This window comes from Lissotriton vulgaris, chromosome 4_1, assembly GCF_964263255.1.
Source record: "Lissotriton vulgaris chromosome 4_1, aLisVul1.2, whole genome shotgun sequence".
Lineage (NCBI taxonomy): Eukaryota > Metazoa > Chordata > Amphibia > Caudata > Salamandridae > Lissotriton > Lissotriton vulgaris.
In genome coordinates, this window is record NC_141691.1 from 969092749 (window position 1) to 969236927 (window position 144179).

A 144179-nucleotide genomic window follows, 5' to 3' on the forward strand; every position below is an offset into this window, starting at 1 on the left:
AGTATTTGTATGGGAGACTGAGTGTGTGTGTGGGTGGCTGGGAGGTGTATGACTCTGTGCATAGAAGTGTGAGCAGTTGATTCACTAGATGTATGGGTTCAAAAGTACATGTGAAAACAGCTGTATGGGCGGTTGACTGTGTGCATGAGTGTATTGTGAGTGAATGGATATCTCAGTGCTACATGTCAAAGTAAGTAAATATGTAAAACACAGTACATGTGAGAGTTGACATATATAAATAACTGTGCATAAGAGCCAGTGAATGTGTGAGTGGCTGTATGGATCATTGTGAACTTGTATCAGTGATTGTATAAGAGAGTAAATATGTGTTAGTATATGTTTGATTAAGAAAGGTGTGTATAAATAACTGTATAGTTGAGGAAATGGAGGTGTGATTGATTCTTTGCATGACTGACTAGGTGTGTGAGTAACTCCATGGATGAGTGACAGTCTGTGAGTGTCTGTTTACACTGATTGTATCTAAGGTTATATTAGAGTCTGAAGAGGTTCATCGTATAATCACATGAATGATATTATCAGTGATGTGATCAGTAATATCAAATGAGATGTTATCAGTGATTTCATCAGTGATGTCATTTGAGATGTCATCAGTGATGTCATCAGTGATGTCATTTGAGATGTCATCAGTGATGCCATTTGAGATGTCATCAGCGATGTCATCAGTGATGTCACTGACCATGTCATGAATGATGTATTATGTGACATCATCAGCAGTGGATTGCGGGTGCGCGATATATAGTTATTGCAACTAACTATATATGCAAATTTCTATGGTTTTGTGCGAGTAAATTAAGGTTTTGAAAATGCTAATTCCTAACTATATATGGTCTATAACGTATGTTTTTTTCAGTGAATTTCAATAGTTTTTTAATAGCAAATAACAAAAGCTGTCAAATGTCAAGTACGTGATAGGTAAAAACATTTTCGTGTTTATGCACGCTGATGTGCTTTGAACACTGCCCCCCCCCCCTCTTTTCTCTTAGGAGTACTCTCTCTTTGCAGATAGTGAAGGGTAGTTAACGCAGGCCTTTGCCCCCGTTGTAATCCGTCGTGCCTACTTCTCTCTCCATTTGATTGATTGTTATCCAAGCATTTACTGTTTTAGAATTGGTTCTCTTTGGTTCATTCTCTATTTACAAACAAGCACAGAGTCGCAATACTCTGTTTAGTCTTTGCAGATAGTGAAAAAACGTTTAAAAAAACAAAAGGAATCAAGCAAAATCAGTAGGCCACTAATGGGATCTCTTTTTGACCTCGCTAAAATAGAAACATTAAGAACAACCCCTCATGAGAAATACGAAACTAGTGAGAGGAACTGAGCTCCACACGATAATGGCTGCAAGACAGCTCGGCTCCGCCACCCACCCCACCCAAAATAACGACAAACCCTATGCAAATATTATAAATATATACAACACACCAGCAAAGTAACAGGGTAAAACATTTTATTAAATAACTATTTACATAACTATTTTATACTTTTTGTTTCCCGATCCGGCAAGCTCAATCGATCGAGCATGAGACTCATGCACTCTGATCTCCTTGGCCTCAGTCAAGCATTAATAGTAAGATTTTCATACATGAGTGTACTTTTGGCCTTTTGGTGACTCTTCCATTCTGAACATTTTTCCACAATCCGTTTGACCTGAAACGATTACACAAATAAAACATTTGTGAGTTTTAAATTTCCGGAGAAGTATAATTCACCAATAGCTTTCTCTGTAGATCTTGTTCCATTAACAATCCCAGTTCCATCACCCGCCCAGGATATCACTACTGTTAGTTGTCATTGTTGCTTCTGTTTTAATAAAAAATGTTTTAAGGTGTTTACTGTTTTTGTTGCGATGTATATATTTATAAGTTATTAAAGTGTTATAATCCTACTAATTTTTTATCAATTATTGCTCTTTGAGATATTCCCTGTCTACAAACAGAGAAGAATAGGAATATTCTGTCTCCCTTTGCAGATAGTGAAGGATAGGTAATGCGGACTTTTGTCCTCCGTTGTAATCCGTCATGCCTGTTTTTCTCCCCACTGATTGATTGATTGGCTGGACATTTATTGTTCAAGGAATAGTTCTTTCGAGGTATTCTCTGTTTGCAAATAACGTGGAATAGAAATATTCTGTCTAGTCTTTGCAAGTAGTGAAGGGTGGGTAATGCAGACCTTTGTCCCCCGTTGTAATCTGTCATGCCCATCTACTCCCCACTGATTGAGAAACTAGTTCCACCCGGACCATTTATTAGAGGTACATCATCTGGCTCAACTGGAGAGTACCCCTAATAAAGAAGACATATGTAAAATACGAAGTAATCACTGTATCCTGTTAAACAGAAACTTTAGCATGAAACACACTTGAAAAGGAAGGGAAAGAAATCGAACAAAATCAGTAGGCCACTGATGAGTTTTTGACTTCGCTAGAAATAAGAAACATGGAAGTGGTGAAAGAAGCCAAGCTTGACGTTACGGCAGCCACGAGGTAGCTAGGCTCCGCCACCCCCCCACTGCTCCAAGCATGTCTGTCCCACCGCCCGCCACGCCCATTAACGGTAACATGAAATAGATACAAATCAGCAGATACCTACCCCCATTCCGGAAACTCCCGAGTGCAACAGGGCCACGGTTACGCCCATCCGGAAGATGAGGCCTCGACACGTGCAGGGCGGGGCCCGGCTAACCGCCATCAGCCGTGGGGTGGATGGCCCGAAATGTACTGGTCTCCCGATTCCCTTCTTCTGCCGCCTTGCAGGCCACGGGGGGGGATGTCTTGCCTCTGCCTCCGACCCCCCCCTCTTATCGCCTGGTCCGGACATCACGGATATCAACGCCAGGTGTCGGCGTGGGGTGCGCTGAGAGGGAGAGGCGGCGCGCCCCCAACGCTCCACTCACCCAACAAAAGGGTCGTCACGTAAGGTGCACCAGGAGAGGAGCCGAGGCCGACGGGATCTTCTTCTTTCTTCTATAATGGCTGCGACAACACTGGGGGGGGGATGTCTTGCACATGCCACCGACCCCCCCTCCCCCCTCCCCTCGTATCTCCTGGTCTGGCCCCGGCTTGGTATGAGCTCCCCGTTCGGTCCTGAAGCGGCGCCCTGCAGGCCACGGGGGGGGATGTCTTGCCTCTGCCTCCGACCCCCCCCCTCTTATCGCCTGGTCCGGACATCACGGATATCAACGCCAGGTGTCGGCGTGGGGTGCGCTGGGAGGGAGAGGCGGCGGGAACGAGCCTCTCCCACCCCCACAGGTGGGGGCCCCTCGGCTGCACCCCCAACGCTCCACTCACCCAACAAAAGGTCTCGTCCACTATTGCGAGGCAATGATGCTCCGCTCACCCAGCGGGGGTCTCGTCCACTGTTGCGGTGCAACAGCGCTTCTGAGTTCAACTAGAAAATGAGTCCTGCGTCCAGAAACGTTCTCCTCAACTTTGAAGATTCTATAAGAGCCACGGGGGCCCCCGACCCCCGCAGACACCCCCGACGGGGAATGACTGCCATGATCACCCACGGAACGACCACAACGTAGCCGCGGGACGTCGGCGCGCTCATGCCGGCGCCGGCCTCAGTTTTGAAATGACAAAAATCCTGCAAGACTCCCAACTTGATCAGTTCCGGTGGGACACCAGTATGACCCGGTAGGTGAGATTGTTGCCTCCCACCCCACTTTCACTGATGGTTCATGTCGGCAGTCCCCTCTGCTACCCTTCAACGAAAACCTTTGGACTGCCGAAAGAGGTCCCGGTCCAACCACGAGTTGGTGGAGACATTTTGACTATACTTGGACCTTCCTGACCTCACCCAAAATGGCGCCGGTACAAATGAAACTCTCAACTCCTTGTTGTGCCCCGATTGCTCAGCCTTGATATCATGAGATATGTATGCAGTTTTTAGCACATGAATTGATATGGGATAAGACTGATTATATGTTCGGACAATGAATTGATCCAGGATGGGTATTGATTATACGTTCGAACAATGAATTGACATGGGACGGGTACTGATTACACGTTCGAACAATGAATTGATATTAAGTTCTAATGCATCATTGATTACTGTATTTATTATTGAAGGTTCGAATTGTCGACACTTTTGGTACTTGCTCACAATGAATTATCGATATGATTTTGTTGCACTTATCGCACTTTTTACTATGAAATCAACGACCACTGACTTTGTTATGTTTTCCACAAATAAATAACCCCCCCTCCCCCCCATTTACAGTTCCAGCCTGCTCTGTGGCCGGCCCACAGGGTTGTAGGCCCGTATTTGGGCACCAACATTTTTATTAAAGGTTTTTGAAAAAGCAAACGTAGTTGTAATGCGTAGATTGGTAAGTTTCGAATAAATGGCCACTGTTTCCGTTTAAAAAAAAAAAAAAAAGCAGGTGAAATGAAGCAGCTCAATTAGTTAAGGGTTAAAAAGTATAGTACGCAGAAACATTGAAAATATGAATGGTCCAGGTTTGTTGTATGTGTTTTTCATTTTTATACAGCATAAAGCAATCGATAAAGATCCTGGTATTTAGCCTCTACTTTATATGCTACCTGTATCAGGGAAGTTGTTTTAAATGCCCCTAAGCCACCCCGAAGGAATGTCACCTGGCCCCCCTAGTACGCACGAAAACGACCCCGTACCACTGTAGGTTATCTCTCTTCCTCAAAAATGACAAAAATTACTTTCTAGGACGTTTTGGACATTGATGATTTTCATATGATCTATTTATTAAAGTAATACTCATCTCTCCGCATGAAATTAATTTTCCACATGCTACACAAATCAATCTCATCTGCCCAAAGTTCTTTTGCAGATTTGGGACCGTTTCCCTTGCCTCTGACTCACTTATTGCTAAGTCATTGGTGGATGTTTTTGCCGGTCGGGGGTTATCCACCAAATCTCGAAGTTGTGCTTTAGAATAATTAAGAGGGTGCCACCTCTCCATGTGCCGATGCATGGTATGATTACCATAACTATATTTTTTTTCGGTCCCTCTCGAGAGTTTTTTTTTTGCAGATGAGGCAGGTAACAAACCTGGCTTTAACTTTCATTTCATGAGAAGGAAAAGAAAAAAATTGCCAGAGAAAATTCACTTTCACATGGGACGTTCTTGGCATTTCTTTCAGAAACTTTTACATCACTGTGTCATTTCTTTGTCTATCCTGGTTAAAGCAATGTCATGTTTAATATAAGCACTTCCACATAGGATTGGGTGCATTGTTATAAGGCATGCTTTAAAAGTGATTTAATGAAATGAGCGACATTTCACTGAGTGAGTTCAGCAACACTGATATATGAAGACATTGGTGGTAAATGATATTAAATGTTACATGGTGTTCTTTGCAGGAGTTTAAGTCCTTTGTTGCAGTGGCAATTCTGCCTCAGGATTAGGGGGCCGGGGGGCTGAGTGGTACTTGTATGATATGTAGAGTGAAATGACAGGCTCTCCTCATGAGAAATAAAACTCTGTTCTTGTGTTCCTGCTTCCAGCGCCCGTCTCTTTATTTGGTAACCGTTCAAGATGGGAACTAAGTGGCGTCTTGTGCCAGCAGCCTGGGCATCGGTTGTAATCTTGGCTGAATTTTCCTCAGCACGGGGTGTGATTCTCAGGGAAGAGCAGCGCATATGGGAGGAGGTTTATGGCCCATACATTAAAGAGAGAGCGTGGGTGTGTGATTCTCAGGGAAGAGCAGCGCAGATGGTGGGAGGTTTATGGCCCATGCATGAGAGAGAGAGCGTGGGTGACCAGTGCATGGGGGAGATGCTTGCGAGGGTAGGGAGCCATGCTGAGGATCGGCGGCGTGCAGAGAGTGGGTCTGGTCAAGGCATCTAAAATGGCTGCCGTGCACGACAAAAGTGTGGCATTGGAAAAAAAGCAAGATGGCGCAGACAATGTTTATCAATACGGATTAATTTATAACAATTATTTTTAACAATATATTTACTCGCAGTGTCAAAATGGCGGTCAACACTTCCTGATTTCCTTCGAATCGAACGTTAACAGAAGTCACGCAGCAAAAAAAAAAAAAAACGCTCACGCGCAACCGCTGGAAGACAAGTATCAACATATATGAGCCTCCTCAACCACCCTCAGAAAACATAGGGGGTCAAGATACGTCTCCCATACCCCCTTATACCCAATACTCACATTGCTTTTCCTCCATCTTGTAATTTAATTAAATCGAAACACAAAATGGCGAATTCCCGTTTTGCTACCAGTTTGCGACCCAGTTCGCGAACCGAGAAGCGCTTCTACCGCGAAAAATCTATTTTTTTTATTTGCCCCACTGGACCCTTTAATAACCCCAACATCATTCCTAGGGGTTCAAGAGGAGTCTACCTTGCACCCTTTCATTAAATTCCCCCTTCGTTTTTCTCCTCCTCTTGTCTCTCGATCCTACCGAGAGACAAGATGGCGGCTGCACTGGACTGTTTAGAATGTTGACAGACACCGGAGAGCCAATCAGCTTCGCTTCGCAAAGCTCTGTTACGCGAAAAGTACGCGATCTGGAGCGCTATCCGGGACGCTGTCACAGATATATCTGTTTTTTAAAACGTTAATTTCTCAAAATCCACTGGAGCACATATATTGAGACCCAGCAAAGGCACATCGGGCTAACAGTCCCTACAATTTTGCCAAGTTTCGTGTAAATCCATTCAGCCGTTCGAGCTAAAAGTGAGGCCAAACGCCCTATGGAAAAATGAATGGGAAAAATGCGTTTTGGGACCCCCCTTTTTTCTCGGCCCCCCCTTGACAAACCCCTCCCAAATTTTCAGGGGCTGCTCAGAAACAAAATGTGCCATTTTCCTGAAAATTTCAGCCGATTCCGTCCACAAACGCCAAAGTTATTAGACATAGAATTTTCAAAAGTTCCATAGAGAAAAAATCCTAACTATATATACCTACTGGCAACCGCCAGTAGGTAATAAATATATATATATATATATATATATATATATATATTACCTACTGGCGGTCGCCAGTAGGTGTATATAGTTAGGATTTTTTTCCTATGGGATTTCTGAAAATTCTGTTTCGAATAACTTTGGCGTTTGTGGACGGAATTGGCTGACATTTTCAGGAAAATGGCACATTTTGTTTCTGAGCAGCCCCTGAAAATTTGGGAGGATTTCGTCAAGCGGGGGCTGAGAAAAAAGGGGGGGTCCCAAAACATGTTTTTAACATTGAGTTTTCCATAGGGTGGTTGGACTCACTTTTAGCTCGAACGGCTGAATGGATTTCCACAAAACTTGGCAAAATTGTAGGGACTGGTAGCCCGATGTGCCTTTGCTATGTCTCAAGATATATGCTCCAGTGGTTTTTACGAAAATTAACTTTGAAATATATATATTGGGCTACATTGGGCTATATATATGTTGGAGCCCAAATGTAGCCCAATGTAGCCCAATGTAGCCCAATGTACCCCAAAGATGGCCTCCAGACAAAAAAAAAACCAAATGTAGCCCAAATATCAGCCAGATGTAGCCCAACTATAGCCCAGTGACAGAATGTCCCAGAGTGTTCTAAAGAACAACTAGAGCGCTAACAGTCTTACTTATGACAAAAGTATGGCACACCTGAAGTAATCTTGATTGGAATAAAGTGTTAACACTTAAAACATTTAATTTGCAAAGGAACAAAATGAGAGGTTTCATTTTGCCATAGAAATGTTATATATTACCTACTGGCGGTCGCCAGTAGGTATATATAGTTAGGATTTTTTTGAATAGGGATTTCTGAAAATTCTATGTTGAATAACTTTGGCGTTGATGGACGGAATTGGCTGAAATTTTAAGGAAAATGGCACATTTTGTTTCTGAGCGTCCCCTGAAAGTTTGGGGGGTTTCGTCAAGCAGGGGCCAAGAAAAAAAGGGGGGTCCCAAAACGTGTTTTTAACATTGAGTTTTCCATAGGGCGGTTAGACTCACTTTTAGCTCGAACGGCTGAATGGATTTCCACAAAACTTGAAAAAATTGTAGGGACTGGTAGCCCGATGAGCCTTTGCTATGTTCAAGATATATGCTGCAGTGGTTTTTACGAAAATTAACTTTGAAAAATATATATTGGGCTACATTGGGCTATATATATGTTAGAGCCCATATGTAGCCCAATGTAGCCCAATGTAGCCCAATGTAGCCCAAAGATGGCCACCAGATAAAAAAAAAACAAATGTAGCCCAAATATCAGCCAGAAGTAGCCCAACTATAGCCCAGTGACAGAATGTGTCAGAGTGTTCTAAAGAACAACTAGAGTGCTAACAGTCTTACTTATGACAAAAGTATGGCACACCTGAAGTCATCTTGATTGAAATAAAGTGGTAACACCTAAAACATTTAATTTGCAAAGGAACAAAATGAGGGGTTTCATTTTGCCATAGAAATGTTATATATATACATATATATATATATATATATATTCACTGAAAAAACCATAGGTTATAGACCATATATAGTTAGGAATTAGCATTTACAAAACCTTGAAAATTCACTGAAAAAACCATAGGTTATAGACCATATATAGTTAGGAATTAGCATTTACAAAACCTTATTTTACTCACACAAAACCATTGAAATTCGCATATATAGTTAGTTGCACTAACTATATATCGCGCACCCGCAATCCACTGCTGATCATGTCACATATTACATCATTCATGACATGGTCAGTGACATCACTGATGACATCACTGATGACATCTCAAATGACATCTCAAATGACATCTCAAATGACATCACTGATGACATCACTGATGACATCTCAAATGACATCACTGATGACATCACTGATGGCATCACTGATGACATCTCAAATTACATCACTGATGACATCACTGATGACATCTCATTTGACATTACTGATCACATCACTGATGACATCATTCATGTGATTATACGATGAACCTCTTCAGACTCTAATATAACCTTAGATACACTCAGTGTAAACAGACACTCACAGACTGTCACTCATCCATGGAGTTACTCACACACCTAGTCAGTCATGCAAATAATCAATCACACCTCCATTTCCTCAACTATACAGTTATACACACCTTACTTATTCAAACATATACTAACACATATTTACTCTCTTATACAATCCCTGATACAAGTTCACAATGATCCATACAGCCACTCACACATTCACTGGCTCTTATGCACAGTTATTTATATATGTCAACTCTCACATGTACTGTGTTTTACATATGTACTTACTTTGACATGTAGCACTGAGATATCCATTCACTCACCAATACACTCATGCACACAGTCAACCGCCCATACAGCTGTTTCCACATGCACTTTTGAACCCATACATCTAGTGAATCAACTGCTCACACATCTATGCACAGAGTCATACACCTCCCAGCCACCCACACACACACTCAGTCTCCCATACAAATACTTGGGCAACCAATCAATAACCCATATAGTTACTCATTTAGCTACTGATCAACACATGCAGCAGTTTACAGAACAACAGACATAATGATGCACAAATTAAGACAGTTTAGTCACTAACCCATGCACTCAGTGAGACACATTTATTCACTCACTCATACAGTCAGTCATGCACCTACTAAATCCTTCATCCAGACACTTATACATCCACTCATTCTTCAATATGTAAGACATATTTTAACTTACAGAAACATACAGTCACTGGATGTTGTCATCAGTGATGTCATCAGTGATGCCATTTGAGATGTCATCAGTGATGTCATCAGTGATGTCACTGACCATGTCATGAATGATGTAATATGTGACATGATCAGCAGTGGATTGCGGGTGCGCGACATATTGTTAGTGCAACTAACTATATATGCGAATTTCAATGGTTTGTGTGAGTAAAATAAGGTTTTGTAAATGCTAATTCCTAACTATATATGGTCTATAACCTATGGTTTTTTCAGTGAATATATATATATATATATATATATTACCTACTGGCTATCGCCAGTAGGTATATATAGTTAGGATTAATTCCCTATGGGATTTCTGAAAATTCTATGTCTAATAACTTTTGCGTTTGTGGACGGAATCGGCTGAAATTTTCAGGAAAATGGCACATTTTGTTTCTGAGCAGCCCCTGAAAATTTGGTGGGGTTTCGTCAAGGGGGGGCTGAGATAAAAGGGGGGTCTCAAAACGCGTTTTTTGCATTGAGTTTTCCATAGGGCGGTTGGACTCACTTTTAGCTCGAACGGCTGAATGGATTTGCACGAAACTTGGCAAAATTGTAGGGACTGTTATCCCGATGTGCCTTTGCTAGGTCTCAATATATGTGCTTCAGTGGATTTTGAGAAATTAACGTTTAAATCAAGATATATATCTGTAACAGCGCTCCGGGCAGCGATCCGGTCCGCTTACTTTTCGCTTATCGGAACTTTGCGCGCAGAAAGCTGATTGGCTCTCCGGTGTCTGTCAACATTCTAAACAGTCCGGAGTGGCCGCCATCTTGTCTCTCGGTAGGATCGAGAGAGAAGAAGAGGTGAAAAACGAAAGGGGAATTTAATGAAAGGGGGCAAGGTATCCCCCTCTTGACCCCCTAGGAATGTTGTTGGGGTTATTAAAGGGTCCCGTGGGGAAAATAAAAAAAAAATGATTTTTCACGGTAGAAGCGCTTCACGGGCCGCGAACTGGGCCGCAAACTGGTAGCGAAACGGGAATTCGCCATTTTGTGCTTCGTTAATTAAATTACTAGGTATAAGTGGGTGCGGGAGACGTATCCTAATCCCCTATGTTTCCTGAGGGTGGCTGAGGAGGCTGATATATGTTGATACATCTCTTCCAGCGGCTGCGCCATCTTGCCTTTTTTCCAATGCCACAATTTTGTCGTGCACGGCAGCCATTTTAGATGCCAGGCTGGTCCCAGGCTATCACCTACCCCTGCGGATGTAGTTTATGGCCCCAGCTGTAGAGAATTCAGACATGCCAACCCTCCCGATTCAGGCGTGTGACTACTGATTTCAGTGCTAGTCTCCCGCCTCCCGATTTCTGCAAGCAAAAACACGGGGGCATATTACGAACAACTAGCGATAATTTTTGTCTCTAACTTGTTTAGAGACAAAAATTATCGCCGCACATCGGCGATTTTTATCGCAGATAAACCTTGCTATTATCGCAGAAAAGTCAGCGATATTCATGTATTATCGAGCAAATGCTCTTAGCCATGTTATCCACCTCCCATTGGATAACATGGCTAAGCGCTTCACGGGCCGCGAACTGGGCCGCAAACTGGTAGCGAAACGGGAATTCGCCATTTTGTGCTTCGTTAATTAAATTACTAGGTATAAGTGGGTGCGGGAGACGTATCCTAATCCCCTATGTTTCCTGAGGGTGGCTGAGGAGGCTGATATATGTTGATACATCTCTTCCAGCGGCTGCGCCATCTTGCCTTTTTTCCAATGCCACAATTTTGTCGTGCACGGCAGCCATTTTAGATGCCAGGCTGGTCCCAGGCTATCACCTTCCCCTGCGGATGTAGTTTATGGCCCCAGCTGTAGAGAATTCAGACATGCCAACCCTCCCGATTCAGGCGTGTGACTACTGATTTCAGTGCTAGTCTCCCGCCTCCCGATTTCTGCAAGCAAAAACACGGGGGCATATTACGAACAACTAGCGATAATTTTTGTCTCTAACTTGTTTAGAGACAAAAATTATCGCCGCACATCGGCGATTTTTATCGCAGATAAACCTTGCTATTATCGCAGAAAAGTCAGCGATATTCATGTATTATCGAGCAAATGCTCTTAGCCATGTTATCCACCTCCCATTGGATAACATGGCTAAGAACTGCTCAGGGCAGGTGTTAGATTTTGGAGATATTCGCGCTTAGCGCGAATATCTCCAAAAGTTGGTAATAGAAGGTAGCGATGTTAGGGACTGTTTCCAGTCGCTAACATCTTGGCACGCCACTTAGCATGTCATTAGTGATAAGTATCACTGACATGCAAAGCGGGGCCCAAGATGGTCGCTATCTCCTTTTAGCTGTCACTAACTGGTGTTAGCGACAGCTTGGTAATAGGGAGATAATTTTATCTCCGCTTTCAAGGCTTTTATAGCCAAAAAAGCGGAGATAAACCCCCTTGATAATATGCCCCACGATTCCTTGGGGGTTTCAGCTGACAGGGCTTGGTATTGTGTTACATGGTAATTTTTCCAGGAAACGTCAGAGGGTCGATGCAGGGGTTCTAGAAGAGGTGAGAAACCATTTAAGCCTCATGAACAAGCGCATGGTCTTTTAAAGATTTGTGAAGTACTCGGAGCGGCGGTGTGTGTGTGTGCCCTCTTTCAGGAGCGGGCGGGGGGGCACTGCCAGCAACTTGCCAGGTCAGGTAGTGTTCAACACGTGCATCACCCTTTCTCTGCTTGCTATTGCGCTCCATGCTTCGGAAAGGTAAGAAAAAGAACGTGCATTTGAGTTTGAAATGTCCGATCCTGCAGCAGCACACTTCCAAAGCCCACACATGACAATAACCCGATTCAAGGCCCCATTCACCCGTTTTTAAAAAAATAGATAACACTCCAACAAAGTAAGGTTATAAAACTTTATTAACTTTAACGAACGGAACAAATACTAAAAACATTTAAACATTTCTCAACACAAAAAGCAACAATGGTTAGAAGCTGTCTTTTGTGCGAATAGTCCCAAGGCAGCACAACGTGCAGAGTTCTGGACGGCACCCAGGTGATGTCGCCTGGGTGCCGCACTGGTTTAGGGATCCTACAATGCAGCACAGAAAAACAGCGTGGGGCGTCCCGGGTGGTGCGGGGGGAGGCCTCGTCAGTAGCGGTCTGTGTCCAGTGTCACATGGCTGACACAACATGTACGACAGGCACCCAGGTGATGTCCAGTAAACTGCCGCACTGGTTTTGGTATCCTACAATGCTGCTCCGAAAATTGGCGTGCGGCGGCCCGGGGGGGGGGGGCGTGGGGGAGGCGGCGTGAACGGGCCTCCCCAGGTGGCGGCCATCTAGCTGAGTTGCGCCCGCTCTTGCGGCTACAGCGTCTCGCTCACCATGTTGTTGAGTTGCTCCCACTCTTGCAGTGCAGCGATAGGCGGCTGCCACATGGCTCTTAAAATGGCGGACGGCTCCTCGGTTTTAGGCCTGGTCCACTGAAATGGCCCTGGGACACTTTGGAACTCGGACGCTTGCCTGCTAGGGCTTGGGCTCCATTCTCGAAAAGCGTCCCCTCAGCCGTGAAGATTCTACAAAAGTCTTGGGGGCCCCCGACTCCCGCAGGCTTCCGGTGGGGAGCGGCTGCCATGATTGCTCGCGGAATGACCACGACGGAGCCACGAGATGGTGGTGCTCTCATGCTGACGCCAGCTTCAGTCTGAATGATCCAGAAACAAGGTGGGGCTTTCATCGTTTTTTGAAAAAAAAATGTTCTAAACCAATGAAAAGTGTTATTTTTAGGTCATATGACCAAGCCTTCCATCTTTAGGAAACCAAAAGTAAAATGAACCAATGAAAAGTTTTATAAACAAGTCACATGACCTGTTATGCGGCATAGGGCTACAAAAAGTGTAGAAAATCCGTTGGCACGTGAGGCGGCGTCAGTAGCGGACCGATGTGCGAATAGGCCGAAGGCAGCACAACGGGCCGAGATCCGGATGGTACCGAGGTGGTGTCCAGCAAATTGCCGCACTGGTGTGGCCATCCTACAATGCTGCGCCGAAAGACGGCGTGTCCAGCTGAGTTGCGGTCACTGTTGCGGTACAGTGACTCGAACGCGCCGAGATCCGGATGGCACCGAGGTGGTGTCCAGCAAATTGCCGCACTGGTGTGGCCATCCTACAATGCTGCGCCGAAAGACGGCGTGTCCAGCTGAATTGCGGTCACTGTTGCGGTACAGTGACTCGAACGCGCCGAGATCCGGATGGCACCGAGGTGGTGTCCAGCAAATTGCCGCACTGGTGTGGCCATCCTACAATGCTGCGCCGAAAGACGGCGTGTCCAGCTGAGTTGCGGTCACTGTTGCGGTACAGTGAGTCGAACGCGCCGAGATCTGGATGGCCCCGATGTTGTGTCCAGCAAGTTGCCGCACTGGTGTGGCCATCCTACAATGCTGCGCCGAAAGTCGGCGTGGGGTGCCCCGTTGGCTTATGAGGTGATGTCAGTAGTGGACCGATGTGTGAATAGGTCGGAACCAGCACAAGGCGCCAAGATCCGAATGGCAAGTCCTGGATGTTGAGTGCCTCAGTTGAGAGTTCTGAGCAGTGCTTGTAAGACTGTCTGAAGCTTATTTGCACCTGCTGCAGCTTCACTAGGTCCGGCGGAACTTTTTTCCTTTTCCTTTCTGCTTCTTTTCCTACAATCCGTTTCATCTGAAGACACGACCAGGTCCCTGAATGTGTGCAGGGGGACGCTATTGATTGAATGAAAATGGCGGCTTGACACAAAGCTGACTCAAGCGTTACTGTTGGTGCTATACAGACAAAAATTGGTTTTCAGTTTGTACATTCTTCAGGTTTTTTTTTTCCATCCAAGTCTGATTGAGAGTTTGTAGAAAAATGGCTTCAGATTTTCCACATACTACTCTTCAACATTCTTCCTAAATGTAACAATGTGAAACTCACTAGGAGAACGGCTGTTTCTGTTTCCTTTCAAAATGCTGCCAACAATATTTTCTGAATGGAAGACACCATCTTGTAGCATAAAGGGCCGAAAGGGGTTCTGGTCTGGCCGATGGTTGGTGGAGACATTTTGACTATATCTTGGACCTGCCCGGCCTCGCCCAAAATGGCGCCGGTATAAATGGGACTCGTAACTCCTTGCCCGCAAATGTATATCTAGAAAATGTTATTGTAAGTGGCCCTGTTCTATTTTAATTACAAAATGTATGTCCACCGATTCCGCAACTGTTAGACACCTTAGTTCTTGCAACCTAATGGCCCGCTCGTTACGTTCCTCTACAGTGTAAATGTCTCCTCATCATATACGATTTCAGTTTGCTCCGTGACCGGCCCACGTGGTTATAGGCCCGTATTTGTATACTGACATTTTCACAATAAAGGTTTTTAAAACAAAACACGGTAGTAGTATTTACATTGGTAAAGTTTTTACTTTTAGTCACTGTTTTCGAATCAGTAAAAGGCAAGTGAAATAAAGCAGTCCAATTACATGACGGATAAAAGGTATAATATGTAGGAACGCAGTAAAGATAAATGGTCAAGGGCAGTTGTGTTTTTCATGTCTGCAACATAAAGTGATCGATAAGAATCTGATAATCAGGCGTATCGGCGACTAAGACAGCAGGCCGAATCTCTTTTACTCAACGGCTCCGTCATGGAAGGAAGAAACGCCCTTTTTCTCGAAAAAGGAATATATTTTACTTGCAAGACAGTTGAAAATTTTCCGGGAAAGTACATTAGCCTGGAATATTATAACATATGTTTGAAAAAAAAATATTGTTCGAAAACAATAAAAAGCGTAATTTTTAGGTCATATGACCAAGCTTTTCATCATTAAATTAACAAAAGTAAAATGAACCAATGAAAAGTTTTATTAACAAGTCACATGACCTGTTATGCTTACGTTACGCGCTGCGCGCCGCGCCTCGGATCACTTCCGGGTGCGCTAACGCGGCGTGTCATAAAACGCATTACGCGACAACGTAGGTCAAGAATATAGTCTAAATGTCTCCACCAACCAGCGTTCAGAACACAACCCCTTTCAGCAGTCCAAAAAGTTCTGTTAAATGACAACAGAGGGGACAGGCAACAAGAACCATCAGTCAAAGAGGGGAGGGCAAGTTCTTCTCTTCCGGGTCATGTTGGGGCGCTACCGGAACTGATCGAATTGGTAGTCTATAGTGTTTCTGGATGTTTCAGACTAAAGCTGGCGTCAGCATGAGACCACTACCATCTCGTAGCTCCGTCGTGGCCATTCCACGAGCAATCATGGCAGCCGCTCCCCACCAGAAGCCTGCGGGAGTCGGAGGCCCCCAAGACTTTTGTAGAATCTTCACGGCTGAGGGGACGCTTTTCGAGAATGGGACCCAAGCCCTATCAGGGAAGCGTCCGAGTTCCAAGGTGTCCCAGGGCCATTTTAGTGGACCAGGCCCAAAACCGAAGAGCCGGCCGCCATTTTGAGAGTCCTGTGGCAGCCGCCTATCGCTGCACTGCAAGAGCGGGCGCAACTCAACTACATGGTGAGCGAGACGCTGTAGTCGCAAGAGCGGGCGGTAAACAGCTGAATGGCGGAAGAGGCACAGTGTAGCAAAAGCGGGCGGAATGGCAACTAAAACGATAAAGGGGCGCCCCACTACAGCTTGTCTTCAGGTCAAACGGATTGTGGGACAAGGTCCAGAATTGAAGAGTCATCAAAAGGCAAAAAGTTCCGCCGGACCCCGGGAGCCGGCCGCCTATGTCGGGGGCGATCTCAGGCTACACCAGTGCTATAAGACTTGGGGAGGGTGTCGGAGCCAAGCGTCTTCTCCGAGTCCATGGCCATCACACCGCCCCTCAGGGGCCTCCGTCAAGCTGTTTAGGAAGGTAACATATCACATTGTTTTCTAATGCAGTCAGGTCCACAAACGACACTCACTTACTTTGAGAATAGTGAAGCTGCAGTAGGTGGAAATAAGCTTCAGACAGTGTTACAAGCACTGCTCAGAACTCTTAACTATGGCACCCAACATCCAGAACTTATGCTATTTGAGAATGGCAGTGACATCGAAGCATCTCAGGGACCAAAACCATTAACGTACTTTCACGTATGAAAATCTTACTTGGGGAGGGGGCAGGAGCGAAGCGCCCCCTCCCAGTCAGCGCCACCACACCGTATGTTGAAAATCTGAAGCCATCGTTCTACAAAGTCAACCAAACTTGGATTGAAAAATCTAGAAAAATGTACAAACTGAAAACCAGTTTTGGTCTGCATAGCATCATTAGCAACGCTTGAGTCAGCTTTGTGTCAAGCCGCCATTTTGATTCAACAAAGCACAGGCATTGAAAAAGGCTGAAATTCAGAACTCTAAACTATGGCACCCAACATCCATGAGCTTGCCATCCGGATCTTGGAGCCTTGTGCTGTTTTCGATCTATTCACACATCGGTCCACTACTGACATCATCTTATAAACCAACGTTATGTAAATAGTTTTTTAATAAAATGTTTTACCCTGTTTCTTTGCTGGTGTGTTGTCTATATTTTTAATATTTGCATAGGGTTTGTTGTTATTTTGGGCGGGATGGGTGACGGAGCCGAGCTGTCTTGCAGCCCTCATGGTGTGGAGCTCAGTTCATCTCACTATTTTCGTATTTCTCATGAAGGGTTGTTCCTAATATTTCTATTTTAGCGAGGTCAATAAGAGATCCAATTAGTGGCCTACTGATTTTGCTCGATTACTTTTATTTTTTTACACGATTTTTCACTATCTGCAAAGACTAAACAGAGTATTGCGACTTTGTGCTTGTTTGTAAATAGAGAATGATCCAAAGAGAACCAATTCTAAAACAGTAAATGCTTGGACAACAATCAATCAAAAGGAGAGACAAGCAGGCACGACGGATTACAACGGGGGCAAAGGCTTGCGTTAACTACCGTTCACTATCTGCAAAGAGAGAGTACTACTAAGACAAAAGAGGGGAGGGGGGGGGGGTGCAGCGTTCAAAGCACATCAGCGTGCATAAATACGAAATTTTTTTTATCTATCACGTACTTGACATTTTAAAGCTTTTCATATTTGCTATTAAAAAACCAATGAAATTCATAGAAAAAACCATAGGTTATAGTGGATATATAGTTAGGAATTTGCATTTACAAAACCTTGAAAATTCAATGAAAAAACCATTGGTTTTAGGCCATATATAGTTAGGGATTTGCATTTACAAAACCTTATTTTACTCGCATAAAACCATTGAAATTCCATATATAGTTATAAGCGCTAACTATATATCGCGCACCCGCAATCCACTGCTGATGATTTCACATATTACATCATTCATGACATGGTTAGTGACATCACTGATGACATCACTGATGACATCTCAAATGACATCACTGATGACATCACTGAAAACATCTCATTTGACATGACTGATAACATCACTGATGATATCATTCATGTGATAATACGATGAACCTCTTCAGACTCTAATATAACCTTAGATACAATCAGTGTAAACAGACACTCACAGACTGTCACTCATCCATGGAGTTACTCACACACCTAGTCAGTCATGCAAAGAATCAATCACACCTCCATTTCCTCAACTATACAGTTATACAAACTTTACTTATTCAAACATATACTAACACATATTTACTCTATTATACAATCCCTGATACAAGTTCACAATGATCCATACAGCCACTCACACATTCACTGGCTCTTATGCACAGTTATTTATATATGTCAACTCTCACATGTACTGTGTTTTACATATGTACTTACTTTGACATGTAGCACTGAGATATCCATTCACTCACCAATACACTCATGCACACAGTCAACCGCCCATACAGCTGTTTGCACATGCACTTTTGAATCTATACATATAGTGAATTAACTACTCACACATCTATGTACAGAGTCACACACCTCCCAGCCACCCATACACACACACTCAGTCTCCCATACAAATACTTGGACAACCAATCAATAACCCATACAGTTACTCATATAGCTACGAATCAACATATGCAGCAGTTTGTAGAACAACAGATATAATGATGCACAAATTAAAACAGTTTAGTCACTAACCCATGCACTCAGTGAGACACATTTAATCACTCACTCAATCAGTCAGTCATGCACCTAGTAAATCCTTCATCCAGACACTTATACATCCACTCATTCTTCAATATGTAAAACATATTTTAACTTTACAGAAACATACAGTCATTGGATGTTGTCATCAGTGATGTCATCAGTGATGTCATTTGAGATGTCATCAGTGATGTCATCAGTGATGTCACTAACCATGTCATGAATGATGTAATATGTGACATCATCAGCAGTGGATTGCGGGTGCGCGATATATAGTTAGCGCTTATAACTATATATGGAATTTCAATGGTTTTATGCGAGTAAAATAAGGTTTTGTAAATGCAAATCCCTAACTATATATGGCCTAAAACCAATGGTTTTTTCATTGAATATATATATATATATATATATTACCTACTGGCTATCGCCAGTAGGTATATATAGTTAGGATTTTTACCCTATGGGATTTCTGAAAATTCTATGTCTAATAACTTTGGCGTTTGTGGACGGAATCGGCTGAAATTTTCAGGAAAATGGCACATTTTGTTTCTGAGCAGCCCCTGAAAATTTGGTGGGGTTTCGTCAAGGGGGGGCTGAGAAAAAAGGGGGGTCCCAAAACGCGTTTTTTACATTGAGTTTTCCATAGGGCGGTTGGACTCACTTTTAGCTCGAACGGCTGAATGGATTTGCACGAAACTTGGCAAAATTGTAGGGACTGTTAGCCCGATGTGCCTTTGCTAGGTCTCAATATATGTGCTTCAGTGGATTTTGAGAAATTAACGTTTAAATCAAGATATATATCTGTAACAGCGCTCCGGACAGCGATCCGGTCCGCTTACTTTTCGCGTTTCGGAACTTTGCGTGCAGAAAGCTGATTGGCTCTCCGGTGTCTGTCAACATTCTAAACAGTCCGGAGCGGCCGCCATCTTGTCTCTCGGTAGGATCGAGAGAGAAGAAGAGGTGAAAAACGAAAGGGGAATTTAATGAAAGGGGGCAAGGTATCCCCCTCTTGACCCCCTAGGAATGTTGTTGGGGTTATTAAAGGGTCCCGTGGGGAAAATGAAAAAAAAAAGATTTTTCACGGTAGAAGCGCTTCCCGGGCCGCGAACTGGGCCGCAAACTGGTAGCGAAACGGGAATTCGCCATTTTGTGCTTCGTTTTAATTGTTTAGAGACAAAAATTATCGCCGCACATCGGCCACAATGCATGAATATCGTTGAAAAGTCAGCGATATTCATGCATTATCCAGCAAATGCTCTTAGCCGTGTTATCCACCTTCCATTGGATAACATGGCTAAAAACTGCTCTGTGCGTGAGCTTTTTTTTTTTTTTTTTTTTGCTGCGTGACGTTTGTTAACGTTCGATTCGATGGAAATCAGGAAGTGTTGACCACCATTTTGTCACTGCGAGTAAATATTTTGTTATAAATGAATCCTTATTGATAAACATTGTCTGCGTCATCTTGCGTTTTGTCCAATGCCACAATTTTGTCGTGCACGGCAGCCATTTTAGATGCCTTGACCAGGGCCACTTTCTGCACGCCGCCGATTCTCAGCATGGCTCCCCACCCTCGCACGCATCTCCCCCACGCAATGGTCACCCCCGCTCTCTCTCTCATGCATGGGCCATATACTTCCCCCCATCTGCGCTGCTCTTCTCTGAGAATCACACCCTGTGCCCGCCCGACACCTCCCTTTCACCCTATTCACTACCGCACCCTCTGACACTCCTCTTCCTCTGTGTCCGATTGTCCAGGCCGGACCTAGGCTATCACCTAGCCCTGCGAATGTAGTTTATGGCCCCAGCTGTAGAGTATCCAGACATGCCAACCCTCCCGATTCAGGCGTGAGACTACTGATTTCAGTGCTAGTCTTTCGCTTCCCGATTCCTGCAAGGAAAAACCCGGGGGCATATTACCAACAACTAGCGGTAATTTTTGTCTCTAACTTGTTTAGAGACAAAGATTATTGCCGCACTTCGGCGAATTTTATCGCACATAAACCTTGCTATTAGCAAGGTTTATCGCAAATGCGATAAAAAACGGCCGCAATGCATGAATATCGTTGAAAAGTCAGCGATATTCATGCATTATCCAGCAAATGCTCTTAGCCATGTTATCCACTTCCCATTGAACAAGCGCATGGTCTTTTAAAGATTTGTGAAGTACTCGGGGCGGCGGTGTGTGTGTGCCCTCTTTCAGGAGCGGGCGGGGGGGCACTGCCAGCAATTTGCAGGCCAGGCAGTGTTCAACACGTGCATCACCCTTTCTCTGCCTGCTATTGCGCTCCATGCTTCGGAAAGGTAAGAAAAAGACCGTGCATTTGAGTTTGAAATGTCCGATCTTGTAGCAGTACACTTGCAAAGCCCACACATGACAATAACCCGATTCAAGGCCCCATTCACCCGATTTTTTAAAAAAATATAGTACTCCAAGACAGTTACATTTTAAAACTTTATTAACATTTAAATATAACGAAAGCAACAAAAACTGTAAATATATTTAACCATTTTTTGAAATTAACCAGAACTATAACGATAACAACAACAATAATATAACTTTTATGCCTAAATTACGCAAACATTTAGCTAATCTGCTAAAGGGGGGAGTCGCAATTTCTTTACAATAATCAAAAATGAAAAATCCACATCAATAGGGTTGTCCGTTTTCTCGATGCAGCACTATAGTGCAATATACACAGCACCTGGGGTGTCAAGAGTGAACAGGTCTTTCTTTGTTCCTTAAGATGTTATCTCCGAGAATGCTGATGCATTGGTGTCTGTACACTTCTTTGTCAATTCTGTCAAGATGATAACTGCTTTATAAACAGACAATATCTTTGTTTAGTCATTAGTGTTAAGTGTGTCTGAAACTACAGTGCCCTTCTGTTTTTTTTTCTTCAGGCTCTACAGAGTTTTGTGTGTTGTTCTTTTGAGCGACAATTATTCCAGAGGTTTCAGGTTCACTTGTTTTGTCCTGCAGTGAGTTAACAGCTTTAGAGAGTTCATGTTTATTTGCTATGTCCTGCTGTTCGTCAACTGCTTCAGAGACGTCAGCCTCATTTTTTATGTTTCAGTAGATCCTGGACCTGCCCGGCCGCGCCCAAAATGGCGCCGGTGTAAATGGGACTCGTAACTGCTTGTTCTGTACTGGTTGCCCAACCTTGATATCACGAGATACATATGTAGTTTTGAAGCACATGGCGGAGGCTTGTCTGCTGTAGTGGGGCGCCCCTTTATCGTTTCAGTCGCCATTCCGCCCGCTTTTGCTACACTGTGCCTTTTCCGCCATTCAGCTGTTTAGCGCCCGCTCTTACGGCTACAGCGTCTCGCTCACCATGTAGTTGAGTTGCTCCCACTCTTGCGGTGCAGCGATAGGCGGCTGCCACAGGACTCTTAAAATGGCGGCCGGCTCTTCGGATTTGGGCCTGGTCCAGTAAAATGGCCCTGGGACACCTTGGAACTCGGACGCTTGTCTGCCAGGGCTTGGGTTCCATTCTCGAAAGCGTCCCCTCAGCCTTGAAGATTGTACAAAAGTCTTGGGGGCCCTCGACTCACGCAGGCTTCCGGTGGGGAGCGGCTGCCATGATTGCTTGCGGAATGGCCACGACGGAGCTACGAGATGGTGGTGCTCTCATGGTGACGCCAGCTTCAGTCTTAAACATCCAGAAACAAGGTGGGGCTTTCATCGTTTGGGGAAAAAAAATGTTTTAATCCAATGAAAAGTGTTATTTTTAGGTCACATGACCTAGTCTTACATAATTAGGAAAAGAAAAGTAAAATGAACCAATGAAAAGTTTTATTAACAAGTCACATGACCTGTTATGCTTACGTTACGCGCTGCACGGCGCGCTCTGGATCGTTTCCGGGAAGCTGCGCCTTGCGCACCGGAGCACTTCCGGGTGCGCTAACGCGTCGCGTCATATGACGCATTACGCGACAATGCAGGTGCAGAATATAGTCAAAATGTCTCCACCAACCAGCGGTCGGAATACAACCGCTTTCAGCAGTCCAAAAAGTTCGGTCAAATCTTAAGAGCGGGAGCAACTCAACTACATGGTGAGCGAGACGTTGTAGTCGCAAGAGCGAGCGGTAAACAGCTGAATGGCGGAAGAGGCACAGAGTACCAAAAGCGGGCGGAATGGCAACTAAAACGGTAAAGGGGCGCCCTACGACAGCGTGTCTTCAGGTGAAACGGATTGTGGGACAAGGTCCAGAATGAAAGATTCTTCAAAAGGGAAAAAATTCCGCCGGACCCCGGGAGCCGGCCGCCTATGCCGGGGGCGATCTCAGGCCTCACCAGGGCAACACGACTTGGGGAGGGGGCAGGAGCCAAGCGCCCCCTCTCAGTCCGCGCCATCTCACCGCCCCTCGGGGGCCTCCGTCAAGCGGTTTAGGGAGGCACCGTATCACATTGTTTTCCAATGCAGTCAGGTCCACAAATGGACCCCACTTACTTTGAATAGTGAAGCTGCAGCAGGTGCAAATAAGGTTTAAACAGTGTTACAAGAGCTGCTTAGAACTGTGAAGTATGGCACTCTACAACCAGGACTTATGCCATGTATGTAAGGCAGTGACATGGAAGCAAGTCAGGGACAAAAAGCATGAACGAACATTCACGTATGAAAATCTTATTTGGAGAAGGGGTAGAATCCAAACGCCCCCTGCCAGTTCGCGCCACTACACCGTATGTGGAAAATCTGAAGCCATCATTCTACAAACTCTCAACGCTTGTTATCAGTGCATGAGTTTCATGCTCGATCGATTGAGCTAGCCGGATCGGGCAATAAAAAGTATAAAATAGTTATGTAAATAGTTATTTAATAAAATGTTTTACTCTGTTTCTTTGCTGGTGTGTTGTGTATATTTATAATATTTGCATAGGGTTTGCCGTTATTTTGGGCGGTGTGGGTGGCGGAGTCGAGCTGTTTTGCAGCCCTCATGGTGTGGAGCTCAGTTCATTTCACTATTTTCGTATTTCTCATGAAGGGTTATTCCTAATGTTTGTATTTTACCGAGGTCAAAAAGAGATCGAATTAGTGGTCTACTGATTTTGCTCGATTACTTTTATTTTTTTACACGATTTTTCACTATCTGCAAAGACTAAACAGAGTATTGCGACTTTGTGCTTGTTTGTAAATAGAGAATGATCCAAAGAGAACCAATTGTAAAACAGTAAATGCTTGGATAATAATCAATCAAATGGAGAGACAAGCAGGTACGACGGATTACAACAGGGGTAAAGGTCTGAGTTAACTACCGTTCACTATCTGCAAAGAGAGAGTACTACTAAGAGAAAAGAGGGGAGTGGGGGGGGGGGGCAGCGTTCAAAGCACATCAGCGTGCATAAACACGAAAACGTTTTTACCTATCACGTACTTGACATTTGACAGCTTTTGATATTTGCTATTAAAAAACCATTGAAATTCACAGAAAAAACCATAGGTTATACTCCATATATAGTTAGGAATTTGCATTTACAAAACCTTGAAAATTCAATGAAAAAACCATTGGTTGTAGGCCATATATAGTTAGGGATTTGCATTTAGAAAACCTTATTTTACTCGCATAAAACCATTGAAATTCCATATATAGTTATAAGCGCTAACTATATATCGCGCACCCGCAATCCACTGCTGATGATGTCACATATTACATCATTCATGACATGGTTAGTGACATCACTGATGACATCACTGATGACATCTCAAATGACATCATTGATGACATCACTGATAACATCTCATTTGACATGACTGATCACATCACTGATGATATTATTCATGTGATAATACCATGAACCTCTTCAGACTCTAATATAACCTTAGATACAATCAGTGTAAACAGACAGTTACTCATCCATGGAGTTACTCACACACCTAGTCAGTTATGCCAAAAATTAATCACACCTCCATTTTCTCAACTATACAGTTATACACACCTTACTTATTCAAACATATACTAACACATATTTACTTTACTCTCTTATACAATCTCTGATACATGTTCACAATGATCCATACAGCCACTCACACATTCACTAGCTCTTATGCACAGTTATTTATAGATGTCAACTCTCACATGTACTGTGTTTTACATATGTACTTAATTTGACATGTAGCACTGAGATATCCATTCACTCACTAATACACTCATGCACAGTCAACCGCCCATACAGCTGTTTCCACATGCAGTTTTGAATCTATACATATAGTGAATCAACTACTCACACATCTATGTACAGAGTCACACACCTCCCAGCCACCCATACACACACACTCAGTTTCCCATACAAATACTTGGACAACCAATCAATAACCCATACAGTTACTCATATAGCTACTGATCAACATATGCAGCAGTTTGTAGAACAACAGATATAATGATGCACAAATTAAAACAGTTTAGTCACTAACCCATGCACTCAGTGAGACACATTTAATCACTCACTCAATCAGTCAGTCATGCACCTAGTAAATCCTTCATCCAGACACTTATACATGCACTCATTCTTCAATATGTAAAACATGTTTTAACTTTACAGTGATGTCATCAGTGATGTCATTTGAGATGTCATCAGTGATGTCATCAGTGATGTCACTAACCATGTCATGAATGATGTAATATGTGACATCATCAGCAGTGGATTGCGGGTGCGCGATATATAGTTAGCGCTTATAACTATATATGGAATTTCAATGGTTTTATGCGAGTAAAATAAGGTTTTCTAAATGCAAATCCCTAACTATATATGGCCTACAACCAATGTTTTTTTCATTGAATTTTCAAGGTTTTGTAAATGCAAATTCCTAACTATATATGGAGTATAACCTATGGTTTTTTCTGTGAATATATATATATATATATATATATATATATATATATATATATATATATATATATATATATATATATATTACCTACTGGCTATCGCCAGTAGGTATATATAGTTAGGATTAATTCCCTATGGGATTTTTGAAAATTCTATGTCTAATAACTTTGGCGTTTGAGGACGGAATCGGTTGAAATTTTCAGGAAAATGGCACATTTTGTTTCTGAGCAGCCCCTAAAAATTTGGTGGAGTTTCGTCAAGGGGGGGCTGAGAAAAAAGGGGGGTCCCAAAACGCGTTTTTCCCATTCATTTTTCCATAGGGCGGTTGGACTCACTTTTAGCTCGAACGGCTGAATGGATTTGCACGAAACTTGGCAAAATTGTAGGGACTGTTAGCCCGATGTGCCTTTGCTAGGTCTCAATATATGTGCTCCAGTAGTTTTTGAGAAATTAACGTTCAAACCAAGATATATATCTGTAACAGCGCTCCGGGCAGCGATCCGGTCCGCTTACTTTTCGCGAAACGGAACTTTGCGCGCAGAAAGCTGATTGGCTCTCCGGTGTCTGTCAACATTCTAAACAGTCCGGAGCGGCCGCCATCTTATCTCTCGGTAGGATCGAGAGAGAAGAGGTGAAAAACGAAGGGGGAATTTATTGAAAGGGGGCAAGGTATACCCCTCTTGACCCCCTAGGAATGTTGTTGGGGTTATTAAAGGGTCCCGTGGGGAAAATAAAAAAAAATGATTTTTCACGGTAGAAGCGTTTCCCGGGGCCGCGAACTGGGCCGCAAACTGGTAGCGAAACGGGAATTCGCCATTTTGTGCTTCGTTTTAATTGTTTAGAGACAAAAATTATCGCCGCACATCGGCCACAATGCATGAATATCGTTGAAAAGTCAGCGATATTCATGCATTATCCAGCAAATGCTCTTAGCCATGTTATCCACCTTCCATTGGATAACAGAAAGCTGATTGGCTCTCCGGTGTCTGTCAACATTCTAAATAGTCCGGAGCGGCCGCCATCTTATCTCTCGGTAGGATCGAGAGAGAAGAAGAGGTGAAAAACGAAGGGGGAATTTATTGAAAGGGGGCAAGGTATACCCCTCTTGACCCCCTAGGAATGTTGTTGGGGTTATTAAAGGGTCCCGTGGGGAAAATAAAAAAAAAATTATTTTTCACGGTAGAAGCGCTTCACGGGCCGCGAACTGGGCCGCAAACTGGTAGCGAAACGGGAATTCGCCATTTTGTGCTTCGTTTTAATTGTTTAGAGACAAAAATTATCGCCGCACATCGGCCACAATGCATGAATATCGCTGAAAAGTCAGCGATATTCATGCATTATCCAGCAAATGCTCTTAGCCATGTTATCCACCTTCCATTGGATAACATGGCTAAAAACCGCTCTGTGCGTGAGCTTTTTTTTTTTTTTTTTTTGCTGCGTGACGTTTGTTAACGTTCGATTCGATGGAAATCAGGAAGTGTTGAACACCATTTTGTCACTGCGAGTAAATATTTTGTTATAAATGAATCCTTATTGATAAACATTGTCTGCGCCATCTTGCGTTTTTGTCCAATGCCACAATTTTGTCGTGCACGGCAGCCATTTTAGATGCCTTGACCAGGGCCACTCTCTGCACGCCGTCGATTCTCAGCATGGCTCCCCACCCTCGCACGCATCTCCCCCACGCAATGGTCACCCCCGCTCTCTCTCTCATGCATGGGCCATATACTTCCCCCATCTGCGCTGCTCTTCTCTGAGAATCACACCCTGTGCCCGCCCGACACCTCCCTTTCACCCTATTCACTACCGCACCCTCTGACACTCCTCTTCCTCTGTGTCCGATTGTCCAGGCCGGACCTAGGCTATCACCTAGCCCTGCGGATGTAGTGTATGGCTCCAGCTGTAGAGTATCCAGACATGCCAACCCTCCCGATTCAGGCGTGAGACTACTGATTTCAGTGCTAGTCTTTCGCTTCCCGATTCCTGCAAGGAAAAACCCGGGGGCATATTACCAACAACTAGCGGTAATTTTTGTCTTTAACTTGTTTAGAGACAATAATTATCGCCGCACTTCGGCGAATTTTATCGCACATAAACCTTGCTATTAGCAAGGTTTATCGCAAATGCGATAAAAAACGGCCGCAATGCATGAATATCGCTGAAAAGTCAGCGATATTCATGCATTAGTCAGCAAAATGCTCTTAGCCATGTTATCCACTTCCCATTGAACAAGCGCATGGTCTTTTAAAGATTTGTGAAGTACTCGGGGCGGGGGGGGCACTGGCAGCAATTTGCAGGCCAGGCAGTGTTCAACACGTGCATCACCCTTTCTCTGCCTGCTATTGCGCTCCATGTTTCGGAAAGGTAAGAAAATGAACGTGCATTTGAGTTTGAAATGTCCGATCTTGTAGCAGTACACTTGCAAAGCCCACACATGACAATAACCCGATTCAAGGCCCCATTCACCCGATTTTTAAAAAAAATATAGTACTCCAAGACAGTTACATTTTAAAACTTTATTAATATTTAAATATAACGAACGCAACAAAAACTGTAAATATATTTAACCATTTTTTTAAAATAACCAGAACTATAACGATAACAACAACAACAACAATAATATAACTTTTATGCCTAAATTACGCAAACATTTAGCTAATCTGCTAAAGGGGGGAGTCGCCATTTCTTTACAATAATCAATAATGAAAAATCCACATCAATAGGGTTGCCCGTTTTGTCGATGCAGCACTATAGTGCAATATACACAGCACCTGGGGTGTCAAGAGTGAACAGGTCTTTCTTTGTTCCTTAAGATGTTATCTGTGTCAACCTCTTCCGAGAATGCTGATGCGTTAGGGATTTCCTTGTGACAGCTGCTTCATAGACAGACGATATCTTTGTTAAGTCATTAGTGTTAAGTGTGTCTGAAACTACAGTGCCCTTCTGTTTTACTTTCCACAGACACTACAGAGTTTTGTGTGTTGTTCTTCTGAGCGACAATTATTCCAGAGGTTTCAGGTTCACTTGTTTTGTTCTGCAGTGAGTTAACAGCTTTAGAGAGTTCATGTTTATTTGCTATGTCCTGCTGTTCGTGAACTGCTTCAGAGACGTCAGCCTCATTTTTTATGTTTCAGTAGATCCTGGACCTGCCCGGCCGCGCCCAAAATGGCGCCGGTGTAAATGGGACTCGTAACTGCTTGTTCTGTACTGGTTGCCCAACCTTGATATCACGAGATACATATGCAGTTTTGAAGCACATGGCGGAGGCTTGTCTGCTGTAGTGGGGCGCCCCTTTATCGTTTCAGTCGCCATTCCGCCCGCTTTTGCTACACTGTGCCTCATCCGCCATTCAGCTGTTTACCGCCCGCTCTTACGGCTACAGCGTCTCGCTCACCATGTAGTTGAGTTGCTTCCACTCTTGCGGTGCAGCGGTAGGCGGCTTCCACAGGACTCTTAAAATGGCGGCCGGCTCTTCGGATTTGGGCCTGGTCCAGTAAAATGGCCCTGGGACACCTTGGAACTCGGACGCTTGTCTGCCAGGGCTTGGGTTCCATTCTCGAAAGCGTCCCCTCAGCCTTGAAGATTGTACAAAAGTCTTGGGGGCCCTCGACTCCCGCAGGCTTCCGGTGGGGAGCGGCTGCCATGATTGCTTGCGGAATGGCCACGACGGAGCTACGAGATGGTGGTGCTCTCATGGTGACGCCAGCTTCAGTCTGAAACATCCAGAAACAAGGTGGGGCTTTCATCGTTTGGGGAAAAAAAATGTTTTAATCCAATGAAAAGTGTTATTTTTAGGTCACATGACCTAGTCTTACATAATTAGGAAAAGAAAAGTAAAATGAACCAATGAAAAGTTTTATTAACAAGTCACATGACCTGTTATGCTTACGTTACGCGCTGCGCGGCGCGCTCTGGATCGTTTCCGGGAAGCTGCGCCTTGCGCACCGGAGCACATCCGGGTGCGCTAACGCGTCGCGTCATATGACGCATTACGCGACAATGCAGGTGCAGAATATAGTCAAAATGTCTCCACCAACCAGCATGCTCGATCGATTGAGCTAGCCGGATCGGGCAATAAAAAGTATAAAATAGTTATGTAAATAGTTATTTAATAAAATGTTTTATTCTGTTTCTTTGGTGGTGTGTTGTGTATATTTATAATATTTGCATAGGGTTTGCCGTTATTTTTGGCGGTGTGGGTGGCGGAGTCGAGCTGTTTTGCAGCCCTCATGGTGTGGAGCTCAATTCATTTCACTATTTTCGTATTTCTCATGAAGGGTTATTCCTAATGTTTGTATTTTACCGAGGTTAAAAAGAGATCGAATTAGTGGTCTACTGATTTTGCTCGATTACTTTTATTTTTTTACACGATTTTTCACTATCTGCAAAGACTAAACAGAGTATTGCGACTTTGTGCTTGTTTGTAAATAGAGAATGATCCAAAGAGAACCAATTGTAAAACAGTAAATGCTTGGATAATAATCAATCAAATGGAGAGACAAGCAGGTACGACGGATTACAACAGGGGTAAAGGTCTGCGTTAACTACCGTTCACTATCTGCAAAGAGAGAGTACTACTAAGAGAAAAGAGGGGAGTGGGGGGGGGGGGCAGCGTTCAAAGCACATCAGCGTGCATAAACACGAAAACGTTTTTACCTATCACGTACTTGACATTTGACAGCTTTTGATGTTTGCTATTAAAAAACCATTGAAATTCAAAGAAAAAACCATAGGTTATACTCCATATATAGTTAGGAATTTGCATTTACAAAACCTTGAAAATTCAATGAAAAAACCATTGGTTTTAGGCCATATATAGTTAGGGATTTGCATTTAGAAAACCTTATTTTACTCGCATAAAACCATTGAAATTCCATATATAGTTATAAGCGCTAACTATATATCGCGCACCCGCAATCCACTGCTGATGATGTCACATATTACATCATTCATGACATGGTTAGTGACATCACTGATGACATCACTGATGACATCTCAAATGACATCACTGATGACATCACTGATTACAACATCCAGTGACTGTATGTTTCTGTAAAGTTAAAATATGTTTTACATATTGATGAATGTGTGGATATATAAGTGTCTGGATGAAGGATTTACTAGGTGCATGACTGACTGATTGAGTGAGTGATTAAATGTGTCTCACTGAGTGCATGGGTTAGTGACTAAACTGTTTTAATTTGTGCATCATTATATCTGTTATTCTACAAACTGCTGCATATGTTGATCAGTAGCTATATGAGTAACTGTATGGGTTGATTGGTTGTCCAAGTATTTGTATGGGAAACTGAGTGTGTGTGTATGGGTGGCTGGAAGGTGTGTGACTCTGTACATAGATGTGTGAGTAGTTGATTCACTATATGTATAGATTCAAAACTGCATGTGGAAACAGCTGTATGGGCGGTTGACTGTGCATGAGTGTATTAGTGAGTGAATGGATATCTCAGTGCTACATGTCAAATTAAGTACATATGTAAAACACAGTACATGTGAGAGTTGACATCTATAAATAACTGTGCATAAGAGCTAGTGAATGTGTGAGTGGCTGTATGGATCATTGTGAACATGTATCAGAGATTGTATAAGAGAGTAAAGTAAATATGTGTTAGTATATGTTTGAATAAGTAAGGTGTGTATAACTGTATAGTTGAGAAAATGGAGGTGTGATTGATTTTTGGCATAACTGACTAGGTGTGTGAGTAACTCCATGGATGAGTGACTGTCTGTTTACACTGATTGTATCTAAGGTTATATTAGAGTCTGAAGAGGTTCATGGTATTATCACATGAATGATATCATCAGTGATGTGATCAGTCATGTCAAATGAGATGTTATCAGTGATGTCATCAGTGATGTCATTTGAGATGTCATCAGTGATGTCATCAGTGATGTCACTAACCATGTCATGAATGATGTAATATGTGACATCATCAGCAGTGGATTGCGGGTGCGCGATATATAGTTAGCGCTTATAACTATATATGGAATTTCAATGGTTTTATGCGAGTAAAATAAGGTTTTCTAAATGCAAATCCCTAACTATATATGGCCTAAAACCAATGGTTTTTTCATTGAATTTTCAAGGTTTTGTAAATGCAAATTCCTAACTATATATGGAGTATAACCTATGGTTTTTTCTTTGAATATATATATATATATATATATATATATATATATATATATATATATATATATATATGTATATATATCTATGCAATATCTTTTATTACAGCAACAGACGCGTTTCGGCAGAAGTGCCTTTGCCAATATATATATATATATGAATGCTCCAGGACATATCCCACGAGACAGCTGTTAAAGGACTCTGCGAGTGAGAGACTGTTTGTAACTTAATAAAGCCTGGCTTCATGACTTTGTTGGCATGCGACTCATTGTCTTGGGAAGTCGGAGTGTTCATATTTGGCGGCGTGCCCATGCCGTCGAGGACGCACCACCCCAAGAAACTGTGGGGGACCTGGGGCTGGGATCCACCTGCCCCTTGTGGGAAACACCGCCAAGTATAAAAACAGTGTCCGCTCAAGGATGCCCATCTGCGGGCTTACAGCAACTTACCGGCAGTTTATTGATGCTTCAACATTTTCGGGACTGCAAGATCCAGAATGCGCCGCAGTCTCAAATGAGCGGCCCATATAGGGCGTGGAATCGGGCATAAAAGGAACTGCACAGGAAATGGCATTACTGTAGCTGGGAGCCTCTGAGGAAGAAGGAAAATCCTTCGAAATGCGTCAGGCAATATCCCACAAGACAGCTGTAAAAGGACTCTGCGAGTGAGAGACTGTTTGTAACTTAATAAAGCCTGGCTTCACGGCGGTGTTGGCATGCGACTCATTGTCTTGGGCAATCGGAGCATTCATATACATATATATATATTTATATATATATATATATATATATATATATATATATATATGCAAACACCAAAGTTTCCTTCTTCGCTTGCTCTGCGCTCGGGACCCACGCCTCCACGCCAACAAAGGAAAGGAACGGACCACAGAAATCAGCAAATGTGGTTTTATTAGTCTTTCACGGAACCATCAGCAGACACTTATACATCCACTCATTCTTCAATATGTAAGACATATTTTAACTTTACAGAAAAATACAGTCACTGGATGTTGTCATCAGTGTTGTCATCAGTGATGTCATTTGAGATGTCATCAGTGATGTCATCAGTGATGTCACTGACCATGTCATGAATGATGTAATATGTGACATCATCAGCAGTGGATTGCGGGTGCTCGATATATAGTTATTGCAACTAACTATATATGCGAATTTCTATGGTTTTGTGCGAGTAAATTAAGGTTTTGAAAATGCTAATTCCTAACTATATATGGTCTATAACCTATGGTTTTTTCAGTGAATATATATATATATATATATATATATATATATATATATATATATATATATATATATATATATATATATATATATATATATATATATATATATATTCACTGAAAAAACCATAGGTTTCACACCAGTTATAGTTAGGAATTAGCATTTAAAAAACCTATTAAATTCACTGAAAAAACCATAGGTTTCACACCAATTATAGTTAGCTGGAAATTTTACTGACATAAAACTAATGAAATTCCACGTTATAGTTAGTTGGACTCACTATAACTTGCGCGTGTAATGCACTGCTGATGACATCACATATTACATCACTCATGACATGGTCAGTGACATCACTCATGACATCACTGATGACACCATCCAGTGAATGTGTGTCTTTCTGAAAAATAAATTGTTTTATTTATGTATATGTAAAGGTCGATGGAAGAATAAATGTTTAATTTATTGTCTTAATTAATGTTTTTTTTTTAAATGATTGGTTAACTGGCTTATTAGGTGTATCTTAGTGAATACATATATTAGCGAGTAATGTTTAAATATTTAAATGTTTGTATCAGTGTTTCACTTTGTGTATAAATGGCTACATGGGTTGGTGAGTAGCTACAAGTGTGTGTATATGGGTTATTAGATGTTTTTTTAGTATCAGTATGAGTGTCTGTATGGTTTGGTGGGGGTGTTACTTAGCATATAGATGCATCAATGACTGACTCACTGTTTATATGTTTTTTGAAGACAGCATATGTGCAGGACTGTATCGGTGGATGAGTGTGTATATGTGTGTGTTAGTGAGTGAATGACTGCCTCAGTAGTGTCTTTATCAGTAACTACATATGTTTTAATCTAGTATATGTGAGTATTGATATATATAAGTCAGTATATGTGAGAGTGAGAGATTGAAACAGTTCCTGTTTAAATAAGTATGTGTTTCTATAAGTGATTGTTTAAGAGAGTAAGTATGTGTAAGTTTCCTTAGAAGTAAGGTGGTAGTGTGTGTATATCTGTATATGTTAATAAATGGATGTTTATTAGTTTATTTGCATGTGTGAATATGTGTGTGAGTAACTTTTTGATGACTGCCGGTGTGTAACAGGATGTATAGGTGTATAACTACATATGATGAGTGAGTATATGTATGAGTGACTATATAGAACTGTTGGTGAATGAGTGGATGTGTATATAGATGGGGGAATTACTGAATTGGTTGTTGTAACTTGTATGGGTATATCCACTTTTTTGAAAATTTTAGTTTCTATTTTTGATTATATGTTTCAAGGGTTACTTTACAGTGAAAGGAGGTCTGTCACTCTGTCACAAGGATGGTGTCATCAGTGATGTCATGAGTGACGTCACTGACCATGTCATGAGTGATGTAATATGTGATGTCATCAGCAGTGCATTACACGCGCAAGTTATAGTGAGTCCAACTAACTATAACGTGGAATTTCATTGGTTTTATGTCAGTAAAATTTCCAGCTAACTATAACTGGTGTGAAACCTATGGTTTTTTCAGTGGATTTAATAGGTTTTTTAAATGCTAATTCCTAACTATAACTGGTGTGAAACCTATGGTTTTTTCAGTGAATTTCATAGGTTTTTTAAAAGCTAATTCCTTTCTTTATCGAGGTTCTAACCTACGATTTTTTTTATAAATTTGCTGTTTTGAGTAAGTATTAATTATTATTTTTTTTTTTTTGTAATAATTTTTTCCTGGGGCGCTCTGGGTGCGCGCTCCGGTAAGCTCTCTGGAAAGCGCACCCAGATCGCTACTTTCGTTCGTGAAAAAAAATATGAAAGAAAATTAAATAATAACGCAAGACATTTAGTACCATACATATAAAAGCAGTTTTTTTTAATAAGGAAATGATAATGATTTTGCATTTCAGTGAAACTATCAAAACGTCACTTCGGCGCGCCGCGTAAGCGCCCCCGGAAGCGCCTACGTTCGCGCCGCGTATGCGACCCGGAAGCGTCTACGTTCGCGCCGCCTATGCGCCTCGGAAGCGCCTACGTTCGCGCCGCGTATGCGCCCCGGAAGCGCCTACGTTCGCGCAGCGTGTGCGCACCCGGAAGCGCTCCGGTGCGCACAGCGTCAGCGCGTCAAGTCATGTGACCTTAAAATAACACTTTTCATTGGTTGCTAACAGTTTTTTTTACAAAGAATGAAATCCCCACCCATTTTCTTTACTTCTTCTTTCACTTTTGTGACTGAAAGACCTGGCTTTTTGCTCTTGCATCTTTCTGGGTTAATCATGGCTGCCAGACCATCCAGCAGTGAAGATGAGCCTGAATTCATCGATGAAGAGCCTCCTCAGCCAAAGGTGAAGGAGCATTTCATTTGGATTTTTTTTTCAATACCACCTAACCAGAAAAAGGTGAATGCTCCAAAAGTGGAGTGCAGGATCTGCAAACAAGTCCTGTCATGGGGTGACCCCCAAAAAAAATATTCTTTTGGGAACTTCACAATGATACGGCATGTGGAGAGGAGGCACCCCCAGAATTTTGCCCGGGAAAGTGTCAGGGCTCTGGCACAAGAGGTTCCCAGTGATGGGGCCTCTACATCCACCGGAGGAGCAACTGCTTCTGGAAGGGGGCGATCGCAGGAGCTGGTTCCTAATATACAACCTGCATTCAACAAAGGTGTCGTGAAATGCAGATACTGTGATCAACTCCTTACCTATGGGGAGCAAAGTGTCCTGCTCATGGTTCGAGCATTGGAGAACCATCACTGCCGTTCCCAGCCCTAATTTTTTTTGTTTTTTTTGCTCCTGTTGAGCAGTTTCCATTCCCTGTTTTTGTTTCTGTTCTTAAAAAAAAGAAGAAAAAAAAAGTTCTTTTCAGAACTACCTCCTATTCTCATCAAAGAGCTATATTCTTAAAAAAATGAAAAAGAGTAAGTGAAGTGGAGTGCATTGATAATGGAAAGGAAAATGAGTAAGAAAGAACAGAAAGGTATGAGAGGAGAAAGGAAGTGAAGTAGGGGGACTGAAAGAAGGTGAGTGTTAGGAAGGAAAGTAAGGAGAAGAAGAGTGAATATGGGGAATGTGGATATTCAAAGAAAATGTTGAAAAGGAACGGGGGTGTGGAAGGGTAAGAAAAGATGCATTGCTGGAGTTGAAGAATGAAGGCCTCATTTATGAGGCCATGCGTCACGTTTACGCCACCGGAGCGTCACTTTTTGTGACACACCAGTGCTGTAAAAAATGCACCTTATTCAGTTATATTTACAAAGTGACGCATCTACGTAGATGCGTCAGTTTGTAAGCCCCTGCGCCACATTATTCCTACGTCAGGTGTAATGTATGCAAAAGGGACGTATTGACACAAGAAAGGGTCGTAGAGGTGACGCAGTGAAATCTATGAGATATCACTGTGTCACTTTTATGACGCTGTTGCGTTCAAATATTACGCCTGTTTCACAGCAGACGTGCAGGCCCTTTCACATGGGGCCTGGCCCCATGTGAAAGGATGCATTGCTGGAGTTGCATCATTTTTGAAACACACTCCAGCAATGCATCACTTTTGCGCTTACAGATACGTCTGAAATACTGACGTATCTGTAAGAACTTCCAACATAATACGTCATAAATTTAATATGACGCATGAGTAGAAGACTAAAGGCCTCATTTATGAGGCCATGTGTCACTTTAACGCCACCGGAGCATCACTTTTTGTGACACACCACTGCTGTAAAAAATGCACCTTATTCAGTCATATTTACAAAGTGACGCATCTACGTAGATGCGTCAGTTTGTAAGCCCCTGCGCCACATTATTCCTACGTCAGGTGTAATGTATGCAAAAGGGACGTATTGACACAAGAAAGGGTCGTAGAGGTGACGCAGTGAAATCTATGAGATATCACTGTGTCACTTTTATGATGCTGTTGCGTTCAAATATTACGCCTGTTTCACAGCAGACGTGCAGGCCCTTTCACATGGGGCCTGGCCCCATGTGAAAGGATGCATTGCTGGAGTTGCATCATTTTTGAGACACACTCCAGCAATGCATCACTTTTGCGCTTACAGATACGTCTGAAATACTGACGTATCTGTAAGAACTTCCAACATAATACGTCATAAATTTAATATGACGCATGAGTAGAAGACTAAAGGCCTCATTTATGAGGCCATGCGTCACTTTAACGCCACCGGAGCATCACTTTTTGTGACGCACCAGTGCTGTAAAAAATGCACCTTATTCAGTCATATTTACAAAGTGACGCATCTAGGTAGATGTGTCATTTTGTTAGCCCCTGCGCCACATTATTCCTACGTCAGGTGTAATGTATGCAAAAGGGACGTATTGACGCAAGAAAGGGTCGTAGAGGTGACACAGTGAATAAACTGGGGGCCTCATTTATGAAAAGTGACGCATCACTGCGTGAAAACAGCGATGCGTCACTTTTCACTGCGCACTCCTTACAACATTCCTGATGTGTCATATTTAATGTATGATGCATCATGTCGCAAGGAGTTACAGATACGTCAGTATTTCTGACGTATCTGTAAGCGCAAAAGTGACGCATTGCTGGAGTGTGTCACAAAAGTGACGCAACTCCAGTAATGCGTCCTGAAAGGGCTTGCGTCAGTCTTACGCCTGCTGTGAGGCAGGCGCAAGATTTTGACACAACAGCGTCCTAAAAGTGACGCAGTGAAATCTCATAGATTTCACTGCGTCACTATTACGAGGCTTTTTGCGGGGGAACGCCCCCTCTGCATACATTATACCTGACGCAGGTATAATGTGGCGCAGGGTTTTAAAAAGTGACGCATCTACCTAGATGCGTCACTTTTTAAATATGGCGCAACGAGGCGCATTTTTTACACCGCTGGTGCGTCACAAAAAGTGACACACCGGTGGCGCAAAACTGTCGCAAGGCCTTCATAAATAAGGCCCTGGATTTTCCCCATGCTTCGCTCCCCGGTCCGCTCCCCGGTGCGCATACCAGGCGCTCCCCCGCGCAAATCGAAAAATGTTTTTTTTTTTTTTTGCCCCGCGGGACCCTATTATAGCCCCCACATCAAACCTAGGGGGTCAGGGGGGGGTCTACCCTGCCCCCTTATAGTCATTTCCCCCTTTTTTTATGCCACCTCTTGTGTCTCGATCCTACCGAGACACAAGATGGTGGCCGCTCCGAACTTTTTCGAATGTTTACAGACACCCGAGAATCAATCAGCTTTCCGTGCGCAAGTCGCGTTGCATGCCCGGTGCGCTCCCCGGTGCGCGTACCAGGCCGCGCCTATAGATATATATTTTTTTTTTAACCTAAATTACTCAAAATCCACTGGACCACATATCTTGAGACATAGCAAAGGCACATCGGGCTACCAGTCCCTACAATTTTGCCAAGTTTGGTGGAAATCCATTCAGCCGTTCAGGCTAAAAGTGAGGTCGACCGCCCTATGGAAATTAACATGGGGAAAACACGTTTTGGGACCCCCCTTTTATCTCGGCCCCCGCTTCACGAATCCCCCCCAAACCTTTAAGGAAGGACCGGGGTGCCGCGAGGCCATTTTGAGGAAATTTTCAGGCAGATTCATTCCAAATAGAATTTTGAGATTTAACATTGAAAAAAATCCTAACTATAACTACCTACTGGCGACCGCCAATAGGTTATATATATATATATATATATATATATATATATATATATATATATATATATATATATATATATATATAGACAGACTGTCAGACAGACAGACAGACAGACAGTCAGACAGACAGACAGACAGACAGACAGGCAGATAGATAGATAGATAGATAGATAGATAGATAGATAGATAGATAGATAGATAGATAGATAGATAGATAGATAGATAGATAGATAGATAGATAGATAGATAGATAGATAGATAGATAGATAGATAGATAGATAGATTTGTACGTCTCTTGTGTCTATGACGCAGACACCGATTTGTTTATGTTGACTTGTCTAATACACAGGTCATTTTTAATAGCGGTAGCCTGCACTCTTATGGCATTCTAATTGTCATGTTTGAACATGATGTCAGTCATTGGCTAATTTAACAATTAATTATTTAATTCATACCAGTTCTAAGGTACATCAAGCTCTGCAAGTGACTTACACATGTCTACATTATTCACATAACTATACTTCTAAACATTCTTAACTCATGCCTGTCAGAAAAGCACAGGAACATATTTTACAAAGGAAAGATACATAACCCTATCCGTCTATGTACATATGTGACTAATTTTGTAAGAAACAAAAGTTTACAATGATGAAATTAGTCAGTTAGTCTGATTATATGAAATACCTTTTCCTCCAGATAAATATATTTTGCACCGTGACTCTCTGCTCCTCTTCAATTGTGGGAATTGAAGTACTTTCCCACAGTCATGTTCACTTCCACCTGGTTCTGTTAAGTTGTAATTACACGTACCAAAAGTGTGTAATAAATGCATACACCAAAGTTACATCCGAATGTGTGTTCAAGACATTTAACAGGGATTTCTGCGACCACTGCTCTGAGAATTCGCACAGGTGCAACAGAGACTACATATAATCTGTTTGCAGAATATGCACATTAGTAACTCGTGCATTCGTTTTTCACAGATTTACACAAGCCCTGTGCAAATCATGTTTAATTTACGCACCTCAAGGTTATCAATTTATCCAGGGTTAAGCTTAAGTCTGCTTTAACACCTGGAAACTTCCTTTTAAAGGAGGGTGCTTGACCATCAAATGGAAAGATTTATATTTCAAACTGGTCGGATATACCAGGTTAAGATAAAACAAGAACAAATTATTTTTTGATTTTTCTGAATCGAATGCCTTTAAAAATCTCTTCTCAAATTACGTCCATAAACGAGCCTCCATAGCCATTGAGGGCAATTCTTCAACCCTGTATTTCTAATTCCAGGACAAAAGGTGAATTGTCTAGCAAGCCGCTGCAAATAAAGCAGGTAGCGAGGAGATACGGGTGATGCATTAAGCATGAAATGCGTTCTGTTAAGCTATCATGCCCCACGCTGTTGTGTATAATTATTAGCAGCAAAACAGCACAGCTTGAATATTATTATTGCACATTAAAGAGCATTTCACTTATAATTATGGAATGAAAGCAAGGGTTTACAACTCACCTACCAAAGAATTAACTCTGCGCGGGCAAGGAAATAATACTTTGAAAAAAAACAACTCCTTCATTAAAAAAAATCAGTAATGCAAAAACACTCTCCCCCACTTCGCGGCTATTACCTGCTCTTTCGCTGACAGACTGTGTTACATCTTGGAGCTTGCTTTTTAATTAGTGTATAAAGGATGCAGTGAGAAAGCAAATGGGAAGTGAGAAAGAGGACATTACCTGCTCATCCAAAGTGCACGCCAGGCGTTGGATGACTCTCACATGCCAACAGGCGCCATAGGGTGAGAACACTGGTTGGACTTGACTGATTGGGATGAAAGAGGCGGTAGGCCGTGGCATAACACGATGCACCTACAATTTCTGCAGTATAGTGGTCCTCCCACTCACTCAACCGAAGGCATTTGTATATATGTTAGGTGCAGGATTCATCTATCCCTTTCACCACATTTTGCAGAGGGGGCCATGGCAATTTGCTGTCTGTCACTGAGGCCTGGAGGTGACTGGTGTGTGCTAGCACACACATGCCGAGATAAATTACTACTAATGCTCATCACCTTCTGAAATGCCAAGCACCCAGGTGCCCATGTGGTTGCCTCGAGCAAGAGAGGAGGGGGGAGGCAGGACTGTACCGCAGAAGACTAGGAACAACATTATGAAGTTTGCTGGAAAGTAACGTGGGTATTAACTCTTTGTCTGCCTTAATTATCCGAGCAACGAGGATGAACCAAAGCAGAAGGAACAAAACCACAGACTGGCGGGAAAAAGGATAAATTAGGTGCAGAGGTGAGAATTGCACCACCAATTAAAGCTAAATCAGGTTCTCCAAAGGATCCTTGTCCGTGCTCAATTGTAAAGATGGCAGCTAGGCTTGTTGCTACACAATTGACCAACATTTTTAACAGCATTTATCAAGAGGGATATTTCCCTAAGGAATGGAAACACGCCTCCATTCTACCCCTCTTTGAATAATCCAACCTGGATGCTGGTTTCAGACCTATTTCTAGGCTACCACTTCCCATAAAACTCATGGAAAGTAATTTGAATACTCAATTCAACAAATTTCTGCAGGACTCACTGGCACTTGAGCCAACACGATATGAGTTCAGAGAGGCACACAGTACAGAAACAGCTCTTTTGAAGTCCACAGAAGAAATAAGAATTATTTTGGACCGTGGGGGGAAAGCAGTATTGATCATGTTAGACCTATCTGTGGCTTTTGACACAGTCCATCATACTCTGCTGATGGACCAGTTGGACAAGCTAGGGATAAAAGACAAAGCCTGGAAACTTCTTGAATAATTTCTCAATAATAAAACACAAGCAGTAACACTAGATGGATTTGAAGCCAACTCCTTCTCCCTGCCATGTGGTGTGCTGCAGGGGTCACCATTGAGCTCTACTCTGTTCATGGAATACGTGTCATCTCTAGCCCCCTTGATCGGAGCTTTGGGTTTGAACTAACCTCATACGCTGATGACACCCAAATTGTGGTGACACTACTCCCCGGGAATTTTTATGAAACAGCGACTAAGATCAAGGAATGTATTGAAGCAGTAGGAGACTGGATGTTCCAGAATTGTTTGAAGCTGAACTCCAGTAAAACGAAGGTGGTTCACTTCGGAAATGGCCCCACTTTCTGGACACCTAGCTGCTGGCCAAATGAGATGGGATCACTACCTGTACCTATAAAAAAGGTCAAGAATCTGGGAATCCTGATCGATGACAAAATTAGTTTTAGAGACCAAATAAACCAGGTTGCCTCCATCTCCTCATACATCCTCAAATACTGCAAAAAAATAATGCCCATGTTGCCCAAGGAGGTACAAAAGGGGGTGATGATGGACGGAGCATCTGAACCAATCAAACACTCACACCCAGTCAACAGATCTGGGTTTAATCCGTCACCGTTCTTTAGCCCACTCTGCCACACCAGTTCAGACATGGCCATATGCAAATCAGTCTGACCCTGTGCCTCATGGGAACAGTCCAGCCCGAACTGCCAAGCCATGCCTTCCCTTGACCGGATTCAAGCTTCCTAGGGCCGGTTTCTGGCATTCCAGCCATCTTCAGCCAGGCTTACTTGAATTTAGTGGCAAAGTGAGCAAGGGACTCACGTCTGAGCATACCCTGCCAACTTATGGCGAACAAAGCGGTACAAAAGGGGGTGATGATGGAGGAAGCATCTGAACCAATCAAACACTCACACCCAGTCAACAGATCTGGGTTTAATCCATCACCAATCTTTAGCCCACTCTGCCACCCCAGTTCAGACATGGCCATATGCAAATCAGTCTGACCCTGTGCCTCATGGGAACAGTCCAGCCCGAACTGCCAAGCCATGCCTTCCCTGGACCAGATTCAAGCTTCCTAGGACCGGTTTCTGGCATGTCAGCCGTCTTCAGTCAGGCTTGCTTGAATCCAGTGGCAAAGTGAGCAAGGGACTCACGTCTGAGCATACCCTGTCAACTTATGGCGAACCAAGCAGTACAAAAGGGGGTGATGATGGACGGAGCATCTAAAGCAATCAAACACTCACACCCAGTCAACAGATCTGGGTTTGATCCATCACCGTTCTTTAGCCCACTCTGCCACCCCAGTTCAGACATGGCCATATGCAAATCAGTCTGACCATGTGCGTCATGGGAACAGTCCAGCCCGAACTGTAAAGCCATGCGTTCCCTGGACCGGATTCAAGCTTCCTAGGACCTGTTTCTGGTATTCCAGCCATCTTCAGCCAGGCTTACTTGAATTTAGTGGCAAAGTGAGCAAGGGACTCACGTCTGAGCATACCCTGCCAACTTATGGCGAACAAAGCGGTACAAAAGGGGGTGATGATGGAGGAAGCATCTGAACCAATCAAACACTCACACCCAGTCAACAGATCTGGGTTTTATCCATCACTGATCTTTAGGGGAGAGAACTAAAACCTCATGGTCTTTTGAAAGGCGACTGCTAGCAGATGATAGGTTTGTTGAACATATGAATAAGTGGGCGGAAGAATACTTTTCAGCAAATAGGTACAGTGCATCACGAAATGGGGTCTGGGAGGCTTTTAAAGCTGCACTGAGAGGCGAGACGATTAGCTGCTCCTCAAGACTCAGGAAGGAGGATAGGATGGAGGTAGAGAAACTCATGGGTAAACTCTCCACTGCGGAAGTACAACATATCACAGTTATCGCCACTGGAGGAGATGGTAATGAAAGCCATAATGTTTTGCTGACCATCAAAGCTAATATACAGGGGGAAGTAACACAAAGGGCAGTAAGGGACTTTCAAACTTCTAGAGTAAAGAGGTATGAAACGGCAGAGCAAGCGGGTAGAGTCCTCGCACTTCGGCTAAGACAAGAAAAATCAAAAAAACACATTGCACGTATTGATGAAAATGGTAACACATACACAGAAACTAAGGATGTTTTAAAAGTATTTCATAATTTCTATAAAGAACTATATGATGCGGGAAATAGTGGGAACAGGCAAGGCCAAAGTTACCCAGATAACGGTCCGTGTTTGAATGAGGTAACTAGAACGGACCTTGACAAAGACATATCTTATACTGAAGTGCTGTCTGCCCTGAGAGAATTAGCCCCAGGTAAAGCCGATGGCCCCGATGGGATACTGCTGGAAATGTACAAAGCCTTAGAGCATGTGATTATACCAATGTTAGTTGATTTGTTTAATGGTATCCTGTACTCCGGTGTTGTGCCCGACTCATGGAGGGAAACGAACATTGTAATCTTCCACAAGAAAGGCAAGCCAGCTGAGAAGCCAGGCTCATATCGGCTGATATCCCTGATCAATGCCAACACTAAGCTCTATTCAAAGATCTGGGCTAAGCGACTAGGCAGGATTATTGGCGACCTCGTCTCCCCGTGGCAGCACTGGTTTGTCCCTGGCCGGGGGACAACCGACCATACTTGTAGAGCTATAGGTCTGTTTGATGCTCAGAATGCCACGGGGGGGAGTTGGCCATGATCCTGCTGGATGCCGAGAAGGCGTTTGATCGGGTGGATTGAGGCTTTCTCTGGGGGATATTGGCAGGTAGAGGATTAGGGGAGAAAGTCATCAGGGCACTTAGAGCCATGTATATGAACCCGATCGCGAGAGTAGTTGCTATGGGGGAAAAATCAGATATATTCTCTATAAAGAGAGGGACACGTCAGGGTTGTCCCTGCTCCCCTATCCTGTTCTCTTTATATATCGATCCCCTTATCCAGAAAATATTAGAAAATCCAAATATTCCCCCGGTGATATTTAATGGATATACAAACAAATTATTAGCATATGCTGATGATTTAGCCGTAATTACAACAGACCCCCAACAGACTTTACCTATTTTGGCAGAAATGGCAAAGATCTTTGGACTGAGCTCTGGGTACCTCCTAAATGAATCCAAGACTCAAATAATCTGTTCAGAAAATATTGTAAAGTCAGACACCCGCTTTGTGGATTCTGCGGTTTATCTAGGGGTAAAAATCAATGCATTGGTGGAGAAAATAGTAGAAGAAAACTATCTCCCATTAATTAAAAACATAGAGACAGAACTGAGAAGAATCAATGTTTTACATCTTTCTTTGGTTGGTAGGGTAAACGCTCTAAAGATGGTAATGTTTCCAAAAGTCCTGTACTTATTTAGGGCGATACCACTTTTGGTAGAAGATAAAATATTAAACAAATTGGAATCAGCCTTTATAAAATTCATATGGCATTACGGCAAGATCAGACGCTCTACCAATCTTATGTCATTACCAAGGGAAAGGGGCGGAATGACACTTCCTAATCTTAGACTATACCACTGGTCGTGCCTCTTAATACAAATGCCTATATTACTCCAGACTAATGCCAACCCTGTTGAGGGGAACCTCGATCTGGGGACTCAAGGCCCTCCCCCACTTTATGAATTGTTGTTAGGAAAAAACGCCACGGGACTCTTGCTCCACGAAGTAGAGCGTAGGTTTTATAAAAAGGCGCGTTTTAAGACCTTATTAGGGGCATGGTCTTTGTGGAAATCCATCCTGAAACATTTTAAAGTCCCTAAAGTAAATTCATATCATCTACTGGCCATTTCTTGTCTCTTTCCACATTTGAGGTCAGATAGAAGTCTCCAGGAATGGAAGTGAATGGGGATTAAGAGTATGGAAGATTTAATGGAGGGAGATAAGATAAGAGGGTTTGAGGACCTGTAAAAGGTGTTTAACATCCCAAGTACCCAGTGGCTTTTATATGAACAAATAGCCCGCACTTTGCGAGGCCATAGACCTAAATTAAAGCCCAAAATAGATATTACGGTACTGGAGGTATTGGATAGAGGCTGCAGAAAGATTAAAACATTATATAATCTACTAATAAATGAGATTCAAGATGACATCGAGAAAACAGAGAGCGGTTGGGCCATGAAACTGAATAACCCCGATGTCGATCTTGATCTATCTATAGAACTGAATAAAAAGCTCTTTCGGACCTCAAATTTACGGGCTCAGCACTTTAAGACATTATTTAAGCTGTATCATACCCCGTCAAAATTATTTGAGTGGGGTGTTAGACAGGACGACTGTTGCCCTAGATGTGGCTCACACCAAGCAGATATAATTCACATGTTCGTCTCTTGTGTGAGATTAGGCCCTCTTAAAGAGGAGATTTCCAAATTCTGGGAGGGGCTGCTAGGTCATAAGATCGATCTATCCCCGACATTGGTATTGATAGGTACGGACTCAAAATTGGGTCTTGAAAAAGATGAGGAAGCCCTTGTCTTTCTGTCAGTAGCAGTTATGCGAATTCTGATCACGGCAAATTGGAAGGATGAAAACGCCCCCTCTTTTCAGATGTCGTTATCAAGACTTCTTTGCATCCATAATATTGAGTCCTGTCTGTATGAGTTCAAAGGAGTTAAAAAACGAGAGATGGGAAGACGTATATGGGCGCCCATACTGAATTGGAGGGAAGACAGAACTGTTACATGAATAGTACTTGACTAAAGTTTTTCTTTTTAACATTGTATCTCTATGTAATTGTCTTAACTGTTATTAGTATTCTAGCCACTTATTATAAATTATTATTATGAATTGAATTTATATCTATTTGGAATAACCCATGTATTTATGTCGTCTTATGTACATATTTGATTCTAATGCTCTATTTTGTGCTTATTTAAAGGATTAAGATGTATATTGCAATGAACCTTCAATAAAAAAAAAAAGGGGGTGATGATGGACGGAGTATCTGAACCAACACCAACAAAGCACAACAAACGGTAGTCTCTGCCCTCATAATGTCTAGATTAGACTATTGTAACAGTCTATATCTCACGGTTCATAAAGGCTCAATGAACAAGAGGCAGATGCTACAAAATGCGGCAGCCAGACTTATAACAGCCACACCTAAAAACAAATCTATCTCAGCCAAAATAAAACAACTTCATTGGCTGAAGATCAGCAAACGCACCCAATTTAAGTCACTGTGCCTCGTTTTTAAAGCACTTGATGGCATCAGACCGGAGTTTCTACAGCAACGCTTCAATTGGTATAAGTCTAAGAGAGTGTTACAGTCTGCTGACCAAAAACTTATTAGCATCCCCCAAGTCAAAAAAGCAAATTGGGGCGGAAGAAGATTCACGATTAATGCGGACTGTTTTCAAGATAACTAGCTAGTTGTAGGCTCAACCCACAGCAGGTCTTCGGTTTGCCCTCTACAAATACATATAACATAACATAACATAACATAACATAACATAACATAACATTACATAACATTGTCTAATGCAAATTGCCTAAAGGAACCCCAATCAACTGGCAACAGAAGTAAGAATATTAGACCCAAAATCAGTCAAGAGATCACCGTCCTGCCTCAACCTATGATGAGAAATGAAGGTTGTGGCCACATTGAAAATATCTTTCAGAGAAGCCTGCTTCAGGTAAACATACCTGAGTGGGATGATTCTGTGCTACACCAGAGAAAAGAGACCCAAATGCCTGGCATGCCAAATATATGGGTAACTGATGCGGTGATTCAGGGAGCAGTAGTAGACTGTCAACACTAACCAACAAGGCCAAAGATGATAACAAGAGAATCAGTCTGTTAGCAAGAGCAGAATTGGAAAAATAGATAGAGGTACTGTGAAGCTTCAAAGAATGTCAGTCAGTCAAGGCAATGTTTATTTAAACCTTGGTCTTTAAACAATAGTAAAACCAATTGCAATTAAAATGTTCCACAGCAAAATTTATAGATTCTCAATGTTCGAAAATAATACATTTAAAATGGAGTAACAATAGTTACAATACTACACAGGACGACACTGCTCTTTATAAAAGTTATATGTAAATCAAAACACACTTTAAAATACTATATGATTCATCTATTTTAGAAGGAAATTTTATAATAACTTTGTTTAAAAAGTAAAATAACTTAAACACTCTAAAAGTTATGGCTAATATGCTCTGAGGAAGCTTTGGATTAGATTCATATAGTTCCCTAGTGCAATCGCAATCTCAATATTAGGCATTTCTGTAATTAAGTTTACCACCTGTGTCCATAGCCTTATATCATATTTTCATAATATTGGGCGAAGATATAATTTACGCTGCTCTAATATTGTTGCATAATGTAGCAAAATGTGCAATATATATCACCTTTTGTTCCCAGCCTGCACTTACAATAACCATCATGATCCAACATTTTTGTTTTTAATTCTTCATTTACCAGCCAGGGATTTATACCAATTCTCAATCTTAAGATCTCCTGTCTGTACCAGTGGTTTGGTAAAATGTCCAAATAGGTGAACCAATCTTCATTTAACCATGACTACCTCATAAAATGTACAGATTTTTTCTTAGCCAGTTATTCCATGTCTGTTCGTCTAGAGACTTCTTGTCCAAGATTCCTCAGGTCACTTTCAGTACATTCTACATGCAGGGATTCTTGGCAAATTTCCACCTTTATATTCTTACAGGCCAATAAGATTTTCTCCCTATTCTCTTTTGCCCATTTTAGGTTGCTAGTTTGGATCTCTTTTCTGCACCATTGAGATACTTTCTGACCTTTCTCTATGTCCAAGGGTTTCCAAAATCTAATTAAAGCTATTTGTGACTGAACACCTCAAGCCGTTGTACCTATCTCGGTTCTAATTGCTCGGATCATCGACGAGTGTGGTAGAGTAACAACGTTTTCAGGCATTTTCCTTCCTCTCAAACCCAATCACGTTTGCCACTTAAATAAAGGACTTCTGCTCCATAGAGTACTTGTGGGGGTATCATTGCACTGAAAGCCTGTAACAGCGGTCTGTGAAACATATCTCCGTAATCACGGTTAAATCTTTTCAGTCCACAGATCGATGTAAAGGCTTACGCTTTCTGAGCTTCTAGGTGAGTGTGCCACTTTAGAGACCTGTCGAACCACATCCCAAGGTAGCGATATTCATTCACCATTACCAATTTCAAGTCTCCTAAAAACCAATTAAAGTTAATATCTTTTTTCCAAAGCAGAACATTTTTGTCTTTTCCAAATTTACAATTAAAAATTTACTTTCACATTATTGTCTAAAAGAATTTAACTTTCTTTGGAGGCCCAATTCAGTCTGGTCTAAAATTACCAAGTCATCTGCAAACAATAGGCAGGACACTTTATTTCGGTCCATTCTTGGGCTTGCGCTTTTTTCAACCTCTAGGGATGCTGGTAGATCAGCTAAAAATATGGCAAATAACAGAGGGGCCAATACGCAGGCCTGTCTAAGGCCATTCTTAATTGCTATTTTTGGCATCAATGTCCCTTCTGTGTCTTTAATTACTTGTGCCCAGGTTCCGCTATGTAGCTCTTTTATTATAGCCAGCAAACCTTCCGGAATATTTTGATTTGCAAGGGTTTCCCAAAGGCAATTGCGGTCAACTGAGTCGAACGCTGCTCGGAAATCAACAAAACAGCAGCACAGATTACCGTTTTGTTCTAATGACTTGCATGCTATTGCCCACAAAGCGAAGCAGTGATCGATCGTGGAGTGCCCTTCTTTGAAGCCCCCCTGTTCAACTGGAACAATTGAGAACTCCTCCGCCCAGTCCTTTAGTCTATTCAGAATTATTTTTGAGAAGACTTTTTCTCCTATGTCTAGCAGATTAATCAACCTATAATTTTGTGCTGCATTCATATTGCCTTTTTTATGGACTGGCCTTATTACTACACCCTTCCAATTCTTTGTTATTTTCCCTACGGCTAAGATTACCTGGAACAAATAGGAATAGAATTTCGCCCACCACTTCATCTGTGACTTTAATATTATTGCTGGGAGATTGTCTGGTCCTGCTGCTCATGTTAATTTTGTTTCATTATTGTATATTTTACATTCTGTTCTGTGAAGTCTGGTTTTAATTCTTCTATTAGGTCTTGCCATAGCTGGGGCTCTGCTATTACTAATTCTATATGGGGCCATATAGTTCCTTCTGGTAATTCTCCCATGCTGCCTCGTCTACCATACAGTTCATTGCACCCATGGGGTGGCCGGCTGCTGCTTTTATCAGCTTCCAGAACTGTCTTATATTTTTTGATTCAATAGATTCCTGTAGGTTTTCCCAGCATTTGTCTTTATACGCCCTTTTTGCATCTGTAATCATCTTTTTATACTCTCTTTTCAATTTATTAAGATACATTTGTCTCTCCCAGTTATACTTTTTACTAATACTTCTTGTTACTTTCCTTATTTCTCTTTTTTTCTTTAAACAGTCAGCGGAGAACCATTTAAGTCGTCTAACAGGAATTATTTCTTGTTTTATTTTATCTTTTTTTAGCTCAGTTCGAAGGCATTGTATAAGGGTGGGCGTAAAATCCGTTTTGCTGGCGAATTTGCGGATTTTCCGTGATTTCGCGATCCGCGAATCTCGCAAAATCGCGGTAAAATCCGCGAATCAGCGGGACGAATTTTCAGCCAAGCAAGGGTTACAGCAGCCGGCGCAAAAGTTGAACCTAATTTCTTTGTAGCCTTTTACAAAAGGGTTACAAACAAATTATCTTCAACTTGGACACCTGCTGCTAATTGCTTCCTGGCGCCTCGTTGCCTACTTGCAACTATTCTCTGACCCTGCTCTGACCCTTGAAGCAGGGTCAGAGAATAGTTACAAGTAGGCAACGAGGCACCTGTCCAAGGAATTAAACCTCATCAGGAAGCACTTACAGATATAAAAAACAGGAAGAAGGGAGAGGATGGCAAATACACCCATTTTGAGTTGTCAGGAGGGGTTAAACTAAAAGAGACCTTTACAGCACAATTTTCATATGCATTTTGCTAAAAATAAAAAGCTGTATGTTCTGTAGGGGCAACTCAGGAATCTGGCCCTTCAGAGATCCGGCCTCTCTTTCTTTCTCTCGTTCTCTCTCTCCCTCTCTCTTTCCCTCTCTTTCTCTCTCTATCTATCTATCTATCTATCTATCTATCTATCTATCTATCTATCTATCTATCTATCTATCTATCTATCTATCTCTCTCTCCCTCTCCCATAAACGACTGCATGGGTAACTTCGCTATGCAAGCAGCTCGCGAAGACGCAAAAAGCCAGGCGAACACGCAAAAAACCCTGCGAACACGCAAAAAAAAACGCGAACACGCAAAAAACAAAAATCCGCAAATTCGCACAAATTCGCGAATTTTGCGGATCGCGAATTCGCAAATCCGCAAATTCACGGATCGCGAATTCGCAAAATTCGCCCATGCTTAGCTTTGTACCACATGGTCTATTTTTCCCTCATACCATTCCAAATGTTGGCTCCCTATATCCCCCAAATCTAACTTTTGCTGAAATGTTCTTAATGTTTCCATATACTCTTCCGTTAACCTAGTTGTCACTCTCTTGGGGGATTCAACTTGTTATGAGATTACTTTGTCTCTGTGTTTCAGGATTCCCCCTTGAGTCTTCAACTGCAATGGATTGTGGTCTCTGCCTTCTTTCTGGAGTATCTTAAATTCCCTTATAAGAGTGAAATTCCAAGCAAACATGAAGACATAATCTATTGGTCAATTGTATGTACCTATTTTAAATGTTTTCTTTGCTGGGCAGTCTGCTTCAAGTCTGCCATTCAGGCAGAAAAGACCCTTCAGTTGAAAATACAGTAAATTAGGAACAGGTTAAATTATGGACTGAGACTGACATCAGACAATAGTGAATGTATCTAAACAAAAGATCTTGGTAAAAAAATGTATATTCTTTATTAGATCATATTCAGTTTTAAAAGAGCAATCATATTTAGCTACTTTAAATATATATATGTGACAAGCTATCTACATATATAACATACTGTAGATTCCAATTCATTGGTATTTGTATTGCATTACAGTAGTTATCTAAAACATGGCTATAGGTTACAGTTTACTACTGGGAGCCTTCATCAGAAAGCCATGAGTATTCCCAGAGAACCTATATAAAGAAATATATATACAAAAATACATATCAGTGTCAGTTTATACATATCACAGTGTCAGTCTATTGTCCTATACAAAAACTTTCAAAAAGAGCCCTTAACAGTGTCTATCTATGTACAATATTTACAAATGTTTTATCAACGCAAGTGGGGCACAGAGCTGCCTCACTTTCCTTATTTACATGTGTACAAATCTACAACTATACATGCATACAAAAAATACTATAATACAAGAGTACAAGAGTACAGTTCCTGCAACTTATTGCGCATCCTGGCTGACCCTTTATAAAGAATGGTACTGGCACTGGAATCTAAGAGTGTACTGATGGAAAACAGGGGGGGGAGAGGAAGGGGGTAGGGGGTAGGGGGTAGGGGGTAGGGGTCGGCGAGGGGGGGGGAAGGAAAAGGGGGAAGGTGGGGAAGGAAGGGAGAGGAGAGGGAGAGAGGGCGGGAAAGGTGGTGGGGGGTGGGGGGGACCAGGAGTTGTGAAAAGTAGTCATGGTAATAAGAAGACAAAAGTACCAGAGAATAGGTGGATGTTACCAAGTGGGGCCTAAATGGGATATATTGATATGAGGCAATGAAGTCTGCAAAAAGGGAAATGGAATTGGATATCAATGGAGCAAAGCGATTATTTAACATTTAAGGAGCTTAGATATAATAGAGGTATAGAAAGGTTTGAATACCTTATGTGGAGAAGTTTGAAGCTGCCTGGGCCATTCATGTAGGTGTAGTGTGGGTTGGTACTAAAATTGAAAATAGAAGAAGGTTTGGTATCTGAAAAATGGCCGAGTAGTATGATCACTAGCGAGTGTTGCCCTAGTAGAAAATAGATACCTGCGCACTGGCTGTGTCACGTTGTCCAGTATTGGGGTCTGGTAAGTTGGTAAAGCAGTCTACCATAGTGGATGGCGGTGAGACTTCTATGGCTGTTTTTATCTGCAAACAGAGGGAATGTGTATATGGAACGTTGCTGATTTTAATGGGTAACTGCCTTAGAACATATACATAGATTTGCGTGTAAACTATAGGATAAGGATGGTAGGAAAACCCCTTAATGGCACCTGATAGGGCAGTCTTTTAGGTAGTTCTATGCGGGGATCTGTAGATAGTGGGCTGGGATTGCAGCCTGTGTTAGGTCGGGAATCCATTGTACCGTTATCTGAAAAAAGTCGGGACAGGGTACAGTTAGACATAAGGTGGACCTGCTCGCAAACAATCCCCGAATAGGGACTTAGCTATGCTGTTAGGCACAGCGGGAGTGGTAACCGGTAAATACCTGTTCATGAGGTCCCGTAATCGATCCTATAGTGGAGTCTGTTGGCGCTCGGTGATGTGTCCCGATCGGCCGAGAGCGTTACCAGAATGGGCGATGTTTTTAAATGCACATTTGGCGCGCACTGTGGCTGGAGGGGAGAGATGTCCCGCTTGAGAGTGGTTAAAAGAAAGGAAGGACGAAGTCTGAAATGCTGGGTTATAATCTGTTTGATGTCGGACATCTTGCAACTGGTTAGTGGTGTATTCCGGGCAGTGTGTGCATATATCCCAGGCGACCTAATTTTCGGAATTGCCGATATAATACAAGGCCGTGTGTTTATTATGGGCAGTGTGTGCATATATCCCAGGCGACCTAATTTTCGTAATTGCCGATATAATACAGGGCTGTGTGTTTATTATATGAGAGGGATGTGATTTATGTAGAATGACAGGCTGGTAACTAAATTTCAGGGAATAATTTGTGAGAAAGACGGGATGTTGTGTAAATCTCAGGGGTACCGATGTGATACATGACAGCATGTGTCTATTGTGGAAGGAGAAAGTGTGTTGGGGATGACGAGGTATTACGGTTGATGGAAGAGGGACCTAATGTGTAAGGGCCAGAGTGCGGAGAGAGTATTTGAATAACTGGAATTGAAGGGTGGAGCAGGGGATACTAATGGGATGGAGTTACCACTGCATGTGAGATAGCTGTTTGGGGGATGGTGACCGACGAGAGTATTAAGAAAAAGAAGAACCGTGGATGATGGAGAAATGGTTCGACCATAGTTGTATTTAAGGAACTGGTCCCAGGGAATCTCATTGTTTAATCCTTTGGTGTACGTATCCAGAGTGAAAATCCAATAAACTTCTCTGCATTTTCGTACTTGTGTGCTGAGTGTTCCTGATGATTTGCGTATTTTTTCCAGGATGTACCAGCGACAGCGTATATCATTTGGATTGTGTTTTGCCTCAATGTAGTGTTTAACTAATGGGGCTTGCATTTTGCCTGTACGAATGGCTGATCTATGCTCAGACAAACGGGTGGACATCATGCGAGCTGTTTCGCCTACGTATCCCATGCCACAGGGGCATAACAATAGGTATACTACATTTGTAGTTTTGCAATTTGTTAGGGTTTGGGATCGCAGGGATTTTTTGTTGAACATCCATTCTTTGGTCTCTATAGCAAAGTCACAGGCAGTGCAGGAAAGGCATTTGAAGTTGCCCACTACCGGTGTCATGCCAGTGAGAGAACGTTGGGTGGGGGCATTGTTTGTTGGCTCCATTCTTGATCGTACAACTAAGTCTTTAAGGTTTTTGTTTTTTCTGTAGGCAAAGACTGGTTTGGGCAGCTGATTGTCCTTGGCTTTGGTGGCATTCACAATGTGTCAATTAGCAAAAATTATTTGTTGAAGTTTAGCATTCATGGTTGAATGTCTTGTCACAAAGACTAGTTTAGGATTAGGTTCTTTGATGCGTGGTGTCAATGGATGTTGTCTATCAAAGAACCTAGCTCTTTTGTAGGCATCACGGACTAGTCTTTTCGGGTATCCTCGAGATACAAATTTACTTTGCATCCCGGCTGCTCTCTTGTCAAAGTCTATTAATGAAGAACAATTCCTTCGAACTCGAAGGAATTGGCCGAAGGGGATACTGGATTTTTGAGATTTGGGGTGATAACTGGTATAATGTAGAAGTGTATTGCGAGCGGTGGGCTTCACAAACAGGTCTACATTGAGATGGTTATTAGTGCTGATTATATTGATATCCAGGAATTCTACCCGTGTTTGGCTTGATGTGGCTGTGAGATGGATGTTCTCATCAGATAAATTAAGCCAGGATACAAAGGTGGAAAGGGGGGTCTTTTCTGACGTCCAAATGAAGAAAATATCATCTATATAGCGAGCCCAAGATGTAACGGACTCGCTAAAGGGGGCAACTTTGTTATATATGAGTTTGGATTCATATTCGGCCATGAATATATTGGCTACTGTAGGCGCACATGATGCCCCCATGCTTACGCCTTTTGTCTGCTGAAAAAGGGACCCATTGAAGTCAAAAGTGTTCTCCGATAGGACTATTCCCAGACAGTCAAGGATGAAAGCTTTTGGACAATCTATTGCATAGGTGTCAATAAACCAGGAGACTGCAGAGATCGCTCCTGATTGGGGAATGTTGGAGTATAAGGCCTCTATGTCCATAGTGACCATCCATTGTGTATCTGGATTGAATGGTAGTGAATCTACGACATTGTTAATGTCTCTAGTATCTTTTATGTGTGAAGGAATCCTCGGAATATGTGGTCTGAGAATGGTATCAATGTATTTGGATAGTGGCTCAGTTATGGACCCAATAGTTGTAACTATGGGTCTGTATGGGGGATCATCGCTGTTTTTATGGATCTTGAGAACCCCATATATTGCTGCCATTTTTGGTTGGTGGACATTTAGAAATTGCCATTCTTGTTCACAAATGACATCATCATTCAATGCCTTGGTGGTCAAGGCAAGAATGGCAGACTGTACTCTTTTGGTAGGATCTTTTTTGATCGGGATATAGTGGTTTGGGTCACTAAGGAGTTTTTCCATGTTTGATATGTATTGTGTGGTGTCTAACACCACAATCCCCCCGCCTTTATTGCAACATTTGATGGTAATGTCTTTATTTGATTTAAGGGCTATTAATGCTTGATGTTCCTCGTGTGAAATGTTGAAACTGGGGGATGGTATGTATTTGGTGGCAGCTGTAAGTTTGTTAAACACTGCATGTTCAAATATCGCTATTTCTGGGGATACTTGTTCCAGTGTGGGTAAAAATGTAGATACAGGTTTAAGACCAGATAAATTAATTCTGGTTTCTGTATTCTGATTAGCATCTTCAAAAAAGTTTTGGAGTCTAACTTTTCTGAAAAAGATCATCAAATCTTGAAATAGTTCAAACTTATTGATGGTACAATGTGGGACAAAGGAAAGCCCTTTAGTTAGTAGTTTTTCAGTCTCAGAGTTCAGTGAAGTATTGCTTAGATTGAAAATGGGAATTTCGTCTAGTCGCGCCAGTATTGTGCATGTCTGGTCACTAGGTACTGGTTGGGGTTGGGGTACATTGCAGGAGCCTCCTGGTAGTTCTGAGGTGGAGGGTAAGCATGCATCAATGGTACAGGATATAGTTGGTTGGAGGGAGGGGGAGGATAATGTTGATTCTGCTGTTGGAAATTGCCTCTGTGGCGGGACTGATATCTTGGTTTCCAGCATCCCTGTGGGTTCCCTCGCCTGGATAAAAAAGGCCTGTTACCTCTGATGTGTCCCCCTCTTTGGTAGGGTCCTGAGCCATTGTCACTGTTGGTACTTTCGTTGTCGGACCCCGAGGTATTAGAGAAGGTGGTTACTTTTTTAGGAATAGTCTGTTGATTTAAGGTGCTGGGAGTATCACCTAGTGGTTCTGGTTGATAGTAGTTATCAGCAAGATAAGGATAGACTTTTTCATTGCTGAAATGTTGGACATCTTTCTTTAGTTTGTCCATTTTCCTCTTGAGAAGATAGTCACTGTAGGATTGCATTCTTGTTCCATATCTTGCAATTTTTTAACTGCGTCATCTACCGCTGTGTTGTTTTTAAGTTTGAGTTCAAGGTCAGCTATTTCTTGTAGTAGGATTTCGACTAGGTGTTTGGCAGTTTCTACTATCAGCATCATGAGGTCCCTCGAGCATCTATTTGCTCTGAGGGACCATCTTTCTAGGAATCTTCTTATTTGTACGAATAGCCCCGGGATGTTCCTAACTCGAAAGCCTTGAGGGATGACTCCTGCTTTTAAGTATTTAAGCATAAAGAGACCGTGGAGCTCTATTCTTTTGGTCTTTTTCTTTAGGGCTAGCAACTGTTGATATTCGGTATTCTGTAAATTTGTGCTAATTGGGTTTTCTGTAGAGGCTAATTCTCCTACCATGGATACAAAATCCTCATCTGAAAACCCAAAGGTAAGTAATTTATCCATGGTGGTGGTGAAGTGGGTCTGTGAATGACAGGGGAGGAGGGATGGAAAAGGTGGGTAGTGGGATGGGTTGGTGTGGGATGGACCAGGTGATGTTAGGGAGGCAGGAACACTGGTAGAGTACAGGGTTTTACAGAGCCCTGATTGGGGACAGGGAATAACACAAACAACTACACAACAACAAACTATGCTAAACCCCGCACAGACAGGCTGTGGAGATAATGTGTGCAAAAATTAGGGGGTACCCCCGACTAAGGTTCCTAATTCGGGATAAATCAAACAGTTGAAAATACAGTAAATTAGGAACAGGTTAAATTATGGACTGAGACTGACATCAGACAATAGTGAATGTATCTAAACAAAAGATCTTGGTACAAAAATGTATATTTTTTATTAGATCATATTCAGTTTTAAAAGAGCAATCATATTTAGCTACTTTAAATATATATATGTGACAAGCCATCTACATATATAACATGCTGTAGATTCCAATTCATTGGTATTTGTATTGCATTACAGTAGTTATCTAAAACATGGCTATAGGTTACAGTTTACTACGCGCGTTTCGGCTGTGAGCCTTCATCAGGAAGCCATGAGTATTCCCAGAGAACCTATATAAAGAAATATATATACAAAAATACATATCAGTGTCAGTTTATACATATCACAGTGTCAGTCTATTATCCTATACAAAAACTTTCAAAAAGAGCCCTTAACAGTGTCTATCTATGTGCAATATTTACAAATGTTTTATCAACGCAAGTGGGGCACAGAGCTGCCTCACTTTCCTTATTTATATGTGTACAAATCTAACACTATACATGCATACAAAAAATACTATAATACAAGAGTACAAGAGTACAGTTCCTGCAACTTATTGCGCATCCTGGCTGACCCTTTATAAAGAATGGTACTGGCACTGGAATCTAAGAGTGTACTGATGGAAAACAGGGAGGAGAGAGGAAGGGGGTAGGGGTCGGCGAGGGGGGGTAAAAAGGGAAAGGGGAAAGGGGGGGTTTGGGGGGGTAAGGAAGGGAGAGGAGAGGGAGAGAGGGCGGGAAAGGTGGTGGGGGGTGGGGGGGACCGGGAGTTGGGAAAAGTAGTCATGGTAATAAGAAGACAAAAGTACCTGAGAATAGGTGGATGTTACCAAGTGCGGCCTAAATGGGATATATTGATATGAGGCAATGAAGTCTGCAAAATGGGAAATGGAATTGGATATCAATGGACCCTTCATCCCTAGATGATTTCCCAGGTCTTTATCCTGTCTTGAGGTTTCACAGGCTGGAAAATTGCTTGTTTTATTTTATATGCATCCAGTATATTCCTATGCCAAAGGTCTACCTTCTTTGGGTGCAACTTGTTGTTGAAATTTCCCATAGTAAGAAATACATCGGATCCATACTTTTCACAAAAAGAGTCTATATCATCTTTAAAATACCCCAGCTCAATTCCGTACTCTATAGCATTCTCCCATTGCATATACACATTTATGACGATTACATTTTCATATGTTTTGTCTAAGATCAGCAAAGATAGTCTACCAGCCAGGAGCCATTTGCATTTTACTTTCAGCAAAATCACGTTTTTTGGTACTTTTGTAGATAGAAGGGTCGTGATCCCCCCTGCTGGGCGTCCAAACCTTTTTTTCTTGGCTGGTCGATGTAGATAGAGGAAACCATCAAATGTAGGGGTTTCGTCGCTTAGCCAAGACTCTTGCAGACAAGCAATTTCCACATTATTTACTAGTTTATTTATACATTCCTGTTTTATTACATCCCCAAGACCATTTCTATTCCAAGATAGTACAATTAGGCTATGTGACACCCCTTCATCCTATTCCACCTCACTTAATCCTCCATCTTCATCCATTACATCCTTATACCTCTGGGAGGGTCCTGCAGTGCTACTTCTTAGGCTCCAGTTACCCCAAGAGTTGTTTACTGAGTTATTGACTACTACGTCCAAAATACTGCCTCCCTCTTCATTTTCCTCCAGTAGCCTCACCTGCCTCCTTCCTAGTCCTGCATGGCATTTTAGTAAGCTACTTCCTATTTGGCCATTTCCCTTTAATTCTCTCTCTGGGATTAGCCGTACACCTGCCTGGTGTATCACACTCGCCACTTTCCAAATAGCCATTTTTACCAGGTCAGAGTAGAATAGTACTCTTGTGATTTTCTTTCCATTTATGTTTTTTATAAAGCCCACCTGCCTCAGGTCTTTTGATCCTATTCCCCTCAAAGTAGGGCATTTAGAAAATGAGAATAGGATTTTAGACCTATTTAAAGGTATAATCTTCCTTGTTTTCTTTCACTTTTGCCCAAATTGCTCCGGTTCAAGGTACAACCATTTGTTACTACCTACCTCTATCCCTGTCTTGGGGGCTTCTATATCTGCCTGCCTGGTGTTTACTAGGGGTGGGCAGAATTTGCAAAATTCACTTTTGCAAACTATTGCGAAAATTCACTTTCGCAAACTATCGCGAAAATGTCAAAAATCTCTGCGATCACGCGGAAATATCCCGAAGACGCAGAAGTTTTTTCCCCACCCGTTCGCAATATTTTCTGCATGATCCCGGCTGGCCAACGTACCCATGCAGTTGCTCGCGGGCGTGGCCATCTACATTTCATGAATAATAATGTTTACTGTATTTTTGTTTTTTAACTTGTCCTTTGCTGAGCCTCCTGCAATGTGCTCCTTTAACTGTTTTTAACTTCCATGTAACTATGTTGATCACTGTTTTGTCTTGTGTATTTTTGCAACCTTTTGGCCTACGTATACATTTTTTGAACCTTAATAGGTCTGACTAGGTTGGTTTTCTTCTTTTATGTGTCCAGGCGGAGGTAGTAAACAAGTGGTGACATTATGGAATATTGCAAATTTTTGGATCAACTCGACCGAAGAATCAAGACGATTATGTTGCTCAATAGCTGTATATTGCACACTTAAGTTTTCCCACTTGGGAGTTTAAAAGCATGGATAATTTATTTGTTTGTCGTTGTCCACTGGGGATATGCACTTTAATTGTGTTAGTGTGGAGCTAGCACGTTATCGAAGTTAATTGTTGAATCGCCATTAAAAATGCTTAAGGTCGTTTTTACTCTAGAAAAACAAAAATACAAACAAATAATGTCACGATGAACTACTATAGCCTTAGATGACAATATAATGCATGGTGATATGCTGTACTTAATTAATTGCATATGTCAAATCAGCGATAAGATTGTTGAAATATGATTTCAGTCGCGCCTGACCATATATTATTTGATTCAGTGAATTGATAATTCCTCGTTTTACCTAATTCAAGAATAACCAGTCTCTAATATAGGAAACTGTGTTCCTTTGGTTGTGTCAGACAAAATAGAGCATCTTTCAAATATGGCCGCTGTTTGCAAATATTTTGATGTTAAGTCCTTTGTTTATGTAACACTGTTGGGGTGTGACGAAACTTTGAATGAACTTGGAGATCTGTGACTAATATTTTGAACTTTAAAATGGCTACAGTAGCAGCAGCAGCTGGAGCATCTGCACCACCACCACAAGGACCACCACAACATCACATTGGTGGTCAAGAAGAAGCGGAGGAGGAGGAGAGAAGGCAGACAAGGCATTTCCTGCCTGAAGACAAAGCCCCATAATAGCTCTTTAAATGGGAGTTTTTTGAAATACCAAGGGGTGCAAAGAAGGTAAACGCTGCAAAGGTGACTTGTCTCATCTGTGGCGCTGTACTATCCAGGGGGAACCCTGCAAAAAAATATTAATTTGGAAACCACACAATGATTCGGCACATGCAACAATTGCACCCCAATAACTATTCTGCAGCAGAGGTGAAAGAACTGTGAAGAAATCTTCCACAATCGTCTGCCAGCACCTCAACAACCAAAGAACCCACTCCATCGGGTCCAGAAGCAAGTCAGATGGTTCCAAATATACAAACTAAGTTTGGTGGTTTCAAAATTGTTTGTATATATTGTGGCAAAACCATTACTTATGGTGAGAAGAGTATTACCCTCATCAACATTGCTGGTGATAACCACAAGTGCCCGAAGAAACCCTAATTTTTTTCCTGTTTTTTTTTGCTCCAGTTGAGCCGTTTATAATTCCCTGTTTTTTGTTTCTCCCCATAAAAAATACAAAAATAATATAAAACTGTTCAGAAAAACCAAAAAAAGTAAAAAAAAATCAAAAAAACAATAAAAACATTATAAAACAACAAAAAGAATAAAATAACAGTTCTTTTTAGAACTACCTCCAATTTATAAAAAAACCTACATTTTAAAAAAACTCTGTCATTCTTTTTTCTCTAGGGTACGCTCCCCGGTACGCTCCGCGATGCGCGTACCGGGCACTCCCCCCGCAAATCAAAAAAAAATATTATTTTTTTTGCCCAGCTGGGCCCTTTTATGGCCCCACATCAAACCTAGGGGGTCAGGGGTAGTCTACCCTGCTCCCTTTTGGTCATTTCCCTTCTTTGTTTTTGCCACCTCTTGTGTCTCGATCTTACCGAGACACAAGATGGCGGCCGCACAGGACTGTTTGGAATGTTTACAGACACCCGAGAGCCAATCAGCTTTCCGCGCGCAAACTCATGTAGCGCGCTGGTTCGCACCCCGGTGCGTGTACCGGGGCGCGCTTACAGATATATATATTTTTTGGAACCTAAATTACTCAAAATCCACTGGAGCACATATCTTGAGACATAGCAAAGGCACATCGGGCTACCAGTCCCTACAATTTTGCCAAGTTTGGTGGAAATCCATTCAGCCGTTCGGGCTAAAAGTGAGGTCCACCGCCCTAGGGAAATTAACATGGGAAAACACGTTTTGGGACCCCCCTTTTTTTCTCAGCCCCCGCTTGACGAATCCCCCCCAAACTTTAAGGGAAGGACCGGAGCACCGCAAGGCAAATGGGAGGAAATTTTCAGGCAGATTTCTCAACCGGCACCAAAGTTATTCCCAATAGAATGTTGCGATTTTCCTATTGAAAATAATCCTAACTATAACTACCTACTGGCTACCGCCAGTAGGTAATATATATATATATAATATATATATATATATATATAGTTACATTTATAATGTTAAGGGGGTCTTTACGATGACAGACAGACTTCAATACGTCCACCATCGTATTGTATGTGGGACCGCCTGCCTACAAGTCGGCGGTCCCCCAGGGCAAATTACAAAATAACCTTCACCTTGATGGCCACATTGTCCATCTTTTGTATTGCGACAGATGCTGCGCTCTGCAGCACCCGCCGTAAGACAAAACACACACCCCACACATATCTCTGCACTATGTGTCAGGCACCATGCGGAGACTAGCACATGATGCAGGTATATATTGGGGGGCACCATAGGTGCAGCCCAACACTCAACGTCAAGGGCCAGGGAGGAAGGCGGGCCTGCTACGGGCCCCCAAATTCCCTTTCCGCCAGCCTTTTAATGGCGGGTTACCCAACATGAAAAGGCCGGTGGAAATGGACATTGTAATCCTTAAGGCCGTGCCTTGCAGGCACGGCCAACATGGTAGGGATTACAAGCCCGTCCACCGCCCCAGTGGACTGAAGGAGCACGTCAGACGAGTGGCTGTCGGACTTTCTGACTGCCATCACCCCACCCACCATTGTAATATGGCAGGCAAGAAACATGTCTCTGATGTCTGGGAGGTCGCCACCAACAAGGTGTCAGTTTTGGACTCCCCGTCATCATAATCAGGCCCTATGTTATTTAATAATTTTTAAATTATGTTATATATTAAAATATTCCTTCAAAAATTGTTTTTAAATTAGGTATATGTTAATTGTTATATTAGTTAAAAGATGTATTAAATAGATTTTTTTAAATAATGTAATTATTTAATTTATGGTATATTTCTTAATTTATTTGATATATATTTAAAAATGAAATTCAGTACAACAATTTTAATTACATCGATATTTTTTTCTGATATTTTTGTACTTACCATTATAAAGATATGATAGCGATGTTTATGTCATCAACATTTTGAATGAATATTTTTGTATCACAATATTTATGGGGTAAATATTCTGTCAGTGAACCGGTCAAGATAGTTCCGTATGGTAGTAATACCTCCTGTGTCAACTCCCATCCCACCCTCTGCACCCACAACAGTCCCACCCCCAAAATAATTTTTTTCTATAAGTACTCAAAAGAGGGCATTGTCAATGTTTTTCTGGAGTTGATCCAGACTCTACTCTATCCATCTCATCAGGCTTTCATATATGTCTATCTGCTGCAGAAGGCAGCACTGGAATTGTCCGTCTGAGCAGATGGGAGGCAGCAGTAGCTTTTAAGACCCCTGGCATTTGACAGTGGCACCACAATGTACTAGACGGGAGGCTAGAAGCTGTAGCTGGATGGATGAACTGGGACCCGGGGTAGAAGCAGATGCTTCCTCCTCATCATACTCCAGGGCCACCAGCTGCAGGCAGGGCCTGTCCCTGTACGATCTGTGGGGTGAGGGGAGTGTGGGGGTTTCGACGTATGACAGCGAGAAAAACTTAAATTAAAAAAAGAAAACTATGGTTTTCTTTTTTTTAATTTAAGTTTCCCTTGTCATTACACGGACTGTGCCTCACCAGCTGACAATATTCAACCTGGATGGTCTCCATCCTCTGCCACCGGAGCCAGGCCGCTATGTCCTGCCATGTCCGTGGTGGTGATGGACAAGCACGAGTGCTAGATCTAAAAAAAATCTAAAAGAAAAAGGACCTATTGTAAACAATGCTCTCTGTAAATACTTGTTTAAAATTAAATAGTGGGTGGCACAGAAACAGTACATTGCTGCTCCCTAAGGACCATTCGATTTGATGTGAATAGGAGGGTCACAGGGCCATTTTTTACCCACACATGCCTCACATAAAGAGCACTGACTGTCTGACTGAAAAGAATTAAGGCAAAATAACACCAGATGGAAAAAAACTGTCATTTAATATTTTTACTTTTAAAGGCTTTCCTAGTAAAAAACTAAACAGACACTTAGGGGCCGATGAAGTGGAGTGTTGGAATGCCTCCGACCTCAGGTCGGAGGCTTTCTGACCCTCATTGCCGGTTCACCAACCGGCTGATTATGTTACAGCCGGTCAGAATTGATACCGGCCAGTCATTCCAGCTGGCTTCTGACTTGCTCATGGAGCCCGTGGGCCAGTCAGAACCGGCCCATAACCGATGATGGTTTACGCTGTTTAAATTACGATGCATGATTTCCAGCAGGGTTTCCATGTTGGCCTTTTCGACATGGAAACCCTGTCAGAAAGCATGTTTGGGGGACCCTAGCAGGGCCCTCTTCCCCTTGTGGCCTCCAGTTGGGGGGCACCCCCTGTTAATCTATGCATCTTGTGGCAGGCACCTTGAGGTGCCTGCCACAGGTGTAGGGATTAACACACCCTCCCATTTCCCTGTGGGAGCATGTACTACAACCGATTTACTGCCGTAACACATGCTCCCATGGGGAAATGTGGGAATGCGATCAAGCAGTGTTGGGTTGCATCATAATCAGGTGGTCAGGATCGCCAACCAGAGGTCGGTTGGTCCTGTTTCTGCAACGGTGTTGGGCATATGCATCTCTGCCTGACATCGTAATAAGCCCTTTTGTGTGGAAAAATAAAAATAAATGACGTCTCGATAATCAGTACGGCACTATGCACTATGGACTATAAGTTGTGCTTAATTAATGGAGGCAAGCAAGCCAGCGCTTCAGGTACTTTGCTACTTTCTGCAGTGTGCAGCTGGGGCAGCTGTAATGGACAAATATCTTTCTTTAATTCCAATGGCCTCCTCTTATGCAAATTCCTTTCAAATTCTGCCCTCTTCCTAAGAGGCAGATGAATAACAAATAAGATAACACTACACACGTTGCATATAAAATGCAGATATCATGTCTGCTGTGAGTAGAGTCAGTGAGAAGAACGGTGCACTGCCCTACAGGAAAAGGAACAGGATATATAGATTGTATTGGACACACATTTGTCACAGAGTAGCCCATATGCCAAACTTGAGGTCAGGCACTTAGTCCCAATTTATTCCCTGGCCTCGTCCTCCCCCACCAATTATTTCCAACAAATAAATTTGCTTGGCAGTTAGGAATAAAAACTTGACTTCCTCTACTGCAGGGTAAGTTAGAGGGATTATTCAAGGTTGGTAGAGCTTTTGCTAAATAATAGCAGGGTGTCACAGATCATCATCATTTGCCTAAGCTTTGGCTTATTCAGTCACTGTAGTTGATGAAAAGGAAACATTTGAAGAGGCTTAAATACGGTATGGGAAACCATGAAATATATTTATGAATCACTTGATATGGCCATAAAAAGGAGGCAGATGGCAAGAATGGGTTTTTCAATTTTTTGGTAGACTAGTTTGGAAGAACTTAGGAAAGAATAAAGGAGTGTAGTCCTAAGAGGTGACTGCGTCTGAGAAGTGAAACACACTTTGAGTTTGGTTTGCAATGCATTGAAAACTTTGTAAATGCCACATTAACTGAAGCAGATACACCTTGCACAGCCAACACTAATATTTTAAGCTACATAGCTTCCCAGGGTCCTCTAAAATCCTGGGGTACCAGGATATTAGTTCCCATTTTCAAAAAAGGGGACATGTCAGACCCGAGATGTTGCCACCCAATCTCATTAATTGATTGCACTTGCAAACTGATGGGCAGGGTCATCCTAGATGGCCTGGAGTCCTGGGTAACCGAAAGTCAGAAGTTATCACACATACAATATGGCTTTAGGAGGGGCCTGGGAAATGTTGAACAGTGTCTTAACCTGCACCTGGTCATGAGCAATTACACATAGCTAAGGCTGGATCCCTGTATCTCGGATTCATGGACCTTACATCAACTTTTGACTGGGCGCAGAGAGGGAATTTATGTGGAAAATGCTGGATCTGGGCATTGAACCAACTTCAGTTCCTTTCCTAGCTCAGATGCAGCAGGATGTGACTGGGAGGGTCAGGTATGGAATGGACGGGGAACTCACAGCTCCCATTAAAATGAATCATGGGATTCGTCAAGGGTGGGTCCTTGGAACATTACTTTTTTTTCTTTACATTAATGACCTAGAAAGTTATCCCAACCAATGGTATGCTGATGTTCCCAAGTTAGGCACTAGAAATGTTCCAGCATTACTCTCTGCCAATGACTGTGTGTTAATGTCCTGAACCAGTGTGGGCCTGCAGAAGCTTGTAACCAGATTTAATGATTTTATGGCTGAACTTGGCCTAAAGACTACCACGGCCAAGTCCTACACTATGGTGGCAAGTAATCCCCCCCTTTTGAAAATCATGTTTTATAAAAAATGAAAGCTTGTCCTATGTCCCAACATTCGCGTACTTGGAAATCCCTTCTGATCAGAAAAGCACTTGGAACCATCTAGTCAAAACAAGGGTTAGTAGTTTTAATCAAAACCTGGAGGCGCTATTTAGGTTCACTAAAAAATTAGGCTCAAGACATATTAACCCAATAATTAATATTAAGTCCTGCTCACATTCTGTAATCTTGTATGGGGCTGGAATGTTGGGATCTTGCAACCCGGTTTGTCTCCAAGTAGCTGAGAACAATTTTCGGAGACATTTATTAACACCATCACTGCTAGAGATATTTTTCTCCTGTGCTGAGAACCACTATAAATGGTTGTGGTCATGACGAGCTGAGCTCGTCATGAGCACACGAGCACTGTGCTTCATGACGAGCTGAGCTCGTCATGAGCACCGAAGGGGTTAACAGTTCCAAGTACTCTCCCCTCAATCTTTTCTCATAGCAAACTTGGTTTGATTCCTTTAACTCATCGCATACAAATGGCAGCAATTTTATTATGGCACTCAAATTGGGAAAAAGATTAGCCGGCCCTTAACTTTGCAATTATACTGGACTGTTTTAAACTTGATCTCATGTTAAATATACCCTTGTTTAATTACTTTAAAAACAGCTGAAGGCAGTGGGGATGGTGGACTGTTTTTATAACCCAAAGCGTATTGCAAAGAACCCTGAAATCCAGTTGAAAAAGGACTTTCATATCTTGTTTTTTTTAAGTTGTCTAGTGAGCACTTGGAGATTGCTTTATAATGCTCTCAAAGTGTTGAGCCTTATCTATCTTTTTATTTTTGCCATGCAAAAATGTTTTATCTGGTTAGATTTAGGTTTGGCATTGCGCACCTTCTGGTCGCTTATCCTCTCAAAGCTAACTGTGATGCTTAAATTGATCTTTGCCCCTACGACTTCAAATGTATACGGAACATCCTGCATCGCCTGTTCTTTGTGAACTTTATACTAAGCCGAGGCAGGACTCTATCGCCCCATTTTTTTAAAAAAAATTCAACATTAGGAAATGTTAGCCAGCCCTATCTTACCTTCAGCTTTTAAATGATGCATATACATGCTTAATGGTTTACAGATATATCTCCACAGCTGTCCGTTTATAAAATGTGGAAATGACTTTTTGTATCTGGATTTTAATGAATTATTCTTGGTTTTAAATGTTTTTAGGGACGGGGCTACCATAAAGTCCATCATATATTGTCTGTATGTTATGCTGCTATTAGTTGAAACATTGACTTGATTATCACTGTTACATTCCAGAATATAAATTTTCATTGTCATTAAGTTTTATCATATATCATGCTGCTATTTGTTCAAACATTGACTTAATCACCACTGTTACATTCACAAATATGAATTTCTTTTGTTATGAAGTTTATTATATATTATCATATTTTATTTGTTTTTTTAATTTTTCTTTTTGATGTACTCTTTTATGAATGAATGAATGAATATATTTATAAAGCGCACTGCTGCCAAGGCGACCTGGCGCTAGGGAAAAACTGAACAGAACACAACGCAATCACAAATTATTGTTGAGTAAAAAGCCAGGTTTTAATTTCCCTCCAGAATGTCCTTCTGTTCGATTACTTTCTCAGAAAAGCAGGAGGTGAATTCCATAATTTAGAGGCAAGAAAGGAAAAACGTTTTCCTCCCCATCTATCTTGGGAAGTTTGACCAACCCAAGCATGGCTGATCTTAACTCACGTGCAGGTGTGTACCGGGGAAACAGGGACTGCACATCCTCTGCCACACTACCAAATAGAGCTTTATGAACCAGACAGTGTGATTTAAACTCGATGCGCCTTTGTAACGGGAGCCAGTGAAGTTGTTCCAAGGCAGATGAAGTAGGATGGTATTTCGGTAAGTTAAGTAAGACTCTGGCCGCCGCATTTTGAATTGATTGCAGTTTGGTCAGCGGTCTTACCCCGGCTTCCAGGTACAAAGCATTGCCATAGTCAATTCTCGACAGAATTGTGGCAATTATCACCGTTTTCCTCATAATAGGAGGAATAAAAGGAAAGATCTTTTTCAGATGTTTAAGCATAAAAAACAAGCTGATGACAGCTGATTGATTTGTGCATCCCAGTTCAGCTCGTTGTCAAACATAAAGCCAAGATTTCTGACTTTGGTTCCAGGCACTGGACAGGCCCGTGCTGAGGATGGCCACCAATGCTGACTCAAGGTAGCAGACTTTTGTCCACTGTGAAGGATATACTCCAGAGGAAAGAATGGTATTTAACACAGAGGTCAGAACAAAACTAATTTCCTCTGGGGCCAGATGTATTAAGGACGGTGGACATGGCTCCAAAGTGGGGCCAGATTTAATTGGGACAACATACAAGCTACATTTCCTTCTGTCAAAACAGAGAAATGAGATAGACCATGTCCTCCAGCCTTAGGTGTAGATTGCACTGAATCCTTTCCCTTGGAGTTTTCAGCCTCACTGGAAAGTTCATTATATACACTTTGAACCTTATTCTGAAAGCAAAAGGGGACTTTGTTTACAAACTCTTGGTCAGGTGTAAAAGTTACATCACAAGAACATTTCAATAGAGAAGTAACCATTTGAAACAGCTCCTTAGGGACATTCACCGCCTCTTGGATTTTGAGAGTGAAAAAAGTGGTTTTGGCCTGAATAATAGCTGTCTTATATTTATCAAGTGCAGCACAATAGACCTGCTTCAGAGCTACATCATATTCTATTCTCCAAGCATGCTCTTTTTAGCAGCATTTGATTTTTAGTGCTTTAAGGTCCGCGGAATACCATAGGGACAAGAGTTTCTTAGATTGTGATTTTTGAATTTTTTTCAGGGCTATCTTCTTAGATGCCTTGTAAAGCCAACTGTAGAATTCCGAAGCAGGATGATTTGAATCATACAGGACCAAAGGCTGTGAGTCAAGTGAAGACAGTTAATCAGATTAACTCACTGTTTTCCAATCTCTAAATGTAGTCATTAGTGGTCTGGCTTTCCGCTGGCTGATCCCTATTTTAAGCTTTACGATAAAATGGATCGCCGCATGGTCGGTCCAAGGGAGGAAAGCGACCCTATTCTCTTCCATCCAGATATTGCTAGTATAGAGTCCGTCTAGCGTGTGACCCGCTGTATAGTCCAAAACTGGCGAGGATATCTAAAAAATGAGTAGTATCTGAGTTCTATCCGTGCCCATGCAGGATTCTAAATAGGTCTGAAGGGAAAGGAGAAACTGGGATCTGGGGCCAGGCGACCTATAGACCAAGAGACCAGCAAATGTTTCCAGGTTATTAGATTTTAATAAGAATGACATTGCTTCAGCGCCCACTAGTGATTCTTCGGTAGTCATAACAGTGTAAAGATGATTGCTATTCCACCACCTTTCTCCCCTTTCCTATCCACATTGGCAATAACATAGCTGGTAGGTACCGCAAGTTGCCAATCGGTATCGCTGCTTTCGTTGGCCCAGGTTTCAGTAAGAAAGACTATATCTGGGTCCTCCACTTGGAGGAGACATTCTAGATAATGTTTGTGTTTTACCATAGATCTTGTATTGAGTAAGATACTCTTAATGGCCTTCCTATTTGAAGTGAGGGACACTCTTTCTATGTACACCATTGGGTTGCCACTCTTATCTAACAGGTCGCTATTGTTGTTACTTGTGATAATCATTTGGACCTTTTGCCTGTTAGAAGTCAACTCCTCAGCCCTCCAACCACATTGATTACAACAAAAAGACAGGGGGGGGGGGGGCGTGGAGCTAGGCAAGACCTCCTGAAGAGAGCACGTACCATGATTAAGCTTCAATAGATGTTCCCATGTAAAACGGGCAGGGGTCATGGCGCTGGGTGCATTCTGGGCGCTGACGGGAGCAGACAGCTTGCCTTTGCCCGCTGCGCGTCCAGGTATTTATCCCGAGGGAGGGAGGGAGGGTAAAACAACTAGAGTGCTGCTCTCTGCCAATAGCCTGGAGCGCTAATCTTTAGACGAGTCAGCAAAACAGTAGCCGGACACCGCGTTAGCGTTCCAGGTGAGGTGGCAGTTAAGGAGTTAGCTTCAGTTTAAAAAGTGCACAATACACAAATAAAATAATAATTAGAATATTTAGAAAATCACTATGCCTCCTATCTGCATAGCCCACCCCTTCGTCACAATGTGAATGCTCAGGTTAGCAGGTTTATGGCTGCATGTCAGCTGAATAAAGGTATTTGACTGACTACAGCCAACACTACAGTCACAAATTGAACCATACTGCAATTAGGTATTGGGTGGTGAAATGCCATGGGCAGGGAGGGGAATGATTAATGATGATGATGGGTGGGATACATATCTGTTCCGCTTAACAAATACAGTGATTCAAAGGAGTAGACCAAAAGTTAAGATACTCCCTACTTTGAACTATAAATCTCATAATCATAAAACCAAGTAAGTGAAGTGGGTGAGCATGCCCCTCTCCAGAAGAGCTCCCTTATTTCTTCATCCAAGCAAATATGTTTTCATCTTTTCATTCTTCTATATTCACCCATTGATAGCCACCATGATTTAAGCTTTACTTTCTCTCATCCAGTCTTTCACCAAAATTTCCAATCCATATATCCATCCATTCAGTATCGACCCCTTTCAACCATCATTTCACCCAATCATCCATTACCCAATACCCACCCATGCATCCCTTCACCCACCCACACATCCTTTTATTCATATGTCATTTCACCCATCCTTTCTTTTAACCTTCAGGTCTTTCTGTTCGCATTAACCCAATATTTTTAGTATTCATTATGTGACGTTTTGTTGAGTTGCACATAGAAGAGGCCACTAGAACGCTACTGCTGTAAATGTTAAAGTGGGGGGTTCACGATTACGAGTCTCACAAGTCATGAAGCCTTTGTAGCTAGTGAGTATAATAGCAATTGTCAATGAGTAAGCAATGTGATACAAAACCACCTGTCCCTGCCGCCATTGTATCTCCCCTCCATCCACCTGTGCAGCAGGACTGACCCCAGCACTGGAAGTCTGATCGGTTAGAAAGAAAATTACACATTTTTAGATGCCAGATATGCCACCCCTTATGTTTTTTTGCAATAACAAAAAATACAGCCAAAATACATCACTACAGTTCGGTTAGCGGTATCTTCTATCAAAAATATCACTCTGGGCATTTTGTTGGTTGACAATGTTAGAAAAGCAAGGTAATCAAGCCAACCAAAAACTTCTCATAATAAGGGTAGAGCTATAGCCTATGATGATGACTTTGAGTTTTTGAAGCGCAATGAAGGGGTGGAATAATGGTCAATAAAAGATGTATCATATGGTGTTGGTTGGCAAATGCAAAGGGACCTCATAGTTTACTTCCAATCTGCACTGTCATGGATACTCAGGGTATACTGTATAAATGACCTACAGCACAACATTGGGCGGGTAGAGGTCCATGAGCATGGCCACTCTCTCGTTAACTGTTAGAGCATGAACAAAAAATCGAAAGCCTTCTCAACACATATAAGTGGTAAATATTACTAGCTTACTTGGGCCCGCAATCTTCACAGTAGACAGTAGAGTATCAAAAATCAGTTCTTAGTCTCATGGTACCATAAGATATAAAGTGGAGAGGGAAAGCTTTCTAACAAAGCAGAAGAAAACTAAAGACTAGTACAGACAGGAGTAAGTCAAATACAAAGGAAAAACATGAATTATTGAAAAAAGATAATGCAGGGAAAACAAGTGTTAAACTAAAATTGGATAGGGGAGTCAGAAAATAAAGGAGACAGTATAACAAAATTAAAAAAGGCCAACATTTAAAGTGGTATAATAGTGGGAAGAGGTAAAAGTTAGGGTAATAATAATAATAGATGATAGGACTTACTAGGATAAGTAGAGCCCTTGGCAGTGGGCTGGTGGTCGTCGCCTCCATACCGGCTCCTGGACTCACCTCCTCTGTGTCCCTTTTCTTCTTGCCCTTGAATGCTGATGTAAGAAATACATAGGATAAAAAAATGAATTGGTGGTACAATTAATCTCCCCAAAAATATAATATCAGGAAAACACAGTAACATTGTACTTCTCTAAATCAGATCACTTATAGTCTAGTATCCACTATCGAGCTGGCCAAACTAACTCTAAACTACCTTTACCAAATTTCATTAACAAAAACTACATTTGGAACTTAGGCCTCATTACAATGACGGAGGGACCGCCACCATCAGGGTGTCAGTGGTGGTCCCACCATCACCATACCCTGCAGGACTGCCCACCACATGATGAAGGCGGCCAGATAGAAGGCAGGCGGAGAATACAACCGCCACACATGCGAGTGGCTCAAGGAGCCCATCGGACACTCGGAAGGACTGCAATCCCTGCAACAGTGGCAGTGCCAGCTCAGGCACTGCCATAGGGATTACAATGTCCCTTTCCGCTGGCCGTTTCATAACAGTTAACCCACCATGAAAAGGCAGCTGGAAAGGGACTTTGAGAGGAACCTACCGGGCCCCCCTTGCTCCCTGGACCTCTGGTATCGGGTCTGTGGGGCACCTATGGTGCCCCCTAAACCTCCCTGCACCGTGGCCACACTGTGCAGGGATGTTCACAAACATGCCTCTTAGCATTGAAGCTTGTGCTGCAGCCCTTTTTCGGAGTGTTATACTGTGAGGATGGACTGCTTTTGAAATTGGATACCGCGTTGAACGAGCAAACTTCAAGGCGAACATAGAAATTAAATAAATAGAAGTTTCCAAGCACTTGAAGAAGCGTGCCGCCGGACACAACTCGAGGTTAAAGTGAATGAAGTAGCTCGCTGGCGACACAATTGAAAGTGAGCCCCAGGCAACCTCCAAACCATCAGTCACAAATTTTTAGATCCTACATGGAAGAGGTACCACCTAAACTCACCTATGTGAGGCGATCTCATGAATTTCAGGTTACACAGTGCCCCAGTGCCCGGATGATAATCCCGCAAGATACCACAGGGATTAGAAATGCGTCGGCCTTTTCAATATATTCACTACATAGGGCGTGTAATTAACTCTATGCTTCAAAATTAGGGTGTACAATGATTTAAGCACCCGGTAGGGTTTAAAAAGAATTGCTCATGTAGTTTTAAGTAACTCTGTGACAATCACCTATTTCTAGGCGAATGGAGTTCTTGTGTCTTTGAAATTACTAGCTGGTGTATTCCTTTAGAATTATTTGAATGAATTCTGTATGTTATTGTTGTTATTGTATTGTTATTATTTTTTCTACTGTGGAATCATCGTTACATTGCCTTATTTTGGTGAATGCAAGAAGTATTGATTCTCAGACAAAAAGTGCAAATGTATTCTTTACATGTTTTTTTGAAAAAACATAAATGTTTGACATTGAACTTATGAACCTTTTGGTCATTGTTTCGATTTCTGCATAAAATAAAAAAGCGGTAAATACACAAACCAGGTACTCTCGTTTTTATAAACTAGTATTTTTCGGGCCGCAGCACAGGCCTCAATGCTGGGAGCCATGTTTCCGACCTCCTCCACTGCTTTCGGATCGTAATTCCCCTGGCGGGACCGCCAACTCACTATTGGATAGTCCCATTCCCGATAGGATGGCGGTTAAACAGTCATGCAACCACCATCATAATCGAGCCCTAAGGCATTACAATGAATAATCTTTGATTCTATTCTCATATCTCATTCCACATGATGGACCAACATAGACTCCTTTATTTGCAATGCGTAGATGCATACTTCACATCACTCTGAGATTGCTTGGAACTGTACAAGCCACATAAAGAAAGCCACAGTGAATGCTAACTCACTGGATCACTAATTCACTATAGTGGCAGGAGGACAGAGGAGTCTGCAATGGCTTCTTAAATATTCAGCCAAAGCAATTAGGTAGCGGCAAGCGCCTGGCACCCTCAAACTGGATCACATAATATTCTTGACGCAAACTTAACTTTCCTCTGAGTGTGAGCAGCATGCTCTTCTGGAAAAAAATGTAGCAATGTAAAACACAACAAATAATTACTCACTGAGCCCTGCAATCTCCATTCCTAGCAGGTCGAGCAGAATGTGCTCGTGGTCTGTGATGTCCGTCCAGCGGTGTGTCAACTGCAGCTGGGTGCGCTGGACCCCAGTGTCTCGGCACACACACCGGCGCACCCTTCCCCACAGAGCTTAATGCTCCTGCAGGGGGTACACACTTGCTGGCTTGCTGCCTGTTGCCAGCATGGAAGGGAGGTGACACTGCTTAAAAAAAATTAGTGCTGCCACCTCCGCCTCACAAAATATTGCACAGGGCTGAACCCTTTTGCGACCCTGTTGACCGCAAGGTAGGTGGCTGCTGGATGTTCTGGAGGGCCTGGTGCCACCATTCCCCTGCTCACCCTGCTCTGCGATGGTGCTGGGTGGGTGGGAAAAGAAAAGAAACAGGAAAAGGAAGGAAGGAAGAAATGAGGAATCAAAGGCAAAACATTTTAAAGTACAAAAAAGTCATGGAAAAATAACAAAAAAAATTAAAATACACAAACACAAAGACACACACTAATGTAATAAATAAAAAATGAGGGGTAGAGAAGTTTGATAGAGGGAGGATTAAAACGATTGGGTAGGAATTGCAAAACAGGCCCAGCACCATGAATAAAACAGAAAACAAGAAGGACGCGCCTATGCAAACCACGTGGTGCAGTTTCCACGCTGTTTCTGGCACAAGAACGCACTTTGTGCACTGCGTAAAATGTAAATGTGATGCAAACCAGCAACTCTGTCAGCTGGAAGAATTTCGCTGAGTTTTTGGGGCAATACGCAGAGTTCTGCATAGTGCGACTCTGCAAACTCCACCCAAGCCTAATATTTATGATAAAAAGCATTTATTTGAGACACTTCAGTCAATCCAAGAAGGACCCAACATGCTTTCTCATGTGGAACACAACATATACCACAACATTCCAACGAGAGTAGGGAGGAGGAGCTTCCTGCCACTCCTCTTTCCATTGACTGGAAAGAAGCGCATGTTCTAAGGCAGGCACTGCAGGCTAGTGAAAACGCAAACAGCAACAAGACTGAACATTTAAAAAAAGAAACAGATGTAACATTTATTTAACTAAATATTCCCACTGTGACTATGATGCATTGCTGGGATTACGTGAGGTCCTGCATGTAATTAATTATAGTCCAGAAAATATCACTAGCTCTCATAGATAGGATTCCTTTACTTTCCCCAGTAACTCTCTAAAATGGTATCTATATTTTTATGTGAAATGTGATATTTACCTCTTACAAGGATTTAATCAAGGTGATTTGTTGCCATAAGTATCTTCCTATTTTCAGATTTATGAATGTGATGTACAGATGACTATATTTATAGCGGGTCTGACATTATGACCAGTATTAAACTACTTCGTTTTTTTCATCTTTATAAAATATTGAAACATTTTGACATACAGAGAAATAAATATTCCAGGAAATACACATTAGGGATACTTTGATGGTACCCATTAGGCAATTGCAGTACTTCTCCAGATGTCAGAAAATTGCATCAGTTTAGTAAGTAAGCTCTACAGCAAGGAGAGGTTTGTTAATCAGAGCTGTGTCACAACGTGGATACAAATACCGGTGGGTTTGTAATATGGATGTATATATTTCAATCATTAGCATGCATATGGGTTGTACTACATGAAGCTGTGAACACGTGCACAAAATAGACCAAAGCGATTGTGCACCAATTTCTTTTTTGCTTCATAATATAGAAAGGAACAAACAACACCTTCAGTTATGGTCTGCACAGGGGAAAACAAGCAGCAAAATGTTGTACTGTTGTGGCTTTGTTTTAATGAAAAGAACCAGATATTGGTTTCCTTTACAATTGAGTAAAATGGGTCTAAGTACCAGTATTTTAAAGAAGGAATTTACATAGCGAGTATCTAGGCCTGGAGAAAGACAACATGCTTTCTAATTGCCAGGAATGTACATGCCCAACCGTGTGAGTTAAACATGCATGGGTGGATGGTTACCATAGTCGCTAGGTACATTTTACACAAACAGTCAAGGGATGTTACCAGATGGGTGCTCAGTAAACAAACAGGTTATGCACACTTTGGAGAAGGAATTCTGACGGGGAACATCCTTTACGACACGGATGTTACCCCGCGCTACCATTACGACGCGTCTCTTACAACGCAAGTCGTAACCACCACTTGCGCTGGAGGGCGCTCAAGGACAAGTAATAGTTAATTTACCATTCCAACACCTTCCCTACTGTCCACAGGGACTGGTGTTGGAATAGTAAATTAAACTATTCCCAAGTCCGCACCCTACAGCTCAAGTCGTGGTAACTACTTGCGTTGTAAAACACGCTTTGTAACGGTACGCGTGGTACTAGCCCGCGTCGTACCGTCATACATCCAATTCTGACATAGTTGGGTGGGGTGCAGGGCTGGAGACAAGAGTAGTCCAGAAGCAAGGAGGCGGAAGAAGAGATTAGGGTTGTTTGATACTTTCTGAAGGTGACAAGTTAGGGATCCAAATTCAGATGGAAGAATATGTTACCACAGAGAGTGTGGCAAAGGAGGTAAAGACCTTCTTTTTTTGTCTTCTATACCTTACTTTGGTGGTGCCCAACATCAGTAAGTTCATGTGGGATGTGGCACAGGTGGGCCAGTGAAAGCAACTTTCACAGTGTTAATGCTAAATATAAAAATAGACCTACCTTACACTGCCAGCTGCCTCGGTGTTCCTCTGCTCCCGGCACAGGCTACCAGAGTCCCCACCCAATCCAGACGCTGCTCTCATGCTATATATACCAAGCATGAGAGCAGCGTGGTGATTGGCTTGAGCAGACTGCTTTGGCGCAAGGCCAGGGACAGGGAGCCTGAGCCTTTTCTCCACCCAGCTGTGTAGCACAGCTCGTGTGGAGAAACCTAAGTGTGCATGTTAGTTTGGCCTGCCTTAGACATCCAGCCAAACTGATATGTGCACTGAAGTGCACCTATCACTTCTCTTCCAGTGCCAGTCCATGCCCTTTAACCTGGCCTGACAAGGTCATTTCATGCGTTGGCTGCCCAGCGGCGAAAAATAAAATAATAATGTTTTATTATCATTTTTTTATTTTTTATTATCCTATTAGAATCTGGTAGGCCAAGCAGCAAGGTATTTTTATCTATGTGAGGGCAAATTCTTGTACTATGGAGCAGCATAGTTTGTATTTGACATGGGAAAGGGGGTTGACCTAGCATCAAACCACTTCGGATTTATTTTTTCACACTCTTTGGTAGATATGCATCTATACTAATATTAATATTAATAACATTTATAGAGCACCTGGTTACACTAGAGCCAGTGTGTCCCCATGCTGTGGTGCGGCTAGCAACAGTTAGGCGGACAAGTCCCTCTCTCCACATCCTCAGAAACGGTCCTCCTCCCCCTCTAACCTGAGGGGAAGAGATGGGTTTTCAATTATTTCTGAAACATATGTTCAGAGGTCTCCAGTCGCATTCTTGGTGGGAGTCTGTTCCAGTGTTGAGCTGCCTGGACCTGAAAAGATCGTCCACCCATCCGTACTCTTCTGATCTTAGGCCCTGTCCCAGTAGATCTCAATTGACGCGCAGGAGTATAAGGGGTCAGCAGGTCAAGAAGAGAGGCGGGCCCTTTCCCCTGCATAATGCGGTGACTGATCAACAGGGTTTTAAAGATCACCCGTTCTTTAATAGGAAGCCAGTGTAGTGATTTAAGGGCTTTCTTAGAAGGCGCTCTTTTGGGCAGCATCAAGACCATACGGCAGCCGCATTTTGTATGCTTTGAAGCCGAGTGATACATCTGATATTGGCTCCCAGGTACAGGTGCAGGGCATTCCCATAGTCCAGCCTAGATGTGATAAGGGCATGGACAAGTTTTTTCCTGGCCGACATCGGAAGTAGATCAAGTGTCTTTCGCATACTTCTGAGAATACCAAAGCACTGCCCTGCCACACGCCTTGTGTGATACTCAAAGGAGATCTTGTTATCTAGCCAGATACCCAAATTTCTGACTTGTTCACTGGGAGAAGGTTGAGGCCCCAGCACCTGCGGCCACCATGCTGATGTCCACACAGACGGTGCTTTCCCCACAACCAGCACTTCCGTCTTCCGTTTAATTTCAAACAGTTATTAGCCATCCAGGCCGCTACGTCCTGTAGACACATCGAAAAATTACTGGCTGCTGCCTCATTAGATTGAGTGAGAGGCACAACAAGTTGGGTGTCATCCGCATAGGATACCACTTGCACCCCAATCCTTTCAGTGATCTCTGCTACTGGAGTTACGTAGAGATTGAAAAGGGTGGGGCTCAAGCTGGACCCCTGAGGCGCCCCCTGTTTCAGCCTAGTGTTTTTCGACCGGTAAGGTCCTTGAGCTACTTGGAAGCTACGATTCTGGAGGAATGACTCCAACCATTCCAAAGCTCTGCCTACCACTCCCTCTTTTTTAGACACTGCAGCAAGGTGTGATGTGCTACAGTGTCAAAGGCAGCACTTAAATCCAGAAGGATAAGTGCTGCTGTCTGACCTTCAACCACCAGCTTCCGTATGATTTCAGTTGATAGGAGCAAGGCGGATTCAGTGGAGTAGGACGCCCGAACGCCAGATTGGGTGGGGTGGAGTAGTTTACCAGTTTCAATATGCTCTGTCAGTTGCATATTGGCAACGTTCTCCGCAAAAAACTATTCGTTCATGACAATGTTTTTTCCATTCATGGCATGTAAACACAGCCACGGCGGCTGTCTTGTAATGTTTTTTTCTTTAAAGTGAAAGAAAACTCTTTCAAAGATGGTGGCGCACATGCACATGGCTATTTGTGAATAATTTTTCTCTTGCTTTATGAAAGATCATTAGAAGATGGCCAAGGTCATTTGGGCGACCAATTTATTTGCTTGCACCAGGATCCTTTGCACCATTTTACACCAATGGACCCAGAGGCCACTCTGTAGATTGTACCAACAGGTTATTGACAACAGGCAGCTACAGCTATGTATAGGTTGCGAATTAGACCTGATAATGCACACACCTAACATCAGCACCCTTCTGCAAAAGCCCCGAGATCTCTGAACTGAACTTGATCCTCGACATTTTTATTTTTATTGTATTCGTAATTTTGCTGGCTTGAAATGATTTAGAAGATACAGATCTAATGATTTCAAGAAAAGTTCTCATTTTCTTCAGCTGACTGAAGGTATTAAGATATGTCAGACTTTTCAATCAGCTTGAATTGCACAGCTGATCCGTGTCATAAATAAGAGGACAAGATTAACCACAAAATGATAGCTAAGGCTCTGTTGTTTTCTTAAATATTTAATAATTCGAATAATTTGCATACATTCCGGGCATCAGACTAGAGGCAGGAGTAGATGGTAATTGTTTATTCGCATTCCTACAAATATGCTTTTTCAGTTGAAGCATTTGTTTTGCTTCAGCTCTCTACAGCTCGAAGGGCATAATCAACAAAATGAGACACATGCTGTCAAATGGGTTCCTCTACATTAAAAATAATATTTCAATAAACTGAAAAATATGTTTATAGCCTGTTCACGAAAAAATAAAAATGAAACCAGCAAAAACAAGGAAACCGCCAAATTAAAATACATGTCAATACTAGCTCATACAGGAGTTTGAGTGCGTTGCTTCGCCGTGTATAATGAATAATAAGTTGCAAAAACGGTTTCTGCCACTAACGATGCATACAGTATTTACGCCACTGCAAAATTTTGCAGAGCCATGAAGAAATTAATAGTGAAAATATCTGGAATGAGATGTATTTGAACACTTCCTATCCTGTAAAGGCCACCAATTCGAAAACTGAGCACGAAAAGATGTTCACCTTAAGCCCAACTCTAATGAGGGGGGAAAGGATTTCAGTGAAAATGATTTTCTCCTTAACCCCAACTCCAATGAGGGGTGAAAGGATTTCAGTGAAAAAGATTTTCTCCTTAAGCCCAACTCCAATGAGGGGTGAAAGGATTTCAGTGAAAAAGATTTTCTCCTTAACCCCAACTCCAATGAGGGGTGAAAGGATTTCAGTGAAAACGATTTTCTCCTTAAGCCCAACTCCAATGAGGGGTGAAAGGATTTCAGTGAAACAGATTTTCTCCTTAAGCCCAACTCCAATGAGGGCGAAAGAATTTCAGTAGTTCAATCGCCACTGCCCCAAACAAAACATTCTGAGGGAATCATTAAGACAGGGGGGCACTATACGTATAGAAAGGGCTCCCTTGAATAATAAGTCCAAGACTGGATAAGGAATGAGTGACAATTCCCTCCTTGTGTGCAGGATCATCGCATATTAAGATGCAGAACTCTGTGATCAGATCACCACCACTGCCAACATTCCAAAAGTTCAGTTCATCTTTTATTGCCCCTATAATGACCATGCCCTACAAAACATATGTTGGAACATATATGAAACCTGCATTTGTCACTTAACTGTTCTTCAAGGTCTAGGGAACAGAGTTGTACTATCTTGCCAACTGCACACATAATCCAGAACATGAGTGAATGACTAAAAGCAGGCTTGCTAAAGCATGCTGCAAGCTAAGAAGTCTCTATGCACTGTTTATTAAATTACCTTTTGGTCATAACTTGATCAAGCAAATACATTTGTCTTTTTGCCTTCCTTAAACTTGACAAGGCAAGTCCCCCTGTTAAAGAGTGTGATTCTCTCAGTGAAAGTGCACACAACCTAGCCACAGTTGCAATTTGAGAAGCATAAGGCTAGAACCCTTTATTTGATGATAGAAGTTGTCTGGTAGTGGGAAAGTAATTTTCTAGGCCAGTGGCGGTGGGTTCCATCGCAAATATACAGTGGCGATGGGTGCACAGTATTTTGTGCTGATTTTAGATTTTCTCTCCAACGCAGTCTTATCCTGCTGTTGGATACATGAGTACGTTTTCCAAGCCCTTAGTTGTATTCTCACTAAAAGTGCTTTGGAAATGCCTAGATGAAGTGGATTTGCACAATCTACCATAGCATTGATGAGAGTAGGCACAAGTCTAGATCCTAGTCCCAAAACAATGAGATTTATAATCTTTCTTGGAGTTGAAATAGTGAAAAAAACTCAGGGTAGATCTTGGTAAACTGAGCTTGAATACTGAGATGTCTGCCCAGTTGCAAAGCTATATGTTATGCCATGCTAACTGGTTTGGATTAAGTGATGGGCTCAATATAGACAGGCAGATCAAAATAAGTGGTTGGCACTTTTATAGTTATATAGAATTGGTTCTGCCGATTTGCCTTCTGGCTACAAATATCAGCCTGTGCACATCAGCCATGTAAATTCAGATAGCTTATCCCCACTTCCGTATAATCAGGAACATTGGATGGAGGTATATGTCAAAGGAACGTGGCAACAAGAGGGGCCGAGGTTAGAGATTGCCCACATTTAGTTATCCAAAATCAATTTTTAGAAAGGACAGAACCACCTTCAGGATTCCATGCCTGTATGTGCTACCTAGACTAATCAAACTAGAAGGCCAAAGTGGGTACAATGTTGATTGGAGTCAATAGGTCCAGCAGTATTAAGAGATCCAAGTGATCATATTTCTAGTCTTAACTTGTCCATAACAACTACCAAAACATTCTCTGTCTTGTGCTTAAGGGGGAAATCAAACCGTTTCTGATGCAGCAACTTGTTGTGCTCAAACTAAGCTGGAAATTAAACAATGACAGCCATATGATCATACTCAGAATGGACAGCCTTGTAATTAAGCAGTAGCTTTAGGTCATTGGGCATCAAGATGATTACTTTTTATTACGCAATGACACAGCCCAAGTTCTGTTGATCATATTGCCAAAGGTTTATAGAAACTTGTTTAAAGACATCAAGACTGAGATCACTCTGTGAAGCTCTAAAACCAACCACCCTGTAATAAAGGGACTATTTTATGGCTACATTTTTTTACCCAGGTCCACGAAATTAGCCTGCCTGTGCTCCTGTGAGCTATATTAAAGACTCACTTCAATTGATTTCCATACAGAAATTACTGGTCCGTGATATCCCATTTTGAAATCAAGAAACAAACTCAAGCCTCCACTCCTATGATGTAAAGGGCACGGCACAATTTCTCAGAAATGGCATTTCATCTGTCTGTTAATACCTGCTTTATTTAAAGCATTGAACTAAAAGCTGTCCACTTGATGTATGGCGGCTTCTCCCATCCGAGCAGAGCAATGGATTGGACATCATGCAATGGGTTCTCGTGTATCTAACGTGAGACAGAACTAATTAACCAACTCCAGTAAGAGACATGTTCTGTTTCACAAGAAACAATCAAAACATCAACACTTGAGCAACATGGTATAGTGCTTCAATTGAAATCCCAAATGGGAATTTGCCTCAGTCAAGATCTAGGAAGAGTGGCCCCAGTTCATAAGATCTCAAACTGGTGAAAAGAACCAACATAAAGAAACACAGATGAACAAATGAAAGAAAGGAGTCTTACGAATACTGACCATAGCAAGCCATAGTCTCGACATTATAACATATACAAGAAAGTCTCATCTTCAGGGAAGATAAGCAATCAACATTGATTTGATGGGTGGCCGGTTTCAAACACACATTGGAGGCCAGTGTTCATTCGATTGAGAAAACTCACCAACTTCCAGCAAGTCAGAGTAACACAGCAAATCTGCAAAGCAGTACATATAAAAGAAGATGGGAGAAGTTATACCTAACCCCAAAGACCTTCTTGGCCAAGCTTTGTTTCTCCCAACTTTTGACTACTACATTCTTCTATCAATGGAGTTTATGTGTAAATCTGCTTAGTTATCTCATGATAATTAGCTTCAAATACTCTTGCAATCTATCTGCCACAAATGTACATAAAAGAACTCATTACAAACCCATAATATTTGTCACAGGATTTGAACAACAGAACTTCTTTTGAAGCAATAGATATGAAAGAAACACTTGGATAGGGAGTAACAGCTGGTTTGTGAACCCCCACTTTGGCAGCTTAAGAGGAGCTGTTGTTGACATGTTCAGTTATTTATAAGACTGTTCCCTGCCAGCCCTGCAGACAAAAGCTCCTAAAATCCAAGTAAGGAAAAATCATAACAGAGGACACAGATGAGATGCCAATCTTAGTTAAAGGAGGCCCTGAAGGTGAAAGGATAATAACATTGGAGGGTAAGAGCGGGAAGCCTGAAAGGAAGGACATATAAAAAGAAGGTAGAAAATGATAAGGATGAAGGATCGAAACATACATGCAGGGGTGGAATGACTGAAGCATGCAAGGGTAAAACAAAATTTGCCTGGGTGAAAGGGTAAAAGAAATAATGGCTGAAATGATGAACGACTGGAGGAATGAATGGATGGATGGATTGGTGAATGGAAGTCTGGATGGAAGGGTGAAAGGATGGGTGGGTGAATTGATAAAAGGAGAATGATGTGATAGATGAGTGGATACAAAATTGATGTATATATCAGAAAAGAATGAATGACTAGTTGCAGATGTGAGTGTAAGGATGAATAGAAGAGCATAATTATGGTATAGTGGATGGACAAAATGCTAAAAGGAAGGATGAATGGAATGATGTCAAGATGGATGGAAGCATAAAAAGATCAATGCATGAATGGATACATGCATGAGAGGCTTAAAGGAGAGAAAGATAGATGGATGGAAAGTGGGATGAAGGGACCTCATCTAGTTTTGGTAGGGCCTATTCACTTCATTTACCTGATGGCATTCATGTGAGGGCTAGTCTAATTTTCTGGCTACTCTTTTGCTGAGTAACCATCATCAATTGAGTGGAAACTAGCCATCCTAGCAGGCCCATGCACACCAGGCAACTGTGTAGTGAAATAGTAGCCATCTATCTCGACTTTTGGCTTGAGGACACAAATTTTGAAAGCCCCTCATAAATAACATGTGTGATTGAATCCCTAACTAGAATAGTGGTTTAAATTTGGGTGCAAGTAAATAAAATGTATTCGTGCAAGTTTCAGACATACAACATTAGCACTAAAAAACGTTAGCCTCCTGTAGTTACCAAATAAAAAAATAATTACCCTATGTAGCAAGGTCTCCACTGTCAGGACCCAGATGGAGCCACATGGGGGGGGAATGAGTTCTGATGCTCTCAACCACTCTCCACTGAGTAAGAACTGAAAGCGAGGAATAGGAATAGCAATTGTTAAAATGCATGTGTTTACAACGCATGCCGTTACAACGCAAGTCGTTAAAAGGATGCGTTGTTACATAGCATGCCATTACAACGCAAGTCATTACAACGTCTTGTTTCAGGAGGGCGCTGGTGTATAATTTACTATTCCAACACCAGTGTGTGCAACAATAGGGAAGGTGTTGGATTGAAAATCGAACAAATCCAACACATTCTGCCCCCTACAGCAAGTCGATGTAATGACTTGCGTTGAAATGGCATGCGATGTAACAGCACATCATTTTAACGACTTGCGTTGTAATGGCATGCGTTGTAAACAATGCTTTGTAAATGATGCGTTGTAGACGCTGTTTACAGAGGAATAGAAATCTTCAGACTACTAGTCTGTAACAGGGGAAAATACAAACAGGGAGGAGAAAAGTTCACACCCTGGAGTTGATGACCCATCTCACAGACATGTAGATGTTTACGACTTGGGCTTTCACTCTCTCCCATGGAAGTCTTTAAAGAATCAGATGCACCAGTGGTTCAGCAAGTCTGGCTGTAACAACAAAAGTGGATGGTAACTAATAGCAGTTATGATAGCATGCCAGTTACATAGCAATACCCATCCATTTTGCTCCTACCTTATGCTCCTGAAGCAAATGCTGATAGTAATCGTAGTACTCAGGAGGCTTTCCTTGTGTTTAGGAGCATGCAGGGATACTGAGAAGTGGTAGTCACGTCGAATATAACACAGCAGGTGTAAATCAGTTTGAGTGCTGGCCTTCAGAGACATACAAAGTAAGAACAAGGAGAAAATTTCAGGGACAGGAGTAGAACAACACAAAGGTGCAGGGAAAAGCCAAAATGGTGATCGAACTAAAGGAGTGGGAATCATGCAACAAAGCAATTACACTACAACTTGCTCCAGTCAGCAGGCTGCTTGAATTACCTGGGACATAATGCTACTGCAAAGCTTATTGGCTGTCCTTCTCTCTCTGACCTGGAGGACCCAGTTCTTGACTCTCAGCCCCATCTTCCCATGAACTGGTCTCCACAGTCTCAACTTTATTGGCATTATCTTTCTCCCTTTCTCCCATGTTCTTCTTCCCAAAATATCTAACTAACCTAAACTTCACATGAGTCATGACACACAATCCCAGCATTTGCCGCTTTGGCTCTTTGTCAGAAAGGTTGACACAAGCCACAAAAGAAGTACTGCCATAAAGGTAAGTGGTGGTGACAAACAAAGCTTTTGCTCCTTTCCTATTTAGAAAAACATCACTGGCCTTACAACCTGTAAAAAGGGCCTGGCTATCCAGTCCCCACAATATACATACCACTATCAACACCCCCAAACCCTAATAAAAGGGAAACATTCAATTAAACAGAACTTGTAGGTATACAGTGATGTTTTACCGCACTGTAAAATTCTAATCCTAAACGGCCTATTCAAATATGAATACATAAACATACCCATATCCTCTTCAATAGTGCCCCTCTTTAGAGTACCTGCATGAAACACAACCACTGGGGTCTCGCCGTACCAGGAATGTGTGTAACTATTCCATAAGACTTTGTTACTGTACTCTCTGTGTGAGACTGTGTATACATTCACATCACCACCATAGAATGGGGCTATGGGATAAGAACCAGCAATTAACAGTAGTACCATAGTGGATCATACCACAGTCATAGGCAATGGTCAGGTGGATGAGCAAAGAACATGAAGGGTGATGATCTCAATGACAACTTGTCTTTATTGACTCCGTTTCTGTGGGTTTGGTAGGAAGCTCTTTAGTCCTAATACCTTATTGAAGTGGGTAGTTTCTAAAGCTGTAAAAAATGGTGCGCAAAGCTTGCTTTTTTTGGGTCTTCTTGAAGAAATATGTATTGGGAAAATTTCTAAATAGAAGGTTCTGAAGAATTTAGAATTGCCCCAGAACTTGGGCAGTTTTCCGTTCATTTTGTGCCTTTGAAGTTGGTTTAATAAACTATGTAGCTCAGTATGATCTTAGGTTTTGATCTTCGGTATATTGGAAACAAATTTATGCAGATATTCTGTGTCTGTTTCTTCGACCGCTCCAAAGATATGGCATTCTTCATTTTACTAACAGTCAGTAAAGTTGATTCACTGCACAGATTATGTAATTTGAACTCATCAGTTTATGGCATTGTTTTCTATCTTGATTTTTGGTCCTTTGGAGCTGTGGATCGCTTTCTTTGGTCATTCAAAGGTGATGTTACAGTATATCGTTTGAGAGAAGATAATGTGTATGGTGAGCTAAAAATGTTGTTTTATCTAGAGGAAACGGAGATCCATTTTCAACATCATGATATGATGGTTGGTTCTCCTCATGACAGATATTATTTGAGAGTAGGAGTACTTCAGGTCAACTCAGACTCATACATTTTTCATGTTAAATTATAGGGGTCAGAAATCAGATCGGTTCGTGATCTATAACGACATAGAGATTTTAAGTGCCCACCTGCTATCAATTTGTTCACCCTTTCTATAATCTCTTTGGTCTCTACAGATATGGTGAGATACAAATGTAGCTCATTTCATCCTCAAGACTCAACATTCTGGAACTCACTTTCTTTTCCCCTCCACACTGAACACACTTTTCTAAAATGTCAATAGTACCTGAAGATTCAGGTGTGCCAAGAACATTTTCAGCTATACCTCACAGACAACACACATCCATCATTACTGTAAACATTTTATCAGTTGATTATCCCATTAGTTCCTCTGTCCCTTCAAAGAACTCTAAAGTGTCCTTCTGCTCTAGTACTCTACATAAATAATATGTCAAATAAAGGTAAATCAGTTCCATGATATGGCTTTGATTTTCTGGGTTGCATACCTGATGATTGTAGACCTGTGTGCTGCCTGGTTCAAAACTATTGCATAAATGGGCCAATGGTTCAGCCCTTTTACTACCTCGTCTATAATGCTGTTATATCCTTATGGTTTTATGTCAGAATGTTGTTCACAGAACATGTAAATATAATATTACCTACTGCTGGTCACCAGTAGGTAGTTATAGTTAAGACCTATTTTTCATAGGAAATCCGCAACATTCTATTTGGAATAACTTTGGCGCCGGTTGACTAATCTTCGCAAAAAATTTTAAACTGGTGGGGCGCTCCGGTCCGCTCCTATTCGGAAAGTATTGGGGTGATTTGTGAAGCAGGGGATGAGAAAAAAGGGGGGTCCCAAAACATGTTTTCCCCAAGTAATTTTCCATTGAAACCGTTCATCGCGGCTACAACCAGAACGGCTAAACGGACTTACACCAAATTTGGCAAAGTGGTAGCCCTTGGTTCAGTCTCGTGCCTTTACCTTATATGGTGTAAATCCGTTCAGTAGTTCCTGAGAAAATTACAATTAAAAGTACATATATATCTATGGCCTCGGTGAATCCGTGCATCTGGCGCGCACTATAAGCGCACCGTCCCGATCACGCGCTGAATGCTAATTGGCTGTCAAGTGGTTGCAAACATTCAAAACCAGGAAGTGTTGGCAGCCATTTTGTGCCTCGGTGGAAGCGAGGGTCTAGAAATTAGTGGAACAAGTGTTCAAAACGTATAAAGGGGGCAGGTAAGAAATATTTTGACCCTCTAGACCTGCTTAGGGGGTCCCACACATTTTTTATTTCCTTTTTAAAAACTGAGAAATGTGCGCTGGGTGCATAGATCCGCTGTAAAACAAATAAAAACGAAGCGCAGGCTGCTGTGCTTGTTTAAAACTCAGAGAGATGTGCGTGCCTTTTTAGGTATCACGTCATACTGCAGACAGTGGATTCCAAATTTCTCATTGTTAGCGAAACCATTGGTAGCTCTTACGTGCAAGGATGTTCCAACTCCTTTACCATGGACGGAAGAATGTCAGAAAAGTTTTTCTGAACTGCGTGACGCGTTGTGTTCGGCTCCTGTGTTAGGGACTCCTGACTACAGTAAGCCGTTTACACTATACGTTCACGAGAGAGAAGGTTGTGCGTTGAGTGTTTTGACGCAACAATTCGGCGGTAAGCAACGTCCATGTGCATATTTTTCCTCGACATTGGACCCGGTAGCTAGAGCATTGCCGAGTTGTTTGAGAGCAACAGTGGCAGCTGCGGTGTCCAACCGACAATCTGCAGGATTGGTCATGGATAATATGCTTACGGTGATGGTTCCGCATGCAGTTGACACTCTCTTGAATCGCACGAAAACCCAGCATTTGACGAGTGCAAGGTTGTCTGGTTATGAGTTGACGCTTTTGGCAAGTCACATTCAAATAAAACGCTGTAATGTCCTGAACCCGGCGACCTTGTTGCCAATCAGTATGGAGTCAGATGAAGTAGCACCTCACGATTGCTACTTGCGAACTGAAGAGGAAACGAAAGGTCGTGTAGACCTGAAAAATACTCCTTTGGAAGATCCCGATGGGACTTTGTATGTGGATGGATCATGTTTTAAATTGCCGAATGGTGATGTAACGACTGCTTATGCTGTGGTGACATTGAATACTGTTGTGGAATCTGCGAGATTGAATCAGAATTCTGCTCAGGCGGCAGAGCTGATTGCCTTGACTAGAGCGTGTGTGTTGTCGAAAGGGAAACGGGGGAATGTGTTTACCGACAGTCAGTATGCATTTGGCGTAGTGCATAGCTTTGGACGTTTGTGGCGAGAGAGAGGTTTTATGACATTGCATGGCACGAAGATCCAGCACGGACAGCTCGTGAATGATCTTTTGGATGCACTTACATTGCCCAAGCAGGTGGCGATTGTCAAATGTAGTGCACACCGTAAGGTGACAGATGATGTTGGTCGTGGGAATGCGTTCGCTGATGAGACTGCTAAGGAGACTGCCCGGAACCTTAGCACCAGGATGTATGTGACGAGTTCGGTTAGGTGGCCTACAGAGACTAGTATGTGTGAGGATACCATCGAGAGCGTGAAAATGATTCAGAATGAGGCCACCGAAACTGAAAAAACGAAGTGGAAAGAGAGTACGGGAAAGTTGGATGCGAATGGTTGTTGGATTGATCTGTCGGAGAATAAGAGATGGATGTTGCCGGATGCGTATGTACTAGCTGTTGTGACGATGGCACACGGTTTAGCACATATTAGCGCGAAAGGTATTTGTAAGTTGTTGTCCCCTGTATGGAAGAATGATAGTATCACGAAGTGTGCTGAGAGACTGGTGAAGAATTGTATGATATGCATGATGTACAATCCTGGAAAAGGAACCCCTACACCTCCTGGCCATTTTGCTCCACCTTCATGTCCCTTTGAGGTGATACAGCTAGACTTCATCCATATGGAGCGATGCAATAACCTGAAATACGTTTTAGTTGTGGTTTGCCTACCCTCTCAAAGATAATACCGCTTTGTCCACTGCGAAAATCCTACTGAAGGAATATTTTCCTCGGTATGGAAGGCCGCGAATTGTATGGTCTGATAACGGAAGTGAGTTTGTGGGGAGTGTGATGAAGAGTGTGTGTAAGGGCCTTGGATTTACCCAGAAATTCCACAGCGCCAATCATCCCCAGTCAGCAGGTTTGGTTGAAGGGTACAATGGCACCCTCAAATTGAAGCTGGCGAAGGTTCAGGCTACGACTGGTCTCTCGTGGCCTGACGCCTTACCTCTAGCTCTTCTGTCTACTAGGGCGAAAGTACACTCCCGAGTAGGGCTTAGCCCCTACGAGATTGCGAATGTTTGTGGGGTTCCTAGACCGAGTGTGTTCTCTGATCTTGAGTACCCAATGTTGATCGATTATCTACATGATCTGACTGCTAAACTGAGGTTAATTCACCAACAGGTCTTTGAAGCACTGCCGACGCAGACGGAGGGTCCAGGCCACCAGCTCCAGCCCGGAGACTGGGTGGTGACTCGCAATTTCGGAAGAAAACGAAACCTTGAGCCCCGTTTTACTGGACCCTACCAAGTTCTACTCGCCACGAGGACTGCTGTTCGATTGGAAGGTCGTAATCGTAAACACTGGGTGCACGCCATCCATACTAAAAAGGTACCTCTACCTTTGCCGGCAGACTCGTTGGTGAGGAAAGGCATTGCTTCGTCTGAAACGGAAACTGCACAGACCTTCGTCCCTTTTAGCGACGCTCAGCTTGTTGGAGAACCCTCAGCGCAGCAGGACGACATTGTTGAACAATTGCCACAAACAAATTCAAGATCTGAACAATTGACTGACCAGCAGAACTCTGTCCCACCATCGGATCAGTTGTTTGATGAACAGACACGTCCTGGGAGAAGCCGATACTTCCTGAGATCTAATACTAAGGACAAATAAAAAAGTTTTTGCTCTCTCCCTTGACATCCACATTGCCCCATTGACATCAGTCAGTCTGAATACACTCGTACAATTTTGGTATTTGTAAATATTGTGAGTTTGTTTCCACATATGTTTTTGCTTCCACAGCTTGGAAATATTGTGTATATTTGTAAATAAGTACCTTACATCCGGGTGTACCGTAGGGCCGCGCGTGTACTTCCTTCTGGTTAGTAGGTCTTGACACTAGGTCGAAGGCCGTCGGTTCCTGGGAACTCCTGGGGATTGACTACTGCTACACAGAATGAAGTGCGTCAAGAAACGTTGCAGACGGTTTTAGAGGATGCCGTTCTCTAAGCTAGTGGGTTTGGAAAAAGCTCAGGCTCAAAGATTCAAGTTGCAACAAATTACTCGTACAAAATGCTTCATGATTCAAGTGTTCCTCTTGTTCTTAACTGTTTCTTCGCTATTGGTGGGTGGGGTGTATTACCTGATATTGACGTTCTTGCCTTCTGCTTCACCTACCCCTTCTCCTGAACCTAAAATTACCTCCACTGTTTCTCCTCATTCCTTCCACATCTTACCCCAACACGAGCAGGCCAGACGTGCAGAATTTATGAATAACTCCTTTATTCAGCTCCTTCATCAGCATCAGTTGGTGGTTAACACTACCAATTGTTGGGTGTGTGGGTTGATGCCACATACCACCGATAAGGGAATTCCGTACTTGGTCCTTCCTTATAGTTCCCAGGGTTCAGCTCGAGCATTTCAAACAATGTTTTGAAGTGCACTAGATTCCTACCCCAATCGAGAGCCACGTCCTTCCCACTTTGGTCCTGGTCCGTACCACAAGCCTTTGGCTATAGCGATCGCTGATTTAGATAGGGATATCTATGAGCCGTCGCTCATCCCAGAGGAAGAGGTGCGAGCCTATAGGGATCTGAGTGAGGCTGAGTATAGTGCGCTCGTGGGTGAAAGACAGCTTAGAAGCTCGTCTCCGATATGGATCGTACCCCACCTTGGTAATTTCTGTCTAAAAGGTCGTGGCCGAAGACCTAGAGCTCATCTTGGAGAGAGTGCTTGCTCCGAGACGTATGTCTTGCCGATGCTCTCGTCCCCTGTGTTTCTGACTGCCAAGGGTACGTACTTTGTCTGTCATGATCGTGCGTATACGTGGTTGCCCTCCGACTTTGCGGGCACATGTTATATTGCAAATTTGTTGCCGCCGACTTTTACAGTCGCCTCCGATTACCACAAGACTCGAATTGTGAGGGGCGTGATTAGCGAAGAGGACACTGCCGGTCAAGAGGCAGGAGACTTTTTCAAAGGTTTCTTTCTGTTTTGGGGACCTATGGTTAATAGTAGGAACCTGAGACAGTTGACCCGAGTGGTGGAATCGACAGCTAATATCACTGCCAGTGCCCTTGGTAACATCACAGCAGAACTTCAGGCGGATAGGCTCATGACGTTACAAAACCGTATGGTTTTAGACGTTGTTTTAGCAGATCGAGGTGGAGTATGTAAGGTGATCCATTTGAGCTGCTGTATTTTCATTCCAGATAACGCTCCGACTGTCTATCAAGCCATCTCAAAGTTGCATAAGATCTCTGAGTCCATACACGTGGACGTAGGGGATTGGACGCTACTTGGGTGGTTTTGGGGCCTGATGTCGACTTGGGTTTGGAAGATTCTGATGATCATCGGGGTTGTTGTAGCGTTTCTGTTCACGTGTTGCCTTTGTGTGCAGTGTGGTCCTGCCTTATGTGGCCTCTGTGCTACAACGTGTATAAGACAGCCGCCTGTTACCAAATGAGCTCTGATGGATAGAATTATGTTGCAGCAACATCTAGATGGTCTGATGAATATCGAATATGATTCCGACTAGTGCTTGCCTACATGAGGGCAAAAGGAGCGTCTGAGGTTCCGTGACGATCGTAAGTGGTGTTTTCGACTCGTACGAATATGGTCGAGTCTGGTATCTATGAACCGCAAATGACGAGTTTAGTGGGTGTACGCATTTTTGGTGTGCTAACCTAAACCGTTCGTTTGTTTCGTGGGTTTCTACATCCGAGCCCACGGGTTCCATCTTAGATGCGGCATCCATTTTGTCTCTTGCCCTCAAGTAGCCAGCGAACGGACGCTGTCCGCTTCGCGACCCTGGGATTCCCAAACTCTTGCGGAAGACACGTTTCCTTTGAAGGTGTCTTTATGATAAGGGGGACGGCACTGTAAGGCAGATGGCCCCGCTCGAGGCTCATCTTGCCGTGCCGGTCTATTGTCTTAGCCGTGCATCTCATTAGGCACGTCCCTTTGATGCCTGCAGCTCGTGTTTCCCGATACCACCCCCTTTACACCCTTTCCGATCTCCCCACTGTTCCTGTCTTCCTCCGCACCTGTTTCTGGCCCTTTCCTCGATTTGTTTATTGTTGATTGGAATGTACTAATTGTGGGAAGATGGGTTTTTACAGTTGGGAACCACCAAACGTTTCTGTACTTATGTTCCGGGCCTTGAATACATGAAAGTGACCCCTTATGGTTTTACGATGGGAACCGAGTTGTAACCTTTTGTGTACCATGTTAACCTATGAGAGAAAACTGTATAAAAGGAGCGACCCACAGTGGCAATTCGAATCAGGCTCCGTGAACCTACATGTTATGTACTTCTCGTGACTTCTGTGTTCCCTGCAGTAATAAACCTCGAATCTTTGACGCCGAAGGAAGTGTCCCGTGTCTCTGTCATTTGTACGCCGGAACAGGTTACCCACGAAGGTTTTAGGTGTTATCCCTGGCACCGCTGGGTCTTAGAAAACCCAGTCCTTCAAAACCTATGGTTTTTTCAATGAATTTCTAAGGTAGGTTTTTTAAATGATAATTCCTAACTATAACCTACTTGAAACCTATGTTTTTTTCAGTAAATAAATATAATCTCAAGATTTTGTCTCAGTGGGTTTTGATTTTCTGTTACTTACTTCAATGGAACAACATTTTTGTAGACAATATTTAGGATATACCATTTAAGTCAGATCATATTCTGATAATAACATACTGATACCACATTATCCTATTATGTGGCTAAGATTTTGAGGAGCATCAGTACTTCTTAAGTGATTTATATTGCTTTCACTAGTGACCCTACATTTTTTAGATGTGTGTCTAGATTCCCGCTTACTTATTTGCTCCTTGCTTGCAACTGTGTTTATTCTATTAGATACAACTGTGGGCTTTTGTTTGGGAGATAACTTTGACAATTGCCATCTTCCCCAGCTAACTTGCTTGACTAATTGTGAGGGAGTTCATTTTGGGGTTTAGATGGTAATTATGCTGCATAGATTTAGTTTATCCAGCTTTAGTATGGTCTCTGAAAGTGTAGCAGAAGATTTGAAGTTGGCGCTGGCCCTCAAGGACGGCAAGTAGAGTAGTTTCAGTACTATTTAAGTGGATATTTTTTATTTATTTTGTAAATATGTCCTGCTGTTCCATTGTAGATTTTTCAGAGGTAGTTGAATCAGTTAGCATAACTTTACATTTTAACGTCTGTTTTAATTAAGTGTGCTAACATGATATCTGTATGTTATGGTTTTAATTAACTGTCTAATAGACCAGTTATCATTCTATGAGGAGGAGAGCCATATTTTGAATTCATCATGATCCCTACTTCTGTGTCATGTACTGCTTCCATGTAGATTGAGGACCAGCTCTATTGTCTCAGTTGGAATGACACTCCTTTAATCACCAGGTTATTTGTGGTGAGCATACTGAGTTTATTATTGAAGTGGACCTCAAGGTTGCTCGAACAACATGCAAATACTAGCAAGTGATTTTGGGAGTGTGGGGGTGACTGAAGCATGCATCTGGATCTAGCAAGGAGAGAGATCTTAGTATGATTTAGTTTGAGAGTGAATCTACCCTTCAATTCCTTCAGAAGGTTAAGAACCCAAGAAACAGGTGTGACCTTTTATGGGGTCACAGGTCTTGATTTAGATCATGATGCAAACCCATGCAATGGCAGGATGTCCCAACATGTATGTTATCAAGTGCATAATATGAAGGTCAAACCCTCCTTCACCCCTGAGGTTCTGCTTACTACTTGTGTAAAACTCCAGGAAACTGAAGGGAACATATGAGCAAGATGAAGAAGGGGACTTGGGGAGTAACATAAAGAAAACGCTTGCTCTAGCAGGTATCTTGTTCGAAGTCCTGAACTGGACTTGCAAGACCACCAATAAAGACACAGCTTTTAGGACCTCACAGAAGGGCTAGTGTCGAAGTGGGATAGAAAATAAGCCTGGGCACCAAAATAAAAGTGGCCGCCATTAGTGAATTAGACAGATAAGGATGTGTCCATGTCTGCAAATTGGGGCAGTTTCGAACTTATAAATACAAGCTGTATAAGTGCTTTGCAAGCTATGGAAGACTACGTGGATTTGAATTTGCCGCATGCAATGTTTGTTTTAATATCAAATAAATAGACAGATAAAATAATGAAACCCTGCCCACAAGCCCATAAAACAGGCCCACAAACAGCCCAAAAACTGGCCCAGACACCAACCTGGTATACCAGCCTATAAGGCACTACCTGATTTCCCTATAGGCCAGTACAGCCATGGAAGGGATTGTGACTTTTCAGCCAAAAGAGAGGGAGCACAAGGCAAGGAAGGAAGCACAAGAAAGTATGCAGAAGGAGTAGGGAAAATATATACTGATTTGACTTCTGTGATGAAGAGTCCAGGTGGTCTGTGACAAGCCTGTTGGCAAACAAGGAATTTTATCACATAACCACTGTAGAATTAATGCACTTCTGTACCTCCAGTAAATAGACTTCTGTAAGGAGGAGACAAGCAACAAAGATACAACAAGGCTTTCAGTCCCAAGAGGGATGGAGAGTAAAACAAAAGGTGTCAGGCACTGAGCACTTGCGCCTACAAGACATTCACTGGGGGTTGCATCAGTTTACTACAACTCCCATACCACCTTCTTCTATGGGAGGGGTTGTTGAGGAATATTTACCAACTGTGCACGCTGAGCTACATGCGTAGTTCTTGTTTGTTAGAGGAAGCGAGTCTACGCGGCTGCACAGCTCCAGAAGCTTCCTGTGAGATCCAGGACTGCCTGGCCCAAGGATTCGGGGCTGGTTGGGAATGGTTCTAGAGTTAGAAAAGGAGTTCTGCCTTCAGCGGCCTTCCTGTTAAGCAGATGGTGAGGTGTGCTGGAGTGGGGGTGAGGAAACAGAGACTTCTTCATTTTTGACGGCTTGTATGAGAGTTCTGCTCATATGTAATGAGGTGTTGGTGCCTGGGCTGTTTCCGGAGTCATTGAGTAAACCGGAGTGAAAGGCCTTCCATGACAGCTGCGGCAATTGTCTGCTCTACCTCGTAAATCATATTTTTTGTCTGGTTGCCTAGAGCTACATGAAGGGATTCTGTGGCTGTTGGGATCCTAGTGCTGCTTAGACTCGAGTGGCAGTGTTGGACTGGATTGTATCCGTAATTAACTGGCACCTTCCCATCCTGTAGAAATCAGGTATCAACTTTCTAAACTATTACTGGTGTCTTATAGCCATACTTTTTTTGTTGACTTTCTATGGCTGATGCTTTGATCATTTATAATTTTTTGTCCTTCAAATAACCAAGAAGGTTATTGGTTTTCTTGATATTCTGAACTATCCAAGACTATACTGTGGGCTCTGTGTGGTGATCTCTCCGGTGTACAGGCTACAGGAGGCAATAGTTTTGGGGTGACTCTCATTTGTACAAATGATTAATGATTCGAGTACTGTAGTGCTGTAACTCAGCATCTTAACTTCTAAAAGAGAAGCAGCACTTTCTTATTGGTTTCTTTTCTTTCTTCTGTTCGATTATGAAAGGAGGGTATGTATGTGTAAGCTTGGTTATCCTTATATATGAGGATCTGGAGTGAATGGAATCGTAAACTGTTTCTGCTTTGTTGTTATAGGTCCATATCATTGCAGTTTGAGAGCTGTATCTTTACTGGTGATAGGGAGGAACACTGTGGCCACTTTCTAGGTTTTTTTTAGGTAACTGTCCATTTAGTGAGATTATATGAGTGTAGTCAGTGTTAAGGACTGTATTAACCGTGCTTTTTGTCTTCCAGGCATCACATTCCCCGCTGATCTTACCCTAATTCCTTTCCCTCGCTTGATTGCCTCTAAACTCTGTCTGTATATATATTTATACAGAGTTGGGGATGTCAAGAGTTGAACCCATTTGTGCATCGCCTGGTTTCTGAGGAGTTCCTGTGGACATTACAAAAGGTGCAAACTGTAGCGAAAGTGAAGGATTGTAACAACCACTGTTGCCACAAACCTGCTTATGTGTGTTGGATTGTCTTTACACTGCTCTGCCTAGATTGACCAGGAAAGTCTCTTCACTATGGCCAGCCATTTAGTGACTGGTGTGACTTAGTAAACTTTACTGTCCTGGAAATATTTAAACTTCTTGTTTGTAGTTTATACTATACTGAACATCATCTCTTCCAACACATGAAGTCTTTTTGGTCTCTTCTGAATTAGTACCTTTAATAACTTTAAGACGGGCAGGAATAGTTGGCATGGCAGTGATATTTCTTCGAAGGAAGTCTAACTTTATGAATATTATACCATGGAGGAATTTTATCAGATTAAAATCAAACGTTTCTAGAAGTTTATTCAAAACCAGTGCTGGAAATTAATGCGTGGACAAGTGTCTTGAGTTTTTTAATTGTGGCAAGATTGTGTGCTGTACAGTGAAGATAAAGGCTGGAAAATGAAGGCCTAATGGTTTAAGACAAAGTTTCTTATTTTTCACCAAGCACAACAATCTATGTTTATAAGTGGTGTTCAAATAATATATTGTATTTGTGTTTTATTTTTGTATATTCCCTCAGCCTTCCCCATAACCATAACCACAGGATATAAAAAGTCACTGTATAGTCATAATGATCTATTTAAAAAAAATGAAAGCAAAGTGTAAATACTAAAATAGATGACCAATAGAACTGTTAAGAAGAAACTTCCTTTTCACATAAAAACTATCACTGTTACAATGGTCAATGGTTAATAGTCAGCTAACTTTAATAATATTCACATTCCTGTACTTCTGTGGAAAGAGTACACTGATGCCATATTTTCTAGTCAATATGCAAGCCCCTAAAAATTGAAGAGCGTGTGAAAGCCTTTTTTCCAGAGCCAAAGTGTCATTGTCATTTTCACGATCACAGGTCCTGATCTTACTTTCCCCGTCTGTTGTGTTGTGTCTGTCTTCTTAGGTTGTCAATAAAGCGCCGGGACACTCTTCTGAGTAGCCGAGCGCTATAAAAGACTCACTATAACATAACATAACATAACATAACATAACATAGCCAAATAAATGCATTGGTATCACTGAGCCTTTCTATTTGCACTTCATGACTAGTTCCAATTCTAGTTGCCTGTGAGGTATTTTTTCATGTTGATAAGAGTACCATGTGCAAAGGGAGATAGACATGTGTTTGATACCTATCTTAGGGTTCAAAATAAACATATGAGTGTTAAAAAAAAGCTTCCATAATCTCCTTGCTGCTGCTGTTTTGTATGAGGACTAACAACAACTATTAGTGTCATTTTTCCACTTGTTTCCTTATCCCCTTTCTTATTGTCTAAGACATTTTCCTACTGTCTCTTAACCCTCTCAGAATCCAAATTAAGAAGGAGGCATAACAGGCTTCCTTTGAAGGCCACAGCAACAGAGGAGCTCTTTGATCACAGTGCATAAATGACATTGCAAGGTATTGTATCAAAATATCAAGATTTTAATATCACTCTTCATAAATATGATTATATCCAGAATATTAACTACCATAATACTGTGAAGGTAAATATATATATCGGTAACCATAGATTTGCTATTCGCAGTGTGGCCTTGGTGGACCCAAGGTGGCTGCCTAAAGTTGGAGCTCTGTCACACTGAAATTTTGCATAGCTGGATAAACCACGATCACCTATAGCCCAGATGTACCGCTCCAGTGAGGGGGATGCAGAGGAGTATGGACACATTTTGTACTTGTGGATTGTAGCGTTTGCTGTTTTTGGGCAAGAAGTACTCTTTGGGCGAATGGCGACCATGGAAGTGAAGCCCAACTAATCCAGAGCCTCTGCAATTGATCAAATGATCCCATACATGCACGGAACACTTTTCTTTGGACTGGATGCCTTGAGAAGTAGACATCTGATGTGTCCCCAGCTGCTGCTCTTGTGCCTAGATAGAGTTGGCGGTTGGCACCTTCCCCTTCCTCCCATGTATGGCGACCACTGCGCCTTCATCGGCCTGGTCGCCCCCACGCTCCTCGCGTCTCCTGCTCCTGCCTTACCTGCCTCCTGCTGCTGTGCCTGCCTGCCTGCCTGCTCGCCTACGCCGTCAGCCTCGCCAACAAGCGCCCCAGCCGCCGCAGGGCCGCCCGCCAATCCCGCACTCGTTTTTCCCGCCGCTGCCTGCCTGCGGCCCGGCCGCCCCGCCAGCCGATAGGCTCCCATGCTCCTGCCTCCCAGCGGACCCTCCCTCCCGGCTCCCTTCTTAAGGGGACCCCGACTCCTTCTCTGGAGCGACCACTGCACCTTAATCGGCCTGGTCGCCCCCACGCTCCTCGTGTCTCCTGCTCCTGCCTTACCTGCCTCCTGCTGCTGTGCCTGCCTGCCTGCTCGCCTACGCCGTCAGCCTTGCCAACAAGCGCCCCAGCCGCCACAGGGCCGCCCGCCAAGCCCGCACTCGTTTTTCCCGCTGCTCCCTGCCTGGGACCCCGCCCCCCGCCAGCCGATAGGCTCCAAAGCTCCCGCCTCCCAGCGGACCCTCCCTCCCGGCTCCCTTCTTATGACGCCCCCAAAGCGACCGCGCAGCGAACGCGCAGCGAGAGCGCCGACTGAGCGCCGAAGGTGCGCCAAAGGTAAGCCCGTCTGCGCCCGTCCGCGCCTGGACCGCGCACAGTGCCAGGACCCCTGGCTCCCGCAGACACCAGCCCACCCGCCGGACCTACGACACCACCGAACTTTACGCACTCAATGCCGGTCGAATCCCGGGCTGCTATCGAGCCACCCCGAGACGCACCCACGGACCCTTCTGCTGCCACTCCTGCAAGTTCACCTGCAACCAGACCTGCACCACACCAGCACCGACCAAGCCGAGCACCAGCAGCAACCACCTCAAGTGCATCCTGCTCAACACCCGCTCCATCCACAGACACGCCGTCGAGCTCTGGAACCTGCTCGACACCACAGCCCCAGACGTCGCCTTCCTCACGGAAACCTGGATGAACGCCTCCTCAGTGCCCGACATCGCCATCGCCATCCCGGACGGCTACAAGATCATCCGGAGGGACCGCGTCAACCAGACAGGAGGAGGCATCGCCATCATCCACAGGAACTCCATCCGCATAACGACCAACACCGACGACACCCTCGCACCCGCTGAACACCTGCACTTCCAGATCCACACCGACCCCAAGACCACCCTCAGAGGCACCCTCATCTACAGACCCCCGGGACCACGCACACAATTCAGCGAAGACATCGCCGACTTCATCAGCCCGCACGCCCTCCCCTCCGCTAACTACATCCTCCTCGGGGACCTCAACTTCCACCTGGAGAACAACAGCGACCGCAACACCACCACCCTACTGGACAACCTCGCCAACCTCGGTCTCAAGCAGCTGGTGACCACCCCCACCCACTACGCCGGACACACTCTCGACCCCGTGTTCTCATCCAGCAAGGACATCGCCTTCAGCCACGCCACCGGACTCCACTGGACGGACCACAGCTGCGTTCACTTCAGCTTCAGAAGGACCACGATCCACCACCACCAGCAACAGGTTGCACGCAGAAGCTGGAACAAGATCACAGCCGACCAGCTTGCAACGTCCCTGAGCATGAACCCTCCCACTAGCGCAACGAACCCAAGCCAGGCGGCCACCAACCTCGTGAAGTGGATCGGCAACTGCGCAGACGACCTCGCCCCTCTGAAGACCCCGCCTATCAGACCCGGCAGCAAGAAAGCCCCATGGTTCACCAACGAACTCAAGAGCTCCAAGAAGAGCTGCCGAGCCCTCGAGAAAGCCTGGTGCATAGGCCCAACACCGAACAACATGACTGCCCTCCAGCTCGCCACCTGAAAACACCACCAACTGATCCTCGCCACCAAGAAGACTGCATTCAAGGAACGACTGGACAACAACGCCCACAACAGCAAGGAACTCTTCAACATTGTTATTGAGCTCTCCAACCCCAACGCCGGAAACAACGACATCACCCCTTCACAAGACCTCTGCAACTCCCTCGCCTCCTACTTCCACAACAAGATCGCGGACATACACAACAGCTTCAGCACTCAACCGACGCACGCCACGACTGAACCACCGCCCCCCACCACCACCCTCCACGCCTGGACCCCGATCAGCACCGAAGACACCATCCGCACGATGAACTCCATCCACTCCGGATCTCCGACCGACCCCTGCCCTCACCACGTCTTCAACAAGGCCAACGCTGTCATCGCACCCCACCTGCGGGACATCATCAACACCTCCTTCGACACTGCTACCTTCCCGGAGAGCTGGAAGCAAGCCGAACTCAGCGCTCTACTAAAGAAGCCATCAGCCGACCCCACCGATCTCAAGAACTACCGCCCCATCTCGCTGCTCCCGTTTCCTGCAAAAGTAATCGAGAAGACCGTCAACAAGCAGCTGGCTGCCTTCCTCGAGACGAACGGATCCCTCGACCTCTCGCAGTCTGGCTTCCGGGCCAACCACAGCACCGAGACCGCCCTGATCGCAGCCACCGATGACATCCGAGCCCTGCTCGACAACGGAGAAACAGCGGCCCTCATCCTCCTAGACCTCTCCGCGGCCTTCAACACTGTCTGCCACCGTACCTTAGTGCAGCGCCTCAGCAACGTCGGAATCCAGGAGAAGGCACTGGAATGGATCATCTCGTTCCTCGCCGGAAGGACACAGAGAGTCCACCTCCCCCGTTCAGATCAGAAGCCACCGAAGTCATCTGCGGTGTTCCTCAAGGCCCCTCGCTCAGCCCAACCCTCTTCAACGTCTACATGAGCCCCCTCGCAGCCATCGCACGCCAACACAACCTCAACATCATCTCCTACACCGACGACACCCAGCTGATCCTCTCCCTCACCAACGACCCCGCCACCGCCAGAGCCAACCTACACGACGGGATGACAGACGTAGCCAGGTGGATGATGAACAGCTGCCTGAAACTGAACTCGGACAAGACGGAAGTCCTCATCCTGGGATCTTCACCCTCTGCCTGGGACGACTCCTGGTGGTTTCCCCGCCCTGGGCAGCGTACCCAAACCAACAGACCACGCACGCAACCTGGGCTTCATCCTGGACTCCTCCCTCTCCATGACCAGACAAGTCAACGCCGTCTCCTTGTCGTGCTTCAACATCCTGCGCATGCTACGTAAGATCTTCCGGTGGATCCCCACCGAGACCAGGAAGACGGTCACCCAGGCCCTCGTCACCAGCCGTCTGGACTACGGCAACTCCCTCTATGCCGGAACCACCGCCAAACTCCAGAAGAGACTCCAGCGGATTCAGAATGCCTCAGCACGACTCATCCTGGACATCCCCCGTCGCAGCCACATCTCCGGACACCTGAGAGATCTGCACTGGCTCCCGGTCAACAAGAGAATCACCTTCCGTCTCCTCACCCACGCACACAAAGCCCTACACAACCAAGGCCCAGGATACCTCAACAGCCGCCTCAACTTCTACGCCCCCACACTCCAGCTCCGATCGACCGGCCACGCCCTCGCCGCCGTCCCCCGCATCCGAAGAGCCACCACAGGAGGAAGGTCCTTCTCCTACCTGGCCGCCAAGACTTGGAACTCCGTCCGGACCCACCTCCGCCTGTCCCAGGACCACCTTGGCTTCAGGAAGCAACTCAAGACCTGGATGTTCGAACAGTAGCGGACCCCCCCCTCCCCTAGCACCTTGAGACCCTCTGGGTGAGTAGTGCGCTATATAAATGCTTTGATTGATTGATTGGTTGATTATGGAAGAAACCATGATTGTTGGAGAGTGACAAGGGCTGCCTAAGGGATGCACTTCTACAAGGGGAGGATCAGCCCAGTTGCCTTAAAACCAACAAGCTTCACTGCCCACATCCTGTGGGAAAATATGGTGCTATGGAATCTGTGAACTGGTACCGCTGGCGGACTTTGTAGGTAACGGAGATAAGTTGATGTCAAGGTTGCACCAACAGGACAAATTTGTGACATTACTGTTGAGGTCCTGTCCATCTTTGCCTTTCCATGTCGGGCCATAGAGAACAGCAGTGAATCATTATTGCTGAGGGTGCCCCCCCCAAAGGGCAGATTGAATGGGGATAAGGATAAACAGGTCATAGAGCTCTATATTCAGGATGCACTAAGGTGCACTGTGGTAGGAGGCATTACATTTGACCCCGATGAGCACCCCACCAGTGAAGACCTGGGGCTGGTCATGCCCCTTGTGTGTTTGCGAAGTGAGGTGCGCAGGTGCGCTCTCATCTGGAAACTGCTAGTTTTGAGCGCTCCCTTCATTGGCTGAGCCATATGGACCGCTGCAGTGGGGAAAACAACAGGCTCTAAGCAACCTAAACTTTACTTCACCACTGGATGGACAGGCATGGAACAGATCCCTGCATAGTAGTGCCTTCATGCCAACCTCTCCTTCGTTGTCCCATGTGCGATGGGACAACGAAGGAGAGGTTGGCATGAAGGCACTACTCTGCAAAACACAACTCAGTTTCATCAATATAGATCGCACAAAATACTAAACTATGATAGCTGCAGCTCAGAAGCCGAACAATGTATTTCCAACATGGAGAACGATCAGCAAACTTGTAATGAAATGCTGCTTCAAATGGACAAAGTTCTATCCTCAACTTAAGCGAAGATCAAAGATCTAAAGGTGAGATCCAGAAGCAATAACTTATGTTTAATGGTAATGGCAGAATCAACCTCTACCAGCAAAATGGAATCTTTTTCGGAAGCCATGCTGGTGTCTCTATTTGGCGCAAATAGTTTTTAAAAACTCCTGCTAGTGGAATGTACCCATCATGCCCTGGCACCCTGTCAACCTATGAGGGGGGGCACCAGGCCTATCATACGCTGGCTGCTGAATTGTAGACAGGGTTTTGCAGCTAGCCAGAGAAAAAAAGGTACAGTATAAGGGCTGCTACATATAATTCTACACTGATTTCACTGTGATGGTGAGAGAGGTCAGTCAAGCATTCCTGTCATTAAAGAAAAAATTGCAGTAGCTGAACATACACTAATACACTATGGGATGCTGTACCCAGCCCACCTGAAAATAATCCACCAGGGGCAAGCACACATCCTTCAAATCCCAAGGCAGGCAACACTTCCTGAGAGGTTTAAAGCCTCCCCCTGGGTAACACTCATCAAAAGGACACTAAACGCTTGGACAGTAAATCCAAAGTTGATTAAGCGGAGTCCCTACCTAACAAAGAGGAACCCAGCACCTCCTTACAAACTCAAACATGTGGCACCATTGGGTTTCTGGTTGCACTAGCTAGCACAACCAGTTTGACAGTGAAATGAAATTAAATGAAATTTGATTTATAAAGTCCATGGCTGCCCTAGAGCGTCCCAGCACTAACAGAAATAACAAAGAGCAAACTGAAGAGGGGTACCGTTACTTAGGGGTCCTTCGGAAAAAGAAATGTTTTAAGAGATTTTCGAAATTTAAGAAAGCACGGTTCCGTTAGAATCCGGCCAGGGAGAGCATTCCAAATCTTTGCCGCATTTACTGAAAAACGGCGTCCCCCAGTGCGCGCCTTCCTAACTCTGGGAACTTTGGCCAGGTTTCCAAAGTCCGACCGGAGAGCCCAGGAAGACTTATGGAGGTAAATCAAGCATCTGAGATTCGGGGGTCATGATTACAGCCCACCCCCATATGCTAAAATGCAGGGTAAAGCTCCTTGTAAGTAGATGCCTGAATGGGCACTGTGGCTAGAGTCGCCACCACAGCTGGGCAGGGTAGGAATTAATTCACCGAGCTGGTTTGGGAGGCTGGTGTGGGTGGGGGGGAATGGGTTGTTCATCGCACCATGGTTGCAAGTTGTATTGTTTGTATTAGCAAAGGCAGATTGCTTTCCTTCTGCAATCACAACACTACCATTGCACATGTAGGTACTCAAGCAAGCCATTCTGGTTTTCCCACACAAATGAAACCTAACCTCTTGAAGGTTAGGTCTTACATGGAATGTATGTGGGCTAAATAACCCTAGAAAGGTGAGGCTGGTGCAGGCATATCAACATCTATTGAGTGTGGGCATTGTGTTTCTCCAAGAAATGCACCTCTAGCCTCCTTCTAATACATGCATATTCCAGAAAGGGCCAGCACAGTGCGCCACACTGACTATTTGAACTATGCCAGGGGAGTACCAATCCTCATCAGGAGGGACATTCCATTTCAATTGACTCACACAGTGAGAGATCACACAGGTAGATATATTATTGTGCAAGGAATTCTCCACTCCAAACACTTCACCTTAGTAAATGTATATGGGCCAAATCCGAGAACCTAAACTTCTTCTGTACCCTTAGGGGAAACATTTAGGAGCTATTTACTGAATTGATAATCTGCACAGGGGACTTTAATAAAACGCTTAATATGTTTTTAGATAAATCACATGTGCCGTCCATGGACTGTTCCGATGCCAGTAAAATTATCAACAATATCATTGGGGATCACAAATTGGTGGATGTAGGGAGGCACAGGCATCAGACTGCAGGGGAGGGAACCTTCTGTTCAGCAGTTTATTACAGGTGGTCAAGATTAGACTACTGGCTTACCAGTTGTGACATCAGCACATGGTTGAGAACAGTGATGCACCAGCCCCACATGCTGGGCACTGTCTTACCTGACACAAACCCAGTCACTAGTCTATGGTGCCTATTACCGAGGGTGCATGTTGGTTGATGGCACCTTTTAAAAAGAAATACAGCTATTCAGAATTATTTTATAGAAGACGGAGATTCGGTCCCAACAAAGGCCATCCTGTGGGAGGCTTCGAAGGCAGTCTTAAGAGGCCACTGCATAGGCAAGCACCATTGGGTACTCTGGACACTACACCAACACTTGCAGATGTTAGATGTTAAGATCAAAGATCCAGGAGGCAAATTAGCAAGGAGTGGTACATTCCAGCTTATGAAGGAGCTCAAACAACATGTCACTTAATAAAATGAAATTACAAGCCATAAGGTCAACTATCTAGGCAAGTACGCTAGACCATGTGAGGGAAGTAGAGAGACCTGGCAAGGTACTTGTGGCTGTAATTCAAAAAAACCTTGGGCAGTGAATGATGTCCTCCAAATCCTGTAAAAAGACTAACTGCCAAGATATGATGCAGCAGAAATATGTGAAGTGTTCTACGACTATTATAATGACCTATACACCTCACAGTGCACCTGTTCCCCTTCACATATCCATGAATATCTTGAAAATGTGGCCAATGTGTGACTCAGTATTGCTCAGCGTGAGTTCCTGACGCATCCTCTCACAGTTGACAACATTAAAGATGCCAATCAGGGACTGCCTAATAGCAAAGACCCTGGTTTCAATTTCATCCCAGCCTAAATATACACAACATATATCGATGTACTGGCAGAGCTATAGTATAACGGCATTGGGCCACATGGGCTTACCTGCACAGTTTCTGGCAATGCTAAAATTGCTCTACACACTCCTGACAACTTAATTATACCTGAATGAGGGACTCTGTTTATCGTTCGGGAATACCCGAGGAACTTGAATTATTTGCACTGGCATTTGAGCCTCTAGCAGCCAAACTCCGGCAGCACTACGGGGACTCAGTATTTCAGTTTTGAGACAGACACCTACTAATATCAATGTATATTGATCCTACCCTGAGCAAGTTTGTGAGAACTGGTGGTCTATCCAGGCTGACCATAAACTGGTGCAAGTCTGCCCTCATCCACTGACCAGACAAACAGCTAGGTTTAAAACTGAATATCCTTTGGACTGGTGGGATGCCTGATCAAACATTTGGGGTTATGGCTATGCCTTAACACAGACAAGATCCTGGCCCTGAGCTACAGTAGATCGTCTAATAGCCTTCAAGAACAAACAGCCTGCCCAGCAAAAACTCAGACATTAAGAACTTTAATATTTATGTGCCCAAGACCAATATGTGCAGTATTGGTTTTACATTCCCCGGCACCTGGTAAACGCCCAAAATATCGAATTCCCAATATTGACAGGGCAGAATATCGAATCCAAAATATAAAGAGGACAGAATATCAAATTAACAAAATATAGTTGGTCAGAATATCGGAATTGAGGTAGGAAATATTGAATTCCATAATATCGAATTTAAAATATTGTTTTCCATAATATCGAATTTTTCTTAGTGTTATGTATGGTATGGTTTGATTTTTTTAAAGTAATTAATGTTATGTAATTAAATTTTTGCGTAATTTAATTCAGTAGCGGTTTGTGGGTTTATAGGGGAATAGGGTGGTAGGTAATTTAATTATAGTAAATTAAATCTTAATTTTAATGAATTATTAAATATTTTTAATGTAATTTTGCTTTTTAGTTCTGTAGCGGGTTGTGGGTTTATAGGGGGAAAGGGTGGGAAATAATTTAATTGTAATAAAGTAAAAAATAGAATTCATTTATATGTATTTATAATTAATTAATTGATAATTATTAATTGGTCATATTTTTTATTAATTGATAATTAATTTGTATAAATTAATTGATAATTATGTTAATTGTATTCATGTATTATTTGGAGTGGGTTGTGGATTTATAGGGGAATAGGGTGGGAAGTAATTTAATTGCAAGTAAGTAAATATTTATTTTATTTATTTTTATTGATACTTAATGTATTGTTAATTAAATATTAATTGGTAATTAATTGTTATTAATTGATTATAGATAATTATAGTAATTGTATTCATTTATTATTTGAAGCAGGTTGTGGGGTATATAGGGGAATAGGGTGGAAATAATTTAATTGTATTTAAGTAAATATTTATTTGTATTTCTATTCATTGATCAATCATTACTTTCCCTACTGTTGCACCCTCTGGAGTGGGAATAGTAATTTGTTCCCCTACGCTATCCAACGCTTTCTCTACTGTTGCACTCTCTCGAGTAGTAATAGTAATTTTTACCCATATGCTATCCAACGCTTTCCCTACTGTTGCACTCACTGGAGTGGGAATAGTAATTTTTACCCACCCGCTATCCAACGCTTTCCCTACTGTTGCACTCTCTGGAGTGGGAATAGTAATTTTTACCCTCCCGCTATCCAGCGATTTCCCTACTGTTGCACTTGTTGGAGTGGGAATAGTAATTTTTACTTCTACGCTATCCAACGATTTCCCTACAGTTGCACTCTCTGGAGTGGGAATAGCAATTTTTTACTCCTACGCTATCTAACACTTTCCCTACTGTTGCACTCACTGGAGTGGGAATAGTCATTTTTACCCACCCGCTATCCAACGCTTTCCCTACTGTTGCACTCTCTGGAGTGGGAATAGTAATTTTTACCCCTACACTACTCAACGTTTGCCCTACTGTTGCACTCTTTGGAGTGGGAATAGTAATTATTACCCTACGCTATCCAACGCATTCCCTACAGGTGCACACACTGGAGTGAGAATAGTAATTTTTACCCTCTCACTATCCAACAAATTCTCTATTTTTGCACTTGTTGGAGTGTGAATACTAATTTTATTTCCTTAGCTATGTAATGTTTTTAATTTTGTCATATTTAATGTTTTGTAAATTATTACATAATATAAAAAGTATTACTTTAATTATTTGAATTTTTATATAGTATATATTTTTTATTTATATATTTATATAATAGGTTTATATATATATAAATATATATACACACATATTATTAATAATGTTTTAAATAATTTATAATTGAGATTAATAATTATTTTATAATGTTATTAAGTAAATATATATATGTTTAAAAAAAGTATGTTTTTTACAATACATTTATTATTTTTACATTTTAAGCTTTTTTACATTATTTGAAGTATGTTTTATTTAATTGTGTTTAATATTTGTTTACTTATATATTAATTTTAATACATTTAAAAATCTAAATATTTTAGTTCACTATATTTTAACTATCGATATTTTGTACTCGATATTTTACTACTTACCTGTTTGTAAATAGGGATTCTATATTCTGTACTTCGATATTTTGGAGTCGATATTTTGGGCATTCTATATTATGTCCCTCGATATTTGCTCACTGAACCCCGGCACCTGTTAGTTTGCTGTCAGTGTGCTGTCAGTGTGCTAGCGCTTGAGCCAGTGCACGTCAGAAGCCCTAGAATTCTGCCAGAGCCAGAGTCAGAGCCCTGTCACAGGCCGAGCCCGAGCTGCAGCACCAGCCCCAGCAACGTAGCACCAACACCACCACCGCAGCACCAGCAGCGCCAGCAGCAGAGGCAGTAGAGGCAGCTCCCTGTAGCTCCCGGTAGCTCCCAGTACTGACCCCAGTGTGGACAGAACAAGGGAAACTGTGCTGTCCCGCTGACCTACTGTTAGCTATTTCTGCGCTGAGGACGCAAAGCCCGGAAGCCTGTAACAGAGCTGTGAGCTGGACGTGCGGGGCCACAGCATCCATAGTTGAGACAGCTGTCGGGTGCCTTTTGGATCTTTGGCCTTTTGGTATTTTCCAGAGTGTGAACCGGAACGTGTACCGGAGCAACCAGAGAGCCTGGAGCCTGGAGTTTTGGAGGCTAACCGATCAGCCAGCGTGGAGGTAAGTGGCAGTGGCGAGCGCGGCAGCCATTAGAGGTAGTCGCAAAGTAAGAGCCGAGGGTGTGGACCAAGGGGCTGCCTGACTAGGTCTCCCAGCCTGCGGTCCCCCTGTGTGCTCCGCTTGCCGCCACCCTCTCCCCCTGAAAAAGAGGCTGCCCAGTATAGCACTGCTCACGCGGAGAGCTAGTAACTTTCCTTAGACTCATACAATAAGCTCAATAAGCTCAAGGCCCCCACAGGGGAGTCACCTCAATAACCAGGAATACAAGCAAGTGGACCATACCACCCCCCCACATCACACAGCCCCAGCTTACGGTGCCTAAAGGTATTCAAAGGATGACGCTTAAAAAAATCAAGACGAGCACGAAGGAGGAGGAGGAGGTGGGGGCAGAGGCGAACCCAGAAAACACGGCACTAAGAAGGACAACTAGGAGCACTAAGAGTACCAACTTCCAAAATTCTCAGGACTCAGTCCCGGGCAAATCCCTCCCACAGGGTTTCATCACCCAATTATTTCAGGCCCCCAGTGGCCTGATAGCCATGGAAATTAGTCTACAAGGACCCGAGGGCAGTGGCACATCGAGGTTGCCAATATCGAAGCAAGACCATTCCCGCAGTTACTCTTGCGAGCCTGCAGACTCCGCAAAAACCCAAAGCCCCCAAAGACGCTCGAAGCCAGGAAGCCCTACCTCATTCTACTGCCAGAGCAAAAAGCCCGTTAAGGATCCTAGCTGAAGTTCACAGGAGTACCACCGAGGGTGTACAGGAGGAGACAGGTATTGCAAAGCAAAACACGGGCACCGCACCCTCTCCCCCAACGAGCCCTGGGATGCACCTGTGCACACCAGTGACACCCCGGGCAACAACGGAGATGACCACTCCGGGTATGGCCGCGCTAACGGCATCGTTCCTGAAAAAACTAGAACACTCAATAGAGCGCACACTAGAAGATACCCCCATATACTCAGCCAGAATTAATCCCAGGAGATCGCAGCAGACGGAGGCATGGAGCCCCTTGGGCCTAACACAACATCAAGACTCAGTTGATGAGGTCACGGTCAAAGAATTAAACCTGTCCATAATAAGAGAAGTGCAGGACACCATGACTAGGGCCTTATTGTGGCAGTCCACAAAGATGGAGGTTCAAGTTAATCTCCTGCACTCAATCGCCCAGCACTTAGTGCGCCAAGACGACAAATTAGCAAAGTTAGAGGTGCTATTTGAAGCCCACGCGGTCAACATCAACTCTGGTGCCGCCATTATAGAAAAATGGGCAAGCCTACTCGAAGTTCTAAAAGATATGCTCGCATTAGCCAAGGGCCTTGGAGAGAGGTCCCCTCAAACACAGTTGGCTCAAAAGCCACCAGCTTTGACGAGAGTGCACGATGTACTGAACGATCCCTGCACCACGGTCAGAAGCTCACCAAAAGGTTCGTTGACAGTGCCATGCAGCAAGCTCGCCATGCCAGAACAAGGAAGCGGGGTCCTTGTGGTTTGGGACCCTGACACCGAAAGCGACGACTCATCCGTCAGCATTCCTCTCTCGGAAAAGGCCAAATGCGCATCAGCTGGCACAAATGCACCGCTGTCACAGAGACCAAAAAAAAGACTAAAGAAACAACTAAAGAAACTTAAAACCAAAAGCAGGATCATACCACCAGCCATAATAACTTCCGGCGCCACTATAACTGAAAGTACTCTCAAAACACCCTTTCCTATCCTCACCCTAAACCGTGCACTGAAGACTGTTAAGCCCAGTGACGCATCACCTGTCCCTTGTGAGGCCCCCAGGCACTCAATCCCTCCTCCGGAGGGCCATTGTAATGTGGAGGATCTTCCACGGCCCTCACAAGTGGTTTCTGGAGGACTTTCAGCATCAATGGTCCAACTGGTTGGGTCCCTCAATATAAGATAGAATCAACCCGCCCTCCGTATCTGGGAGCGCAGTTGGGACTGCCCTGTCTGGTAGGTCCACCAACTGAGGCACCAGGTAGCCAGCAATCAGGAGCTATATACAACAACCCCCCACACCCGAACACTATCAATGATGAGCAGCAAGGACCGTCAAGAGAGGTAAGCCCCCAATCACGATCTCAGACAGACAGTGCCCAGGTGACCGCCACACAATCATTGCACATCCAATTCATCAGAGGGACGTGTCCCCTGGTGAAGGGGCACAACGGCGCACTCCAGAAAATAATAAGCCACCAGAAATTTACGAGCTGCTGTTCACCCCCAGATTTATAGCCATGGACTCCTTTGATATCCTGAACAGGCCAAACATCGTACGACTCTTCGGCCACATTGACTCCCTGGCACACATCACCTCCGGGATGATCGAATGGGTGAAGTTCAAGAGCCTGGAGACAGACACTCACGGTGACTCCACCATAGTCGGACTAGCAAACCAGCAAGCCCAAAAACGCTGTCCTCCATGAAGCATCGCAACTGGCAGAATGGGGTATAGAAGTCACCGCCCCCAGGGTTCCAAAATATCCGCACGTCATCAGACCACATTATGGTCTACAACAATCCATCTCTGTTCTCAAAGGCACAAATTCCACAAGTTCTGACGGGGGACTGAAATCAGGGAGGCCTAGATCCCCGCTAAAAATAAAAATCTTGCTAAAAGAAAAGCAGCGCATCGTGCAGCGTCCTCAGCAAAGACTGGCCCTCACGGAGGACACATGGAGACGGGGCTCCTAACCCCTCCCACACATATGAAAACACCAGTTGCGCATGCCCATCAAGAGGCCAGGATCGCAACCTTAGCATCATCTCATGGAACATTGCAGGGTTAAATAACATCCGCAGGGTTACAGCCACACATGACTATCTCGCACAGGGGGACATATTATGTATCCAGGAGACTTGGGCGAGGTCCACTTCACCAATTGCTGGCTTCCACGAATATTTCAAATCAGCAACCAAAAGGACGATCTTTGGTCGCCAATCAGGGGGTCAGTCAATCTTCGTAAGCCACGCCTGCAAATTTAATGTAAAAGAACTATCTCTGGAGCCACCCGACCTACAAGCTATCTCTATAGAAGGACTGAGAGCGGACCAAACAGCCCGCCCGCTTTTATTAATCAACTGTTACCTCAACCCTACAAAACTTCACTCCCCACATGGCTTGGAATCATTCGCCACCGCCCTGGAAGATCTATTAATAAGCCGCTTGCACCACGATGTAATCATAGTCGGTGACTTTAACCTGAGAGGCCTGGACCTGCTACCCATGACAACACCTAGCAGGAAGTCAGCTCAACAGATTGAACTTTTAGCAAATTACAACTTGAAATCCACCCACGGGATACAAAAAACGCGCAACTGCGCATGGTCCGCCTATCCGACCTTCAGGAATGTCTCCACTATAGACTATATCTTCATCAATGCAGGACTGGCTAACAAACTTCGCAACTTCACTGTGGACGACAGAGCCGAAAGCGACCATAGGCCCCTTCTTGTCACATTCAACCTGACACGAGAACAGGCAGACCCCTACGCCGTAATTGGTATGACCACAGGCGAAGAACACCACTTAGTCCTTAAAAGAATAAAATGGTCGACCAATCTTAGCCACAGACTTAATTCATTCGTAGCCAACAGGGTGACAGTACCAAGGGCACAAGATAGTGAATGTATAATACACCTATGGGAAACACTGACCAATGACTTATTGAAGTGCCTAGGCAACACTCACCAATCAAGAAGCGGTCAAAAAAATGTCATCCCAGCCCACCAAAAAACCCACAGTCTTAAGCTGGCTAAGCAGGCACTTAACAAGGCAGTGAGAGCAAAAAAGAAAGGTATCTACCCGCCAGGGGGGCCCCCCATTGCTGTTTTGCGAGCTAAGTACAAAAAGAACATTTGGGATCTGAAAAGAAAACGGACCGAACAGAATTGGCTGACAGTGTTTTCGCTAATTAAAGGTAAAGATAATAGCTCTGGCGCTACATCAACAGCTTGTCATCAGGAGGCGTACACAAAGTTAACAGTGTTGGAGGAAAAGTGTGGGAACAGTATGCAAAGGGGCTGCACACCTGTGAGCCAAAGCAGCTACCATCAGCTACGAAAGTGCTCCCAATGAAGAATCAAGTCCGGCCCGACCTGGAAAATTCTCGGAGGCGGAGATTGCAAAGCACATCAAAGCCATCAGAACCGATGGTGCCCCTGGACCTAACGGGATCCCCGCACAGGTTTTTAAGAAAGATCCTGCATTCTTTGCTTCCAAACTTACTCCTCTATTCAACCACGCATTCGCAACCGCAACCCTGCCATTTTCCTGGAAAGGCTCAATCCTCTTTCCTATTCACAAAAAAGGTGACCACTCTAACCCGGCTAATTACAGACTGATAGCCCTCCTTGACATTGAAGCTAAGGTCTATGCCCGCCTTCTACTTAAGGACCTGGAAACTTGGGTTGATAACAACGGCATAATCCCGCCCTCACAGACTGGCTTCAGGGCTAACTGTTCTACGCTGGACAACATCATAGCGCTTTCGTACCTCGCTAAGAAGGCCAACATGCAGAATACGCTGCCCCTGTTCTGTTGCTTTATCGACTATTCAACGGCCTTCGACCGTGTGAACAGAAGCCGGCTCTGGGCAGAACTAGAGTCCTGGGGGATCCCTAGAGATCTTCTAAAGGCCATAAAAGCACTTTACGAGGGGACCTGGGTTCGGGTGAAACTAAGCGCCACATCTGCAACCACAAGAATTGCCACTAACTCTGGATTAAAGCAGGGGTGTGTTCTGGCCCCCCTGCTTTTCAACTTGTACACTGCAGACATGGGGCACGCCCTGAAAGATGCCAACCTAGCACCGCCCAGACTGGGGAAGCTGGTTCTGGGTACGCTCCAGTACGCAGATGACACAGTAATTATGGACCATACCAGGGTATGCCTCCAAAGAGCCTTAAACAGTCTCGCCACGTACAACGAGGAGAACGAGCTACATATTAATGTGAGCAAGACCAAGATAATAATCTTTGGCAAACATCCACACAAAACAAAAGCTTCATGGTCTCTGGGGGAACACCGAATCACCACGGCCCCATCCTACAACTATCTGGGCACATGGGTATCAAAGAGGGCTACTGCATTCAAACATCTGAAGACGCTTAAACCAAAAATTGACAAAATAATTACATCTCTAAGACATCTAAGCCACGGCCTGGCCAGTCCCTCTGCAGATCCGATACTGACAGTACTCAGGGCTAAATTGATCCCCGCCATCACGTACGGCCATATAGCCTATCCAGGGGCTTTTGAGAAAGTGGTCCAAGCGACACAGGTGAAAGCATACAAGATGGTGCTACGAGCCCCCAAACAGGCACGGAATAACAGGGTGAGACAGGAAATAGGACTGAAATGTCCTGAACTGGTACTACTGGGGGAGTTGCTAAAATACTACATCAGAGTTCTGAAGTCGCCCGAAAACACCTTGAAGCACTCGCTAAAAACCATCTTTGGGGAAGCAGGCTCCCCATGGCAAGCCAAGGTGGAACTAGCCATTGATCTTCTGAAGATCGAGGGACGGAGTCTGCACTTACACGAAATCGCATATTCTGCCTGGGCAAAAGCCGTCAAGCGCCAAGTCCAGTCTATTTCCTTTGAGCTAGACCTTTCCTCGCTCCGGCCCAACCCGCTAACGTTGGCCTTGGACAAGTCCTACACTCCCGGTAAACCTCAACCATATTTACAAGACTCACTAACAATCGAAGCAAGACAAAACATTCTGTTTATGCGCCTCTTGGCCCTCAGGATAACGGACTTCAACCCACGTTGGGCACGCTCAGATGGAGCCACTGCCTGCCGACTTTGCAACTATCGCAGAGAATCCTGGCTACACTTGCTATGTTGCTGCACTAAGCTGGCCAGTGACCGACAGCGATTGCTGCGTCCGGCACTACGCATCTTGGGCCACAGAACTTGCAGAGAGGCCTCGGATTGGTGTTTCTCTGAAACCACAACATGTTTATTAGCCAGGATAGGCAAGTTCATCCATCAAGTTAAAATGGCACTTGAAAACCAACTAAAGGATACCATCCCGAAGAGCCCTGTGACCCGCCGCCCTAAAGTTGGCAATCCACAGATAAAACAGGGAGTCGCCGAAAAGAAAATGGTCCCATCAGTCAGAGGTATCCAACTGGGGCCGACTAAGGGTCCGATGAAGTCCACAGTGCAACTGAGGATGTCGAACTTTTACACGCCTTCCAGACTCTAGTATGCGAGGTCTCATGCTGACTCTAAACACTTTAATTCTTTTTAATAATGTATAGTACCAGTGAACATAGTCAGTATCGAGACCACATAGCTGCACCATTGGTCCCTGACCGGTGTAGGTCGAGCAGGGGGGGGGGGGAGGGGCATTTTACTGTATTTTACTGTGTTCTATTTGAACCAAACTGCATTTTTTATACTGTAATGATTTTTAGTAAACACACAGTTCATTAATAAACAGTTACAGTTGATCAAAGAGGAACACGTATAGCACAGAGCTAGATACAGAGGTTTGTACATCCTGGGAGGGTTTAAGGAAAAAGGGCAACCTCAAAATACTATACACTGCCTCTTCGCACCTTATGCACACCATGGCTTCATGCAGCATTTAAACAGGTTCCTCATTCTTAAATTAAGAGGCTTCACATTTGAACATAGATGACTTGTATGAGCTAGGTAATTTTATCACTTTTGAAAACTTTTGGCAAAGTTGCAATATCACCCCTCTCGACATAAACCTTTACTTTAGACTAAAAGCTGCAGTTTTTTTTTTATTTGATTACTTCATTCGAATACATGTAGTATCCATAAAAGTTCAATTAAAATTATCCAATCCATTACTTTAAAAGGTGATCATAAAAACATACAAAAACATGTCATATAATAATAAAAATACGCCCCAGTCAAAAGTGCACAAAGTGCAATAATCACACATCAGACCTATACTACAGTCACTGATCCACATGCTTTTATAGCTGCTTTCATAAAGGCACCCAGACAAATGGTTTCATCTTTATCTACCAGTTGAGAAAGCAATTCTAATACATCTTTCAGGTGTCCGACTCCTCTTTTCTTTGAAAAGGGAACCTCAAAATGTTTAGAATACATAAGATAAAACCCACAGAAGAACATAAAATGCAACATAGATTGTTCAGAATTGACATCACAAGGTCTTGGTAGGGAATCCAAGTTAATGTTAAAATCCAAAGGGAAACATAACAGATATTTCTCCGAGCCTGCCCAATGTTGAAACAAAAGGCTTGGTTCCTACTGCCCTTTAACTCTAGTTAGGTATCTTTCCATGTTAAATGGAGGGGTAAACTACAAATAAATTGCCACACTCTGACTCACAGATTCCTTGTGAAGCCGGTTAGAGGCTGCCTGATTTTATAATACCTGGCATAACTGTTTTTTCTTAATATATAGGTTATGGAGTTGATTGGCAAAATCTATTCAAGATTAACTGGATAAAATGTAGATCCTACGCTGGCAAATCAGGGAATCTCGAGCCCCTTCTCACAATTAAGGCAATCATTAATGATATCACTGGTTAGTCATGCTTTCTCATTTTTCCAAATAGCAAGCCATAGTAACGGTGGACAAGTCAATGTGGTCTTCAATGTATGGGATGTCTATTTCTCTAAGACAAATATATGTAGAAGACGAAATGGGAGACAACAGGGTCTTTCTACAACACCTGTGTTGTGTTGCTTATTTATTATTACTGTTCCTTTAATCCTTCACATTCTACTCATGTCACTACTGAATGTGGAATGTTACATATGTCATGTACTTGCTTTGCTGTGTATGTGTCAGTTATTCTTGGATACTGAACTTGCTGGATTACTTCTTGTATGCTCTTCGTTTGATTAAAGCATCTATTATAATTTACTTGGATTTCCTCTTCATTTCACTGGCGACGAGGATGGGATGAGCAGAACCTACGTGGAATACCTCATTTAAATCAATTTTTATTGATTTACTTCATCTTTGTTGGAAGGACTTTAAGAAGGACTTAAAGGAACTCTTTGGAACTTCTATCTACATTGGAGATCATTCCTGATAAGTATTATCATTTTTTTTGGATTATCTTTGCGTGTTGAGCATAATTATTTCTTATTAATTTGAGGCGAAAAGGGAAAGGTGCTTTAAACAACTAATTGGCATTAACTTCATCGTTCCCCCCACAATTTGACAATATACTATTGGATTGGGAATTGAAGAAAGAAGCGATTTACCGTTTATTTTTGCCAAATAGCGTTGTTTGAAAGAACTGTTGTCTTTCAAGAAGCGTTGCCGTTACTTCAGCGCGTATGACAACTCGCACCACAGCTCGCTCGAAAGCTCGCACCATTTCCAAAAGTAAACAACTCCTCTTCGTTCCATTCCTTCTTCTTCAGTGACGTTTACCCTACGTTGCGTGGACAACTACGTCGTTCCGCCTTGGATTCTGGGTAATCACGTCTGACGTCACACGTTGCAGCGGCCATTTTGGTAAAACTTGAAGTCAGATCGCGGACTTCTCCGTTTCATGTTGCAGACTTCTCACGAAGGGAACAAGTGTCTTTTGTTTTCACGGCGGATTTCCTTAACGGTGATTCGCACACCTTCCTTGATACATCGTAAAGAAGATTACTTTCACGGCGGATTACCATTAACGGTGATTCGCACACCTTCTTTGAAACATCGTTAAGAAGATTGCAACGGCGAGTTACCATTAACGGTGATTCGCACACCTTCTAATGACCTTATCAGAAATCAATCAACAACGGTGACTCGCACACCTTTATTATTCCTGACATAATTATTACGTTATAGGTGTATGATTTTTAGCGATTTTAATTAACAAGTTTGATAACAATATTGTGATATTAATTGTGATTTTTGTGATATTAATAGAAGTATTAGTCCAGCATTTTCTTACTTAATTTTTTTAAATTATTGTAGCTTTAGGTTTTAATCCAGAATGACTCAACCCAACTACAATATTAGTCCTCCTCAAGCATTTTGGGTTTCTGGTAATGAACCACCACTTAAGTGGTTGGAATGGAAACCCTATTTTTGTAATTACATTGATGCATTAGATGAGGATGGAAAAATGTCTCATGCTCAGAAAAAGAGACTTCTTCTTCATTCTTTAGGTCCTGTTGGACTAAAAGTTTATGAAACTATGACTAAACCATCCTTTCCTGGTGATTTAAATGTTTATATGTTAGCACTTTTACATTTAGACACTTATTTTGCTCCTAAGGTGTGTATTGGCGTAACGAGGTATAAATTTTTCTCTAGGAAACAGACTAAAGAAGAAAATATTGATCATTTTTTAGCTGATCTGAAGAAACTGTCTTTGGATTGCAAATTTGGTGTCCTACAAGAAGAGTTAATTAGAGACCAAATCGTTATGCATTCATACAATACCTCCATACAGGATAGGTTATGGATAAATGGGGATTCTCCTCTTGATGATATTCTTGCCATTGCACGCAAGGCAGAAATGTCTGGCAGATGCGCTAATGTGATAAAAAATGATAATAGTGCAATGACTAACGAGGTAGTTTGCAAAGTTAATGCTACTGATAAAAAAAGGTTTAACTATAGTTCTAGGCAGTCTTTTAGTTCTAACAATAAGACTTCTTCAACTAAACATCCTCAGTCCTCCTCAAATTTTAAACTTAAATGTTACAGATGCAACAGTTTAGACCATTTGGCTGACTTCAAAGGATGTCCTGGTTTGAAAGCCAAGTGTTCTAGTTGTGGTTTGAAAGGTCATTTAACGAAAGCATGCAATAGGAAAAAGAGAAGTAAAGTAAATTTCGTGAATGACATTGATGAGGAAGAGAATTTTGAAAATGATGTTGAGGATAATCTAGTGATGAATGTTCATGATAAGTTAGTTTTAAGAATAAGAGACGAAGATATGGTTAACAAACCTATTTGCACAATGAGTATTGGTGGTGTAGTTGTAAAAATGTATGCCGATTCGGGCTCACCTTACACCATTGTTAATGAAGAAATGTGGAAATCTTCATTTATCCAACATGTTGGAGAGAGATTATTACCATCAGATATCCACCCTGAAGGTTATTTGGGAGACCCTATCTCCATCTTGGGTTTTCGTTGGTTTGTTTTCAGGTTCAAGGACAGGGAGTGTAGTGGGAAACTATACATCTCGAAGAAAGGACCACCTGTTTTAGGGTGGTTCAACCAAAAACAACTCCACATTATCTTGGATCCTAATAGTAAAGAACAAGTCCTAGTAGTTGATGATTGTTCTATTGTTACGGATAGCATTTTGAAGAAATTTCCAAAAGTTTTTAGTAAAACTTTGGGGAATTTAATTGGTTTTGAACATAAAATCATATTAAAGGATGATGCTTGTCCTAAGGTGCACAAGTGTAGAAATGTACCTATTTTAGTGAGAGATGAGGTCAGCAAAGAATTGGACAAACTTGTGTCTACTGACATCATAGAACCTATTGAAGCGAGTGAATGGGTTTCGCCAATTGTCGTCGCAAGACGTAGCAATGGCAAAATCAGGTTGTGTGTAGACCTAAGATATTTAAACAACAACATTGTGGTTGACAAATTCCCACTTCCCAAGATCAATGAGATGGTCTCTAGTATTGGAAATGCTCAATGGTTCTCTACCATAGACCTGTCATCTGCATACCACCAGATTTCCCTTTGCCCTGATTCAATGAAGTTCACGTCTTTTGTGACACCTTTTGGTTGCTTCCGTTATAAACGCATGCCGTTTGGCTTAGCCTCAGCGGCTGCTGTTTTTCAACGACTTATGTACCAATTATTCAAGGGAGAAAAGGGTGTCAAATTTTTTCAGGACGATATTCTAGTCTTCGGAGATGATGAAAATGAGCATTTATCAAGGTTACATAAAGTTTTGAGTATCCTTGAAAGTAAAGGCCTCACTGTTGAACATTCAAAATGTAAATTTGCTCAGAAAAGTGTAACTTATCTAGGCCATATCATTGACGCTGAGGGAGTTAAACCCAAACCCTCTTTGGTTTCAGCAATCTCCGAGGCTCCTGTTCCTACAAGTAAAGATGACATCAAGTCATTCTTAGGAATGGCTGAGTTTTGCTCTAAATATGTTCCTAATTTTGCGAGTGTTTCTTACAATATTAGGCAACTTTTAAAAAAGGGTGTGAAGTTTGAATGGTCAAAGTCTTGTGATGAAGATTTCATGAATATTAAGAACGCTATTGCCCAGACCACTGCCTTGCACAGTTTTGATCCTTCTTTGGAAAATGTAATTACTACAGATGCAAGTAACAAGGGTTTGGGAGCTGTTTTGGTGCAGATTGACGAGAAGGGGAAGGAAAATGTTATAGCCTATGCATCTAGATCTCTTTCTCCTTGTGAAGAAAAGTACCCTATTATAGAAAGGGAGGCTTTGGCTTGTGCCTGGGCTCTTGATCATTTTAAATCTTTTGTGTGGGGTAAAATGTGTTTGTTACGCAGTGACCATAAGCCATTAGTAAAGATTTTGACTACTGAAGGGGTTATTAATGCTTCTGCTCGTTTAGCTAGGATTTCCATGAGATTACAGAATTTCATTTACAAGATTGTTTATGTTCCTGGCAAAAGCAATGTTCTTGCGGATTTTCTGTCAAGGATGCCCGTGATGTTGGAAGAGGTAGACAATAATGATTGGAATGAATTACAAATAGCATATGTTCATGATGAAGGTCTTTCAGCATTCAGCAAAGAAGAGTGGAATGATGAGTATTTATCTGATGAATGTTTACAAAGGGTGATTTCCTACACAATTGAGGGTTGGCCAGATAAGAAAGATCTTTTGGATGATATTTTTAGACCTTTTTGGGAAGTCAGGTCTGAACTTTCTGTTTCCCAGGAGACTTTATTGAGGGGTGGAAAAATCGTTCCCCCTAGTGGTTTACATGAGGGAATTATTGAACTTTGCCATGAAGGTCATCCTGGTATTGGGAGATCCAAATCTTTAGTAAAAAATGTATTCTGGTGGCCTGATTGTGATTCTCAGATAGAAAAGATTGTTAGGGATTGCGTCATTTGTGCCTCTGCAGATAAAACCTTACGTACTTTTCGTCCTCCTATGTTGGAGTGTTCCCCCCCTGATTCATCTTGGGAATCTGTTGCTGTGGATATTATGGGTCCCATTCAAGATCAAGATGGTTCTCATCGTTACCTAATAGTCATCATTGATCTGTTTTCAAAATGGCCGGTTGTTAAGATAGTAGAGAGCAGATACTGATTCCGTTTTGAGTTTCTTGGATGAAACTTTTGTTACTGAAGGCATTCCCTCTTGCATTCTCACTGATAATGGTGTTCAGTTCTTGTCTGTTAAAGCGAAAAGATATTTTAGTAAACTTGGCATTAGACATAGAACAACGTCTCTCTATAACCCAGGTGGAAATGGAGTTGTAGAACGCTTTAACAGGGTTTTGAAAAATACTATTCAACTTGCTAGTAGCAATAATTTGGATTGGCCAACTCAGGTTGGGAAAGTTGTTTGGAATTATCGTATTACTGTAAATGATTCTACTGGTATTTCTCCATTTGTCTTAATGAAAGGTAGGAACCCACGTTCTAAAAGTATTTCTACTTGGCTATTCTCTGGAGAAATTGAACCTTACTCTAAGGATTTTGTTAAGGCACGGTTGGTACAGGTACACGACAAAAGTAAAAAATATCATGATTGGAAGCATGGATCTAAAGAAGTTAGGATAAATGTTGGTGATTGGGTTAGAATAAAAAAACCTTATAAGGTACAGAAAGGTGAATCTACCTTTTCTGAACCTTTTCAAGTAATGGAAATTTTAAAGAATTCTGTTAAACTTAGCAATAGAAAGGTTTGGAATTTAGGTAGAGTTGCCAGATGTAATCCTTGTAGTTCTTCTAGTCCTAACACTTCTTGGAAACCAGAAGATTTAGATGTTGAAAATTCTGATGTCAATGATAATTCATTTGACAATTCTAGTGCGAATCCTGGTACGAGTTGTATGCCTGATTCAAATGTAAATTCAAATGTAAATATTTCTGAAAATAGTGATCTAGGGTCTTCTAATAACATCTCTGAAGATTCTGTTTTCTCTCCTGAGGACAAGGTTCCACCTACTAGTGGAGATTCTTCTCTTCGCCATTCCTCAAGGAAGAAGGTGGTGCCTTTGTGGCTTAAAGATTATATCACTAATAATAGTTAACAATAGTTAGTACTTCACGACCATTAGTAGTAGTTCCTCCTAATCCCTTCTTTTGTTTTTTTCTTTCTTCTTTTTTTTTATTATAAGATAGGGGGATGTGTTGTGTTGCTTATTTATTATTACTGTTCCTTTAATCCTTCACATTCTACTCATGTCACTACTGAATGTGGAATGTTACATATGTCATGTACTTGCTTTGCTGTGTATGTGTCAGTTATTCTTGGATACTGAACTTGCTGGATTACTTCTTGTATGCTCTTCGTTTGATTAAAGCATCTATTATAATTTACTTGGATTTCCTCTTCATTTCAACCTGTTTTCCTCCAGATAGACTGGGTTACAATTCTGGAATCCCTAGATACCAGCGCCATAAGTGACCGAGGCAAACGTCTTTTATATATTTGCACTACAGGAGAGAGAGAGCGCCTTTGCCCCTAGGTTGAGGTAAAAAAAAAAAAAAATTGGCAACAGATTTTTGGTAATTTTAACCTGCTTTTAACAATCAGGGGAGCCCACCAGTCTGCAAATGACACTTCCAGATAGGGAAAAGTGATGACCTGTTATAACATTTGTTCCTGCGGAAATATTGGATAAACAGTGTTTCATTGAACCACAGGCCATGATAAAAGATTTTTTTTAATGTGTTTGTAAGCCTAGAGTGGCCATGAAATCAACAAATACTTGCAATAGTCACCGTGAAGCTTTGGCATAAATGACAAATAAAAAACTGACACCTAATTTTCCCAACAAACCTGAAAGACTTAAAACCCTGGGAATTGCTGCTCACACTGCAAACCCCCGAAAACATATCACTCTGCTTTACCTAGCAGTGCAGTCTGATACACCTGCCAGAGGTTAGACTGCTAGGACAGGGTGGGAAACAGACTGTTAGAAATGGGGTTTCTAGCTGACGGAGGTATGAGCGCTGTCCAAGTAGGGGCCCACAATCCTATTCAAGGTAAGTATAGTACACACCTAAGTTTACCTGTGCTCACCCTCTGGAAGCTTGGCACAAAGCAGTCAGGCTAAACTAAAGTAGAAATGTGTAAAGTATGTGTGCACACATTCACAGTAACACAGTGGAAAACACTAGCCAATATTTATCTGAGTAAAACAAGACCAAAACGACACACATCCAACATATACAAGTCAAGATATATTTTTTCAAAGATTAAATTAGAATCTAGGGCTTAGAATTCTGTCACTCCAACTGGGGCTGTCTGGTGGCGCTTGACCAGGACAAATCCAAAAGTTCAGTCCGACCGCAATGGAGATAGATACAGGAGTCACACAGACTCCCTTACAGTACCTTGGATGCATCAGAAATCAAAGATGATGCATCATGCAGAGGAGGATAGTGGATGTAGATGGTCTTTATAGCAGCCCTGGTTTGTTGAAGTTTGTCACTCTGGGATGATGGGGTGTGCAGAGGAGCTCATGCATCAGTTACTGGTGTGAGACCTCATTCCTGAAGGGGACGCAGTGCTGATGATGCGTTGATTTCAAGAGCGCAGAGCATCAATTCCACTGCATCAAACTGCTGGACAAAAGGTGATGCATTGATTGAGATTCATGCAGGGCTGGGGATGCGTCGGAATTGAAACAGTGCACCATATACGTTGGTGGCACGTTGTCAGGACTCACGCTGCAGCTTTTCTTCAGAGACAATCCACAAAGTCGGTGCTGTGCTGAAGTTGAGGTTGTCATGTCACACACTTGGCGAGCGTTGTCCATGGCTTCACTGAAGGCAGGGCCAATGCAGCAGTTTCACTGGGGTGCACCAATTCCGAATTGACACTTTGGAATCCATGTGTTTTTTCTTCTTTGCAGCACGGACTCCACCTCTGAGGGCCCACAACTGGGTTTGACACCACTTGGCTGGTCAGGATGCACAGAAGAGGAGTCCAGGTGCTGGTAGCAAGATGCAGGTGAAGCCTTTCATTTCCTGAGACTCGAGAAGCAGGTGGTAAGCTCAGTCAAGCCCTTGGAGAACATTAGAAAGCAGGATGTAGAGAGCAAAGTCCAGTCCTCTCCCTACCAGGCAAGAAGCAGCAGGTAGAAGACCAACACAGCAAAGCACACTGCAAAGTGACAGTGCCTTCTGGCAGCACAACAGCTCTTTTTACTGGCAGAATATACCTACCAAAAATTAATGTGTCCATTGTAACGTAACTGGTGCTCATGTAAAGCGCTCTGATACCTTCGGGTTGGGTTTACACTATATAAATCTCTAAAACAAGATTGTCCACAGACCAGAAGTGTTTTGAATATATTGTGTCAGAGGTCCGGTACTTTTACGCATTTTAGCCTTTGAGGTAGAGAGACTTCAAAGAAAGGTCTTTGTAGTGCCCAAGACCCTGCCTTCTGGGCCCTGGAACTACAGGGGGGTAGGCAGCTCTTTGGATGGGAATCAACCAATCAATCAGGGTTTTGTATAACACTGCTACTCACCCATGAAGGTCTCAAGGTACTGGGAGAGCGAGGCTGCTGGTTGGACTGGGGGGAGGATCATTCGAAGAGCTAGGTCTTGAGGTCCTTCCTGAGTTGGAACATTGACACAGATTGCCTGAGGTGGGGGGGCAGGGCGTTCCAGGTCTTGGCAGCGTGGTAGGAGAATGACCTTCCTCCAGTTCTGGTCTGGTGGATCCTGGAGATGAAGGCAAGTACGAGTTGGAAGGATTGGAGTTGTCTGGCGGTATGTGGATTGTGAGGCAGCGGTTTGGGTGTGCTGGTGCTTCGTCATGTAGAGCTTTGTAGGCAAGAGTGAGGAGCTTGAAAATGATTCTCTTGTTGACTGGGAGCCAGTGGAGTAGTTGGAGGTGTTGCATGATGTGGATGCAAGGGGGAATGTTAAATACCAGTTTGGCTGCGGCATTTTGGACGTTCTGTAGTTTCATGAGCTGTTTCTGGGTGACGCTGGCATAAAGGGTGTTGCTATAGTTAAGTCTGCTGGTGATGAGTGCGTGGGTGAATGTCTTTCTGGATTCTTGAGGGATCCATCTGAATGTCTTTTGAAGCAGGCGGAGCGTGTAGAAGTAAGCTGAGGAAACTGCGAGTTGACAGTTTATACTGACAGATGAGTCCAGTATGATGCCGAGGTTGCATGCGTGGTCTGACAGAATGGGGGAGATCCCAGAACGGCTGGCCAAGATTAGACTACTGTCTTACCAGTTGTGATATCAGCACATGGTTTTAAAAGAAATATAGACAGCTATTCAGATTATTATTTCATAGAAGACAGAGGTTCGGTCCCAACAAAGGCCACCCTGTGGGAGGCTTTTAAATTTCCTCTAATGTTTTTGGGGGGTTGAAGCAGTGCCTACTTTTCTCAAAAGTTAGCTGCCAGGCTTTTCACTTCACTTGAAAGCTTGTATCCTAGAAACAGGACACTGAATAGGGCTATTTTTGATTTTTTTAAGGTTGAACTTGTAGCCCTCAGAGGCGAATCCCATAAAAATGGTGCTCACCCTGGTCAAGTGAGTCATTAAGTCATCGTCCATTAGATAAATGTCAATCAAATAGGACAATGCTTCCTCATCAAAGTTTTGGAGTAACTCAGTTATTCTTGCTGAGAATACCCCCGGGCCGTTCTTATACCCCTGGCGAAGTCAACAAAATTGTTACTGGGACCCTAACACTGAGAATGCGATCAAATATCTGTTTTCATGTGCTATATTTTGGCAGAAAAATCAATTTGAAATATCAAATGTTGTTTTGTATTTTTTCTGCACAATGTTATTCATCAATACGGCACTGTGTGCATTTTGGACACCGAATGTCTTTGTGCAAGTGTTTAAATATCTGTAATCTAAAACTAGACGATATGAATTATCTTGTTTTGATACGGGAAACAAAGGATTGTTCATTGGTGAGGTGCAATTTTCGATCACCCCCTGATATTTATGTTCATCTAAGATGTCCCTGACCTGTTTTTTAGCCTCTTACTTGTATTGTGGGTTGACTCCTTATCCCACCCAGCATGATTTTTATATAATGCTGGATCTAGGGCTACTACCCACTCCCATGCATATGCATGTTTAAGATGTATGGGAACAAGGTCAGAGAATGCTGAAAAGATTACAATTTCCCCCTAGGGCACGCCATAACGATTGCTTGCTGCCAATCTTGTTCTGCTAATAGGATGTCATAACCAGATGATATATTTTCACACAAGAGACCCTTAACTTTCCTCGGCTTGCACCCTCCCTCCCATTTGGAGTATTATCTCATTTAACTTATGTGGGACGCTCACCCTTGTGTATGGTGTTTCCACCGTGATGTAATCATTTAAGTCCACTGTCACCAGAAATTCCATCAGGTTCTGGTGAGCTATTGTTACTTCTGCCGCACTGCCTAGCATCGTGAGAGCCCATTCCCCATTCAGAAGCTGTGTCCTCAGTATTCTGGGAATGTCTGATGTTCAGACCTGCAACTTTCTTTTTCTTAAATTGAGGTTTTGATTTTGGCTTGTCTTCTTTTTTGGAAGTATAGTCTTGAGCGTGCTGCTTGTCTCTGGACTTTGTACGCTCTTCTTTGTGTTCTGACTGACCTTCTCTCTCTGAGGTTTTTGTCAAGCCCTGAAAGGAACAAGAGGAACGTGTATCAGTATCTCTATTCCTGAGGTTTTCCCTTTTTTCAGAGGGCTCCTGTGGAGGAGATCTACCTCAGGATTGAGATCTTTTTTTCTGTATATTTTGATTTTTTTATCATCCCACTCCTTTTTAGAAGAAGTAGGTGTCTGCTTAGTAGTGTTCTTTTCAGGACTGCCCATCAATTGTGGTTTTAAAGCTTCCCACCCAAACAGTCTCTGCCTAATTCTGCGTATGCAGTTTCAATTATTTGGGTTTGTTCTAATGGATCGAACTCCCTTAGGCGTTGGCGGATTGCCACTGTCATTGCTTCACCTTTGGTAGTGTTTGGGAATGCAACCTCGAGCTGAGTTTTTTTCTGATCTACCCAGAATGGTATTTGTTCGCGTTTCGTGGGCATCTTGCCCATTACCGTGTGTAAAGTTTGTGGAGTTATTTTAGTTGCTGTACCCTGGGATTGAGTACCACTTGTTGCAACTGTTGTTGACTGGACAGTTAAGGTTCTCGTGATGTATTGCGTCAAGTTTCTGTAGATTCTAATTAAATCTCTGTGTTGTATGATTAAGTCAGGTTGTGGCATTGAATCAATGTCAGGATGTGGTGTGTAGCCAGCTAATGTAGGCCATGTTTCTTAAGTGGGGTAGGGCGCCTTTAAACCAGTAAAAATGTTCCTGGTACGTGAGTGGAATTACTATGTCCTCGCAAGTACCATATTCCGTTGGTGCAGCTCCCTCTGTGTAAGAGTGAAATGTGAGTGTTCTAAAATCTGCTTCGGAGAATGTAATCCATGAATAGAATATCTCTGTTTTGTTTGATTTGTGTGCCTCAATCACAAAGACTAGTAAACCACTCATAGATCATAACCATGTTCTAGTAGTTTCAGAGTGATAGTATGTCTGAATTTAGGTGGAAAGAGTATTCCATCCACCTCTTCTTCTCCAGATAGGTGCAGATCCACTACTGTGTTATTTTCATCCCCATTCTCAGTCATTTTTGAAACGAAGAAGTTGGTTGAAGGGAACTAAGAAAAGGTGTTATGAATAATTTAGGAAGACCATGTCCTTCAAGTCTGATTAACCAGCAGCCAATAAATAGGATATTTTGCCTACTCAGCTGTGGTAGAGTTTGTGCTTACCCACTCCGGATGTCTCTGGCGTTTTGTGAGTAGGGTTTTCTGAGAATTAGCATGACTGAACTACTCAGATTTTACTGTTAAAAGAGTGCTATACCAACGTTGTTGGTGCCATATTGTGTAGTTCCTATAGTACCCATGAAGGACCTGCGCATTTGGAAACATAAACTGTGGTATTGGTGGCAGACTGGTTCCGTACAACCCCACCGAGAAATGTTAACATATATGCATTTAAGCTAGCTCACAGTGCCACTAGTGTCTCCTCTTATCGTGGAAAACCAATCATACCATTTTTAGAGGAGAGAGCACATGCACTTTAGCACTAATAAGCAGTGGTAAAGTGCTCAGAGTCCTAAAGCCAGGGCACAAAAAGGTTTGAAAAATGGGCAGAGGAAGGCAACATGTTTGGAGATACCGCGCAAAAAGGGCCAGGTCCAACACAACCCCCTTCTATCTGAAAACCAAGGTAGACTAATCAATACATTGATGGGCTTCCCTGTTTAGGGCAATAGAACATTGACCCTGGCCTGCTACTGCAAAGTCACGCTCCAGTTCTACGCCTCTCTGAACCCAGCTGGACCCCTTTGTTTATACTTTCAGGGCCCACTAAGTTAACCCATGGGAGATCATTGTCCTCACCCCGTCTGTGGAACACCTAGCCTTACTTTGCTCACAGATGAATCACAGAAGTCAGACAGTACCACCGTGACCAACACAGTGATGTGACCAATTCCACCCCCTGGGTTTGACTTCTGTCCCCAACCCAAGGGCAACTCTGTCCACAAAGGCAGCAAACAACCGTGGCCACTGACATCTGTCAGTGACAAGAGCCAAGCATTCAAACGCTTGCTATCCTTCTGTGGTTTCTCAGAGAGGGGGAACAGTAGCCCCAGGTAACTGGCACCCTGTGTCTAGTCTCCCTCCCACCAGTTCACAGGTGATATCCTGTAACTGGTCCTCCAATCCATGGTCTGTACCTTCAGGATGAACAGGTGCCCAGCAAGCCCGGACTTCCGAGGAAGTACCAGTACCCCCCCAAGGGAGACATATTCTGCATGTGTTGCACAAGAGTCTTCTTAGCAATGGACTCTGGCCACTTAAACCTCCATCAAGACTTCTGCACCATCCTCTGCGGAGTGGTACTGCCAGTCATCAGAACTGGTTGTACAGGGGAATCTCTCACTTTAGAACTGGGGGTCTCTAGTTGGCAGAGGTAGGTACCACTGTCCAAATAGGGACCCATGATTCTAGTCAGGGTAAGGAGAAAACCCTTGGAGATAACCCCTGCTCACCCTCTAGGTAGCTTGGCACAAGCAGTCAAGGCTATTCAGTAGGCAATGTGTACAGTATTTGTGCCAACACTCATAGTAACACAGTGAAAACACCACAAACTGACTCCACAACAGTTTAGAAAAATAAAGGTATTTAATCTAAACTACACAAGACCAAAACAACAAAAAATCCAACATAGACAGTTCAAGAATATGGTTTCAAAAGAGTTCTTAAGGTTGTAATAAAAAGTTCTTTAGGTTGCGATAAAATAATCCACAGTTGCGTGAAATGTTCACAGTCGCGTCACGTGCAGACACAGTACCTTTAGTTGCGACAAAGTTCCAAAAGCAGAAGCTGGTGCAGTGGAAAACAAGCGATGTGTTGCTCCTGAGACCCTGGGGAGGCGATGCGACAGCCCCGCTGCAGCAGCGACCGTGTTGCGATGAATCGGGTCTGTATGGGGAGGAAGGCCACTTGTATGGTTTCCGGTGCGTAGGTTCCGTAGGAAGTTTGTTCTCGCAAAGGCACAATGCTGCGATCTCTGGAGTTGCGACGATCTCCGGGGCGACGAGGCGCGAACCAGCGGTGATCTTCTCTCTCGCAGCTCCTTGATGCGATGGCTTCTGCGACGACACTCGCAGTGACGTGATGCGGTCCGCAAGCAAGCAGTGCGGCGATCTCACCCAGTGACGACACTCGCAGCGATGTTAGGCTTCCCGCACCGATCGGGTGCGTCCCGCAAACGAAGGAAGCGATGGCTCTGACAGCGGCAATGTGGTAACTTTTCAATTGCAGAACGTCTCTCAAGCTTAGTTTCAAGCTTCCCAGCACAGGTACAACTTCCAGAGGCCCCACAACTTGGATCAAGCACTCTAGGAAGGACAAAACTCTCTCAGCAGAGGTCAGGGAAGTTGGGGGTGAAGTCCCTTTGTTCCTGGGACTTCAGAACTGGGAGCCAGCTCTTCTCAGGCCCTTGGAGATTCCTTCAAGACAGGGGACACAGCACAACAGCAAAGTCCTTCCCCTCTCCTTGGCAGCAAAGCAACAGGTCAGTCCAGCAGAGCAACAGCAGGACAGTCTTCCTTCTTCTTATTCAGCTTTCTCCTTAGCAGAGGTTCCTTCTTGATTCCAGGATGATATAATTTTCTGTTGTCAGGGGTCCTGTACTTATACCCCTAAAAGTCTTTGTTCTCTTTGTGCAAGGGGGCCCGGAGCCCGGTCTGAACCAGTTCTGGGTGTTGCTTGAGCACTTTGTTTACCTGGCTTCTTCTCTCCTTTCAGAGTGAGGGGCAGGGTTGTCACCCACCCAGTAGGAGGTGGAGCCAGCATTGTGGCAGGCAAGCACAGCCCTATTCAGGACCAGGTGCTAACTCCTCCCACCACTCAGGTCGCAAATGCAGTCATTCAGCCTAGGGCGGACCCAGGCAGCCTCCTGGGGAATCCCCAGCCCCTGTCACTCTCAACCCAGACAGTCAATACACAAACAGGCCAAGGCACACAGAAGGGTCAGACCAGAGAATAGCAACTTTCTAAAAGTGCTGTTCTCAAATACAGGATTTAAAAACACCCTTTCCTAAAAGATGTGTTATTAAATTCTGAGTTCAGGGATACTAGACTCTTATGTAATATCTTGTTCCTATGGGAAGAAATACTGGTAACCACTGTAGCCAGCATCCCCCATGTTACCCTATGGAGAAAGATAGCTTTATAATGGTGAAACAAACGAAAATGGCTGCCTTTCACTACCAGAGCATGTCACCTGCACCAGTACATGCTCTACCTTTCACATACACTGCACCCTGCCCAGGGGGGTACCTTTGGCCTTCCATAGGGGTGACTAATGTGCACAAAAAGGGAAGGGTTAGGCCTGATCAGTGGGGACACTGACCAGGAGGACACGGCAGTTCACAGACTGCACACAGGCACTGCGGTGGCAGGCCTGAGACACCATTTTAGGGCTACTCATGTGGGTGGCACAATCAGTGCTGCAGGCCCACTAGTAGCATTTGTCATCACCAGCCCTGGCACACCGGGTGCACTTTACTAGGGACTTCATGGTGATACAAATATGCCAATCATGCATATCCAATCATAATAACAATTTACACAGAGAGCATATGCACTTTAGCACTGATCAGCAGTGGTAAAGTGCGCAGAGTCCTATTGCCAACATGATAAGAAATCAAGGTAGGGAGGAGGAATAAGTGTCCACTTGCTTCCCCTGGGTAAGTATGGAGGTTATCAGATGTGAAATGGACACTTGTAACAAATCTCAACTTTTGGATAGATTTATGGTATTCTCAAAACACAATGTTTTAGTGGAAATAGCGGTATATATCTTTCCTCCGCCCCTACATTGTAGTTGTGGCAGTTATCATTGAATACCATAAGACGTGCTGGGTGCCTGCCTCATCCAGAGGCTCCTCTGGTTTCGATTTGCAGTGTCCAGAGATAGATTGAGGTGTGGGTTACAATTATAGGGACCCCAAAAAAAGAGAAAAGAAAAAATAAGGATTAAAAATTAGGTCAACACCCAGATTTTTATTGAAGGTGTGGAACCAATGATTAAAAATTGTGGTACTTTTATTAGACCGTGTAACTGGGTCTAAAAGTGTAGCTTCAAGAATGTGTCGACATGTTTCAGCCCCCTATGGCTCAACGGAGTCTACGGGGCTTTCGTCAGGACTAAACAGACAAACAAACATAGAGTAATTACTTACACATTTTGTACAGTATACTTAGCTGGCTAACTGGAAAAATTTTCAGTGGCCATTCCAACTCTTTTTAAATCTAAGAGACAAATAAAAAACAGTGCATTTAATGTCATCAAATCATGTTTACTCAAGGCACCAGAGTACGTATTAATCTTTAAATAAAGTATTAAAAGTAATTCTGTTGTGGAGTTATAGGAAGGAACAATGTGTGGCAATGAAGGACTGAGACGTAGAGAGAATAAACTCAATAGTTATTATGAATCCAGCTTTAACTAAGCGGGCGGTTAATACAAAAAGGAGGCATGTGGAGGTAGCTGTTATGACAATGCCTCAATGTGAGGAAGATTACTTCTAAAGAAGCATATGCTGGCCATTAGTATATATATAAAACTGGCAATTCAAAATAGCGCTGTTGTAGCAGAGCCGAGGTATTAATGTATCCCTAGAGTTATGGGTAACAGTGCACTAATAAGATGTCACTTCTCATTACACGGGGTCGTCATATTGATGGTAGGACAATACGAACAGTGTAGCAACAGTATGTAAAATAGAAGTGCTAGTTCCCTTTAAGTGTGTGGAAACTCGAACGTTTTGCTTGTAATGCGCTCAATAGAAAAGAGTAGCCTAGTGCGCTGGCGCTCTTACCTATATTGTGGATAAGAAGAGGCTCCGTCAGGGGTACAGGCTAAGTTACCGCCTCAGAGCTGTGAAGGGTAATCGGGATACAGATTAAATACTAATCACCTTACCGCAGTTGATTCTCGGAAGAAAAAGGAAAGTGCTCATCTGCCGCCATTACCCGCGTTGGGGAAAGCTTCCGCCTCTTGTGCTGACTCTGCCCCTGGACTTGGGGTCAGAGTTAGAGAAGCGTATTTGAAGCGAACACGTGGCAATGAAGAGCGAAGAAACACTAAACGCTCGTATATGATGTTGTGAAGAGATTTTACTAATGCGCCAGTATATATCAAAAGATAATAATTGTTATGTTATTGTGGAAATCATATTGTGCAAAGTAAAAGTGGCTTAATTGAAAAAACATTTGGCGCTAGTCAATTGAAATGATAAAACTTTATCAACACGAATGTGTCTGCGCTAGGTTGGATATAACATATTGGAATTGACAAGGGCGATTTTAAATATGTTTTGTTTAGAAACAGGACAAAAAAGATACCTGAATAGCTGTTAATAATACGCTTTTATGTTAACCCAGGTAGGATGAAAATTAACAATATCTAAGTATTGGAGAGTGACACATCTCAATCTGAGACATGGCCCTTGAGAGAGAAAGGTAGTGCACTCCTCCGTGCTAACGTAAATTGCTGGACTTCTGAGTCAAGGGTTGAAATTACAGGTTCACTTGGTGGGCTGTGTTTATGTGGCAAAATGGTGCCAGGGTATATTGTCATTCAGTCCCCAGACATGAGTGCTGAGGCGGTTTACCCACCGCTGTTCCTTTTCATACAGTTTTTTCTCAGCATTATTTGTTTTGTCTGTGAGCATTTCGATCACAGTCCAGCGTATGTCATCACAAGTGTGTCCTGCTTCAATGAAATGGGCACAGAGTTTCGTGGTCGATTTTTTGAGCCTGATGTTGCTTCTGTGTTCGCCAATACGGGTTTTAATTTTACGGCATGTCATCCCAATGTAGGTTTTATTACACGGACAATTTGCCATGTAAATCACGTGGGTAGAATTGCAGTTCGTGTGTTGACGCTGAGTCCATGTGAAATTTTCTGAAAGTTGTAGTTGTTTTGAATGGGTTGTGTACTTGCAAGCTGCACAGTTTCCACATGGATAGTGACCTGTAACTGGGGCCATCGTGATGTCTCTTGTTTGATTCTCTTGTTGTTTTTTCTTTGGTCGCGTATGTACCAAAGTATCCCGCAGATTTTTAGTTCTTTTATTTGCAAATCGGGGTTTAGGCCAATTGAATTTGCCAGTCATCAGGATTTTCCAGTTTTTATTTACCAATTTCTGCATTTCGTAGGTAGCTGGACCAAAGGTTGTTACACAAGTGACTAGATCTGTCGGGGGTTCCTTAGGATGAATCTGCAATAAACACGCTCTAGGTTGGTTGTTGGCACGTTTCATACATTTGTGGATGGTGGTCTGGGTGTACTCACGTGCTTTAAGTTTCTGACTGAGTGCCAGAGCCTGCTCTTTGTAATCCTCTTTTTTTGTACAGTTTCGTTTGATTCTTAGGAATTGACTGTATGGTAAGTTGTCTTTTAAAGGTTTGGGGTGAAAACTTTTGTAGGAAAGTAAACTGTTTTTTGCAGTGGGTTTGGTGTACGTTTTTGTTTGAAGGGTATTGTTCTCCACAAAAATCGTTAGATCCAGAAAGTCAATGGAAGAGTCATTTGCTGTGTAAGTGAATTTCAGCCACGGATCACGTTCACTTAGCCATTCGATGAAGAGTTTGAGGTCATTTTTAATGTCCCATATGAGAAAAATATCATCTATATATCTCTTCCATTATAATATACTGGAAGAGTATGGGTTGGAATTATTGAGTACATGTTGATTCTCGAATTGACTCACATATAATCCCGCCACCGAAGGGGCAAAGGCACTGCCCATGGAAGTGCCATGGTTCTGTAGAAAAAGCACTCCATCATATTCAAAAAAAAATTCTTTGAGCGCTAGTTGGCAGCATTGTAAGATGAAGTGTCTAGGGGTTTGGAAACTCCAATTTTCTTGAAATAGTACATCTTCCAGCATCTGAAGAGTGTCGTCTTGCGGGAGACTTGTATATAATGCTTCCATGTCAAGGCCCACCATCAACATGGAACTCGGGTCAAATTGAATATCAGAAATCTGTAGAAGCAAGTCTCTTGTATCTTTTAAGTAGGTGGGTGTTTTTTGAACTAGAGGCTTCAAATATTCGTCGGCAAATTTTGACAAAGGTTCCAATAAGGAACCTATACCAGCCACAATTGGTCTTCCTGGTGGAGGGTTTTTGTTCTTATGTATTTTAGGAAGTGAATAAAAATACGGTGTCTTTGCATCTTTTGCCACAAGATAGTCAGCCTCTTTTCCAGATATCCATCCATTGGTTTCAGCTTCAAACACCATCATAGAGATGGTATTGTGGAGTCTCTCAGTGGGGTCTTCTGTAATCTTGGTATAGAATTTTGTATCTGAGAGGAGGGTTAAACATTGTTGATTATACCCTTCTTTGCTAAGGATAACAAGACCTCCCCCCTTATCTGCGGGTTTGATCCACTATGTCCTCGTTTTCTTCCAAACTTTTGAGTGCTTTTCGTTCGTTGTTGCTCAAATTTTGGAAGGGGGTCTTCATCTTTTGTTCCATGGCATCTATGCCTTTAAGTATTGCTTGCTCGAAAGTGAGAATTTCAGGCGGGACACTCCCAGAGGGTGGGTTGAAGGTGGATTTCCTTTTTAAGTTAGTGTCTCCTTCAGAAGGTGGTGGTGGAGTACCTGCAAAGAAAGCTTTCAGTTTTAGGACACAGCAGAATTCTGCTAATTCACATTTAAGTTTAAATTGATCAAAAGAAGGGGTCGGAACGAACCCTAGGCCTTTGTTAAGAACTCTAGTTTGGTCGTCTGTCAGTTCAATCTCAGCAAGGTTAACTATTAGTGTTTGTTGTTCTTGCTGGTGCTCGGTTGAGCTGTTGCCATACTCCTGGTCAATATGTTTCTTTGTTGATCTTGCCATGCCAGAGTCTTTTTTCTTCCTCTTTGTTGGTTCTGGCCCCGGCCTAAAAAAGGCTGTGGTTGTTGTAGCTGGTTTTGATGTTCCATTGGTTGCTGATTTTCCATTGGGGGCATTTGTTGCATTTGTTGCATTCCGTAGTTGTATGGTGTCATCCAGCCGCCATATTGTGGCATGTAAGGTGGGGAGAAGGGTATATTCATATTGGGGTAATATGGTCTTTGCCACCTATTTCCCCGTCTGGGGCAATAGTGTCGATTAGAAAACCCTCCTCTTTTGGGATTATAGTCTTCAGAACTGCTGACTGAATTATTTGAAGATGTTCTGCCTAGAGATTCGTTATCTGAACCTACATCATTGGTGTTGTACTCTTCTTTTGAGTATAGATGCATTTTCTCTTGGCTGAACTTCTTGAGATCCTTGCCAAGTTTTTCTAATTTACTCTGCATCAAAAATTCCTTTGTTTCATCCATCTCTTTATTTAGTTCTTCTAATTTCTTCTTGTGTGTTTGTGGGTTGATACCTTTTTTAAGTTCAGTTTCCAATATTTGAATTTCTTGTAGTAGTGCTTCTGACAGTCTTTTAGCTGTTTTGATGATCAGCACAAGATAATCTAAGGTGCACTTCCATGAAATGGAAGACCAATCTCTGCGAAATGCCAGGTCATGTAAGAAAATTCTTGGTGCGTTGTTAACCCAAAGACCCCTTGGTGCAGTCTTGTGTCGCAAATATTCTGTCATAATAATGCCATGGATGGCAGTTCGTATTTGTTCCCTTTTCCTTTCTGAGAGTGAATCCCAGTTATCTGTTTGGGCCAATTCTTCTGTGAGTTCTGAATTCTGTAGAAGTGGCTGTGCTGATAGTATTTCTTCTATGTCATTCTCATCGAAACTCAGTCCAGTGTTACCTTCCATTGTCCTACTCCGCTGTGATTGAAGATCAATGTCTTCTTTTTAGATTATAATAATCTCCCGCAGCTGCACGCTGCTTAATATGATAAGAAATCAAGGTAGGGAGGAGCAATAAGTGCCCACTTGCTTCCCCTGGGTAAGTATGGAGGTTATCAGATGTGAAATGGACACTTGTAACAAATCTCAACTTTTGGATAGATTTATGGTATTCTCAAAAAAACAATGTTTTAGTGGAAATAGCGGTATATATCTTTCCTCCGCCCCTACATTGTAGTTGTGGCAGTTATCATTGAATACCATAAGACGTGCTGGGTGCCTGCCTCATCCAGAGGCTCCTCTGGTTTCGATTTGCAGTGTCCAGAGATAGATTGAGGTGTGGGTTACAATTATAGGGACCCCAAAAAAAGAGAAAAGAAAAAATAAGGATTAAAAATTAGGTCAACACCCAGATTTTTATTGAAGGTGTGGAACCAATGATTAAAAATTGTGGTACTTTTATTAGACCGTGTAACTGGGTCTAAAAGTGTAGCTTCAAGAATGTGTCGACATGTTTCAGCCCCCTATGGCTCAACGGAGTCTACGGGGCTTTCGTCAGGACTAAACAGACAAACAAACATAGAGTAATTACTTACACATTTTGTGCAGTATACTTAGATGGCTAACTGGAAAAATTTTCAGTGGCCATTCCAACTCTTTTTAAATCTAAGAGACAAATAAAAAAACAGTGCATTTAATGTCATCAAATCATGTTTACTCAAGGCACCAGAGTACGTATTAATCTTTAAATAGAGTATTAAAAGTAATTCTGTTGTGGAGTTATAGGAAGGAACAATGTGTGGCAATGAAGGACTGAGACGTAGAGAGAATAAACTCAATAGTTATTATGAATCCAGCTTTAACTAAGCGGGCGGTTAATACAAAAAGGAGGCATGTGGAGGTAGCTGTTATGACAATGCCTCAATGTGAGGAAGATTACTTCTAAAGAAGCATACGCTGGCCATTAGTATATGTATAAAACTGGCAATTCAAAATAGCGCTGTTGTAGCAGAGCCGAGGTATTAATGTATCCCTAGAGTTATGGGAAACAATGCACTAATAAGATGTCACTTCTCATTACACGGGGTCGTCATATTGATGGTAGGACAATACGAACCTGGCGCAGATCTCCCGACCCCTGTCCACCTGACAGTCCGCGAAGATCCCCCAGGACAGAAGTGGTGTCACCATGGTCACTCCTGGGAGACTCAGCCCTTCTGACTGGTCCCTGACCCACTGGTTCTCCCACTGGGGACTCCTTCCCCCTCTCACCCCTCAGTCTGGACTTCTGCACCCTCCCAACTGGAGTGGCACTGCCAGACACCAGAACTGATGGAGGGCTTGTTACAGGCACTCCCCGTTCAACAGACACTAGGAGATCCTCCTCAAATGGCCTACAAGTGCAGTCTAGGTCCCCAACCTGGTGTTCCCTTAAGGAACCATCCAGGCCCTGAGACTGGGTTTCGGGCACCGTGAGATACTCCGTCCCACACTCATTCCTTCTCCACTGACCGGACATAAACCCCTACACCCCTCCCACTACAATGGGACCTAACTGGGCTACACTGAACCTCTTCCACCTCACAGGTCTGGAAGATATCTAAGCCACTCCTTTTGGGATCACTCCCCAATGCCTCCTCAGACTCTCTGGAATCCACCAAGAGGTCTGCCTCCAACGCAAGCTCTCTTGGATCAGAGAACTCACACTCCACCCGGTGTTGGCATAGCTCTGGAAAACAGGGACTTAAAATATGCTCTCCAACAAATGAATCACACAGCCGCCCACAGTTGCTAACCAAGCTACCCTTTGCCTCACCCTCCAGTGCCACACACAAGTACCCCACACCACTCTCCTGAGACTGGCAAGACAGTATCTGACTGCCTCTGTCACACAACCTACACTCTTCTGGCTAGTCATCACACACACACACCAAGGTTTCTACCATGGGTGAACCCCTCTCCCTGTAACTCTCATCTAGAGTCAGTAGCGTGTCCCTCCCACCACTATGAATATGGTCCCCTGTGCCAGTCCCTAATCTACTTCAGGGACACTGCACTCCACTGGAACTACATCATAAACCTGAACCCCCTGGTGTATGTCAACCCCCTCCCTCAAGTCAGACACCACATCTCTGGGTGTTTGTACCTTTCTCTCAGCACTGGAAACTATAATCTTGCTGCCACCATCTGAGCTGGAATCCACCTCCAACTCAGCAAAGCTCACCTCTTGAGCTGCCCATGTTTCTTCTTCAGCTGAGACCCTCGTGGCCTCACGCCTCTTGAGCTCCAACTCAAGTTTCCTCATTTTTAATTCATGGCCCAAGGTCAATTTTAATTCTTCCAGGGCAAGGGCATTGTTGCTCTCCTCCGCCGCCCTTTCTGCTTCAACTCCATTTCAAGCCTCAACATTTCCAACGCATGGTCTCTAGCCCTTTGGTTTTCCTCCAACTCCTCTGGGGAAAAACTGTCAGCTGAATGGTTGCTGCTAGCCCTTGAGGCCGCTCTGTACACAGGCAGATCCTGTGGCCTGAAACCATCCCTTTGTTCATCCTCATCCACTTCTGCATCATCTGTCTCCCCAGACTCTTTGGTATCCCACCAGGCACTTACGGAATCCTGTAGCTCCTCCTTGGAGCTGCGCTTCATGGGACATCCAAAGCTCCTGCAGAACTGCCTGAGTTGACCTACTTTGTAATCACATAACATTTCAATATCAAACTCCAGTTCTGCAACATCACTTGCTGGTTTATCATTCTGAGACATGATGCTTGGATCCTTTCAGGGTTACGATCAAAAATAGAACCAAAAATAAAAAACGTAACCGTAGTATGCAGTGGCATAGTGGTCTGCACTCACTAGTGATGTACACCAATCACTGTGGGTCTAGTACAAATACAAGTTCAAATCCCCACCGCTGACCAACAATGTTAGAACTGGGGGTCTCTAGTTGGCAGAGGTAGGTACCACTGTCCAAATAGGGACCCTTGATTCTAGTCAGGGTAAGGAGAAAACCCTCTGAGATAACCCCTGCTCACCCTCGAGGTAGCTTGGCACAAGCAGTCAAGGCTATTCAGGAGGCAATGTGTAAAGTATTTGTACCAACACTCACAGTAACACAGTGAAAACACCACAAACTGACTCCACAACAGTTTAGAAAAATAAAGGTATTTAATCTAAACTACACAAGACCAAAACGACAAAAAATCCAACATACACAGTTCAAGAATATGGTTTCAAAAGAGTTCTTACGGTTGTAATAAAAAGTTCTTTAGGTTGCGATAAAATAATCCACAGTTGCGTGAAAAGTTCACAGTCGCGTCACGTTTCAGACACAGTACCTTTAGTTGTGACAAAGTTCCAAATGCAGAAGCTGGTGCGGTGGAAAACAAGCGATGCGTTGTTCCTGATACCCTGGGGAGGCGATGCGACAGCCCCGCTGCAGCAGCGGGCGTGTTGCGACAAATCCGGTCTGTATGGGAAGGAAGGCCACTTGTATGGATTCTGGTGCGTAGGTTCCGTAGGAAGTTTGTTCTCGCAAAGGCACGATGCGGCGATCTCTGGAGTTGTGACATTCTCCGGGGCGATGATGCGCGAACCAGTGGTGATCTTCTCTCTCGCAGCTCCTCGATGGGATGGCTTCTGCGATGACACTCGCAGCGACATGATGCGGTCAGCAAGCAAGCAGTGCGGCCATCTCACCCAGCGACGACACTCGCAGCGATGTTAGGCTTCCCGCACCAATCGGGTGCGTCCCGCAAACTAAGGATGCGACGGCTCTGACAGCAGCAACAGGCGCTGCGACAATCTCGACCTTCGTAGTGGCGGGAAACTTCTCGCACTGTCGTGGATGCGCTCCAGCAGCTAGCGATGCAGTAACTTTTCATTTGCAGAAAGTCTCTCAAGCTTAGTTTCAGCCTTCCCAGCACAGGTACAACTTCCAGAGGCCCCACAACTTGGATCAAGCACTCTAGGAAGGACAGAACTCTCTCAGCAGAGTTCAGGGAAGGTGGGGGGTGAAGTCCTTTTGTTCCTGGGACTTCAGAACAGGGAGACAGCTCTTCTCAGGCCCTTGGAGATTCCTTCAAGACAGGGGACACAGCACAACAGCAAAATCCTTCCCCTCTCCTTGGCAGCAAAGCAACAGGTCAGTCCAGCAGAGCAACAGCAGGACAGTCTTCCTTCTTCAGATTCAGCTTTCTCCTTGGCAGAGGTTCCATCTTGATTCCAGGGTGATATAATTTTCTGTTGTCAGGGGTCCTGTACTTATACCCCTTAAAGTCTTTGTTCTCTTTGTACAAGGGGGCCCTGAGCCCGGTCTGAACCAGTTGTGGGAGTTGCTTGAGCACTTTGTTTGCCTGGCTTCTTCTTTCCTTTCAGAGTGAGGGGCAGGGTCGTCAGCCGCCCAGCAGGAGGTGGAGCCAGCATTGTGGCAGGCAGGCACAGCCCTATTCAGGCCCAGGTGCTAACTCCTCCCACCACTCAGGTTGCAAATGCAGTCATTCAGCCTAGGGCTGACTCAGCCAGCCTCCTGGGGAATCCCCAGCCCCTGTCACTCTCAAACCAGACAGTCAATACACAAACAGGCCAAGGCACACAGAAGGGTCAGACAAGAGAACAGCAACTTTCTAAAAGTGCTGTTCTCAAACACAGGATTTAAAAAACACCCTTTCCTAAAAGATGTGTTATTAAATTCTGAGTTCATGGATACTAGACTCTTATGTCCTATCTTGTTCCTATGGGAAGAAATGCTGGTAACCACTGTAGCCAGCATCCCCCATGTTAACCTATTGAGCATGATAGCCTTACAATAGTGAAAAACGAAAATGGATGCCTTTCACTACCAGAGCATGTCACCTGCACCAGTACATGCTCTACCTTTCACATACACTGCACCCTGCCCAGGGGGGTACCTTTGGCCTTCCATAGGGGTGACTAATGTGCACAAAAAGGGAAGGGTTAGGCCTGATCAGTGGGGACACTGACCAGGAGGACACAGCAGTTCACAGACTGCACACAGGCACTGCGGTGGCAGGCCTGAGACACCATTTTAGGGCTACTCATTTGGGTGGCACAATCAGTGCTGCAGGCCCACTAGTAGCATTTGTCATCACCAGCCCTGGCACACCCAGTGCACTTTACTAGGGACTTCATGGTGATACAAATATGACAATCATGTATATCCAATCATAATAACAATTTACACAGAGAGCATATGCACTTTAGCACTGATCAGCAGTGGTAAAGTGCGCAGAGTCCTATTGCCAACAGCCACGGGTCAGGAAAAATAAGGGAGTAAGAAGCAAAATGTTTGGGGATGACCCTGCAAGAAGGGCCAGTTCCAACACTCACTCCCCCCCCCAAGTTCTCCTGACACAGTGGATGATCTCCCAATACAGATTAGATCCTCCCTGGTGCTGGGTAATCTTTGCTTAGGGACTGGGTATAGGTCACCCTGGGGCTCTGCCCACCCCGCCTCTTCTCCTACTGTGAGAAGGGACAGGGGACCTATCCATTGCACTACACTGGGACCAGTCTGGAGCAATGTGAACCTCCCTCGCCCTCAGTTGGGGGGAACCTGAGCCAGTCCCTTTAGGATAACTTCCAAATGCCTTTCCAGACCATTTGAACTCACCCAGAGGTCTGCCTCTTTTGCAAGTTCTCTGGGATCAGAAAACGTACATTCCACTAGCAGCAGAGGCACGTGCAGGTAAGATCGGTGGGGTCAGGTGGAGGGATTTCAACAGACGACCACGAGGGAAAAGTAAATAAATAATTATATCTCTCTTGAGGTCACCTGACAAATCCCCCCATCCGGTCCCACCGCTCTTACCTGCATGGGCCATTGCTATCCCCCAGGTTTTTGAGTAGTTCTGGAAAACAGTGACCGAACATATACTCTCTAGCAATCACATTGTACAGACCCTCCAGTGCATTCACCATATTACTCTTCACCCAGCCATCCAATGCCTTGAAAGGGTACCCCACAAAATCCCCCCAGGACTGTTGAGACTGTGTCTGATTGCCACTGAAACTCAACCCACACTCTTATGGGGTGACTCCATATTTCCTTACCAGGGTTTCTCCATGGGGTTATACCTCTCCTTGTCACTCTCTTCTAGGGCCAGTGGAGTGGCCCTCCCACCAACAGGAACATGACTGCCTATGACAGTTCTCCAATCCTCCTCGGGATCCTGCACATCTCTGGGGCTACCTCATTTGTCTGATCCCACTGGTGTATGTTATCCCCCTTCTTGAAGTTAGGCACCAAATCTCTGGGTATGTGCACATTTTCTTCAGTACAGGACATGGTACTTTTGCTACCAATATCTGCACTGGATGCAGGCCCTATGGATTTCATAACCAGCTCTCTCAACTTTAGCTCCGGAGCTAAAAGCATTTCCTTCTCCTCCATCTCCTTCTCCAATTTATTTTTCACTGTCTCCCATTTGACTTCTGCCAGCTCCAACTTGAGCTTCCTGGCTTCCTATCTGCCCTCCAGCTCCTCTTGGGACAGATCTTGAGAGGAAACACTGCTGACAGTTCTGGAGGGAATTCTTCCGCCATTCAGGCTGGCCCCGCCTCACAGGCAATGCCGGCCCCTCCAGCTATTCTAGCTGCAGACTTTTTTCCTCCTCCTCCTCCACAACAACATTCCCATCTTCTGTATGCACAGCTGCATCTCTGGCTGCTAACCCGGTCTCTCTGACCCTTTTGCAGCTCCTCCTTTTTAGTGAGACCTTCAAAAGAACACTTTAACTCCACGCAGAACCTTGAAGCAGGGACACCGTGTCGGTTTCCATCATCTCCTGCTCAAACTCCACTACTGCAGTTACAACTGATGGCTCTCCAGACTGAGACATAGTTGATATGAAAACTCCAAATAGTTTTCTGCTATAGTCTGAGATATGGAAGTAGTGTACACAAATCACTGTATGTAATGCACAAATACAACTCCTATCCTCAGTGCTAAACACCAAGTTTAAAAAAGGAGTCTCTAGTTAGCAGAGGTATGCACCCTGTCCAAGTACAGACCCACAATCCTAATCGGGCAATTGTAGTACCCACCAAAGTTTACCAGTGCACACCCTCTGATAGCTTGGCACAGAGCAGTCAGGCTAAGCTAAAGAGGAAATGTGTAAAGTATTTGTGCACATACACAGTAGCACAGTGAAAATGCCACAAAACTATTCTACACCAGTTTAGAAATATAGCCCATATTTATCTGAGTAAAACAAGACCAAAACAACAAAAATGCAACACACACACAGGTCAAGAAGTGAATTTTCAAAGATAAAATCAAAATGCAGTGCTTAGAAGTTTATAGCTCCAACTGGGGCGATCTGGTCGCGCTTGACCAGTCAAATCCAAACGTTCAGGTACAGTGATGGAGTGAGGGCCGAATAGAGGACTCATGCAGATCCCCTTCCAGTCCCTTG